The 144,179-nt window shown below is 38.7% G+C and overlaps 1 protein-coding gene across 7 annotated transcripts; it reads right to left on the reverse strand.

Annotated features, from left to right (window-relative positions):
* Positions 1-11,054: 11,054 nt before the first annotated feature.
* KYNU (kynureninase) lies at positions 11,055-69,954 on the reverse strand. 7 transcript variants are annotated; one of them, XM_027695984.1, is made up of 15 exons: positions 69,844-69,954; positions 64,444-64,633; positions 61,002-61,037; positions 59,066-59,186; positions 52,253-52,335; positions 46,465-46,526; positions 45,062-45,133; positions 43,407-43,481; positions 41,923-42,069; positions 35,727-35,825; positions 34,900-34,973; positions 17,769-17,821; positions 16,196-16,281; positions 12,342-12,572; positions 11,055-11,380 (listed from the first exon to the last, which is right to left on the reverse strand). In XM_027695984.1, exons 2-15 carry the CDS (start codon positions 64,610-64,612, stop codon positions 11,228-11,230), a joined length of 1,461 nt encoding a protein of 486 aa, XP_027551785.1. In that variant the 5' UTR covers positions 64,613-64,633; positions 69,844-69,954; the 3' UTR covers positions 11,055-11,227. The 7 variants fall into 7 exon arrangements, with proteins under 7 accessions (XP_027551785.1, XP_027551781.1, XP_027551784.1 ...); XM_027695980.1 differs by lacking the exon at positions 69,844-69,954 and adding an exon at positions 69,760-69,834; XM_027695983.1 differs by lacking the exon at positions 69,844-69,954 and adding an exon at positions 69,072-69,191.
* Between the last annotated feature and the right edge of the window lie 74,225 nt (positions 69,955-144,179).

The following is a 144,179-nucleotide window of genomic DNA, read 5'->3' on the forward strand; positions in this document are numbered from 1 at the left end:
GTTGCTCCAAGCCCCGTCCAACCTGGCCTTGGAAAATGAAAAAATAATGAATTATTTCCCACATTCTTCACCAGAGAAATGGTATTTTTCATATTTGTAGTAGGTTTTAGAATATTTAAATTAAAAAGGAGAATAAAGAATTTTCTCTGTATGGTCAGTAATTCATATTCTTGCTCAGAGCAATCATTTGCTCAGAGAACTGATGTCCATTCAGTAGCTGTTATTTTTATGCTGCAGGGGCTTTGAATATTTAATCCCAGCAAAAATGTTTCTCGAAGCACATTCTTATATATTGAGAAGGCCATGCATGTGGCCATATAACAGCTTCAATAGCTTATAGTCCAACAGCAGCCCCTAATATTACCTGCTTGGGCTATAAATGCTCATGCCTGAATGTAAATGTCAATGTAAATATACAGTAATGGCTAAATTCCCACAGCCCTCTCAGCCATAATGTGCATTATAAACATTCTGGTATCATCTTCCAAAACCTTTTTACTCTGAGCTGAATTTTCCCCTAAACAATCCATTTTACTTACTGCAGTCTTGAAAGTGCAAAAGACAATTTTAACAAAATGGTCACAGGTGGTAGAAAATAGATATTTTTAGAGATTCTCCAGCAGTTTAATGTTGGCTACATGGGAGGAACATATGCACTGTGACTTGGGGTCTAAAGCCCAGAACACTCACATTTCAGGAGAAAAAATGATCTTACATTAAATCCTTACCAGCTGAGCTGCTAAAGTTTTGATAATAGATATACTCTACAAAGTAGCAGAGAATCTTAGGACAGAAGTCTCTGAACATTTACTTCATTTAGTTCATTTTACCTCAAAATGATTTTTGGATTTAGGAATATTCATATCTAAGAAAATAACATAAATATTTTTTGTTTTACCTTCATTATTTTTCAGGTTTATTTAATACAATATTTCACTGTTTAAACAAAAAAAAAAATTGTAGGACACTGAAGGTATTACTAGGTAAGAAAGTTCTACATGAATCCAAATTGGTCCATTTTTCTCTCTTTCTGAGCTGTTTTTAGGGATCTTGACACTTATTTTAAAGGCCAGCCTTTCCTAGGGCTATTTTTAATAACTTAGAAAAGCCACTCCAACCCATTGTGTAGCCATACTGTACTAAAAAAAGAGACAAACCCCCAGCATATGTTGATGCATTATGTAAAGACTTTCCTTGACAGGATTTAGTTACATGCAAGCTTGAAATGCAGTGTAAATGTATTTTCTGGAGTGCTAAATGTACTACAATACCAAACTGCCAAAAAGGTAGTTTTACATCACATAATAAGGGACCTTAAAAAGATAAGAGAATTGTGCACGTTGGGAGATGGTATCTTGATCTATGTGCCCATGATCAAGGCAGAGTTCCAAAAACAACCAATGTTTTCACAGCAAAGGAAGAGTGAAGTTTCTGTCCTTAGTATAAAAATGATGCTCCAGCCAGTGTTGTTTCTACCTCTGTTAAAAGAGTTTCAGCTCCATGGTGAATAATTTTTAGTGGAGAAAGTTCCAAGCCCCGTAAAATCCCACGCTGAGGATGAATACAGAAGAAAGGTAAAATGTTCTGGAATATTTTCTCTTTCTGCTTCAGCCTTTGAGGAAGAAGAGTTTCATTTCTACAGTACCAAACTCCCCATTTCCCCCCCCCCCCCAAAAAAAAAGATAAATGCAATCATGCAGCCACACGAGGCACTCACAAAAACAATGTGGCCCCATCAAAACTAATGGAAATAAAAATTGTTGAAGTACTTTCTTGTCTTTTCCTGATAGAGGTTTTATCTGTGCGACAGGCTCTGGTCTTGCCCTGCTCACTCCCATGCTGCCATCACAGAGAGTGACAGAACTGCCTGGGCAGTGGTGCCAGACAAAAGAAGTCAATAAATGCAAGAGAAAGTCAGATGCAGGATGTAAAACTCCTCTGCAGATGGACGATGGTCCTCTCTTGTGTCCAGAAGCTTTCAGGAGAAACTCTACTGCCTAAAATGGACTGGGAAACAACAAAATAAATCAGTTTATCAAAGACTTGAAGCAGTTAGTTGAATTAATTAGTTCAGTATGTCAGTTCCAATCACTTCCTATAGTTTTATTTGCTCATGTAATACACAAATACTTCAGTTTATGTACATGAGTTTACTCTGCTGCCCTTTTGCACAGCTCCCTCCTTCTGACAGGCAATTGCAATTTTATATTCTCACATGATGTGGGAGATGTCAGGAAATCTTACAGGCTATTGGTGAATGGGGATATCCAGATCTGGGGGAAAGAAAAAAAAAAAAGAAGAAGAAAGAAATGCACCTCCAGTGCAACTATAGCCACAAGGCCAAGTATTAGATGTGTTGGCTGTTTGCACTTCTTGGAAGACAAATTCACATCAGCCACCTACAGAAAATAAGGATGTCTTTACTAAGAGCACTTCAACATATCTGTACAAATACGTTTAATTTCAGCTTACTCCAAGCAGAAAATAGAAAACTGATAACCCTCATTCTATAGCTTTTGAGCTTGTTCCAGTTTTTCAGTTCCTTTTAATCTCTATAGTCTGTGGTCTCATAGACTTCCTTCTCCCTTTTTTCTCAACACCACTCCATCCTCCTCTTTGCTCTGGTTCATGCTGGTAATCTTCCTTCTTTTTTTTGAGCCCTGTTTTATTTTATATCTGCCAAAATTAATAGAGACTCTCCTAAAGCAGGTGCACAGCCCTGTCCTACCCCGATGCTGCAGTTACCTACAGAGGTTACCATGGAAGAATCCCCTTTAGGCTACAACAGAGGTGCCTAGAGCTGTGCTTTACAACATTTCCACTCTTGAATGATGGGGAGGGGGTTGTTTAGCAAAATTATTACAATGTTAATTCCTTCTCAGCCAGAATTAGACCTTCTGAGCTGTGACAAATGTTCTTTTAGGTCCCTTATTTCTATAAGTCCAGAGAAGCTCTGCAGCAGGACAAAGTGTATCCTCAGCAGATAAAAAGGAAAATGGTATTTAGAGTCAGGTAATATATTTAGGAGTGTTTAATATTTAGGAAAGAGTAAGACAGGGAGTCTCTAGTGCAGCCTCTGTGTGTTTATAAAGGCTCGATTAATTATAAACCCTTCAGTCCATTTCCCCACCTGTGTTATCAATTCACCTTTATTTCAAGCTCTAGTTATCGTGACCCTTCTTCAGAGCAAAAAAAGCATTAAACATTAGGCCTGTTGGGAAAAATACTCTCTATGAGGCTTTTTAATCCTGGTTTATTCTTCCCTTGTAACAGGGTCTGCAAAACCAACTTGCACTCATTATTTCTTCACAGAGCCAAGAGTTCTTTTTGATAACCTTTAATGACAGTGCAATGCAGGCAACAGCCCTTCTCCCCTTGTGCATGAGCTTACAAATCTAAAATAGGACCTCAATGAAAAAAAATTTAAATATTATAACTCCACAGTATATGTCATTATGATATTGAATGCAAAGCAGCTGTTCCTGACAGATTTGGCATATAACAGGGGTAAAGCAATTTTACAGAAATCATTATGTTCATTATATTGAATTAATAGATTAGAATTAGTCAACGATGTTTTGTAAGACCATCTTATCCATGGAGCCCTTTATCTTTATATTCTAAGAGGGGGTTTTTTTTCTCCTCAATATTTTGTGCAAAGAGGACATAAATGCCCTGATCACTTGGAGCATAAGCCCCTAAATTCATGGTTGTTGAGCCTCTTCCAATATAAGCATCTGAAGAAAAGGTACTTAAGGGAAATAGAAAATGACATCATTTTTTCCCTGATCTTTTGAAGAATGAGGTTTTTTTTTCTTCCCATCCTACAGGAACAGATTCTGGACTAATTTTTCCTACTAAAGGCTTTAAAGTCTAAAATTCATCAAACATCTTGTCCTCAGAGACAATGTCATCCAAGTTCAAAGGATCTATAGCCCTGCAAAGCTGATGTCTTATTTCAGAGCTAACGCCTTTGTTTTCATTGAATGTTTGATTTCATCAAATTAAACCATTTCTTACACTTTCTATAAATGTGATAAAAAAAAAATTAGACAGAACCAAACCTCTTGATTCTCTAGAGACGAGCACACATATACATACATATAGATGCACATCTATATCATATTCATTAAATGTTTTTCTGTCTAGCACTTTTTCAGGACAGAAATATATATTATGAGGGTTTTCATATGTTTTTGAAGAGACTTTGAATTGAAAATAGTAGTCTTACAAGGCATTTGTTTTAATGAACATCATTATAATTAAGAGCATGCTTTTCATAATTAAATATAAAAAGAACTTTTTTCAAGTAAAGTCTGGGTCTGATTACTGATGGAGCAACTTCAAGATCTTTTTTAATGAAGCATTTCAATATTCATTCAGAAAAATGTCAGGATAACAGACTTTAGTGTGGAATTTTGGTGATTCATACTTTTTTTCTGGTATTTTAGCACTTCAGTTTTAATATCCAATTAAGCAAGAAAGTTTGAATAAAATAAGAATACTAATGAAAATCAAGCAGTCATATGCTGCATCATACGTCCACAGAATTTAGGATATTCCAAAAATTGACACATGGCATTATCCTTCATCCATATCTGATACAGAGCAATATAGAATCTTTTTTATTTGTTAGTTAAATTTGAAAAGTTGAGAGGAATTTCATTTTCAAATTTTGCTGTAGTTATCACTGCCACTTTAATGCAGAAGAAATTCACCTTCTCTAATTCAAGTTCTTTCAACAACAAATGAAACTTAAATATTATAACGAGGTTTATAAATTCTTTAAATTAGTCTGCCCCTGAACTATATTGAAACCAGAAGTCATAAACAACAATTAGGGAAATAGTTTAGTGGTGGACTTGGCAGCATGAGGTTTATGGCTGGACTCATTGACCTTAAAGGTATTTTCCAACCTAAATGATTCTATGATTCTATAATAAATGGGATTTTCACATCAGTTTAGGAGTAAAGAACCACTATTTTTCTGGAAACCTGGAAGAATATCACCACAGTAACTGTATTGTACCTGAAAAATCAGTTGGTAGAGGCCTTTCCATTCTTAAGCCAAAGTTTTCCCCTCTCTTTCTTTACACCTAACCAAAGAGCCTTGCACTCAGAGATTCTACCTTTCATAGCTGTCCCATCAAAACTGTGTTTGCAGTCTCAGTGATACAGAAACACACCTGTGGAATCAGGAAAAAAAAAGAAAAGGCACTTTCAGGGGCAATTAAGAGAACCCAGAAGCAGATGAATATGGACTTTCACCCACCATTTCTCTAATGAGATCTTCACCCTATTTTTCTCTAAGTAGCTGCAATATAAGAAAGTGTAGAAGCATCCTTAAAAAGGAAGGTCCACATATTCACAAGTTACCAAGTTGCAAAGTGTTTTCTATTTAAGAAGGTAAGAATTGGCAGAATCTGTTGTTTCTTGACCACCATGGTTTAAATTAAATATGGCACAAAAGAGCATCTGAGCATTTTACACAAACTTTCAACTAAGACATTAAAACTCCTTCTATGTCCTCACTGAAGGATGAATATTTCTGAGAATTTCCTTTCACCTCCAAGGTAGAAAATAAAATAAAACAATCATTTAAAAGAAACCTGGTGTCGGCATGCCTGGCATACCTTATTTCTAAGATAGAAAACACAGGCAAGAAAATTAAAGGCATATTTCTATCGAGATTCATTGATGACATTTAAAAGTCCCTTGTTCTTAATGCCTTGTGCCAATGTTAACTTTGCAGATGTCCACTCCCAACTACCCTTGCAACATCCACCTCACACCAGGCTTTGTCCTGGATGGTAAACTGAGGCACCAGGAAAATACTTGAAGTAGCAAAGTTGCAAGTTGAATTCATGAAGCTCAATTCAGCCTCTATTGCCAAAACTATATGGCAACCCCCATCATACATAACTTCATATTTGTGCCTTGTACAAGGAAGATACAACTGTCATTCACTTTTATTTCAGATGAAGGGGTTTCAGTGTTCTTTGCCCCCACACTCGCTTCAGAAGCCTGTATAAATCTTCCCCCACATGGGAATCATTTTGAACGTATTAAATAATGATTTTTCTATGTCTCTCCCACTTTGATGTAGCCTCCTAGGAGAAAGAACTATCCTGGATATACCACTTGGTCATGTTTTAACAATTTGAGGTTCGCTTCAAAATTCTTCAATAAAATGTAAGTTAAAAAAAAAAAAAGCTCCAGCACTTAGCTCAGTTGAGAAGAGGCCCTGTCCCCCCACAAATTATAATGTAGCAACTTTTTGAACATATACTTTAAATTCACGATTCGTTTCCTATTTTTAAAGCTATTTTTTTATCATTTGATTAATTGCTTAAAACTGTACACAAAGATAAAGGGAACTTTGAAATTCATACCTTGGAGTATTAACATGTACTCAGGACTAGATGTAAATGTCAGAGAGAAAAAGATCTAATGAACTCTTTATTGGTGAAATACAGTATTGCAGCTGCCTAGAATTTTAAATGGTTTCTAGTCAGCTCCAAAGCAAAGTAACTACAGAAGTTTACTTACAGCATGGACTCCCATTCAGCATTTCCAATATCTTCTTCTAGGGTAGATGGAAGCCATTTGTTTTGTTAGAAGTTGCAGCTACTTCATTTTGTTGAAGTTTAGTGGATCCTTTTAACATTAAAAAAATGTCCAGAAAAAAAATAATAATGAAAAAAAAATATTGCAACCACAGAAGAATTTTCCTGTCTAGAAAATTACATGACCATAAGTTTTCCTTTTCCCTGATGCCTTCTCTGCCATAATAATGGCTTCAGAATTTAAATCCTTTGCTGCTATTGTGACTTCAAAGCCTTAAAACTGCAATTGAATGAAGTAGTTCATCTGTCATTATTCAAATATGAAGCAATTATGATGAAATAAAGATAGAATTCCATTGAGAAATACCCCAATCAATTCTCACTTATATTTAACTAGAAACATAAAACGATGCTTAGAAGAGTAAGTTTAGGTAATAAAAACTCAGCATATAAAAAGTATGAATTACTGATCTATAACTTACTCATTTCTGAATAAGCTGTCTAAATATATTTCACAAATATTGACAAAAGTTTAAGCTTACGAAGCAAAACTGTCTCTCAGCTGCTTGTGGAGAGTGAGTGGCTTTTCAGAAATGTGTTTGCATTAGTTTGTGTACCTCGAGGTTCAGATGGGAACCTGCAGAGGTTTTTAGGGGTCCCTGAGCGGGTCAGCTCCGTTTGAAAGGTGTCAGATCACAACATGCTAATTGCATCTGAAAAGAGGGGGGTTTATAGGTGAGTATATGAAATAACACACTTACCTCAGTTACATCTTCATTATAGCACTGAACACGGTAGTGCCGGGTTGATGGCTGGACTCAATGATCTTTTATAACCTCAACGATTCTATGACTCAGGAAAAGGCATTAAAATAAAATATTGCTGTCACTGCTTTGATGTCTACACATCCTGGCAGTCCCTGATATGGATTTAGCCCTAAATGCTTGTTTTCACCTTTGTGAACCCAGTTGAGGCCCATCCCTACCCCAGAATTTCACAGGGAATTCCCACCTGTACCCAGTTGTATTTGGGAATATGTAACATAGATTAAAAAGTTAATTTTTTTTTTTTTTAGTATCTTTCAGTCTTGCTTTCTCCTTTCATCTTTCTTGCTTGATCTACCCATGTTTATTAGTTTGCTGGTAAAAGGTGGATTCTGTAGCAGTCAAACCAAGGACTCCCAACATTTTGAGTCTTAAGCTCTTCCAATGGGCCTCGTCCTTCCCATTCTCAATCATATCACAAACTCAGATGAGAAAAGCACTGCATGCCATGCCTTTTTCTTTGCTCATATTGTTCTTTTGGAAAACAAACCCATCCTTCTCTGCTTATGAAAGAGGACTCTGCCTTCTCTTTTGCCTTCCCATGGCAAAACAAGGTTAAAAATGCATAAATAGTATATTACCCTCATTTTCCACAGTTGCTTAAGAGCTCTGTACAGTTTTAAATTCTGTTGTGCTGAAAAAAGATCACACAAAGATCCCACATAAAACAAGGGATCTACATATTTACATTTCTCTTCCTTCATTTTGTAGGAATTTTATCACTCTACCTGGGTATCAATTTTCTGTCATCTACAGACACTCATGTCTTGCAGTTCAATTTGAAAAATGTAATTTCTTTAGACAATCCAGGAACGAAATGTTATCACAATTAGAAAGCAGTGGTACTTAATATTGAATTTTAAATAAGAGATGTAACTAGCAAGAAGCATTTGGGGTATATACAATTAATTATTTCACACATAATTATACATGATATTACTCTAAATGTGATAACTTAAAGCATTTGAAAAAGCAGACTGTAATATTCTTCTTTTTTTTTTTCTGCAGAAGCTCTTTCACTTGATATTCTTTTGCTAAATAATATGTAAAATACTGACACCTAATGTTAACTTTCAGTATTATTCATTTTGCAAAACTTTTACTTCCAAGTAGGGAAAGCCCATGTGAAACTGGTGCTTATGCTGCAATTTTGTTACAGTAAAATGCAATGTAGCCTTTTCTCACTTTTTGGAAATAATACTCTGAATTTATACATGTCCCCATAAAAGCCAGGAGCTTTCAGGTTTATCTTTACAGCTCACAGGTAAAAAACAGAGAGTAACTCAGAAAAGTTGAAATAAGTGAGCTTTTGCACAATGAATTTAAGTAAATCCATTAAATGAAAGACAAATACTTTTTTTTTAAAGTCAGCATTTTTATCTGTAGACTGAAATGATACTAAAAGAAAAAATACTAATAAACATTTATTAATAATCTCTTAGTCTTTGAAATCTAAAGTATATTCGGTACTTTATCTCCCCTATTTGGTTCACTTTCCTCAACCAGAGACACAAGACATTGTTTTCACAGTTTGTGGATTAAATGCAGATGCCAAACTTCACAAATTTCACCATTTATCTCCCTGTAACTGCCAAGACAGCAAGTCCAAAACCTGAGGTCTGGCTGCTGTTTAGAAAGAGATTTTGAGGTTCTTACTCCTCTTGTGTTTGTCACACAATAAGGTTCAGCTGATAACAGAACAAGATATTTTACAGCATGACCTAGATCCATCCTATATCTGGATTTATATTAACCTTGCCTAACTTTATAGGGAAGACATAAGTGACTGTCAGCCAGAGCTGTGCAGCAGCTCAAGCGCTTCAAAGGCACTGACACTGAATTAAAACCCTTTCCAACACTTTGGACCATCAGAGTTTTATGTTCAGTGCTTTTTTTCAGCAAGAGTTGCTTTATGGAGAACAGTCATTTTCTAGGATCGTGTCACTTGACAGATAAAGCAGCTGAGCTGCAGGTGCAAGCATAAAAATAAACCCATGAAAACACAGATACCTGGGCTGCAACACAATCATCCAGTCTCAGCTGAGCTAAAGAACAATGATGTCAACGTAATCAAAACATCTTGAGACAGAGCTTTCCAACTGATTAACACTCCTGTGCTATTCTTTATAACAATATTCTAGTTTAAGAATCTTTTCTTACTCTTTACAAGTACTAAAACCACCAACAAATGCTTTATTTGCAGTTCTTTCAGCTTTCCCCTACACGTTATAACCAATTAAATAGGTGTAACTGCAGCAAGGGTTTTAAAATTACACATCTTTGGGGACATTTAAAGCACAGATGAAGGCCCTTGGGTTTCCCTGCAGGAAACCCAGGAGATGCTGGAGATGCTCTAAGAATGTGACAATTTCAAGTAACAAAAATATTATAAGCCAAAATGGAGTAGTCTTCATCACCCCCCCAAATCCCTTCTCACCCCTGAAGTAGAATAAAAGGAAATATAATAGAATCCTAGAGAAGTTTGGTTCGGAAGGGACCTTTTAAAGGTCATCTATTCTAACCTCCCTGCCATGGGCAGGAATATCTTCACCTAGATCAGGTTGCTCAGAGCCCCAACCAACCTGGCCTTAAATGTACCCAGGGATGTGGCATCCACCAGCTCTGGGCAACCTGTTCCAGTGTTTTACCATCCTCATTGTAAAATAGTTCTTTTGAGTCCCCTTCAGTTTAAAACCATCACCTCTTGTCCCATCACATCAGGCCCTGATGACAAGTTTGTTCCCAACTTTCTTGTAGGCCCCATTCAGGTAGTGAAAGTACAATCAGAAGTAATTTTCTAAAAGTGTGTCATACCAAAAATCAGACATATTGAATATCATTAGAGAGAAAGTTCCAGTTGATTCTTGAAAAAGGGCATGTGAATAGTACAGGGTTAGAGGGGCTTAGTTGCCAATTACGCCCAGATGTTATTTATGTCTTGAAACAACTTGGATAATGTGTTGGTGAAATATAAGCAGTTTTTCTACATTGCTTTTAGCTGCCTGGTGCAAATCTCTGCAAAAATTCATGCCACACAGTAAGTTAACAATGAGACATTTTGCTGCTGCTAAAAGGGTTCAGAGTTCATTTTGCCTAATCCAAATTAAATCTTGTTAAAACTGCAGGGAGTGTTCATAGAGCCCTTCACGCTGCTTTACACGAATCTACAACTGTTGTCAGCTTTCTCAAGCCCATTGTCCCCAAGATGACTACCTAGAAAGATCAACTGCTTTGGTTTAGCCAACTGTATCACACCAAAAAATGTATCTGCAGTGTCAATTAATTTTACAATTAAATGATTAATAAAACCAGAATTTCAAAATATTGAGCCCTTTGAAAGATTTAGTGTGCAGCAGTTAAAAGTTTCGAAACAACTAATTGTTCAACTTTTACTTTTCAAGTATACCCTGTGCTTTAAATAGAATTACTAAATTAAAAATGTAAATTGGACTGTATCTTTTAGCAGTTGGTGATTTGTCTACTTTCCACATTTTATTATGTATCATTTTTATAATAAAGAAGGGTTTTTTTTTTCATTCCTGTTCTACTTGATAGCAATTCTGCCGTGCTTCTCAAAGCTAATGTAATAAAACTACATAAAATGTTTAAGAAAAGCCCCATTAAAATATACAAAGCATACTAATTCATGGAGTCAAAGTCAAAGCAGAGTGGAAATATGAGCTTTAATAAAACTATGCCTGTTGTAAATAACTATTCAAGCACAGTCATTTTTTTGCAAATTGCATGGGATATAGCTCGGTCTACTCGAAGCAAAGAATCGCTCGGCAGAATAAATGCATCTTGGTCAGAAAGAGATTAAAAGATACAGCTGAGCCATCAATAAGAAGCAGATAGTGCAGTATTATTTGCTGTTTGTTTTGAAGATGTAATTGCAGATCCCAGGATTTCAATAAATCTGTGCACATCACGGAAAGAATTGTAGAGAGGAACTGGGGCAACGCGGAGAGCATTTGGTTCTCGCATGTCACACTGCAAAACAGAGGGGGAACATTCAGTAAATTCAGGTCACTTCATGTTTATCTGTCAGACTGTGTTTTCAAATGCCATACTTGTCTTCAAGGAAGGATGACTGGACTGACAAGGAGACGCATGTAAATACCTTCGGATCCTCAAAGAACTACGGTGAGCAGCATCATTGTGAAAAACATGGTGAAAAGAGTAATGCGTTGCCTAAAACAGGATGCAAAGCTCAAGATGGGCAGGACTTTAGAAGTGCTACTTAGGGCTCCAAACCAGCTGTGTATGCCCAGAATTCACCTTAGTGCCTCTAACAACCTACAGTTGACGAGGCACAAGGGTGACAAAAAAAACACCACAAAAAAACCACATTCCAGTAGGATAGAGTGTGTTGTACTACAGGTACAACTAATATCACAAGGCTTGCAGTATTTTTTTTCCCCTCTCTCTGTGAATTTGAACATTTTTCCTGAATATAATAATCCCTCATATTTGAAACATATTACTGCATTGCAAAGACAAGCCAACAGTGTGAGGCCTCGTGCCCTCTTAAAAGCAGCAGTTCCTGGAATTCCCTGGCAGCACCAAAACAGCAGCACACTTAGCCTAGAAGAGTTGCCCTTTGGGGAGATAAGTCACCAGTAGAAATAAAACTGATGTCTCATTTATGTGGCATTACACTATCAGCCTCACCTTCCAGCACATCTAAATCACCCAATGTACGGCCTTAAATTTAACTTATATTCTTTTGGAGAAGTGCTCCATGGTAATCATTCCATTACGTGGCAGTGCCATTCAGTGGTTTCTTTTTCTGAGTGCACAATTAAAGATTGAAGATGTAAGAAATTTTCATCAGTCCTAGTGTTTTTTTTTCTCTTATATGAGACTATATTTAAATAAAATAAAATTATCACTTTGTTATGGTATAGGCTCACAAAACAGTGCATGAGAAGATGAAGTTTGATTTACTCACTGCTACTCCTCTCTTCTCCAGCTCTTTAAACACAGATTTGATTGGAAGGGAAAACGATAGAGTGAGTTGGCATCCTCTTTCCTCAATCCGAGATGGTGTGATAATTTTTACAAAGGGTTTCTCTGGGTTTGTTTTATCCTCACTGTAGTAATGTTTTATCAGATATTCCAAGTAACCGGTGAGTAGAATGGATTTCCTTCTCAATGCCTTCATCGTAGTTTGACTAAAAACCTATAAAGATTTGAAATCACTGGAATGAGAATGTGTTGCTATAGGAAAAGAAAAGGAAATAAAGAAGACTAAAAGGGTGGCACATTTCTCCATACATTATCACTGGAATCCAGCAGTAATATCACATTATACATAAACATGGTAGAGCTGGGCTTTTAAAAACATAAGATAATGTTATGCTTTAGATAATGAAAGACATTTGTGTCTGCTGTTAAAAGTTTTCATACACATCTATCCCTGCATAACTGAACTTGCACACAAAACCAGTTTGCTAAGAGAGCATTCATCTGCATATCTGAAGAGGATTCATAAATTCTCTGTAGATTCTACACTGCTGCACGAAACTCAAAATCACATGAAGGTTTTTCCATGTATGTACCTCTAGTACAAACCTTCTCGCTCTCCACAACTGCCTGACAGGAGGGTGTAGCCAGGTGTGCATCAGTCCCTTCTCCCAGGTAACAAGTGATAGGAAAAGAGGAAATGGCCTCAAGGTGCACCAGGGGAGATTTAGGTCGGATATTAGGAAAAATTTCTTCACTCAAAGTGTTCTTGAGCACTGGAACAGGCTGTCCAGGGAAGTGGTGGAATTACTGTCCCTGGAAGTGTTCAAAAGACACATAGATGTAGCACTTGAGGACGTGGTTTAGTGGTGGACCTGGCAGTGCTGAGTTAAAGGCTGGACTCGATGATCTTAGAGGTCTTTTCCAAAGTAAATGATTCTATGATTCTACTAACAAAATCCAAGGGCTGAGACTGAAACATCATGACTGGTCTACAAATTCTTTCCTTTGAAAGCTCAAAATTTCTACTAACATACTGGCTTTACTGCTTTAAGTCCTGTACAGGCTCTCCCTCTAGTTCACATGAAGAAAAAATATTCACTAAATTCTTGTTTAATAACTCTGTGCTCTGACACAGCTGCAAGAACTGGTGAGTTTCAGAAACTCAAAATATCATGAGACCTGCAAAAATTACTGCCCAAAAATGGCAGTGCTATTTTGCCACCCAAACAAGAACAATGCGACAGAGGAGTTTGGGAGCAAAAGACAAGACAGCTTCTGCTTTTGCTCTAGAAAGGCTCAGTTACAGGGGATAATGGAATAGGTGACCTTAGAAACAATCTACCCATGCCTTCCTCAAATCCTCTCTTTTCTTCTTCCCATGGAAGTAGTTTCAGGGAAAAATGACAAGACATAGATATGCAAGTGCCCAACAGCCACTTCAAATCACATCCTGGCACATCAATGCAATATTGCTTCTCGTGGACAGTTATCCCTCCACCAACTGCAGCTGGAAAATCAGAGGCAAGGCAGATATCATGGATGAAAATCCATGATCTTCACTCTCAAGAAGTCACTTTTCCAGATTAGAGGAGTAACAATTTTAAGATTACTTATAACCTGGAAGAGCGCTTAGAGAGGTACCTGAGAAATCCCACTCAAAATACAACAAACTCTGCTTTCCAACAGCATCTGGAAATCATTCTTTTGTAGAATATCCCAAGTCTCACTCCCTGATGCTTTCATAACCACTAGATGCTGCACAAAACCAAAAGCCCCTGCATGTGTTTTCTGTGAAATGGAATATGGATGCTGTAAGACAGAATTTGCAAGGAAATGGACGTGACAGGGACCAGAGCCACCAGCACTCAGCACTTGCACAGGTCAACAAAAACCTAGAGGTGCTTCCCTCACCACCCAGGCAGACAGAAAACACACAGCACTGTTCAGCACATAACAGAGGGAAAACAGAGACCTGACTCCTATTCCTCCAGGATTTGCAGCAGTATGAAGGATGGATCTCCTCAGGCTGCATGCAAAAATCTGTTTCCACAGGCTTTGAGCAAGGAATATTTGGTCTCCTGGGTGAAATTTTTTGAAAAAGGTCTTTTAAATGTGGCTGTAGAGCGCTCCCCTTTTTTCCGTAACAGGGAGCAGCTACTGCCATAACAGTCACTTTAAGCATTATTGAGGAATAACATCCATTAACACTTGCAGTTTTCATTGTTTCCATTGGAAACACTGCCTTCTGCTTAATGTGTCCCAGTGAAGGTGGCATGCAATTTCACTAGCCATCTCTTGCCAGACATGAAAACTATTTTGTTTCCCACTGTATTAGAGCAATTAGCACTGGGAAATCCTGGCTGTGCCAAAAGGTAATGTGGGCATGGAAAGGGGAGGCGATGGAAACTGCTCAACCCTCATTGTTCGAGGCTCCCTGCAGTGGGCTAAATGACACCAGCCCACACAAACCAGAACACTGACAATCTGGGTCATAGCAGAATAGCTTTCAGCTTATCTCAAAGGTCATATAAAGTTTAAAACAATATATTGGATATTTAAGGACTAACAAAACAAATTGTCAGGCGGAACAAGAAGCATTGCTGTGCCCTTTGCAGTCCTTCAGCATTGCATGTAAGATGAAGAGAACATAACTGGCAATTTTCTGACTTTGTTTGCTTAAGATACTGTTTTTTCAGTAAATAAAGAAGAGAGACATCCAGTGCATGGACACTGTTCTTTGTTCCAGCATCAGCTTTGCTGTTCCACTAATATTAATGGAATGCTAAGCAGAAATATATTTCACCCATTTCTGCTGGTGACAAAAACTTGCTCACCAAAGGCTGGCTTGAAAAGCAGCTTAGGGATAATTTAATATAGTAGAATATTTAGCATATAGTTGGTTAATCTGAGTAAAACCATCTTTTTCAGACACAAAGACCCAGAGTCCTGATTTCAGGGGTGAACCATCCGTAAGGGAAATGCTGATACATCTCGATATGAAACACACCACTATGTAAGGTGTTGGGAGTACAATTCCATGCCTTCAAACAGGGATGAATTGTGCTCTCCAAAGTGGACCACAGGCTTTCAGCACACAGATCACACCTTTACAGAAAGAAGGGATTATCTTTGTGTGGCAGAACTGCCCTTCCCAATGCCACGGTCTCCATAATTTGTACAGAGATAGGACAGAGATGGGGCTCTGCTCCTTTGGCCACCAGAAAACAAATGAAGAGATGAAAGAAAAAACATTCTGGAGCTATGCCACACATAAACTCCCCTTTAGGAAGCATTCACAGACAGCTTCTGTCTTTTCTGTTTGTACCCAAAGGGACAACAGCAGAGGACAGGTTCCCTAAGCCACTGGTTCAGTGTAGACTTCAGGACACCCACTTCTTTCATAAAGGCATTAAGTATGCTTTGCTCAGGAAGTATATGTAAAAGCAACTCTGGATGCAACTTTTCAGAGTTATGTGATTCCTTTTTAGGAAGATCTTGGACAGCATCCTTTGTGTGAGTTCCACTGAAGCAAACCTGAATATCTCTATGGGACAGTGCTGCTGTTCGTACTGAGTCCCTAAATTTAAGTGGGAAAAGCCCAGAGTAGTCAGTGGGTCCAACAGCAAAGTCTGTGAGAACAGTGAAGGGATGAGTATATTCATTACAGGCCTTGGTGTCTCAGGGTTGTGGGGTTATTTTGTTTGCTTTTCATTACCTCCCCCCTTCAATTTTAACTATGCTGAAGATTTCTTTGAGGCAGACAGCAATAATACATGTAACATTCATTAAACATTTTTATACTCTTAAATTGAAGCTCAAAGTAAAGCAATTACTTACCTCTAAACTGGCGTGCAGAGCACAGACCAGTAAAATTGGAGGATTTGATAACCGAAATCCATTAATTCCTTCACTTAGTTGTAATTCTGGAAAATGAATAACTTATATTAGTGTTTTTGATTTCTTCCTTTTAATGGATTGGACCTTATCTTGAAGTCTGTCCTCACGCAATAAAATATTTCCCTAATGTGGCCTGTAGGAATCGGTCATTAAAAGCAAATAGTAATCTATTCCCAGCTAATACTTTTAACTTTGAGAAAAGCCCAATTTTATCCAGCAGAAGACCTCATTAGCGGCTTCATGGGAACCAGAGGACTGCAATTAATTTGTTTAAATGGTGTGTGTTAAAACCACCTTTACACTTGAATCTCTTTTAATGCTGGCACAAAGCAGAGAAATTCCAAGTCAGCAGAGGCGCCGCTCACGCGGAGCCGGGAATCACGTTCCTTAACTTTATTAAACTGACGAGACACATGGGAGGCTGCATATGCAGCTAAGTGTAGCTTCAGGCCACGTAGGGAAGTTGCCCAGACTTTGGGCTGTGAAATTTTCGCGAAATCTGTTTAATAAATCTACAAAAGCCTCGCTGTAAGTTCCGTGTCACCGTCTATATTTCATGCTCCAGCACCAGAGCAAGAGGATGCGGCGGAAGAGACGCTCTTTGCGCACAGCAGACTGGCTAATTTTATAATGCCCAACTTCTCCCCTACAAACTGCTCATGGAAATGAATAAACAACGTTTTCTTCCTTCTAACAGTGTTTCAAGGCAATTTGTGTCTCCTGCTGGCTTTCCATAGTGCCACTCTCTTGCATTTGGTCAGAAAACAAAAAGCAGACTGAGGCTATTAGGGAGGTGTTCTCCAGCCAAAGCCACATCAACAGGCACTGCCACAGAAAATTAAAAATATATTAAAAACGAAACAACCAATCAAACCAAAAAGCTCCTTTCTCATCCTGAACCCCCAGGATATTCTCTCTGCCATACTTTAAACTGGAGCTGAGCAGTCTAGCTGTCAGATTTGGAAAGGAGTCCTCATTTTGTATTGGGACAATAAATACTTGACTATTTCAGGGCAGGTTTTGCCTTATAACCCGTCCTCCCCCAGTGCAAGAAATCTGGAGATGCTGAAACCTTAGTGGTATTTCATGACTTATGTCAGGTTGCCTTACCTTTATTTATGTGATTTCTCCTTAATTCCAGTGGAACTAATCCTGAAGTAAGATATTACCCAAGTGAATGATAGCAGATCCTTGCTCCTCGGGGACTTACGAATTTAATTCACTGAGATACTTTGAAAGTTTCATCCATATTCTATATCTGCATTTTGAAGGTATTTCAGCAAAATGTCTAGAAGCAGACAGTCAGACCCATATGCCCACAAATAAATTTATTCCAACATTTATTTTGTTAACTCCATTGCATTACATGTTTTGGGTGAGTTTAGCTTAATGCCTTTAACATAAGTGAGGAAATGTGAAGTTCTGTCTTTTCTCCTTAAGCTACTACAAAAGTGGAGCTGGTTAGATATAAATACACCAAATAAGGTAAAATTGGAAGTGTAAAAGTACATACTGTTTTCCATGAGGAATCTTGTTTTGAAGTCGTGACCCCACCAGCCGATTAGCCTAAGATTTTACAAAGAAAGTAAATTAATAGAAATCTTGGTATAATATCTTCTAATTTAATTTGAGAGCTAACAGCAGTATAAAATTAACATTTCCAATAATACATTTTATTTTTAACAATGACATTAAAATGCAATAAATTCTATAAAGAAATGGTACTAAAAACTTGCTATTTGGAAATTTCTCTTTTACTACTAATGATAAAACACACCACATCTTTCAATTAGCTATTGATTTTTAACAATATCCATTTTCTCTGAAATCATTTCACAAAACAAAAAATAGAATGGAAATACTTCCACTGTTTTCTCCCAAGGCATTAAATTCAACCCTCACCCTTAAATTTATTTTAATGAATATTGAAAGCTAAAAGGTGTTATGAAATCTGACTTAGTTTCACCAAGAAGAGGACTTTGTAATGAATAGCAGGCAGACAACAGGACCTCAGAATAAGGATTGTGTGGGCATTGTCTTGTCTTTACTGTGAGACTTCAATGTGAATTCTGCACACACTTTTCTTCTCCTGAATTGACCTTATTAAAAAAAAAATTCTTTAAAATAAAAGTCAATCCAATTTAATCCAATATTCCTTTTTTTAAGGTTATGCCCAGAAAAAAACCCAAACAACTTTTTCGAAAATAATTTCCCTGAGCTTGTACATTAAGATGACACTACATTATTAACTCACATTTACTGAAAAATATACTCAAGGACATAGCTATTAACAGTTTTCCAAAGCAGCTGGATGCACTGGATCACCTAGTGCCCAAGGCACGGCAGACAAAATCAATATTGCAAAATCAAGGAGTCTGTCTCCATCTCCCTTGGGTTCTCTACTTCTTAACTCAGCCCACAGTAATACCAGTGACTAATATTGTCAGTTCTACTTGAGATTTCCCATGTATCAATGCTATTACAATATCAAGGAGTCACTATTGCAGACTCTTTCCTGAACTTCCAAGCTCTACAGGACTGGACATATTGGACACCATTTCTTCCAAGGTTTTGCTCAGTTTTCCCTATGCCAGCAGAGTTGTTGGGCATTAAGCCTGGCAAGTGTTAAAAAGTTGTAATAGTAAAAAAATCTACAAGTAAAATTCAGAGTAGGTCAGCATTCCTGGAAGTAAATAGGGAAAAGAAAATCATGGCCCCTCAGTAAAGTAGGAACACTTTGCAGTTTGCCTAAAAGAGCTTAGCTCTGCAGAATTAAGACCACTTTCAAGTTAGAAACTTGTTATATGAACACTGCAGAGTGTAAAATAAAGTACTTCATATTTCTGTATAACAACACAGGTTTTATGTTTACTTCTATGAAAGGTTCTGAGCTGCATCCAAACAGAGTGTATACAGAAAAAGCACGTTTTTTTCTTTATTGCTGCATGATGTTTTTATTATTCTAAGACCCATGAAAATTAATAGTGCAATATACATTCATTTCACGTGAGATATTATATTGCCAAAATGAATACACCCCAAATAAAGTGTAATGCAGCCTGTGCCCAAGTGACTCAGTTACTGATGCTTTGAATCATAAAAGATATTTCAGATATTTTATACGAACTCTATAATATATAGACAACATTGTAGAGAAAATCCTGAATATTCTATGTTACTACAACATACTACTAAAGTCAATGGCACACACATTCCATGAATTCCAAGAGATTTAAAGAGAAAAAATCCACGGGAAAGATAACATTTGGACTATTACTCTGCAGCAAGGAGAAAACAATTCTAAGTTTTTTGTAGACCACATCCTAAAGTGAAAGACAAAATAAATATCAATCAGACTGTGACCCAGGTCGAGCCTGATGAAAAGCACTCTAGTTGCACTGTGAATGCTCAAGACTCGCTAATTCTGAAATTGGCTTAAACCCAGGTCTCTGCTGCAGCACCACGTTTGCAACTTGGAAACTGAAATTTCAGAACTTTTCCAAACTGACAGAATGAAGGATTTTTTTAAAGACAGTTTTAGCTGTCTTGCCCTTTCCTACCATAATTTGACAATTTGCTTTTTCTCTTCTTATTTTTTTTTCTTTTTGGCTGTTCTAGAACTTCAGAGGTGTCACTACAGGATGTGCACTTTGAGGCAGCTCTGGTCCTACACTCTCGTTGATCTAATGGTCCATATGGATGTCACGTTATTTGACATTTAAGCTGACAGGCTTCAAAGTGTGGAAATTAACAAAATCTTCACAAATTATAGCAATTTGCTGTTTACAATTTTCTGTGAAAATTTTGAAATGAAGGTTGCCACCGCTATGCCAAATTTCAACCTGTTATGATGGGGAAGAGCTAAGGTGTTAAACCCCAAACATAACGCTTTATAAATGCTCACTAAAAATAATAGGCAATAAAACTGCACATTAAGTTACTGCAGTAAAATTTCTTATTAAAGAGTTGTTATTCTGCATGCAAAGTGAACTGCAGTCACCCTTTCAACTATCCCTTTTTCAAAAAACAAAGGCAACAAGATCTAAACTGATTTTGAATTCCAAAACTTTTTTTTTTTTTTTGCAAAAATCATAGTGTGGAAAGCTCTGAAAAGCCTTATATGATGTGCTTGTGTTTAAAAGCATCTTAAACACATTAACAATGAGTCTCTAGAGTCACGAGCTTTTCACTGTAGATAAAATCCATTCTGGGAAGTCTGTTAAAAATCAGGATTTAAAGAGAAAAGGGTTTAATTTTGCAAATGTTCCCCTATAATTTTAAAAATGCAGATTTATCCAAACTGAGCCCTTGTTTTAACACAGCACTAATCAAAATTGCTATCCCAGTGATGGATGACTTGTAGTTGCAGCATCCTCCTCCCAGTCCCAGATACCTCCAGCAGCCTCCCAAAGCTGCTCAGCAGAGATGCTCCTGGAACACCTTCACAGTGAACATCTCTCCATCCACGAGCAAAAACATACATGAAATCCTTTGCAATCATGCCAAAAAGGAGAGCAAATTAATGCTGAATTAGCTGTGGGTTTTTCTGCAAGGTGTGCATGTTCTTCTGTAAGAAAATAACTTTTAGAATAGATAACTCCTTGTTCTAATTTATGCCTGAAATTAAACCCATGGTCATAGACTTGCTTGGGTTGGAAGGGACCTTAAAGATCAGATCTTACCAACCCCCCTGCCATAGGCAGGGACACCTTCCACATGATCAGGTTGCTCAGGGACCCATCCAACCTTGCCTATGTCCTCATGGTTTGATAACACTGAGCCTTTCCCAGAGAATTCTGCATCTTTCCGGTCTTTGCACAGAACTAATTTTTACACTTGCCACATAAAATTTAAAGCAAACTGTTACCAGCTCAGTTTCATGAAAAAGGTAAGAATATAATGAAATATTGCTGAAAGGTTTTCGAATTCCCTATTTTTACATCAAAATATTCTCTTATTTTACAAATCAGTGAACAAAGATTTGCCGGGTCGGAAAATGACTGCAAAAAGGAACAGTAACCTCTCATTTAGTCATGTCCTCTTTAGGGCCATTTACACCAGGGAACAATCCCTTCAATAAGTATTTTTATTTAGCCCATTTTCCCCCTTCATATCTGTCTGCATTAGACTGAAGCACTGGTTGTTCATAGCTTGAGTCATCTCGTTTGTAGCTGCATTAATGATGCAGGAGTGCAGGATATAATGGTCATGATGTATGTGCAGTGTAAACATCAAAGGAGATCCAGTTAAAGAACACAGGAAAAATACAAAAAAAATTCTTTTGACCTTTGCTTCGACGTTACAGATGATCATGCTACTCATTTATAATTTACAGCCTGAAGCAACATGGGTCTCATTTCCCTTCTCAGCAAGGAAAAAAAATAAAGAAACTCTTGAGTAGTGATACAGAAAACAGGAAAATACCATTAATGTGGCCCAGTTTTGCAATCCAGGGCAATGTGCTGGAAGTATCCTGTCATTATATTGTGTGAGATAATAATTTCATGTCCATGAGAAGGCACATTGAAAAGCTACAGGAATGCAGTGTGAAATTAGTAATACTTGATATTCCATTTGCCAGCTTCACTAGGCATGGAACAGTTTGTCTCCTCTCCGTTATCAGGTCACAATGTGAGCTAGAAATTTCATAGTCATTATTTAGATTATATTAGTAGCATATACCAGCAAAGCATGTTATGGTTATGAAACCATGGATTAAGCAAACTCATAACCAGGCAGTTTTGGGGCAGACTGTGTCCACAAAGCAGCTGATGTAACTGCTGGGTGGCTGCTAAGCTCTTCGTTCACACATTTCTTTCCTTTTGCAAAAGCATCCATGTATTGGCAAAGATTTGTTTGTTTTTTCATGCTACTGTTCTATCTATGAGTAAGAATCAGCTTTGAGGAGTTAATGAGATTTGTCACTGCTCCCAAAGTTTATTTACACAGAACTAGGAAAGTTTATTACACAGAACTAAGCCGATATTATGTTATGTCTGAAAAAGCAGCCTCGTGCAGGAAAATGAATGAAAGGGCCAAAAACAACATTAAGTTCAGTTTCTTGGAGTTCTATATGTCTATGGCACAACTGACTGGTTGAAGAGAACATCCTTTTCTCCTGACACCCTTAAGAGCTATAACAGACAACCAAGAGTCACTGTGCAGTGTGACACAAATTTAGAAGGTAAAGGTTAATAATGAGTCAAATATCTCTCTATTAGTAGGAAATGTGTTAAATAAACACCCAGGAGGTCTTAAAATTAAACTACAAAAGAACACAGAATAACTGGAGGCTGGAGCCAGCCTGGAGCTAGGAGTAAACTACATCTGACCTCAGTCATGGCAATTTGACCACAGTTGATCATCATCCTGCTGCCTAGGAGAACATGGTGGTACCACATCACTGGTGCCACATTCAAAGCCCAGCTTTCGTGTTTCAAAATCCAGGACAAAAATAATAAAAAAAATTTCCAAAAAATTGGTACAGTCAGCTCCCAAAGACCAAAAATATTCCTTAACATGCCTTACATCCACATGTGGATCTTCAGCTCAACTGACAGTTTGATTCCAGATCTTGAGGTACATTCCTCCAGTGTCCTGGGCTCCACACAGTGAAACATGGATAGAAAAAATATCTGAGACTCAGGTCCTGAGCAGGAACATCTCCTAATGCTGCTGCACTCAGACAAAGGTCAGTCCCAGAAACCAAACTCATAAAAACAGTTTAACACCCTCTCAAAACCACCTTACTCTCACCCAGATTTTCAAACACCTCTCTGCAAACTCTGAGCAGAGACCTGATCCCCAGGCTCAACAGCTGGAGCACAGTCCTTGCATTCAGCTCTGCATTAATTTTATTGCAGTTTTTTTCTAATTGCATTTTTTATATGTTTCAATTTAATTTTTATTGCATTAATTTTACTGCAAGCGCATGAGCATGATTGTGTTCCTTTGGATTCAATGCCAAAATTCAGAATAAATAGTAAGAACGACACATACACACAACAACCAAGAAAGCAGAAAAACCTGCTCGTTGCTTTGCATGGCATATTTTTGGCTCACTGACTGGAGTTTGAGGAGAAGTTTTAATTTTCTTTGCTATCACAGACTTGTCTGATCATTGATGAAATATTTAGTCTTTCTATGCCTCAAGCCCTAATCTCTAGAAATTCAGGACTGCCCTAACTCTGCTGTGAGGGGTAAGAATAAATTTATTAAAATGTTTTCACATATTTAGTAATGAGGGCCATGTAAGAATGGAGAAAAAGATTTATTTGAAGCACCTTATATGGGATTTTTTTATATATGGATAAGGAAAGGGGATTTGGAGGTAAAGGCTGATGCCACTTGATTCTTTTCTCTTCTGTCAGCCTTTCACCAAATTATCCTCCAAGTGTCAAAAGTTGTTTCCAGTGTTAGGTTTCTGATTGGTTCAGAATTTAATATTTTTCTTGCTCTATGCCACTTAACTGGCATTTCCAATAAGGAAAAAAAAAATTAAAAAAATCTATATTCCTTCTGCATAATTCCACAATATTTTTCCATGTGCTGTAACAAAACTGAGGTCCAAGTGGATGGACAATGTTATTCGGTTCCAACTCCATCCTCTCCACAGGTGGAGCACCTGAGTAGGGTCCTGCTCTGACCCAGTGCTCCCCTTCTGACAGTCCACTGGAAGGGAGAAAAACCACCTCAAACCAGGTTTGGCGTCGTGATGAGGAGGTTTAGCAATCAAAAAAAAAAAAAAGAATAATTGGAAAGAAATTCCCAGTTTCATCACCAAAATCCCTAATTCAAAGATTCTAACCCCCCCTCTGTAGGGGAAATTGTTCATATACCATGGAGCTGTGAGTTATGGAGTGTGTATATATATATATATATGCCATAGTGTATATCTATATGGGCTAGGATTTGCATGGGGGATTAAGGGAGTTAGCAGCTACCCCTGTTAGACTTTAGCAATATTTCAAACCTAACTCTCACTGTCTCCTTCAGAAAACCTTTCCAAGACTGCCAGAAGCTATATTTAAAGACTTTTCTCCCCCTCCCTTATATCTATTTAGATATCCTTTATCCCAAATGGTAAGCTTGGACTTGTTTCATTATTCTCTTCTGTGCAGTGCCTGTTGTTAATTTTAAGTAGGATCTGTTGTTAGAATTTGAAAAGCTTTTGAAGCCCAGGTAATTATTAGCCTCAGACTTCTGTAGTTTTGGACTTGCACACACTCTGCTGCCTTCCTTACCCTTTTCAACTCATTACAAATGTTTCCTAATTATTAAGCATATGTGACTTGTGAGAGGCGCCATACATTATTAATGGGCCAGTCTCAGAACTCAGTGGAAAAAATCAAAACTCCTTATGAAAAGTTGCTACTGTGAAAGTAGTAACTTTTCATATTTAATATCAATGAGGCTTTACTTTGTCAAAGGACCAAAGTAATATGATTGTATTAGAGGCTAATAGCATGACATTTTTCTTCTGTTAAGAGGCTTGCATTTCCAGTGCCATCTAAAGGGAGAAAATTTTTTCTCCTCTATTTTGAGACTTGTCTTTGTTAAAAAATAGCTAAATTCACTTTCTGCCTAGCAGCAAGTTTTAGCAGCAAAGACCCAAATCCTGAAAAACAGTCTCATAATTTAAACAATGGCACTTAACTATGTGACTGCAATGGATGAAATTAAGAAATCTCTAGATTTGAGTAATCCTCCTTTTTCCAGGAGTAGCTGGGCAGCTTTGAGCTCCCAGAGCATCACTCATTGAGGTGGGGGATTTAACACAACTTTTGCCATAATTAGAGAGACTCTTGGGTGAAAAACCTGGGCATTTTGGTCAATCTAGCACAAGGTGATTTACAGCTGACAGGTACTTGAAGACAGAGGGTACACAAGCTCCTCTTGGATTGATTTTTACCTTGTTAGTCTTTCAGGCTCGACACAAGTGGGAATACACCACTTTCAACACGTCCCTCCATATTACCCCTCCAGGTCAAAACAAAAGGAGATTGAGTTCACTTTTGTAGAGGGAAACAAGTTGCTGTGATCAGGGCATGGGGAAGAGGAATGGCTGCAATGCTGCCAATCCAATCAGGGCCCCTCGGAGTCGCACAGAGCTCTCCACCAAACCTCCAAGGCGCTTGGGATGAGGGATGATAATTTCATTCGCCACGATCAGGCAAAAGAAAGGTATGATCAAGCAGCAGACAAAGTGGGAGCCTAAATTAAATCCCAGGAAAAGATCTCACAAAAAAACAAACCCCCTCAGGCTAATGAAGTTGAATTAAAAACTGTTAAATCAGCTTACGAACAACTATTATCGCAAAGTGCTCATATAACACTTTCACTGGCCAAATATCAGATATATGAAAAGGGGGAATTCAGCCAACAGTATGTTCGCACATTTAGTAAGGGGAAATTGAATATTCTGCCTAACACCAGAAATTAAAAATCAAGCAGAGAGCCAATTTACTCATAGAGATATTAATAAAGTTCTCAGTGATTTTTATAAAGTACTGAATAGTTCTTGATTATATTATAGTGATAAAAAAAACTCACACATTCTTTAAGATATCAGTATTTTTTTTTCTAGGCTGTTTCAAATAGATTAAATTAAATAAGTGAAAGCAACAATCCCTCCTAGAGCTACTTTTAAATGTGAATTCTGACTTAAAGGAGATTTGGATAGTTTTGATTACTACGATGCATTTACTGAACTATACAGTCTCCACAGTCCCTTGAATGAATCTTCCAGGGGAAGATATCTAGATATATTTCTAAATAATAAATGCATCTGACTGAACTATAACACAAAAATTTTAAATTCTGGAAAGCTGGGCTTCCTCAGGTCTTTGTTGTTTTTAATAGAGTAATCACAATATTAATGCAAGACCCTTATCATACTAGAATCCTTATTAGCTAAAATGTAAGTTATCACCTCTGCTCTTTGCCTGAAACAAGAAATAATCAGCATTAGACTAGATTTTAGGGTTTTTTAATGCCAGTGGCTGGAACTAATTGAATTCAAAGCTTCAAGTGCCAGCAGATTTGCCACAGAATCCAGTAGTTGTGTTACAAAACATTTACTAACACTAAGGGATACTTGAGGAGAAAAGAACTCAAATGGAGCTTTTTCAGTTGAAGTCTAAGACATGAAATAATTAAGGGAGAACAGAAATAGTCTTTCAGAGTTATTTTAAAGAGTCTCTCCCCAAAAAGATAAAATTTCATCCACTGCTAGAAAACATAAGAAAAATGTGACTTAGGAACCTTTCTTTACAGGGCTGTAGTTGCCCTAATTTTCAGTAGCACCTAAACTACCATTATTTTTGGCCGTAAAATAGATTTGACACGAGGCCAAATGTTTGAGGTACGATGTATGTCACTTTTGACATGAAGTCCAACACTGGTTTCAGGAGCCCCCAAGCTCCTCTCACCGCAGAAGCAGCTGAAAAAAACATTAAATAAGGACAATTATATGGACTTATTCTCCTATCACAAAATAGCTGTACCTGCAACATTGACCTTCAACCCACAATGACTAAACCTCTCTGCATTTGCTCACACTGGGCTGCTAGAAAGTCAACTCAAAACTGTCAATGAAAACAAAGGGATACTGAAAAACTAGATTATAGTAGAGAATTATTACCTTTTATGTTCAATAATCTGTACATAGCTAAAGAGATTAATACATAATTCTTTGCTTTGAGCTGCTGCTTTTCATACCATGGGAGAGAAAGAACCAAAAATTTCCCCAAAATAGTTGCACTGGTGGATTAGATCACCGAATTGATGTCATGCTGACTGAGAAACTAGGAGAAGGAAAGGGATCAGAGAAGGATACATGTCCCTCCCAGCATTTCACTGGAAACTGCACTTCAACTACTTGATGAGCACTATATGGCTGCAGTTGCTCTGTAGTTTCCTCACAGTGGAAGGCAGGAAGAAAGAACTTCCAGCAAGCACTAAAATGACTTCAGTGAAAAATAAGGAGTAGTCACTGTGACAGTAAAAATTTACCAGCAGCAAAAAAGAGGTGTGAAAGTAAGCATTTCACAAATGAAAAGTGAGAAGGAGGATGGCTTAGAGAAAATGGGCAAAAATAAAGAATAAATATGTCACGAAAGCCTCTGGGAAGCTCCTGATTCAAAGATGTGTGGAGATGGGTAAGAAGTAAAGGACAGCAGGCTGTGGATGTGCTTTGCTGGACTTTGCAAGAAGGGAGATGGCAAAAAAAAATTCATCTGGCTTGCCCAAGCAATGGTGAAGATAAAATAGATTTGACTGAGGGAGACAAAGGAAAAAAAGAATATCACAGAATATACTGAGTTGAAAGGGACCCACAGGGATCATCATTCCAACTCTTAAGTGAATGTGAAGATGTCTGCCTTGGTGATACCTTATTCTGGCTGAGGACTGGAGAGATGAAGGTTCGGCCAGGAGAAAGAGAGGGTAGGAGGACCAGAAGCTCCATGAACAAGTGGAAACAAATAAGCACAAGTGGTGAACCAAGCAAAAAAATGAAACACACACACACACATAATCCTCAGTGCACACACCCAGTATACCAACTTTGCAAGAAATAATGAGACAATTATTTCCTTAACCTGGGCAATGACCTTCCAATTACCTTTAAAAATGCTTATGGTTTGAATCAGGTGCTGGTTGGTGCTATGAATCACAATATGAGCTGGATGTGTGATCCCAGAGCTGCAACTAAAGCCAGAGAGGTATCCAGCCAGGACAGGGACACGAATAGCTCTGGGAGACACGCTGGGCAGGAAACCCCATCTGAACCTGTAAACCTGTAACTGACATTTACAGGAATATTCTCCAGGGGACAGGAAATGAGGAGAGAAAAAGGCAACTATTAATGGCACAAAAGCATAATGGCTATTGCTGGTGCTTTCAGCTCAGAGCAATTTCAAGGCACACGGTGATCTCGAAGCACAGTCTATAAGAAAAAATTAGAAACAATTCCCCACTCTGGTCCAATGAACTAATACAAAAGCATGAGCAGCTCATTTTTAACGGACATGTGTAGACTACAGCTCTGTCTGAGAATCCTAGGAGGAAAGCTTCATAGAAAGTTCCAAAATTTTCTGAAGTAGAAAAATGAAAAATGCTGAAAGTGAGTCAATATCTAGTAGGAAATCCCAGATGGAAAATTGCATTAGTTCCAGCACATTTCTGCACAGAGGTAAGCGAGCTCTTAGTGGAAACAGCAGAAGATTTACTTGAGGTACTTCGTTGAAAATAAACTTTTCCCTCCATAAAAAGAGAGGTTCTGTGAGGTAGATACAGAAACGTACAGATGAATAGATAAGAACAAGAGGAGAGATAATGCCTCTTTTTGTGACTTATTAAAAAAGCAGGCACAGAAGGGTTTTTCCCCATTTTCGTAAAGCTGTGTGACACCAGCATGAGTGTTGAATTTCTGGGAGTTCATTCAGCAGGAAGGAAATTAACTCACTGCTTTGTCTTATTGGGAAAAATCAAGACATGGCAAAGTGCTTTCAATACTACCTGTCTCAAAGCAGAGAAGTGAGGCCCAAAGAACAGGCAGCTAACAATACAGGGCCTTTGAAGTGGGGGGAGAAAAATCACAGCAGCCATCCAGACTCCAAGGAGAGCCCCAGGATCTCTTCCTTGCTAGTTAAGGGGATGTAAGAGTTGCCCCCAGGCTACATTCACCTTTCCATCAGGCTAAGCCTGTTGGTTCCTTTCATGTGTTTGAGCAATTGTGTCTTACACCATCTGATGAGAAAAGCTGGAGGCAGCAGATGGGAAAGCACATCCACAAGGAACACAGCCACCTCCCTCCCATTTCCAGGGCTGGGAGTGGGAAAGGGTCATGGCAGAGCACACAAGGCAGCGTTTGTCCCATCAGCGTGGTCCAGGAGACATGCATGGGAGCACACACTCAGGGAATGAAAACAGCATATTTCTTTCACCCCCACTCCAGCTCTCCTATAGATGATGCAGAGTTCACATACAGCACCTTTACACAGTCCCAGGAGTTAACAAGGAGGCCTACAGCTCCTCTCTAAAACACCTTAAAGTCTAACCAGGGCAAAGATGACAAAACAAAGGGGAAGACCTTCAGGGAGGAAAGCATGAGAAGGTTATTTATAATGAGAAAAGAAGCAAGATTGCTTGAAGATACAGCTTAATTACAAGGGAGGATTTGAAGGGAGAGAGACAGAAAATGCTTGACAGAGAACAAGGAGACAATCATGGGAGCCACATAAAAGGATGTGCAGAGCTGAAGGAATAAGAATAGGAATAGATGATGTGAGTGCACATTAACCTCTCTCTCTTTTTTCTCACAGAGACTCACTCCAAAGTTAAAAAATGCTCTTGGATATTTGCCACGCAGTTGGTGAATCCGAGAACACACCCCTGCAGGCCCATCATGGGTCTAGATTGGCCCAATAAATCACTTGTCCCAAGACAATGCAATTAAGCCTAATTAGCCGATAGCTTTATTCCTAAACAGTCTCTTCCCAAGGGAGGTTTTAACTTTTGGTTTCTAAATTAGCTCAAGGAGCTAAATTGCTCTCATCTCCTTGGCAAAGCAACAGTTCGTTTCTCTACCTTAGTAGAGGATTCTTCCTGCGCTCGGGGGACACGTGTTGCACTGGACGGGCAGTTTATCCCTACATTAGCCCACAGTTTGAGTCCACTAGGACCAGTGACAAACCCTTCTGGAAACAGCAGCCTGTACACTTCCATCTGTCACCACTGACTTTCCCACCTGGCTGCATTCAGGAGTCTCTGCATTGCTTCTCCAGATCCTCTCCCTGAGCAGGACGAGGTGCTCTGTTCTGCTAAAGCTTTCAGCAGTGCTGAGACATTCAGAGGTGACAGACTCCAGGGTCAGTGAGAAATGGACCACCTTAGTCTGTTATCTCAGTAAAGTCTGAGTAGAAGACTCAGTCTGAGTAAAGAAATTCTTGGCTGTGAGGGTGGGGAGGCCCTGGCACAGGTTGCCCAGAGAAGCTGTGGCTGCCCCATCCCTGGAAGTGTCCAAGGCCAGGTTGGACGGGGCTTGGAGCAACCTGGGATGGTGGAAGGTGTCCCTGCCCATGGCAGGGGGTTTGGAGTGAGATGAGCTTTAAGGTCCCTTTCAACCCAAACCACTCTGTAATTCCCTGATTCCTGGAAGCATTTTAAACAAGGGCAGCTTTAGTTCTTTCCAGTACAGTAGACATAAAACAGCCTTCCAAATCTTTTTACAACTGTCATTTGCTTCCAACTCACATTCCACCAAAGATACATTATTTTCAGCAGTTTCACAGAAGCTTCAGCTATTTATTTTGGGGATTATGTGAGTCTAATTCAAAAGAGAGTAATGTGGTATCTCCTCATAGATCAAGAAAATCATTAAAGAAAAACTAAGCTGGAACTGCCAGTCCTAGAGGATGTTGAGTAACCTCTTGCAAAACAGAGTTACTGGGCAGACAGGATCTGCACTGGAGCAGGATGGGGTCCCAGAGCACCTGGGAAAAACGGGAAGAGGAAGGTCTATGGAGTAGCATATTTTTGTTTATCTCATTACAGGGTTAAAGTTCACATACCAAAAAGGCTGTGCAGGTCTCTATAAAGAAGTAGCAGGAAGCTGTTTACGCTCTGGCATTTTCATCGGCATCAAGACAACAAACAGGGAAGTGATCTAAGAGAGAGGGTTGATATCTCACCTCTGTCTATGAAGAAATTGGCTGAAGGTGCCTTGTGTTTCTCAAAGCCAGTATGAAATAGCTACCTTTTTGCTTCTTGCTCTTTGAAACTTTTTTTTTTAATCATAGAAAAAAGTAAAAGCCAACACATTTTTGGACATCGACTGCTTTCTGCACATGCAGCATTTCTTCACATCACACAAACTTTTCATTTTTAAACTCTACCTGCTGCTAGAGTGGGCTAAAGCTAAGTTTGATAAATCCTTTCATTTTAAACACTAAACTGTGTACAGTTTTCATTAAATCCTCTGCCAAGGCTTATCTATTATTCTTCTGACTGCTTTACATACATTTATTTCCCTTTCATCTCTTTAAATTGTGCCTTTTCCTTCCTTTACTGTCTCAGGGCTCTGTGAGTTTTCCCCCTCCCATCCCTTATGCCAGCTGACAGCGGAGCTGAACCCCCTGCACATCTACAGCTGCAAATACTCTGCTGTGAACACTTGACTTCTCTTGCACCTTCTTCCCCAGCTGCTCACAAATATTCACGTTTCATTATAGCTAAATTACTTGGTAATTCTAATTATACTTCTTTTTATAAATGAAGAAGTAGAGAGAGAAAAAAATAAAATATTAAAAAATTAAAAAGGAAAATTTCTGGAGCCCAAACAGCTAGACAAGCAAAATTTCAATATTAGTAGGTCACTTCAGTGCTCTCTGTGTCTTGGAAACTTCCCCTCTGCAACACTCATATGGAAACTTGGTGGCACAGGCTCAGCCTGCACTGACCCAACAGTTTCAGTAGTATTTCATAGCTCTGCTCTCTCCAGGTAATTTTTTTTTTTATTTGAAATCTTCCCATAAAGAAATCACTCTCACACAATTAGCCAGGAATATATTGCATTGTGATATATAGAGCAGGTATTAAAAAAGCTATTTGAGTATTAAGAGAGACTTCAAAAGAGGTGAGATCATGAGAGAATGGGGATATATCGAACCCATATATGTCAGATTGATTCAGTTTTACTGCTCTAAGGAGAAAGATGGGGGGACTAGCAAAGGACTACCCAACATACTTGGGTGATATTAATTGGGATGGTTACAACATGTCACTTTTAGACCCATGGCCTTTGCACTGAATTAGAGAACTATTCCCAGCTAAGCCAAGGTGTCTGCAGGACACAAGGATGGTGTCTGCAAAGATGCAAAACAAGAAGGGGACACATAAGACAGCATCACCATCTGCCAGCCATCAGATCTAAGGACAAAACCTTGCCCTTAGATATAAATTCTTTCCCAAGTTAGTGAATTACCAGCTTTATAACTCTTGTAGGAAGCTTGCACATCCATGAAGAAGAAGAGTGGGACTGGTTTGCCTTTTGTCTGCTGGGACATGCCATGGTATTACTGATTTTTGCCAGGATTGGGTTGTGGAGGTCTCAGCCACGACCTCAATGGCAGCCCCAAGGCAGAAAGCAGTTCTGAGATGGTCTCAGGTACTGATGGCTATTAAATACTTTAGTAACTCTTTCTTGAGTTGCATTTTAAAAGAAAGCAGCAAATAAGTGTTTTGTTGTTGGAGGAGCAGGGTCTGGAGGGAGCAGCTGGAGGGGAACCCAGTTTCTTAAACTGGACATAGGATAGAAGCATACTCACAAAATTAGGTGAATTTAAACCTAATACCTAATACCTAATACCAAAATACCTAAATTCCTTTGGTGATTGGCAGTAGCTGGGTTTGAGGGGTTTAAAATGAAAATTTTGGATTGAGCTGTTTAATTTTCAATAAGTACCTAAGGCCTGTTTGCCCCAGCCTCAGTCAGTAACAGGGAAACACCTTGGAACTGCCTCTCTGAATTATGGTCAGAACATACATTTTTCTATTAAGGTCCAATACATTATTTCCTTATAAAAATAACTACCTAGTCAATAGCTTGCAGAAAATATGAAGGATGAGACAAATTAAGGAAATCTATATAGGTGGATAAAGTGACTTGCAGAATATCGGCTGTGAGTTAAAAACAATATTTCAGACATTTTAAATGACAAAAGGGTGTCAGCTGGATTGGAATTTAATTCCCTGCATTTGTGTGGGCTGAGATGCAAAGAAACAAGTGTTTGGTGCTTCTGTTTTTTGACTGAAGTTGTGTGGCCACTGGGTGTCATCCTTGATTCAGATGACAGCCAAAGACTGTAGCTCCAGCAGAAAGGCTGCAACTTCCCAAGCAGTTAAATTCCACTCTATTTGATTGTACAACATACACAAAATTGCTCTGCATTTAAATCAGCTATAAAATTGAATACTTTGACATAGACAAATTCTCCTTTGTCTCAGTGCCTTATTTGGAGACCTGAAATGACTGGTTGATGCGGGAAAGAGAGAGAAGTAATGCAACCAGGGCATAGGAACTACAAACAAATTTGATGAGTGATTATCAAATCTCAGGAAATATGAAATAACTATGATTAAATAATGCAGAGGGACTATGCAGGAAGGTTGGAATTATATCCTTAATTGGGCCCCAGGCTGAAAAAGCCTATTTCATATAGGTAATTGTGTTTAAGATATTCAGTAGCCAGATTCGGTACACAAATTAATGACTATGTATGAAGGAGCCAGTTCAGGAAAAACTAATTTAAACTCTTACCTACAATACGAAGCTTGTGCCCTCACAGAAGTTTCAAAATTTCATCAAGGAGGAAAAAAGACTCAAAGTCCTTGATATTTTATTCATTTGCCCTATTGCTATTCTGTGATTTTTTACATTCATTTCAACTATTCATCATCTTCCCAGTTCCCCAAAATTAGGATCCACAGGAACCGCAGAACCAGGTGGGGCCATGGGAACAATGTGTGCACCCAACTAACAGGGAAGTACAAAACTTTCCAGAAGAAATATCCAGATATCCAGAATATTTTGCCAGTGTTCACGTATAAGGATCGAATCAGCTCACAACAGGTCGTATGTCATCCTAATGAGTTTTCTGCTATGGGTGACTGAGAAAAACTTATCAGTGTTATTTTGTTATCTCCTGAGAGTCTAGACAGTCTGAAACGAGCACAGTGCAGCGAAGCTGCTTATTATAATATTATTTGTCTCTGAAACCTGATTTAGTTTGCCTTCTTCAAGCTAAAATAAAAGGAAGTGCAAGCAATTTCTCCAAGCATTACAGCCAGAAATGTTTACATTTGTCAGTGCATTGAAAGTATTAATCCTACTGTTCTTAATATAGATACATAGAATATAGTAATATACTGGTTTAAATAACAGGTATTTTTTTAATGCAGCTAACCTCAGTTGATAGCTCAGCTTTCCATGGATTATACAGTCTTTGAGAACACAGATCTCCATGTAATACTTCCTAGCTTTGCCAGTGGATATAATTTTAATGAAAACATGCCAGTACTAAAGAGTTATTAGGCACGGAGTCGAAATTGTCTTTGATTTTGTTCACCACCCAGAGACATCGAGGATTTTTTAAAAATCCATTTTTAAAGGAAGATGTTAAATATTCTCTTTACATTAAACAGCCTCACAGACATGATTTAGGTTACTTGTTTTTAACATTATCAACACTTTTTCATGATTCTACTTCGTTTAGAACTGATAGCAGACTTCAAGAAGGAAAGGCACTTAAGATGTGAGCATGTGCATTACCAATTCCAAAATTTACTAAAATTCACATACAACAATTCATCTGAAGTAACAAAGTCATATAAACAATTTGACTAAATTTGTACTACCCTTTTCACTGATGCAATAAATCAGTTACAAATGTTAGCCTAATGATTTTTTTTTTTTTGGCAACAGGAAATTTTTTCTCTTTTTATAAATATATGCATAGATGCACATGCCCATATTCTAAGACTAGGTATCTACACAATTTCACTTTCAGATCTCTATTCAAAGGGAAGACATTTTCCCCTTTGAACTTCACAGGACTTTTATTTGGGTGTAGAAAAATACTCACGTTGGTTTAACACTCTTGGAATGCTTTTCATGAATGTAGGCACCAGCCAGGCCTCCTGCTCCAGAATTTAAATACTGCAAAGAATAAATCAACATGTACATGTCGTGCTCATTATCTGTAAAATATCACCTTCCTTCCCTCACCCAGCTCTACAAAACAGACCAATTTTAACATTTCTAGAGGTTTCTAACTGGAGATCTTAGCGTTTGTCACAAAGTGCTGATGTAGATAAAAGCAGATATATTTTTTCAGGTTAGATTTTAAAATATCTCTCTTGGCTTAGGTACAATAATTGAAGTCTAACAGGCTAGAAAATTGAAGTACAGCTGAAACAATTCCATTTCATAATACATATAGCAAAGTCATCAAACAATCCCTCTGACTATATCTGTCGATTCTTAATCTCAATAGAAGTCAAAGGAATTAAAGATACCTTATTTAAGTTTGGGCAAGAATAGTATCTTATCTAGGGACCACTTCATAAAACCCTGTAGCTGTGAGACCTTCTCAGTGTGGGAAATAAGAGAAGAGCCTCTGATGCTGTGACCACAGGGCAGAATGTGCTTCAGAGCAGATGTTTAACCACCACCAGCATCCACCTCACGGTCACAAGACCTTGTAGGTCATTACCACTGTTAGTTTTTGGAACCTCTCATAACAAAGCCACCACTAAAGCCAGTGTCCATCTCCTCACTGTGGCTGGTTCAAAGGTTCAGCCAAGTCTTGATCAACAGTTCAGGTGCAGTTCTTATTCATCTGACCTGTTTGCTGACCCATGATATAAGTGACATTATGGAAAATAGTCTCCAACCATGAACCTATTTTACCTTGTAGGAGCACCAGCAGGCAAAATCTACTCCCCAGTCATGCAAATGAAGCTCTACATTCCCAACACCGTGAGCCAGGTCAAATCCAACAAGGCATCCCTGCAGGAAAGAGATGATTATTATACCACTTGCTAGGATAATTATCACCATGAAGTTATTTTGAAAAAAACACCAGTAGAGCTTTACTTGCTCACTCCATAGGCACAATATCTAGTGACTTTGTAAAAAGTCAGGTAGGGATAGGACAAGTAGAAATGGACTTAAACTAAAAAAGGAGAGACTTAGATTAGACATTAGAAATTCTTGGCTGTGAGGGTGGTGAGGTCCTGGCACAGGTTGCCCAGAGAAGCTGTGGCTGCCCCTGGATCTCTGGAAGGTCTAAGGACAGGTTGGACAGAGCTTGGAGAAACCTGTGGAAGGTGTCCCTGTCCATGGCAGAGAGGTTGGAAATAGATGATCTTTAAGGTCCCTTCAAACCCAAACCCTTCTATGATGAATCTATCAAGACCCATCTGCTTTGAGTTATTACTAGATATGGTTTAGATTCCTAAGATGTTGATCATGTAATAAAGTGGAATCACTTGAAATAAGTATTCAGAACAAATGCATAAATACAACCTGTTTTATGACACAACATGCAGAAACAAAGTAGTAAAGTACATAATGATGCCAGTTACTCATGAACAATTACATTCCACCATATACTTTTACTGAAGGTCTCCCTGATATTTAAACTAGAAGGATTTTGCTCTTTGGGAATCCAAATGGGTGAGATAGCATCTTATGCAACACACTGATCTTTAAAGCCGTTTTTATTTGTCCCTCAGAAGAAGAATTCTGCCATTCCTCTGTGAAAAGTGGTGTATTTCCCATCACCACAATTTGCATAGGGAAAGAAAGGGGGGAAAAAAAAGCATCTAAGGGCCAGAGACACCTAGACCAAAAAAGCAGGTTTTACACACGAAATAACCACTGGATGGCAGCATTTTTAAACTAAAAAGTTCTTCCGAGCTTTGCTATTTATTTAAGTGCAGAGAAATAAAACTGCTTTTTTGTTCCTGGACTACGAATTAAATGCTATTTTGCATTTTGCTTTTAAAACACAAACAGCTTGCTTGCAAGCAGCGGGGTAGGAATAGGAGTGAGAGCACAGGCTTCAGAAAAATCAGCATCCAATAATAAAACAAAAGGGTTTTTTTTTAAGAATCTCCTGCTGCTTCTTGCATGGAGAGAGCCTTAGCTAAATTATTTAAACAGTACTTTGGTATATTTAATCTTCTGTATAAACTAGATAACAATTTGAATGAAGCAGCATTTTAAGAAGGTGTGACATGTTAATTCTAATGGAGGCTTTGGTGGAGTTATCAGCTTAAGAAGTTGCTGCAAAGCAACGGGAAGAAAACTCACTGCCATAGCACTTGCATGATCTAAACATTGGAATAAGAGTCTCAATAAATAATTTTGGTGTCTTGACTTCATAGGAACACGCAGAACTGAGTTAAAACAGATCAACTGAAATGGTGAAGCTAAGGTAGAGAGGCTGAAGCACACTGAAGTCCCATGGGAATGCTCTCATTCAGGGATAAAATGGCTTCAGAGAAATAAGCTACAGCAAACTAAAGCCAATTGCCAGTGAAGGAGAAGGTTTTCATAGAGTTTTATGGCATTAACTTCAAAGTTCAGCTGACTGGATTTAGACCTTTACAGGTGTCCCTTTGTACATACATCCCACACAAACTTTTGGAAGCAATTCTATGGCAGATTCATTGGTGGAAACCAGGAATAACACAATAGGATGAGAAGATGAGAGTCTTTCAGAATGTGTGTGCCTGGCAGTACAATAACAAAATCAAAACAAACAAAACAACGGAAGTTGCTCACAAAGAAGAAACCCATAAGAAATTTGATTCTATAAGTCATGTGCCAAAATCAGTTGTCTGTAAGTCATAAACTGTACAGAAAATATGTCCAAGCACAAGATGACAAAGTGGGAGGTAAGACAAGATGCTTTAGGACAGTTTGGATGCCCTTGCAGTCATGGTAGTAAAAAGATGCTCCATAGCCATATCTATACCTGTAACAAAGATATGTTCAAAATTCCTTGGCCACTGACACTGGCTGGAATAGTTCAGCTTGAACCCACACCATGGGCTCGTAGCCCTCAAACAGGAGGCCCATAGACATACCACCCATGGGTCATCCTCCTGAACTCCTCTAACTGCTTCCCAGTACTTTGAAATCAGCTGGCAAATCCTATTGGGCACTTTCTAACTTAGTATTGAGGCACAGCCTGAAAATCTGGGTTCGGAGCTGGCAGGTTTCCTGCATCGTCTCAGAAACACCCACTCGCACCAGTTTGTTCGAGTCGTCGTCTGCAAGACGGGTTGTGCTGGTTTGTTTTTTCCCAGGGAGGTGTCTGGCACTTGAGTCACACAAACAGCAAATGTTTAGCCACACGGATCGCACGGAAAAAGTAAAACAAACTGAAACAGCTCTCCCTGCACAAGCCACGCAGAACCAGGACTGCGTGGGAACAGCGCTTCCCCAGACTGGGGGGAAAAACAGAGCTCTCCATCTGCTCCGGGCGAGGGAGAGGACGTGTGCTCTCCCCTGCCTCTTCCGCTTCGTTCCAACATCTAAAAGTCATTTCTGCAAAGTGTCTGGGTAGCTGCTGATAACCAGCAGGTAACAACTCAGCATGGACAATGACATTTGGAGAGAGGGAGAGAAATGACAGCTTCACACCGGCAAAGCTGGGACATTTAGAAAGAGAGACAAGAAAAGAAATGATGAAGGATCTTAAAGCTCTTCCTACTGGGAACTCAAGAGATTAAAATATTTTACATAACGGTACAGAGTCAGTGGAAAGTACAATATAACTTATGAAATGAAAATTGTATTTGAAAGGTAGAGTCTTCTAAAAGTCAGCCATTTCTTAACTTGCAGAAGAAGAAAACGACTCAGCCCCTTCCATCCTCTAAAGCAAGCTCAAAAGTATGAAACAAGGAAAACTGTTACATCCTCCTCAGCCTGCTGATGAGTCTCTTGCACAATATGTAGTAATTTTGATTTATCTGAGAGACCTTAGATGGAAAAATAGCCTGAGGTAATTTTTCAAGCTTAATTTAGTTCATTTAATATTTAATGACTTAATGAAGCTGTCTATGTGCAGAGCTTTCACTCTGGGAGGAATCTTAATGTACGTAGAGAACTTAGGAAATTGGCTTAAAAAATGTAAAAGGAAATCAGTAACTTAATTCATAAATGATTGACCTCAAGAATCCTAGGACATATTCCAGACCTCCAGAGCTCGCAGCTCAAATCTCTCTCCAAGACCTGATAGGGTACAACACTGTGGGATTTTATTTCAGTTGTACATTAAAAGAATTATTAAGACCATCTGTGAAGGACTTTTCTCTCTAATATACTGACAAGTGATTTTTTTTCCTCTCTTTTTCTTGAATGACATTTTCACCTTGTATTTTTGCCTTCTGAGTCGTTTGCTTGTCAGCTCTCCCCAACCTATTTTCTGTTCAGGAGCACAGGGTCATTCACCACCCTTCACCACTGGGAAGGAGAACCTTGCATTTTTGCTCTAAACATGGCTTTTCAATCTTATCTTCTTTCAAAATGTATTTTAAAAGGACTTCCAGTCTTTCTGTGCTAATATGTATAAGACAATACTGGTTTCATCGGTCCAGAAGCTCTTGAAGTCCAATTAAACTTATAGATACATAGATGTTAATTACTCTGCTTTAGCAGTTGGTTTCATTCTCCTCTAATCCAACAGCAGCTCCAAACTCAGCTCTGACCTGGGAAAAGGGGAGAGGAGCCAATTGTTTTTGAAGATCCCCCATTTTGGGCTTTTTGATAACCAGAAGTTCTGAGATAAGAGAAGCAACAGGAATAGCTCTAACCAATATTAAGAGAGAAATTCTTCATGAATCGCTGATTCTGTGGCTATTCAAGTAAATATTTACCATATGCAGACGTTTAAGTGAGGTATAAGAGTCTGTTACATAGTGGGTTTGTATAAGCATATAAACAATTACTTAACCCCAGGGCAGAACCCATAAGGACAATGAGCTGAGCGTATCTGACAGGAGGGAAATAAAAGCAGGGCTGGCTCACATTTTCCAAGCCTTAAGGGTACTCAAACAGTTCTTCAGGTTGAATTAGTTTTGCTTTTTCAAAATACTAACGACATTTTAAGCCAAGTATCTACCTGGATATCCCAGTCCTAACACACTCGAACCACAAAAAGACTGGTAATTAAATCTGTTAGGGTCCCTCCACTTTTGAAAAATCTTGGAGGAAGAGATTCAGGTCTACTTATAGCACCCCTAACAGGCATGCAGGTGGAAACGGGCCTTTGACATTTACCTGTGCCTGCTGGAATGATGAACAGCTGTCAGAAATTGTTCTCCTCTTCAGTAACATGATACAGTCTCTGTATAAAATGCACAGTGGTTTTGTGTGCATCCGTGTGGAAGCACATACCCCTGAGTTAATATTTTTATTTGCACTGCCTTATAGAAATTTTAATCCCTCTCCACGAATTCCTGGTTATGTCCTCAGATATCATAAAAATCAAATCCATTTTCACTCTATGTAATAAACTATCAGTGACCACTCTTCCCCAGGACACAGGTTTTCAACCACTTCGGGGTAGTTTATAGCTCTCAGTGAAACCACATCACTTCCACTCATCCAAGCCCATGTCCCACAGTCCAGAGAGCATTTTTAGGGAGGTGGTGAAATGATAGGCTATTCCCAGGTTGTTCATGTTTATAGAAGAGGAGAAAGATTTCTCTCTGTCAGACACCTTTTCAGACACATCACGGAGCAGATTTCTGGGAAGCAGCACTGAAGGCACGTAGGTGTTGGCGGCTGAATGAAAGCTTTTCTGCCACCAGGAGTGTGAGAGAGCAGAGCAGTGGGTGGCATCATCCTGTTAATAACCTGTCTTCCCTTTCTGACACTTCAGCATAGTCTTGTGATTATTTGTGGTCAGCAAAGTGCTGGAAGACCCTCCAAGAAAGCACCATAACGGTGTTGCTTTTAGAGCTAATAGACAACACCATTTCCCCCTGCAGCTGACTCCCCCCATTTCTTTTTTCCCTTGGTTTTCTACATCCACTTCAGAAGTTGGTTTTGTTTTGTACTGTTTTTAGCACCAATTTTGTCGCCAGGTGCTGCTCTGTGAGAACATTCCCTTTTTATATCCCATGGGCCATGCACTAGCTCTCACACCTGCTCTGCTCTCCCAGGGGGGACCTTACCATCACTTTCCAGCAGCATAACTTATGCCCCGACCTCCAGAAAAATTTCCACTGCCAAACCTACAGCAGCAGAAAATGTATAGGCTGTTGTGAGCCAGAAACCTCTCCAGAGAGTTAAACCATCAAATATAAAGGGTTAGCTGGTTTGCCAAAAAACCCAGTGATACTAAATAAGTTTACCCTTGAGTGATTTAATCTTGTGTGAGATAAGGTGCATTCAGTAAAAGGTTTGCCACTGTGGAAAGTCTGGTGAAGTCCTGTTCATAACGTGACTTAATTAAAAACTATTTTTTCCTGGATTCCTAAGGCAATTGAGATGGTTAAAGAGTTTTATAGCTACGTCCACAGAGCCTGCAAGCTCCAAAGGCTGAATCCTCACTAAAAAACAGTTATCTTGTGATGTTGATGTGCTCCACATTGTGCCTGTCTCCTGAAAACTCATCAGCCTAGTCTGAGCGGTACTGGCTCCATGGGGAACTCACCTTCCTACCTACTGGGGGCAGAAATTGCCATAACATGGCAGAGGGAAAGGAGGAAAATCATGAAAGTCTGCCAAATAAAGCAGAAATCTAACACAAACTAACTTTTATAGAGAGATTACAGCTGTGGTTACCTCCTCTTCCTTCTGCACTGAAACTCTTGATACCCTATCCTTCAAGAAAAGCCAAGTATAAGTTAATAGTCATGAATTATCTTTCCATATAGGTTAAGACTCACCCGCAAGATTGCTCTAACTGCTGTTTCTTCATGCAGCACACAGCCTCCAAAGGATAAGGGCACAGAATGCTTTTACATTTTACCAGTCACTCAAAATTCCATGTTTTGTTACCAAAAAATAGTAGAAATTAAAAATACATCACACAGAAAATTGACCTAAAAGTGGTGTTAAGAGGAAGCAACTGGAGCAGTCCTACCTTTTTCTGGCCAGCCTTTGTTATTCTAGGGATGTCAAACAACTGTCCTGTGTAGTACTGAACCCCACTGAACATAATGACTGCAATAGAGTCCCCTTCCTTCTCAATTACAGCAAGGATATCTTCAGTCCTCAAGGTCTCCTCCCCCTAAAACAAAGTTAAAGCACACATTTTACATCAACTCTGGCAGTAATGAAACTGTCAGTCCTTATTTCATAATCTATATTTTACCATGAGACACGCTGCTTGCATAAGGAGATCAAAAGCAAATCCTTAGCATGGTAATGATGTACAAAGGTAGTGCTATGAAGTAGCCTATAAGCAACTAACCTCAAAAAAAATCATTAGCAAATGAGTCTTGAAGGTGCCAGTTATAAGAAGTCTATTCAATTCATGCTCTAAAATGCTTTATATTTTCTAATATTTCTGACAGTTTTAATTTACAACAAAAAATTCCTGGTGCAAACAGAATATCTAATGATTTTTAAGTGACATCTGAAGTTTGTGACACCCACAAGACTTGAAAGTTGTCTATCACTTTCACTCGGTACTTTTTTAATAAACTTGGTATCCCACAGGAAGCTATTATAAACCTGCCATATTTATGTTTCAAAAACAATGTCTCACATCATCAAAAGCACAAAAATCCCTAAACCTATGGTCATTAAAAATAGAAAAATTTCAACCAAAAGGAAAAAAAAAAACACCTCATTTTTGATTCTTTATAGGAAAATTACTGCCCCATCTTCCTCCTGTCTTCCTAGCAAGGGATCTTGTAAAACATACCACCACCTAGGGATCAATTAGGCAGTGAAAACCTAGAATTAAATTAGACTTGTTACTGAAAAGAGCTTGGGCAAGATGGTTGAATTGCAAGGGACTGTTATTATCTCAACAATCTCTGCAAATCTATCAAGCATTCAGGAGTGGGCTCTTTACTCACAAGATGACTCAGATCTCAGAAGCAAAAGGTCACCCTCGGTTTATAGTTAGGTGACAAAGTTCTTAATGCTGCAGAAGTGAAGCGAGGCAGCCTTTCAAATTAATCTGAATTGCATATTACTCAGAGCAGACCTTTCTCTCAGTCTGTGCTGATACAGACAGTGTTGCTCGTGTTATGGCAATCTCTTACCTTAGGACGTTCAGAGGACAATGGGCTTTCTCAATGAGTTACTATATTTTGCAGGTGACTCAGTGTGCTGTAGGCTTTTGCAAACAGGAAAAATAGGGAAAATAACCTTTTTCTTGTTGTTGTTCCAGGAAAATTAACTATTGAATCAGCAATTATAAAGCGGGGTTTAATGTCAAAAAATATACCCTGAAACAGACCACACGATTCATAAATTTTACCTAAAGAGTTTTAATACAAATTATAACTTCTGCAGGCAGACACTACAATATTTGAGAATATATGCCCTACTTTCACATGAAATATGTTTCTGCCCTTAGTGACAGCAAGCAGAACTGACAGGTTCCTCACCAACCTGCCGTGGCTGCAGCAGGAGCATGCTTTTCTCCACATCCAGCCCGTGCAGTCGAAGCTGGGACTCAACAGCATACTGGAAGAGAATTCCATACAGATAACATTGACACAAATACATGATATACAACTAAAAGGAAAAAAAAAAGGACAAACACATCAGAACTTTCAAACAGGAATTCAGATGCCTTGCCTTTCACTGAAAGTAATGCTTTGAAAGCATAATCCAACTTCACTGAAAAGTTTGCAGATTTCTTTTGGATTAAAAAAGACACAAATTTAATTCATGAAAGACTGCAAGGACTTCTGAGTGAGAAGTCAAAGCCTAAATCCTACAGGATAAGTTCATGGAGCAGAATGAGGGTGGAGATGGGGCCCTGAGCAGCCTGATCTAGTGGTTGTCATCCCTGCCCGTGGTTGGAGGGTTGGAACGAGGTGATCTTTAAGGTCTCTTCCGACCTAAACCATTCTGTGGTTCTATAATGTGATGAAGGAGGTGCTCTACCAGACCACATTCTATAATGTGATGGAGGATGTGCTTTACCTTTTTCTTTGCCAGAAAGCCAAGCCTGCATGGATAACAGCCAAGGAGAAGACTGAGCATCACTTCTGCAGAGCCCTGGGTACCCACTTTTCTTGGTCACACACACTCAATCCCAGGCTGTCACAATGCCCTGCTGCCAACACAAATAAGGTTTGGCCAGCACATACATGTGGTCCTGTGCTATTCTCACCTCTTCTATTTGCTGCACAGCTGGCAAGAAATAAGAGCTTTAAACTCTCATAATATTTTGAAAATCCTATCTGCCAATTTTATCAATAAATAACGATTCTGGTGAACAAATAACAATCATCAAATAACAGTATGAAGTAGTTTAAAATTTCACAACAGGAGCTGAAGCAGTGGCAGTTGCAGAGGTTATTACTGAACTGCTGTAGAAATTTAGGAAGATGGAGTCCAAGCACACAAGTTTGCCTGGAACAAATGTGGGATTAATATAAACATTACTTAGAATAGAAGCAATTTGAGGTTTATACATCTGTGCCACCATGTTTGCTACAAATAAACCCATTAGTTGCTCAAGCCATTTTTATCACACCTTAGAGATCAAATTTGTTATCAATTTCCATGAGTTGATGGTGTTGATGATAAAGTAGCAGTGGGCCACAAACCCAAAGATTAATTTGCTGCAAGCTCTCATGCACGGGCTATTGTCTCCTATTTTATAGCAGACAAATGATGTTTGAACTAGTAATCTGAAGTGCTAAGAACAAACATTTCCATCTCTGTCTGGGGATATATAAGTGTTAATGTTGTGAGTTTGTATTGATTTGGTTTCATAAAGTAAAACAGCAACAAGAATTAATAAAACATTTACAACTTTAGTTGATTTAGGCCAGTAGTTTGCTCAATGTCTTTAAAAAGACTAATAAATCAATGCACCCATTCAATCTTTTCCTCTTGTAGCACTTTTTATTTGAACAAAAGGAATAAAGCTACGATCTGTAAAATATGCTGAGCTCAAAGGCTTCTGACAGATTTTTTTATTGTAATGTTACTTGGACAAGATGAGCTAATAAATATTCAAATCATACTACTGATATTCTTTGGAAAAATATGATTAATAATACAAATATGGTGAATTATTAATTTCTTACATGGTCAGAGGGAAAAGCTCTTGCTTCTAGAAGAATTTTATAGCGTCTTGGAGTAGGCTTAAAGAAAGATAGCTGTTAAGGAAGAAAAAAATTATGTTGAAATGTATCTAAGCAGAGATGAGAGAGATACTGTCAGCATATGACTTAATAAAGACTGCTTTACTTTCATGTAAACTACAGAGAATCCCCCAGAAATTACAAATATTTCTTTGTCCATATAACATTTATCAAAGTAGGAAAGTGTTATAATACTGTATTTCATATATCCATAGCAAAGGCCACAAAAACCCATCAGTGAAAACTTACATTTAACAGGAATCAACAGCAAAACTTTGACTACAGCCAGGGAAGCTGGGATTTCACCAGCTCCATCCAGGAAGCAAAAGCAGCAGCTGATAGCAAACAGTGAAAAAGAACTGGATTTTCATTTCTGCACTAAAATATTATTCACTGAATCATCCCTCACTCTGAAACAACTCTAACCAAAGGACTAAGCCTTCTGCAAAGACCTTTGCCTTCTGCAAAGCACCTTCAGGATGGTCTTTCCTTCTTAGTTCCTCATGTGAAGGCGAGCTGGGCTGGCCACCATGTAGGAGACTTACAAGTCCTCCTGCTCAAGTTTGGGTTACACAAAGCTCTGCATGGACTGTGTACTCGAGAAATTTGGGACAGGTCTGACTTCATTGACCTAATTCAGGGCGGAGTAGCCAAGTGAATTGACTTGAACTTACCACATCCTGCCATCTTAACAAAGGTCAAGAGGAGCAGATTCAAGGGATAAACCCTTTTGTGTGAATCACTCAAAAAAAAGCTTCACATCTACACTCAGTTGAACCAAATCTTTGGAAATACTAGAGAACCAGAGACAGGTTTTCTGTAGCCACAGAGGCACCTGAGCATAAATAAGAAACATTTATGGCCCCTATGTAACACAAATCAAAATACTCTACCACATTTTAGGTATATATAAAACAGCTTAACTCTGCTATCTCTTGTTTAAAAGTTTGACTGAAATTACGGCTTTGTCTTGCTCACAGTTGATCTCTTGTTTCCTGAACTTTGAAATTTGGTGTGAAATTAAAATCTGAAAAATTACTTGTAAATGTTCCTTAAATAATAAGGTCTCATTTGGTGACTGACATACAACACATGTGAGAACAGCTCAAACTTCCCCTACAAAGTCCTTGAAAATATTTCTCTGTCCAGGTTTTCTGCTTAGTATTGAGTGAGGCCAGGTCTTGCACATACATTATTCAAGATACAACTCCCAAGGCTTAAAAGAAGTTAGTCTGTCACCCAGGTCTGTCTCTGTAAGGTCCTCAGAAAGCACTTTGCTTACATACACAAAGAAAGGAGAAAAATACTTGTCAACACAACATCAAATATACATCATAAAGACATACCATCTGGAGGTGCAAGTTAACAGTCAGCCCATTCATTAAGGCTACTTCGTGTCTTTGGGCCCCTGAAATAATAAAAAGATAAAACATAAAAAATACTGCTTGGAGGTTTTCTTGAAAATTTCAGAAAAATCTAGTACAGTGGTGAGAAAGCAAAAGTATGTGTTCAGTCGAAGTCTCTCTAAAGACTGGAAAGGAAATGAATGTTTGAGGTGTCATCAGAGCGAAGTAAAAAGATTTCTTGTCTGACTCACTACACTACACTGGCAGGAAAATATTTATTTTTTCAGGTCAGCCACAGAAAACAACAAACAATGAAGTATTTCCATTTCCCAGCAAACCACTGGTGGATTTATTATCATGAATACCTCAGACAAATCAGGTCAGAAGTCTATACGTAAAGCAAGACTTGAAGGCTTATTTTTGTCAGAAGTTTATACATAACACAAGTGAGAAAACATATTGAGATAATCACCTATGGTAAGTGGTTAATGTAATGTCAAGCTAAATCTCATCGCAGACAAAAAAAACCAAGCAAAATTGACCCATTGAATATAACAGACCATTATTAATGTCACAGCTTCACTAGAAGTCATATCTACATCACTCCCAGGAGACTAATAACAGTCAGAACTAATGGAGTAACAACTAATTGTTAGTACAAAGTATTTAGTAAAAAATTCTCCAGTGCTTATCAAGCCCTGGTGAAAAACTTTAGGTGAGTCAAGAGACTGTGTGTTGGTCAGGGAGCCACTGAGATATGGAGAAAATTAATTCCTGTTTCTTTCTGGTTCACCTGATGTCTGTTGTTGAAAAGAAGTAATTCACCCTTGAGACAAATCCCTGTTTTGATTTTTCTTCAGCTGGGACATAGGCTCGTGCACCTTGCTCTAAACATCACCCAGAGGTGGAGTTCACCAGAGGTGGGGAGAAGTGGACAGAGAAGGATGAAGACAAGTGTAAGCAGGCAGGGAGGGTAGCAGCCACACTGGAGATTGAGGAAGGGGAAATAAAACATGATATTGGGGTAAAAAGGGTAAGGGGAGCTCCACCAGAAATGGAGAAGTGAGTCCTGGGTTTCTCCTGTCCCTGCTTTTGAGGGTGCACAAGGTCCCAAATAACAAGGGGAAAAGGCAGCAGAAGCAGAGGGACACTCTCACCATATCCCACAGAGTTTAGGTTCACACTTTGCCAATGTAGCAAAAAGGCATAACCTGGGTTGACCTCGATACAAGCAAATACAGTCAAAGAACACGGAAATCTACAGTTAAGAAGTGTTAATAAATCCTTCCCAAGCAGGCCTCAGCTTCTGTCAGCACAGGAACAGCCAAGAACCATTCTCATTGAGGTGTTCAAGGGCCTTTCTATGTGTTGCTGAAATCTCCAAGTTTTGGACAGAAAGCTTTGGCAATAGTTGTCAGGGACTCTGGAGGAACTGTCCAGGGATGAGCCATGAGGAAAAAAAGATGTCGTGAATAAGTTCCCTCCTTCAGACCCTACAAACATCATCAAGTTTGTGTAAAGAAATATATAAAGGACTAGTTCTTCATAGGCAAAAATAAGCTCTTTTCCTCACTTAGACTCCTCTCCTTTGCTTTCTTTTCTTCCCTCTGATAGCATTGCATCTGCAGGATCCATGCTGCTGGAAGAGGTCACCTTGTGGCTGTTCTCTTGCAGATATAGAAGACAGCTAGACAGAGTGATTGCAGCTCAAAACAGTATTATTTGCAGTCTTAATATTTCTATGGAACTCTTGAGGCTGAAAAAAGGGACAGCATCAGGAAATGGTATTGTTCTTATTTCTCCCTCTGCTCCTTCCATGAAATCTGTGGCTTTCCCAGCAAATTCTGCACGAGCAATCCTCTGCCTGCTGTACTGCTTCCCTATAAAACAAATGGTTAACGTGTAGATCCCTTTTAGCTGCATGCTACCATCCCAAATTAAATATGACACTACATTTGTCATGTAAGTCTTGGTCTTCCGTAAATTATATATTTATTAAAAGCTTTCCATTATTGAATTTCATGCCCACAAAACAAACCTCATCCGTGTCATTGGAAAACTGTTATCCTTTATAACCTGCACTGCGTTTCGGAAAACAACCTTCCTATGATCCAATTAACCTATTAGAATATTCAAAGACCCGGCACACGGGAGACAAAATTATGTTTGCTTTCCTTATTTCCTAACTTTATACCATATCTCCAAGACAGGCTAAAACCTGTATGTTCTGCGTGATAAATCTCCTCTTTAATAAAAGGAAGCAGCATTTGCAAAGTACAGCTTCAGAGACAATTATGATTGTGTTAGGCAGACACTGCCATCCTTCTCCTCTCTGACTGCTGTGGAAGGCTGATCCTCAATGGAGTAAGTAGAAAGCATTTTGTAAAATGATTGGAAAAAGGCTAAGGGCCCCAATTTAGAAAACATTTTGGTTATTTCGAATAATTCTTATCACTCAAAGTCACTGCAAATCTGCTCAGCATTCAGTCTTCCCTCAACAGAGACCTGCCCGAGCACATCGTGCAGCAGCAGCCATACAGTTAATCTTGTTCCATCAGAAGGTGATCCTGCCAAGGTTGTAATGTTTTAATAAAGTCTAGTAGGAGAAGCAGAGATTGCCTTCACTGCGTTGTGCCACTCGGTGTGAGCACAGAAAAAGAGCTTTGGCCTCCATTGACCTTGACTCTTCATTTCACAATGTATTTACTACTGTAACTTTCATTGAACAAGAAAATGTGACTGCATTTAATAAGCAAGGTGTTCGAGCACTATAAACCATTAAACAGGCAAAGGTGTTTTACAGTCTTTGGTCCATTCCTGAATAAATCTAACCAAATGGTTTTACTTCTTACTGCTGCTTAGAGTGAGAAATGACAATTCTTCCCCCTCCTCCATAATATATTCAATACTGAGTAGAAAACACTGCAAAATTCTGTTATTATTCTTAAATTAAATTCACTAAAAAAGGAAATTCAGAGTTCACTCAACTCATACATAATCAAGATTACACCTTGTAGGAAAACAGCACTTAAACATAAATTGGGGGATTGGAACTAGATGATCTTTAAGGTCCCCTCCAACTCAAACTGTTCTGTGATTCTACAAAATACCACATTGGAAGAGAGCATTTTACCTTAACATTTTTTCCTACATTTATTGCCTCAGTCACTTCACTATTACCTGCAATTTTAAATATCAGAATTTATTACAATGCATCCATTATTCGGGAAATATTAATTCATTTGCATTCCAAGAATCACTCACCTAAATCTTTAAAAAAGCTATGAGGATATTATCTAAATAAAACCCTGAACATAAATTTGAGGGCCAGATTTAAGCCCAAAACATATTTTATAGTTCAATTAAACAAAGCCCCAAAAATCCTGGAGAACAAAATCCAAGCTGATAATGTTAACATTACATTTACTTCTGAGGAAAACAACAAAACAATGAAACACTTCCCAGGAAAGAAATTTAAAAACAAAAAGTAGGTTAGTGGTAGTGTGACCTCAGTCAAAATTTTTATAGAAAATTTTAAAATATTTGTTTACAATGAAGAAAATTGTAGTAAGTTCAGTGTGGTTTGGCCACTGTGAAATAAAACATCAATGTCATATGGAGCTTGGAAAAGAAAAGGAAAATAAGGAGATGGACAAGCAATTAGATGAAATTTAAGTAAAGCTCTCATTTTCCTCTCCTTAGACCTAGAATGCATCTTTTAGTTAAATTAATATTAAAATAGAAACACAGCTGGCAGCCTCTGCAAGACAGGTGGTTGAAGGAAAAAAGGGTCACAGCCTGACTCTCTGCTTTCTGCAGTGACTCTTAACCTAAAGCTGAGGCCAAATGGGCCCTGGCACCAGCAGTGGCAGGAGGTCGGGGCCCAGCCTGCCCCAACACCCTGCTGGGACCGCACAGGGGTCCAAGTTTTGCAAACAAAGCAGTGGAAAACGTTCACAGAAGGTGATGCAGAGAAAGACGATAATTCAGATGCCTCCAGCTGCCCTTTGGAGGATCTTGTCTGTCTCTCCCACGGTTATCTGAAGAGCATCAATAGTCTTACCTTGTTGCTTTACTAATTTAGGTGCATGAAAGTATGTAATGTGACTACTCTCCCATTTTCACAAGACATAAGAGAAATTCTCCACCCTCCAGTTCCAGAAATTCAAGGTTTCCAATTACAAAATCCAAGTCACATTTCCCCACCTGCCTACAGCTTCCCAGTTATATCTTACCAGAACAACAATATCCAGGGGCCAAGGAGAATGGGTCATACTAGAGAAATCCCTAAATTTCAATGCACTACATCCCTTTATATCCTCGCATGTTTCTGTTCTATGATACTTAATGGATAAAGGTGCAGAGTTTGTCCTTGAACATAATGAAAGCAAGAAAAGTAATTTCTTAACCTCCTGAGCAATACCAGGTACAACAGTAGCAACCTACAAAATCAGAACCTCAATCTGCATTTGGGTTTTTCTATTTCATTCTACAAAAGGGATTTTTCTGCATAGCCCAGTGATGCCCAGTGTAAACACACTCATATTTATGTTATCTTAGTGCTTACATCATGGATAGACCAACTACAACAATAATTTATTGCATTTTTTCTGCTCCAGTAATAACACCCAGTATTTTAGCTATTTGGAAACTTCATAAAGAATTCAGAAAGTGATTTTATTTATGAATATATAAATAAACTTGTCATGAAACATTCTTTAATGTCTCTGTTTTCAATTGTTCCGACCCCATTTGCTTTTCTTGAAGGAGAAAAACCATAATTTTCTCATTGAACACTTGTCTACAAGGAGAAATTACGATACAATATCCAGCACAGAGTAGGTCAACTTAATTGTAATATTTTTTCCTTAGTGATGGCACAAATGAATGCCCAACAATTCAGTTCTGACAGTCACTATTGACAGTTGCCTTCAACACCTAAACTGAAATATGGGCCAAATCTCTCTAAAATCTACTAACCTGGCCTTGACTATAGCTGTGAGAGTGGGGGAGAAAAAGACCCTGCCAAGCTAATTTCTCTTTCCCCTTGTGACCACAACAACTCTGAAGGAAATCCCAATGAAAAATTATTTCAACTACACAGAGTTAGACACGATAGAGGAAATTTGCATTCAGACTCAGCCAACTGCTGTCATGGCAGGCAAATTCACCAGGAGAAGTCTCCAGAGCTCCTTCTCAACCTCTAGAATAACCAGAAGCACTCACTGCCAAGGTCCTCCAGCACTGCAGGCCCATCCAGGGGTACAGCAGGGTAATGGGAACTCATCAATACAGGTCCTGCACCAATTATCTGCTTCATTGACATAAGCAGCTCTCAAATATGAGGCTGGATTTAGTGGTGGGAAGAGGAGAAAAAGCAGAAAATGTCAGCTAGAAATAATTTTTCAAAGGGGAAAGTTCATAATTTTACTTTTAGGAGAGTGACTGAGAATCTGTAACACCAAGTGCCCTTTAAAAGGGCTTCACGTGTTAGTCCAAGTGGTTTATGATGCTATAAGAAACCCTTTGCTGCAATTAGTTTCATGATATGCATATGCTCATATATTATCACACACATTCATCCATTAAATCACTCCAGTCTTAAAAAAGTGTTAGTCCATACTCAGAAAAACTACTTTAAAACAAAAGAATTAAAGGAACTCAATTCTGCTTACAGAGTTTCAGGATTTCCAGTCCTAAAAGAAACCATTTTTTAAATTATATTATTATTATTATTATTATTATTACTACTTCTGGAGAAAGATTTTCCCTTGCAGGGCACACCTACCAACCAGCTGAGCCATCAGGTCCAGGATGCACTCATCTGCCAAAGCCCACGGGCGCTGGCCATTGAAATGGCCATGAACACCTCTGAAAAGGAAGAGAGAAATGATGAAAACGGGAGTTGTTCCCTTTGGATCAGTCCTAAGAAACACATCTGATTTGGAGACACCACATTTGGAGGAGGGAAGAGGAGGAGGAGACTTGCCTAAGCTGATAACTTTTCGCATGCCATAAAAGCTTGTAGCAAATGCAATACATTTGCTGGTTTCTGACAGGTTCTCAGTTGCTTGAAAACTATTTATTTTGACCCAAAAAGTTCCTTTAAAAATTCCCCAGAACTAAAGATGGTAGCTTTTTCACAAGCCCTCTGGAAGTGGCTGCATGGGTACCAGAAGCCTCTGGAAACAGGCACGCTGGGAATGGGCATCTCAGTGTGGGATGGCACCTGCTAACCCAGGCTCACACCAACTGCACAGGGAGCAGAGATCACCCACAGAGTTACCCTACCTGCATTTCTAGCTGAAGATTGTATGGTGCAGAGGATGATAGACTTGAATACTGCCTTGCTCCCAGACAGAAATATTTCTTGTCAGAAACAATTTCCATCCTCCTGCATCTCCTGTCTGAGCTCACCCTCCTGCATAAACCAGCAGGTACTTTGTGTCTATGCAGGGCAGCACCTGCCCCAGCTGAGCTGCTTGCTAATTTTTGCTGCTTCTCTTCTCCCTGACAAATTGTTCTAGATCCGAGAGGTCATAAAGCTTTTTGGGTTGACAAAGGGTATTTAAAAACTTTATATTGCAAACTGCTCTTGTCTACAGTGGATCACATGGTCACCTTAAACCCAAGTGCCCCACTGTTCTGGAGCGACAGATATGTACATTCAGTCCTGGATTATGTGCTCTGAACTAATTTTTCCTTCAATTATGACAGAGAAGAAAACTTCTAAGGTAGCTACCATGCATATATAAATAAAAAGTTGCCAAGTTTCTTAAACATGCAGGGTGTAGAGTAGAGATTTAAATGCAAATGGAGGCAGATTGAGGAAAGTAATAATGGTGCTAATCCAGGGGAACATTGCTCTGGGCTCCCATCTCACACTGGATGATTTTCATATTTGCTGAGCACCACGGGGTACTTGTGGAGTCAGAAACACCAGGCTGCATGAGGCTGACTATAAAGCTGTTTCAAAATAGGGACAAAGCCAGTAGGAAGCTGGGTAGAGAGGAAAAAAAGGCCCTAAAAGCTTTGATGTGGGGGAAAAAAAGAAAAAAAAAAAGAAAACCTTTTAGAGAAGAACAGGCCCGCAATGTTCACATAAAATCATGAGAGGACAGCTGGAAGATTAAGACAAGAGAAAGGAGGGTGCATGAGACACTACCCCACCCTCAAGGCTATTTAAAAGATTGGTTTTCGCTATCCACCTCATACTTTCCCTTCTCAGGGAGAATTTAATTCTGTCTCCCACACAAATTACCTGGGCGTTTTACAGTCAGACCCTTTCTGATTGACTTGGGTCTAATTCACACCTCCTAGGGATATTTCCAAAAAACCCTACAATCCTAGAGAATAGAACTGCTGCAAAAAGCACAGTTGTATTAACCATTTCAAGCCTGTCATCCTTGCAAAATACCATCTACTTTCGGACTAGATTAGGTCAACAGATGAAGAAGGGCACAGGTACAATGGAACACCTCTTAGAGACAAAATAACATTCCTGGGTTTGACAAGACCAGTCCTCCACAGATGACAAGGAGCACCCTGATCCCCAATTTGGATAACGTCATGGTACACCAGCTCACTGCTTTTCTCCATTTTAGAATTGCTCTCTGATGAGACCTTGACAGCAGAGAGCGGGCAGTGTGAAATAGCTCTCATTTACAAGAACATTTCATAGATGAGGAATAAAGGCAGTGGGTGGGTAGGGGAGAAAATGCTGTAAGGGGCAGGACTAGTGCTAAAATTCCCTCCCTTCTATCAGACCATAATGCAGCTGCCTTCCCTGAAGACAGTGTTATGTGTTTCACAAACAGCAAGACATTTATTGGTAATTTCCCTTCTTATTCTTCACCGTAATATAGTGATCAAGGGACTTTAGGATAATAGAGACTGTTAAAGTAAAACCCCCAAAGATTTTCAGTGGCTCCCAGCCCAAGGGGAATCTGTATTTTTGAAAGAGGATAACGAACTTAATAAGATGGGAAAAATAAGTCCTAACTACCTATGGGATTCTCTTTCATTAGCTTTCTCTGATTTTATAGCCATTAGTGTCCTCCTAATGGGAATTTACTGATGAAAGTTCTCTCTAACAGCACACAGGACTAACAAAACTTCAGAATAAATTTCCAAGTTATCATGAGAACAGATATGAGATTTTGGGCATGAGAATATTTTATTTTGAGAGGAAAACATGGACATTTAACTATATTGAAAGAGGGGAGAGGCAGCATTTATTATTATTCATATTATTATTATTATTACTGCACAGCTTACAGTTTGCCTCCCTCTTGATGGCCAATATAAATGACAAGAGATAAAAATTATTGTCATTAAAATGGTAGTTAAAGGCATATTCTTGGACCCTTTTTTTATTTTAATCACATGAAACTCTGTAGACTTTGCTGATGGCACAATACATCCTATTACACTTAGGTTGTAAAATTCTATGCTCTGCCTCAGAGAATTTATATCTCTGTATATTATGCCACCCCTCTCTCAGCTCTGGTAGGCATTGGGGGTAATAATCTTTAAGGACACAAGTGCTGTGTTTCTGGCATTCCCCTCAGATGTGGAGAGCCTTTATCCCTTTTCTTTTTCCCACTGCACCCTTGGTTGGAAGAGAGATTTAAATCAAGGTGCCCAAATTAATGAATACAACACATTGCGCATCAATTCATAAAGCATCACACAAACAGCCTATTTCTTCAACTACTGTGAGAGTTTCTCATAGCCTAAATTAATTTTTCGTTGGTTACCATTTTATTTTCAATTTGGCAGGAAATCACAATGCCACGTTTTATTCTGGTTGATTTAAAGCTCACTAGGGGAGTTGGAAACACATTTTCCGAGATGATCCCAGGGTTTCAAAGGCAGTGAGAAAAGGGATTTAAATTAATTGCCAGCTTCAGGAATCTTCTGTGCTCATCCAAATCTTGTTCAAGTGCAAATTTCTTTCTTGCTTCTTTGCCAAAAGTGATGCAAGGTATTTAATGAGCCAGTACAGACTCTGAAGTTGGACCATGGTTTCAAGCAAAGAAATAGCCAAAAAGAAAAAGAACTGTATGGATCAGTAAATAAAAGGTAAAGCTAAAAACCCAGGGCATTATAACAGGCAGGTCTAACAAACAACCTGCTGACAGGCACAGGGCTGGGATGACTCCTGAGAATGGCAGGAGAGGTGGGTCTGTCACACAGGACATGGCCAAGCCCCTCCAAGCTGCACTGCCGTTTGCAGGGCTGTTACCTCTTGCAGGATTAGTTCACCACATAGAACCAAAGATACCTTTTGACTAGCTGAAAATAATCTTTGCTACTGCAGGTGTTATATTATAAAACCTTCCACAGACTAGGAGGCTGTTAATCTACTATATTCATGTCAGAAGCCTGTTGCCAGCCTGTTTCAGTGCTTAGAAGTGTGTGTATATAAACATGTTTTATTTCTAGCCTCAATTTATTAATTCCTAGTTTACATTTGCTGTGCCAGAATGCTATTTCACATAAGTGGCTCCATTTTCCCCCTACAGTTACCCATTGATACACCCATAGAGAACAATCATTTTTTTCCTTTCAGTCTCAATTTTGCTCAACTTAACAACTCTAATCCTCAAGACTTCCATACAGCAGGTTCTCCACTCCCCAGTTGCCCTGCCAGCCCTTCACAAGAGCATAACAACTGGCTACAGCAAGCTCCCTTCTCTTTTAATAGTTCCACTTTAATGAGTTACTCAGACGTGAGAGACATTTCCCACTGCACTGAATATGTCCACGTGTAATAATGATTCTATAGAATATTTTAGTTACTTAACCAGTTCTGACAGGGCAAAGGGAAAATGCTGAAAAGCACCCCTTGGCTTTTCTCTAACCAAACAAGTCCCTTTAAGTTTGGACTTTTAGATTTCAAAATATTGGGTTATTGGCTACTCTAGGCTAAGCACAATAACTCCTCATCCCTTTTTGCCTCTTATTCAATAAGTCTTGGATTTAGCTGAAATCATAACAGAAAGATGAAGTCTAAAAGGCTCTTTTTAAGTCCATACCAAGAATGCCAGTGGCTTGGATTTGTAGTGTTTATACATTAGCATTAAAAAAAAAAAAGACTGAGGAACATGGAGAGGAAGAACAAAAAACCAGAGAAGGTGTGTGGGAGGCAGTCTAAGGGAAAAAAGCCATAACTCACCACATAACTTGGGGGTGCATGAAAGGGACTCAGCATTGAGAGGGAACACAACAAGCATGAAAAAGCCTCTTTCTCCCCCACCTTTGCTCTAAAGAGTTGCCATCACCACAAGGAGATAAAGCTCTGAGCTTCCCTGCCCTTGACCACCACTGCTGGGTAAATCTTCCCTTTCACTCTTGCCATTAACTATAAGCAGTGAAAACTATTTAAATAGACTCGTAGCTATTTGAGATGGGTCCCAAGACACAACAAACAGAAAATGCAATAAACCAATTTATAAGAAAGCCAGAATCTATACCATGGCTGACTTGATGGATGTGCCTAATTTGCATGCCATTGCTTAGATTCTCTCCACTTATTTATCCAAGCCACAGCCACTAAATTCCACACTGCCAACACACCTGCCATAGAACAGGATCCAGATGGGAACAGCTTCCACCTTAGACTGGATTTTGCTGAGCTGTCCTTGGTGACTGGAATAAAAGTACCCGTTTCTCTACCTCCAACCACCTATTCCTTTGCAGTCCCCAGCACAGCATCCTACCCACCAGCTTCTTTAAGCATACATTGCTCTCTTCAAAATTATCTTGACCTCTACTCTGACTTTCTCAGTTGCTTTAGGTGCATCTGCAACTAGCAGGATTTTATTCTAGGGGTTTTTTGTTGATTTTAATTTGAGTTTGGTTTTTATTTTTGTTGGCTTTGTTTGATTCTTTAGGGGTTTATTTATTTGTTTTTAAACTTTCTGATTTATTCTGGGTAAGGGTTTTTGGGGCCAAGCTGTATTTTTGGCAAAAAGTCTTTCTAGTTTTGCTCCCTCACTTCCAACAGTTCAAAATCATGTTCAGCCATATTTCCCCCTTGGATACAGTTACTGAAGGCACTTTTGATCTGAACATGCTGCCTACCTTTTTCTTATGGTTTTTTATAGTTATTGAGGAAAAACCCATCCTTCACTGCAGCAAAGACAAACATAAGAGTAGAAGTGAGCCAGTGAAAAGATACAGTGGAGGAGCTGAAATGTGTTTGCACTCCCAGTGCATCACTCTAACAGATAAGAGTGCTATCTGACTTCTACCTTTTGAAGGAGCTCAGCTGTTTCCCTGATAAAGTAAGATGAGCAGTACAGAAATGGACAGGGTTGCAATTTTTCCAAACCACTGGAGAAACTGCATCACTGTGCTGACTGAATAACCAGCAGGAACAAACACTTCCTGAAGTTCACAGTCATTCCCATTCATTCTCAACTTCTTACTTATAAGAATACAAGTGATAAATAGGAAACAGTAAACCATATGTATGAACTCACAGCATTCTTATATTAGCAAGTGAAAGAGCAGCTACAGTTTTCCCATTTCCATTGTGAAGCCTCCATCTAGACCGTTCCTACTGAAACAGGGCTGCCCAGTTAGCAGCATTCATTTTTGCTCTTCTGCCTCTCCATATTTCCTCTGCTCTCTCACCATGAAATCACATCTGTTCCACTGATATCCTGCACCCTATAAAAGAGTTCATCTCTCTCCCAGCTCATTTACTCATCTGGATGTTATTTTCCTTTCCCACCTTCAGTTCCCTGGTTTTTACTTATCTTTTTCCTTACTTATGCCTGGTCCAGCTGCTCAGGCAGGTGCTGGATACCTCAAAGCACTGAGTCTCAATGGAAACAGAGCATAATATTAATAAAAGTAAAATAAATAATGAAAAAAAGCTTTTTTCTTTCCCCTATATATATTAAAATTTTCCCATTTTTTATGATGACAATGTTCTTTTCCTGCAATGTGTCCTTCTTTTGTCCTCCTGCCTCTCTTACGTCAGGTTCATTCAGCAGAGCTTGTTGCAATCCACTCTCAGCTCCTTGCTGAGATGCTATTGAGAAGACAGGAATGTTTCCTTCTAAATAAAATGAACTTGTCAAGCAGAGACCTGGTTTAAGAGGAGCCAAAAACCTGCCAGTGCTGGCAGCAGCATCACCTGTGCTCAGTGCTATTTCAAGGGGAACTGCCCATTGCAACGCCTGCAGGGTGAATCACGCTCAGTTAAAAACACTAATTAGAAAATCACAGGGCCTGGAACCCAACCACATTCACCAGCAAGCAACAAAAACCAAATGAATTGTTGTGCCTTGTGTATAAACACTGTTTATAAAAGCTGTTGGATGGGGATGGTTTGGATGAGCCAAATCAGAGCCACAATGCACAGCATGGGTCATCACAGCTGGAAGGGTCTCTTGGCCTGTTTTACTGCTCATACCTTTAAAAGAGATGTAAATAGTGCTAGGGAAACACTGAGCATGTTTTGCTCCTGGACTGTAGTGGTTTTAACACACTATTCTGCAATTCAAGCATTTCCAGGGAAGATCCCAAAATAAATTGCTCACCTGGAGCACAGGTTAGCATCTCACATATCCCACAGTGTACTCACGTTCGAGCCCACTTGTCCAGTTCTTCATCCAAGTAAGTTTTAACCTTTCTTGGCTGGAGCCCAAGAGAATTCCCAGCAAAGTACACACAGCTCTCCTCTCCGTTCACCAGGCTCAGATCAGCTGTGGAGGGAAACCACAGAAAAAACACGTACATGGGAGTGAGCACAGGAGGGTCAGCACATGTGTACAAACACCCCCAAGCACACCCGTGCCACCACCCAGAGCTCTGTCCCTTCTTCATCTCCCTGGGACATCCTGGTCCCCACACTCAGGTAGAGGTGCCACCTCCTGACCTCCCTCCCAGAGCATCACTCAGGTGACCCTGCAAAGCATCCAAGGAGGAGGATAGTGGGCAATTTGCAAGCAGTTATTCACCTTGTCCTCCTACAATTCTTGGAGCTAATGTGAGTTCAAGCATCGCTAAGTCCCCAGCTCTCTGAAGAGGCTTCTCTAGAAGCAACCACTGGCACTAATTTTATCAAGTCTGTAACCACAGGTGAGAAAAGAGGGAGCATCTTCCCAACCAGGCTATCCACTTTTCTTCCACCATTGGTATATGCCTTCTCTGAGTAATGAAGCTACTTGAATCATGCATTTAATAAAAGTTAAGACTAGGTAAATCTGTGCCTTTCATGTAAGTTCTCCATGTACGATTAAATCTCTATTTAGAAAAATGTAGTCATTGCACAGAATATTTTAAGGCCATCTGAAAAGTTCTTGTCTTGTCAGCATATACTGTGGGCTGCACTTCATGTCATAGTCTGAGGAGGAGGAGGAAATCTATGTTGACAAATCCTTTCAATGATTAGGAGAAAAGCAAGGCGGTAGAAATTCATAAATAATAGCTGTAGTGAGGTTCTGAACAATCTAATTACCCTGTGTCATCATCTATCAATCCAAACACAAGCCTTTTTCTATTATTTCTCATGGTAGAGATTCTTGGAGGGACAAGTGATGGTGACCTTCTAGAAGTAGTAATTTACATTTGTCTATACCTATAGTTATAATTCCCCAAAAGCTAATATTACATGTAATTGTGGTAAATATAATCATTAGAATTATATTTACCAAAACAGATTATATTAGATCTCAGAATAAAGATATGAATTTATTAAGATACATGCTAAAAATGAGCATAAAATTGCAATTTAGTCATGGAAAATTTTCAAAGGGCTGTAGAAAAATAGTCTGGAAAAGGTCTCTCACTACCTTTTGCACTAACAGTTCCCAACTTCATTGAACTTCACCAGAAACACATTTTTCAGGAGTATAGACAACTTGGGTAATTTCGTAATTAAAGCTTTAGAAGCTTTTAAACAGCATAAGTCAGAGAGCAGTTTCATCCTAATCTGTTTTACAGATACTATGTCTGTTTTTCATCTCCATTCTAATACGAATGAAAACAGAGAGGCACAAACATTATCCATGCTTCAAAATTGATTCTATTAACAGTTCTTTTCCTATCAAGGAACACAATAACACTGTCCCATCGGGATTAGAGAGGAGGATCTTTGCTCAAGAATTTGGAGCTCAGTCTCACTAATGCTCCTTATGCTCTGACCAAGCAGTAAACCACATAATGAACTACAAGTAAACCAGCTTTCCTTGCACCACAGTCCTTTCTAAATAAAAATACCTCTTGTTCACTGTTGGAGAGAGATGACATTACCTTTTTCATAAAGTGTATTTTCTCTACTTTTAGAAAAAAAGGTATTTTTCTACCTGTTACTTTGAATATACTTTTTTTGGCATTTTATCAACTCCTTATCTGGCAATATGTTTTTCCTTTTGACAAAAAGATGTTTATTTCCTCCTCTTCTGACCAGCACACCTTTGTGCTCCAACACTTCCACAGTCACTGTAATATTCTTTACAATAATACATTCGTTTTCTTAAAACTAGCACTTGACTTTTCCCAAATTACTCTACCCTTACTTCTCAAAGTATTCACCCTTTTTATTTCTGGAGGAGCTGCAGTTGATATCCAATATAGATTGAAATATTCAAACAGCAAATAAGCACAGTTGAGGAAATAAAGGCAAAGCAAACAAGAAATAATTATTGAAATGTGTTGTTAGAGAAACCTGAATTAAAAAATACACCTACATTAAGATTAATTAAATACATATTTGCACACCTACTCAGATTCATGCAAAAATTATTTTGCATAGTAATTATACCCATTTGTCTACATTAAAAATGCATTTCTATACCTTTTAAACCTGAAAGAAAAAGCAAGTTTATTGTCAGAAATATTCAGTCCAAGCAAAAGGGAAAATTGTGATGTCTTTGTCAACTAGAGAGGAAGGACTAAACCTGTTTACACATATCTGAGATCTGTCCCTTGTTGAAGGATAAAAGATCACCTCCTTCACACCTGCCTGTACCCCCCTCACCAGCCCTCCAAACAAAGAACCACATTTATATGATTAACCACTGCCTTTAACCATTTCTTCTGGGAAATACAGCTCAACACTCTCACTCTTGGGCATCTTTTTATTCCCAAGAAACCCAAATGATGCTCTATTCCTTTACAAGATGACAAAGCACAAGCCATAGCCTTAATCAGACGGGTGATTTGGTGCCCGACTGCCAAGTGCAATCCAGGCATTCCTGCCTCCTCCCTGCGGGGCACGGAAAAGCGCTAAGGGGACTTTGTTGTCAGCTCGGAGAAGAGCAGGGAGACGCAAACATTTCTCTAAATCTCCTGCTGTCATCTTCCCCTATTTGCTCACCTGAGCCTCGTCCCTCGTGCTTGCACATAAAACCTCAGAGACTTGCAGGGAGTTGGGCTGCAAGCTGGTTTCCACTTGATTGATATAACAAACAAACAGCTGTGACAGTTCATAACTTGATAACTAAATTAAACTATTCTAATGACTTCCTAAATATTTTTTCTGTACGTCATCTTACAGTTGTCTCCTATGGATGTTCTGATCTGCTTCCTGTAAGGTTTAATTTTAAAACCTCATTGTAATGTTTTATGTAAATATATAAAGAATATTTGATGGTTAATATCTGTAATGACATTTATCTTTAGGAATGTGTTATCTAGGATCCGCTCCTGGGCGCAGATAAATGTCAAGGGAGATCTGTCTCTGTGGTATAGACACACAATGTAAATATATATATATTTACACCCCTGCTGTTTTTCAGCAGGGAAGCTGTTCCTGATGACAGCTGAAGTACAGAAAAGAAGGACAGGGGGAAAAGAGAAGGGAAAAAAATCCCTTAATTTGGGAACACAGGAATGATGAGTTCTCTGTGTTGTACAAGTAGTACTATTTTGTACATTGCTTGTCTTCAATAAAACATGTATATCTCCACAGTCTCAGGACTAAATATTATCATAACTGCAGGGAAAAGCATTCACATCAGCAGTCTTTGGGTCTAAATATGATGGTGATTGAAAAATAAACAATAAAGAAGGTTGGGAGGGAAAAAATCAAAATTGTCACAGGGGTATCAAAACTTCTACGTATTTCTCAGAAGATTCTTTAACATGAAGCTGCTACAACACTACACTGAAAAGTGACCTTTGATATTCTGGAGGGACATTTGACACGTTGCAGTTGAAGATCCAGCTGCTGTTCAGGTGTCCTACTGGAGCTGGATTTCAACAGCACAGCCCAGTGAAGGGCAGCAGCACCACGGCCATGGGAGTTGTCTGCCAGCACCTTTCCAACTTTAGAGGCACATTTTGCAGCACCATTGTGGCAGCTGAAGGAGCTTTGAGCACAGAATAGTCATACCCAAACAAACAGATGGGGTTTAGGAAACTCTTTTAAGCAACAAGGGTAAAAAAAAAAAAAAAAGAAAAAGAAAAATTAATTCTTGGAAGACCAGCTGAGAACACCTCCTCCTTGTGGAAGAAGCACCTCATTTAGATATTTGTAAAGTGCCCAGTTCTGTTCTGAATAATAAAGAACTGGGATTTATCATCCCTGTGTCCTAAGGGAGGGAGCAGTCAGCATTCTCAACACTCATCATGGTTTAGCAGGAAGATACTGAAGACAGAGATAGTCTGAATTCCTGGACATCTCTTGAAACTACGGATACCATTTTCTATCACAGTTCCTTACTGTACACAATTTGAGGGATGCACTGGTAGTTTCTCATTTAACATCAGAACTGTTCTTTTCAGAAAAAGGAAATCTGCAGAAAATTATATCTGCATTTATTGGAAAATGAAAAAAAAAATTGCAAGAAAGTTCTGTCATATTTTTTTCCTTTAATTTTCAATGGATGTATTTTGCCACAGCAGGAAAGGAAGAGAGTGACTATGCCTATACTTGTTCACCACCTAAGGAAATAATATGCCTTTTCTTCAGTTTCCAGTGTGCAATGACCAGGATCTGCAGAAGCAGCACAGTTTTTGCTTCCCATGTGTCTGAGTTGAAAATAAACCCAGACAGATCTTGGGAAGCAAGAGAGAAGCCCAGGACCCTGCTGCCTTCACAGGTGGGTGCTTCCACCAGGTTTCCCTGCATGATTTTGGCTGAACACAGCAGAAATTGTAGGTACAAAAAAACCCCATAGAGATGATTTTTTGCTTTTTGGTGGGCTGGGAGTGATAACCTGAAGCAAATGCTTCCCCCTCAGCTTGCCAGCCCTCCTGCACAACCCTCCTGCCTCCACACCAGGCCCTCTCCACAGCCAGGGCATGCCACAGGCTCCTCAAGACAACCTACAGACCAGAAAAGAAGCAGAAAAACTTCCAGAACCATTTTGCACATCTACATTGAAGCCATGTGCAGTTATCTATTTGCAGGCAATTCATAAGGAAAGCGGGAAATATCCTCTGATAAAAGGTTTCACTATGAATTATTTGCTCAGATCAATTATTTGTTCTAAGGCACAGTGCTCCATTTGGCCTCAGGAAGAAAATATCTCTACTACCAGCAATAAGACATGAATGTTAATATAATACATGTGCTGTCTCTTTCATTAACTAAAATAATTGTAACCAGATAGATAATACCAAAGTGTATTACACCAAGGAAGCAACTGCTCTGAACTATCACAAGCGACTTTGCCGTTTCGAGCCATTAGACAGAAATGCTTCTGCCTATAATTTTCAATCAGTCACTACATTGTTCAAAGCTGCTGACTGACAGCATAAGCACCATGTAAGTACTGTATCCTCACATTTTATTCAGGATGGGAACGAGAGCATAAAGCTTCTGGTGCTAGAATAAGCTGACGGATTGATTTAGCAACAGCAGGGACATTCTGTGCTCAGATATGAGTACAATTGCTCAATTATCTCATAAGTGATGATGATGATTTCCAAAGATTTGTGATAAACACATGCATAAGATATGAAGCCCAGCCCTTCCCCCCCCACACATTCCCTCAGAGCTATTATAATTCTCACTTGGAGGCAAATCCTTGACTTTTGGGATACAGAAACATTCATGAAGGTGTTTTAACTCATCTTGTTCATCTAAGTGAACAGCGAGTTTTTTGTCTGTGGGACTGCATCCCAGACGCGAGGCAGTTTGTTCCAAAATGGTTGCTGGTACCACAGGAGAAGAAGGATCCATTTTCAGGTCATTCAATTTCACCTGAAAATCAAAAATGCCAGTTTAGCTCCTGCAGTTTGCATATTCATGAGTGGCTGATAAGCAGCCACTAAAGCTGCATCATTCAAGACCCAAACTCACTTGATTTAAAGGCTTTAAAAAGTGAAGTGTCTGAATAGAATGGTAAAACCGATCAAATATTTCCAAGGCAACATATTTCTGTAACCCCCCAAAGGCTTTTTTCTTTCCCTTCTATAGATACAATGCTCTTCCCTTTTCAAGTTGTATCAGCCACTTCCAAGTTCTCCCACCAGACTGACAGCAGTTCCAAATGCTGAAGTGTCATTCACAATTTTGAGATGTCAAAGCCAGAGGCAGCATTATTGTTTCTGCAGTCTGAGCTCCTAAGAATAGCAGGTGCACAGCTACACTGGAGTTGTTTCCAGGCTGTGCAACGTTCAGCCTCTTTCAGCTTTTCGGCCTCAAAAATTGGAGGGGGAGTTTGTGCACAGTCGTGCTCACGTTCAAGGGCAGAGCAGGCAGGATACAGGCAAAGGCATTGTTAGAAATGTCACTTTCAAGACCAGGACCTTGAATTATTATTTCCTTTCAGCTGCACCGAATATCCTGGTGGGTTTAGCTCTGTTTGTCCTGGGAAAAGCGAGAAGCCCAAGTCAAACCGCAAACATGACAGGCCATAGATTCTGAGAACATCCAAAGCTAACTGCAAAATTTACAAGCTCATTGATCTTGATAAGAAAAACAGTCCTGTAACTGCACTGCTCAGAGACACCATTGTGTTCAAGATAGCATTTGTGCACTTGGCTTTACAGATCTGTGGCAAAGAAAATTTATGACACACACCCTGCACTTTCGGGCAAGGCTTCAGTGGTGCTGCCTGCTGCGTTCTGTGGCAGTAGGCAGTCAAGAGGCTCGTTGCTTGGTGGTTGCCCCAGTTTAGGGAACTGTATAGATAACACCACACAATATTTTCTGGCTTTTTAACATCCCCAAGAGTCTTGGTGCAAAGGAGCACTCAAGGGGATAGGCTGAAATAGGGCAGATTAGCACATAACATGCAGCACAGAGCCTCTAGAGAATATTACTTTTTTCTCTCTGTTTGAGAAAGAAAGCTCTTTAAGCACTTATCTTTCATAAGAACCAGCTTTCATTTCTTAAAGCTAAAAGTATTCTATGGATAGTTATCCAGAAACAAGCTGTGGATAGAACAACAGATGACTATTGAGAAAAGCTTTGTCAACACATATGGGAAGGATCACGGTTGGTATTTAAATATAAACCCCTAAACAGCACAGACTCATTAGTGCTAACTGATCCAAACCTGTTTATACTCTAGCCAAATGGCCAGCATGATGCTGCTTACCTGCTTTAATCTATCATTTGGTTTATGATGAGAACATATTCTTTTTCCCCCTCCAGTCTTAATATCTTACACGGTAACAATTTTTCCCCTCCCACCAGCATGCAGTTAAAAAAAAAAACACCAGCAGAGTTCTTTAAGGCAGCAGTTTTCCTTTAGCTAATGAAACAAAAACCCCTGGGAGTTACTGGAGATATCCTATTTTTGTGCTGTCTCCATACAGGTTTTTCACACCTCCACATTGTTGCCAAATTTATCACTCCCACTCGTTTGTCCTAATCATCCCCTAGGTGGTAAAAATGAAAATAAAATAACAAGAGTGGTTGGGTTAAAAAGAAAAGATATTTCAGCATCTTGGTTCTTGGAATGCTTTTTAAGGTTTCTAGGAGGCAGAGGGCTGCACCTAGACTAGTCACTGGGAGTGATGCTCAAGAGACCAAGCTGGTTGGGATCAATGCACCCCACTAGCCACCTCCCAGAGAGCTGCCACCCCACTGAAAGCCCTGAAAGAGGTGTGACCAGGCTCCCTATTCACCAGGGAACTGCTCCTCAGTTCCTCCACAGCTGAGCAGCAGATCCAAGACCCTGCTTCCAACAGCTTCTCTGCTGAGATCTCACTAACGTGTGGTTTTCTGCAGGTCAGAACACTGACCTTCTGGACCTCACTTGGCAGACATCAGGGAGGATACTTAGGGATCTTTATTTCCTCCAGGAGATGTGAAATGAGAAAAGCAAGCTTGATTCATGAACACTGTGGACATCACTAATACAGGCACCTCATTATAACCTACAGGCACTGTAAGGTAACTTCATTTTCACTTCTCCAACTTACAAGTTTTAAGAACCCACAGTATTAATCAATAAATGAGGGCAAGCAATATTTGGATCAGCACTTGGAAAGCAAGACTAGTTTTTGTTTCCAAAGGTTTGTGTATTTGATTTACAGCATGAGCATGAACGTCCTGATCCCATTATCAAGGCATGTCCACCACATACACAAAGAAGCAAGATATAGCCCTCTATTTTTAATAATGGGTATTCAATGCAAATTATATAAAAAAATCCTTGTAGAAGGGGCTTGAAACCATGCTTCCCTGACTGTCTCTCCTTCTAGGTAAAAGAACCACTCAGTAGCCTGTGTATTATTTTCTATGCAATCTCAAGTTGATGCCTGGATTCTTTTTCTCCCCAGTGATGTAGCTCCTGAAGTAAGGGAAGGAGCCTTTTAAGCTCTCTAAACAGATCACTCACTTGAGTTAAGGAGATTTGTTCAGTGATGCTCAGCTCCCACAGTCCCACACAGGGGATACCATGAAGTATTACCATTGCCATCACCTACGTCCTCTCCTGAATACAGCCAATGAAGGAAATTTGGGAGTCTCCAACATTTATTTCCCAGGCCCACTGAGGCACTGCCAGCTGACTCCCCTGTAGTTTATGGCCAGGAGATGGATGATAAGGGTGTTTGAAGGACAGTTTGGTATTATCTGGCCTGTAGATGCTCTGCTTTACACCAGGTGAACACAGCCCAGCATCCTACTCTTTAAATTACTAGTCACCATTTCCATGTAAGGACATCCAGTTATTACAGTGGATTAATGACTATCATATTCCAGGTCATCCTCTGACCTGTCTGGCAAGCATAGATGGGTTTGGTTTCCATTTGAGGCCTGACCCAAAACTCACTGAAGTCAATATTACAGATGATTTCTGGATTGGGCTTTTTGTTCCCTGTCATTGCTGTAGTTTGCTCCATCTGATCAATGACTTACATTTATTTTTATTCTCATTGATATTTAATTTTGACAGCAAATATAATATAAATACCAAGGCCTAGAAGTTAAAAATTATGAAGTACTCAGTGGTATCTGATTTAATACAAACATTATGAAATGAGGTAAAACTACTGAAATAAAATCAATCAAAATCCTATTGAGGAATGAAATTCCAGAGATCCAGTTCTAAGACCAGAATAAGAAAGTACTTTTGTCCTTTGAATGGGAATTAGGCTTCATAGAGAGGAATTGCAGAATTTATTTAGGATTTGGGGGTTTTTTACCCTTTACTCTAACTAGCATAATTTCATTTTTTTAATCACAAAATGGAGCTCTGCATAATTATTTCACAATAATTAATGATTCATTTATTGTTTTCTACATGTAGAGCAAACACATTTTTATAAGAACAGCACAGCTTTATTCCAATTATCTTCATTTAACTGAAAACAATATTCTGTAACCTCTTCAAATTAAAATTCAGACCCATCAATGCAAAATGCATTTCCCACCTTGATAAACATGGTTCTTTACCAGGATTTTTTTTTTCCAGACAGCTTAGAGTAAAAATAATCAGTATCTTAAGAGAAACCATTTGTCTCCACCACCTACTCTGAAAAAAAGCATTCAGGTGTTTTCATAGGATCCCAGAATGGTTTGGGTTGGAAGGGACCTTAAGACCATCTCACTCCAACCCTCCTGCCATGGGTAGGGAGATCTTTCACTAGAAAAGGTTTACTTCTTTTCCTTGAAACTTTTACAACACTTTTTGACTCAACAGATGACAAGAAGTCAGTATATTTTTTTTTTCCTAGTTCTTTGCTCTTTGGACTCTTCCATGGGACTTGCCTGTACTACATCCTGATTTAGAGTAAAGAACTCAGCAATGACTGTAAGCAAACTTTCATATTCAAAAAGAGCATAAGCAACTTAAATTAAGAAAACAGTTATTATTCCATGTTTTATCAGCACAGACATTGCCCCACACTACTTCATCTCCCATTTTAAAACTATAAAAGACAATGGATGAGAATTAGTCAGAGACAAGTGACGTGAATGTCTGGGTAGTTATTTCTGTTTTGTCCTTTATGCATAATTTACTGACTAAATAGAAAAAAAGTGTGAATATTAGCGAGTCATCTTATCAAATTTACTCAGGAAGGTCCATTAGGCTTAATTATAAAATGATAATTTGTTCTATTTTTAGATCCTCTTACATTTTTATGGACCTACCCTCTGTCTTGAGATATTTATTAAAAAAAAATATAAAGTTCCCTTACCCCCCTTTAAACATTTTCTTTAAATATTGCAAGATGTTACTCACAGTCTACCCTGTACAGTGCTGACAGGCATACAATGAATCTCTACTTTATGCTGTATCAATATCCTCAGAGGAAAAGTGTTTGTCATGGAAAGAGCCTGTCCTGCACTTTCTGCCCTCCAATAGCTGTTCACCAGGTTGCCAAACACAGCTCAGCCCACAGACCTTTGATATTTTGAGGCTGGTGTCCAAATGAATTCTTGGGAAGGAAAACCGGGGGCGTGCACATGTGTGAGTGTGAAAGTTTGCAGTATAGGTCCAGGCTGTCAAAATACACCCACTGAAAGCACCAATAGCACCGTAATTGAAGTTGTTTTACAAAACAAACAAAAGAGAAATTACAGAACTGCACAGTATCTAAGGACTGTTTCTCTTCCTGTCTTTACACCAAAAAAAAAATTGCTTTGGTGAATATGATTTCACAGAAGGAAGTTTCTAAAAAAGCACAGCCCAAAGCAGCACGCAATGTAGATTACTTCAGGTTAAATACACTTCAGTGAATTTGTTTAAATTACAGAACTGGAGAAAAACCTAAATATTCATAACTTCCCCAACAACAGACACACAGCAGCAGCCACCACTGTATAATTAAATAAGTTACATGCACAGTGTCACAGCTGCAGCAAGGGAATGTGACAGAGAGGAATTATAATAAACTCAGTTACTTGGAGTAATTTAGGCACTTATTGACCTTCATGTCAAGAAGTGTTATGGTGTTAGAAGTAATTTTACATAGAAAACTCATCTTTTCCCCTCCACAGTGAAACCACGTTACCCTGCGGTCGGCGGCCGTTCCTGAGGGAGGATGATGAAACTCATGTGCAAATACTTGTCACTGCATGAAGAAACAGCCACAGTCACGTGCCTGGTTCTCCAGGCTCTGACCCCACAGCAGCCAGAGACGTGACCTCGGAGAGTTAACTAAAAACCAGGTGTGCATGTATGTAATTATGTCCTTTATTATTGTTTTCTTTTCCTTTGTCACCATTTTAAAGCTCTAATTAAATTAAGAAGGCACCCTTTTTCCAACACAGGCAAAAGAATACACACACAGTTATTATGAAAATGGTTTTAAACCAAATTCTTTCCCTTTCATGATGGAGACAATTGATAGTACAATAGCAAGAAATCAGCAGTGTTTGCAACCACATGGCAGAGGAAGTGGTGGGACATGGAATATAGATTTGCCAGGGTGGAAAACAGAAGAAGAATTAGGGGTGAAATTTGGGAAGAACAGAGTTGATATCTCTCCTTTCTCTCTCTAAACATTATCTCAAACCAGCCACATGTGAGCCCAATCTCCTCCATTCAAGCTTGAATGACAACCTTCCTACACATAACTAGAACACAGTCATCTGGAAAAAGAAAAAACTTTCTCTCTATTCAGCCCCTGAAGCCTCAGAGAAGGGAAAAAAAACCTCAAACACACAAACACACACAAAAAAACCCCAAACCAACACACAACAACAAACTGAAACACTGTGGAGAGAGAGGGGCAAATGGGTCAGAGTTGTGGACTAACAATGTAATTCAGAGACACATCTCCATCCTGGTGTTCTGCCTGCCCAGACCCCTGCAGTAATGCTTGTTTATTATCTGGATTTCCATTTTCAGTAAGCACCAATAGATGTGACACTCTTGAACTGTAACATTTCATCTTCTTTTGCTAGGAAAAAAACCAACAAAACAACCACACAGACCATTTAATATTGACCCAAAATAGAGCTGACCTCTATCCATCAGTTCCTGCAGTATCATTGCCCTGTTCTGTGCTGCCAAATGATTTTTTGGGCTTCCCACTAACTTGCTCTTTTACTCCACCAGCCAGATAATGGGACTGCTCCTAGAGAAACTTTGTCCCACCAGGAATCTTGTCCAAGGAAGAAGTACATTGAGGCACTTCGACTACAGAAGTAAGAGGGATCCAATGTCAAACTCGACCCAAAAGGGTATTTGTTTCTTGTTTGGTTGACCATTTAGGTCAAACCAAGCTTAAATACACTGCAACTTTTCAATTTGCCCTTGGAAATAAAAATACACAAACAGTGGAGTGAAAATTTTTCCCACTACATTTCCTTTTGAATAAGCATCATGTGTTTTAACCTTGATTGTCAATGGTGGCAGGAAAGCAGCTGTGCTGGCAAAGGCCATATGTCTGTAGAGTTTCATGAGAATATGAATATTGACCCCTTCTTCCCAGCTATTCTTCTCAACTCTTCTGATGGAATGAAAGAAAAATAGAGACAAAAACCTTTGCCCTTCAATTTCAGACTCAAAACCAAAAAAATAATAAACAAAAAAAAAATCAGCAAACATGTAGCCTGGATACCTTTTTTTTAGCTGCAGAACTAGTATAACAGTCTGTTGGGGGGTTTTCCTGTGTTGCTGTGAAGTAGCCAGAGGACAGGAAGAAAAGAAGGAGCTGCTGCAAGTTACAGCAAGACCAATGAACAGGTGAGTGAGGCCACATGAGATGGGCAAAGTCCCAGCAAGCACAAGGGACAGAGAGCAGGCAGCAAATGTAATGGAGGGCAACCCTGCTATCACCCTCTCAAAGGAGCTGTTAGGAGAGTGATGGGAAGGTAGTGACATTTGACAGACAGTTTAGAGAAGAAAAAAAGAAAAGGAGCTCAGTCTGTAACTGAGGGCTGTGTGGGGTACACAGGGCAGAGAAGGGATTAAGGGGTGGGCAGAGAAACATATTTCTCATACCAACAGCTTTCCTGCCTTGTTTGGAGGAGCTTAACCACATTAAGTCACACACTGCCAGGCGCACCCACCAATGTGCTGACACTGTTTCATCTCATCCTTCGTCCCCGTTATTTGCTGTACCCATCCATCACCACCAGCCTCAGACTCACCAGAGCCTGTTCAAGCCCCTGTCATGGGAGTCTTGTCCCTTGACTGAAAGAAACTATGTGAGTTTTTCCACAGGAATGCCAATAAAAGTTTTAACTAATTAATTAATTTGACCAAACACAAGAGCCTTCTTCTCAAGACATGTGACAACAACAAACAACCAAGGGCTCCCTGAAGCAAACTTGCCCCATGCCAGGCAGGATGCCAGGACACTGGGTCTATCAGGTCATGAAAGCTTGCCTTGGCAGTGCTAGCCCAGAGCCTTCCTGCTATCAAGAGGGTAAAATGACCCAGCAAACAAAGATTCTCTTTAACAGGAATAGGCAGGTCTTACCCAGAACGAGACAGCCTGGAAGACCCTCAGGCAGGAAAACCCCGTGGTTCTTACAGCCAGAAAAGGAGCAGCAAAGCAGGGATGTGTCCAAGCAGCACACAGTGCACCTGCAGCACAGAGCTCTGCTCAGCACACAGATGCTTAGAAAACCCAAGATTGTCTGTATTTACAAGGCGAGCCCCACAGCTATTTTTGAAGCGTGCCATCTGCACCTTGTGATGGCAGGATGCAATTCACCTCGGGCCTCGCAGCAATCACTCAGTAAACAACAGCATAGAACCTTTGGTCTCCTTCCTGCTGAGCTTGCTACAACAACTTTCTTATCACTTTTGTTTTCTCTCTGCCCCATCAACAGACCTGCTCTGCCTGAAAAGCTCCTCTGTTATCTCAGGTCACATTTAAACCCTCTGTGACGAGGCTGCCCCACACCTGCCCTCACTTACCTTGTTGTCCTCCCTCTCTCCTGGATCCCAGGGTGTTACCTATTCCTTCTAAAGTGATTTAAAGGGAAAGTGCATATTTGGCCTATTTGCAGCAGTGGATTGCTCTGTTTATGTGATTCTACTGTTCTTCTGGTTAAGACTAAAAAGCCCTCACTCAGTCCATTTAGTTTTACCACATAGGGAGTTAACTCCCTATAATAACAATTCAGAGTTTATTTTTTTTAATTTACTTATAAAGCATTTATTAGTAGCTGCTGTTAAATAATTGACTACCCTTTGGGTGGCCAAAGTGAGCTCATGAAATCTTCTTGCTTGTCTGAATCAATTTTCCCTATTTTCTTTTCAGTCAGTGTTAGGCACACCTCCCTAAATACATATGGATTTTTCCTGTAATATGACCTGCTCCTAATATTGTTTTTCTCCAGCCTCTGTATCAGTTATCATTTTCACTTGTTTCTGAGTCAATAAACATAGTATTTGTCCTTTAAATTTATTCCTAAAGTAGTGTCTCTATGAAAAAAAAAATCACAGAAATAAGAAATTATTTACTTTTCTGCAGTAAGTTTAGAGAGAAATATTGCACCACTGCACTAATGATCGTAATACCCAGAGAGGGACAATGAGGGAATCAGAGTCAAGGGGTTTCCATGTAAAGAAAACAAGAGCAGTAACTCCCCCTGGCTTTGATAACTCTGAGGTAGCTGCAACAGCAGGAGAACATATTTTGAATAGATGAAATTTCCTTGTATCCCTCTGAGTGAGCTGCTGCTAATAAAAGACAACTGTACCTCTGATGCCCTTACCCACACTTCCAGGCTGGATGCACACACACATATGTTTTTAAAGCCTCTTGCTATAAGGAATGGGTTATCACTGTTGTTTATCTTAACATTTTGCAAAGAAAAAGAGATTTCTCCTGCCTCTGGTCAAATATTTACTTTGGACAGCAAGGGCATTTGAAGCAGTTCTTTCCCAATGTAGGGACAGGAGAGGGGATGTATCTGTCTTTTTCTGATGGAGCCGTAGTGTGATGGCCAAGGGGGCATTTTGGAGACTGAAAGGAAAATGGGGGACATGGCACCCCTTTTCCTCATGGCAGCTGCTTATTAAATTTTACAAAATCTTCTTAAAAATCAACATGAGTACTTTGGGGATGGATTTACAGCAAACCTCTTTCTCCCAGGTCCTCTCAAAGACAGGTAAAGGTGTTTGTGTTTCAGATATAGCCTCTATCTACCCACTGTTTTTTCACCCTCCAAATGACCAGCTGTGTGTCCAGACTCTGACAGTACAACACAACTGCCAACTTCTTCATCTACTTGCAGCACATTTCCTGCCTGTGGTCATAGAGCTTCTGGGAAAGGGGAAATCAGAAGCCAGTAACAGGCCAGATACAATGGGATAATAACAATAAGACCTCATTGAGAGGCTCCCCACAACACCAGAGCTTTCTTTTTGTCTTAAATATTTCGTACCGTGTCTTTTATGATGCCCTTCACACCATTGCAGGCTGACTAATAGCTGAGGACATGAACTGAACTGAGGCAGACAAACGATCATGGTGCCTTTTCCCTCCTTCCCCTGCCCCTTGTTTGCAGGTCCATAAAAGTGAATGCACTTCACACTTTCCCTGTTATTTTTAAGCTCTTACAGCAGTTACCATACGGAGCAAGACTCAGGCAGGAAAGAAAAGACGGGTCAGAAAATAACAAACTGAACTCGTACCACATGTGTGCTGCACTAAAAAAAAAAAAAGAAAATTAATAAAAAACCCCCAAACAAATGCCACACAAAGCACAGTACAGATTAACAAAGAATCACATGGATCTGGACCCTCTAAAAGCTGAAATTGCAGGGGTGGGCTCTGCCTGATCTAAATCGTGCACAACTGTTCTGGGTGGCCTCGAATCAGTAGAGGAAGCAATAGTACATAAGGATGGTGACAGGCAGAAAATGGCATGTGATACCTGAGGGAGGCCAGCAGTGGCTTAGGAAGGGGATATAGTCATACAGGTCCCCTGATAAGAAACTCATTCTGCACCTTTCCATCCAAGGGGGTTTAACAGTACACATACACACAAACAGTGGTAGATTCTTGGCAAAGGTGAAATTCCTGGGAAACACTTAAATGCCAAAACCCACAAGAAAATCAGCAAGGGCATTGGGGCCATCGGGGCAAAGCACAGCTCTTGCAAGGGGACTTTATTCACAAATCCAGCAGGTTACACGGGAACGACACATTAGTTCCAAACTCTGTCTAGAAGAACAAATACAGGTTTTGTGTCACTCAGAGGAGGCTTCTGCTATCCACACAGTCACTCCTTCCTTCCCCAGCCGCAGAGTTGAACCTCCCAGACCTTCCTAACCACAGATTTTATCTTTGTTTGATTTACTAATAAACTGATTATGCAGCAAATCAGACCACACAGCGACCAAGGTCTAAACGAAGCTTTTGCCAATACTTAACTTCCTAATGATATTTATAATCCCCAAATAACCCTTTGTTTGCCCCCTCCCTGATTGCAGGAGGTGACTCAGCAGTTGCAGGGTTCTGTTTAGTATTCCCAGAGCGTTTCCTGAGCATCTTCCACTGACTGTCTCCCTCGTGCAGTGATCAGACCTATCAGGTTGTGGTGAATTGCTCTGAGGAAGGTTACAGGTCTCCATAGGGACTGCTCATGATCTTTGAAAAGTGCATTTCCCTCCAGCAAGCTATAAGTGCTCAGGAGAGTTGCTAAAGATCACTCAAAATAGATTATTGAATACTTTGATGCTGTACTCTCATTCTGTGTTATCACATATTTAAAGTATATTAAAAGATTCCCTAAATACCAAGAGCATTTGTGTGGAAGAGAATTGTGTTTTCCAAAGCCAGGAGAAAATAGCTTTGTATAATTCCAGGATATGTAATGCTTTTTCTGCAATTCTGCAGAATGGATTATAAGTTTGACAGTGCTGGGTTTTTTTCTTCTTCTTTTTTTTTTCCTTTCCCCAGCCCCACTGACTGTTGTGATAGACTTTAGTTAACTTCTTTGGATTGTTTTTTTCCTTGCTAACGGTCTCACAGTCAAAATGAAAAATAAGAACCTTCTGGAACCTGTCTTGATAAGGTCAGACTGTAGAATTTTTCTTTCCAGCAATTTAGCCAGGCTCTCTCCTTCCAGAATACATTTACTCTGTAATAAACATCTCCAGACAGCCGGGCTGTACAGACTGGAAACAATTAAGCCAAAATTAGGGAAAGCAGCACATGAATAAGTATTTCACTTTTAATGAAATTAGACTGAAAAATACAGGAGAAAAGGAAGCAAACACATTTTCAAATTGTATTAATTAGACATATTTGTAAAAACCTGTGCTCATGCAGGTACCTTATGTATATTTTAATATCAAACTATGAAGAAAATGTGCTGTGTAATCACAAGCCTTTGGTGTTGTCGTGCTGTGGTCAAGCACCAGGCACACACCAACATTTGGGGCACATAATTTAGCATCTAGTAGGAAAAACAAAGCAGTTTAGCCATTTTTCTTTGAGCTTACAAAAGGAAGCCTGCTAAGCAACAGGTTAAAATGGTTTGTCTAACTAAAGTAGAATAAGATTAAAACACAGCTTATTCCAGAAATGAACAACTTATGAAGAAGCCTCATCTCTCAGGTACACAATGAAATAAATATGTTTAGCTGTCCCTACTTAGAGATCCAAGTAAAATTCCTTTGTAACAACCCAGAGTTTTTCTACCATCACAAACATTTCAGCAGATCCTAAATTCCATTGTTGTCCAATTTTTGCATAAATGCACTTACCACTTAGCTTCACTTGATTGCAAATCCATCACCTGTTTACATGCAGTAAGAGAATAAAAAGCATCTGTGCCATTATTTTTAATTAGGTTACCCTCCTACACCTCCTCTGTCCAAAATCCTCAAACAGTTTAGATGTAAATTCTAAAATCATTTCAGTCTGACTAATTACACATCATGTTTGTAACAACTCTTGCTGTGGTTTTCTCAAGAGACTCCAAACTGGTACAAAACTGATCTTGGTTTTATAAAACACTATTTCAATTTGGAAAGTTCACAGCATTTTCCAGAGGAATTAATGAACGTTGCTAATAGCTGGATCTGAGTTACAAGGCATTAGGAGGACACAATGAGGAGGAAAGGCAATATACAACCTTTAGATGGGACAATTAAAGATCAATTATTAGAGCCCAAGAAGATCATTCGAAAGCAGCTTCTTCATTAATCAAAGATTATCTCAAATTAGAATGTTTAATTATTTGCCATGGTTTGTATATTCATCAGCACCAAAAAAAAAAAAGCCAGGGGCTTTTTGAAAGCTGCTTGGTTTTGAACATTTCATTTTAACATGGTTTTAAAGCTAAAATACAAAATATTTTAAATATGTAACAGTGTTAAAGCAGCATAACTCAGAAAATTACATTGAAGATGCACAACTGCTGACTTTTAGTATGCTAAATCTGGTAGGTATTGTTAACTACTGGAATGCCCAGATACATGGAAAAAATGTTTTAATGCCAAAGGTAAGAAAGGAAAAGATGTTAGTTTCCTATGCAATGTAATGACTTGGGGCAGGGTCCTGATATTAAACTTAGATCAAACCTATAGGCATCTGAGTTTTAGATTCCCAAACAACTGAGCATATACAAAATTTAGAGAGAGAGGCATCATGAACAGGCAGAGAACGGGTAATTAGACCAGCTGGTGGATAGAAAATTCTGGGCTCCATGTGGGAGGCTGTGCTCCAAATGGGAGCTGCAAAACATGCTGGAGGTTTTCTCAGCGTTGCCTTCTCTGGGCCAGGAGCCACCACTGACCAAATCATCACGTGGATTTGTACGTTCTGACAGTTCAGATGAGAGGTGGGAGGAGATACACCTGGAGTACAAGAAAAGCCTTTTGCAAACAAGGAGTTTGGACTCACAAAGGGGAAAGAGAGCTTTGCTGAGACCAGGTTGCGGTTCAGACAGGAGCAAAGTACGTGGCTCAGGAGGAACAATAAATGCTCCTCATCGTTGTATGAGATGGAGCAGAGCAGTTCCCCTTTAAAACAGCCCTAAAAGCTCCCATCTCCAAGGAGCACATCCTCAGCCATCCCAGAGCTCAGTTCTCACACCCTGTGGGAATGCCCTCCACTGGCTGTTCATGATCTAAGTGTTCAACCTGTGCTTGGCACACTCACCATTTATCTCCTGGAGGGAGATAAATGCTCGGTGACTACAACATGCTGTCCATGGGGCTGTGGCCACCTGATACCCCCTCATGGATCTTCTTAGCAAGTGTGTCCCAGCAAAATGCCTGGGCAGTTATTCTTCAGTGACAGCCAGACACAGATACAGAGGCAAGCTTGGGGAACCAAGCTGTCTGCTTTATGAGATGCTTTTCTTATATAAATATGTTTTTCCTCCTGGCCAACCCTATGCTCAAGCCACAATTTAACTATTTTATGTCTTCATTCCTCTGCAAGGTGTATCCTGAAAGTGGATACAGACTTCCTCCTTCTCCTAGAATACCTTCTCTCCTTGCAAGGTCCCATCTTTGTTGTCTAGATCAGGATCAAATTCATTTAAACTAGAGTTTCAGAATCACTGAATCATTTAGGTTGAAAAAGACCTTTAAGATCATTGAGTCCAACAGTTAATCCAGCACTGTCAAGTCCACCATTAAACCATGTCCCCGAGAGCCACATCTATATGTCTTTTAAATATCATAATCATAATCAGTTGCAAAACTAGGTTTAAGATAAACTTTTTGCAGCAGGGTGCTGCATCTTTTCATTATAAAAATTCGCAGCCTGCTGTAAAAGAATCCCAATATCTCTCCACGACCACCTTGAGCTTTGCCAAAAAGTAAAAGATAAGGAGGTAATGATTGAATTAATACAGGTACTGGAGCTCTGTCAACATTTCAAATTGCTCCAGTCTGGTAAATCTATTAAGCTACTTTTGAAAATAAAATGCCTACCTGGTGCAATTCTCAGTGAATTTCCCAATAAAAACAAAACAAAACAAAACAAACACACACACACACACACACACACACACACAAACCAAACAAAACACACACACACCCAAAAAACAAACAAACAAAACAAACCAGTAAAACTACTTGAAAATTGGTTACATACATAACAATGTATTTCTACTGTATGACAGGTTTAACCCAAAAATGTCCTCAGATATTCCTCTGCACTCCATTACAAAAGCCTGAAAACAGAGTTTATTACAGTCTTACAAAAGGCAGCACCATAATTTTGATGTCTCAGGAGTTATCAGAAAAACACCTCACTGCAGGTTATCCCAACCTCTTATTAACCAATACCTAATTTTGTTCTGTATCATACATAAGTATTACTATTTTCAAGCCTCTCAGAGCATAGACAAGATTCAGCATCCACCAGGTAAGGGCCAGGCCTCCCAGCCAAGCTCTCATCTTCACCACAGGCTTTTTCTGCAGTTCTTCTAGTGCAAAAGATCTATAAATACCACCAATAACACCTCTTACATGTCTTCCAAGTATAAGTCTTGGGGATTTCACTGCTGGAGTAATACCCTGCCTCCTCCAGAAGGTTATTTTTATGGGTAAAAAAAAATTAAATAAATATATATATATATATTCAGCTAAAAAACCTCAGTGCCACAGCAAGCACTACTCATGAAATCAGTCAGACACTACTGAGAGCTGCAGTGACACCGTTCATGATTGTGCTGGGGGTGAAGTAGCTGCTCATCACAGAGCACAGCAGAGGTACAAAGCCAGGTTTCCCACTCCCCCAGGAGACATTTCCCTGCAGAGGAGCAGGATCCCCTCGGGAATCAGCAGTGACACCATGCACAAACCACTTGCATCACGGGGTACATGGGAAAAGGAGTCCTGAATTAGAATCCTAGTAATAAATAAGGAAATGAAAGAATTCCGGGAGAGTAGTCATGATGACAACAGTAACATATATGTGCAAAAAAATGGAAGTCTTTTTTTTAAAAAATCGGTGTTTTAATACCATGTCAGTAATAAGCAAGGGGTTGTTTTTTTCTGATATCAGATGCTGGAGTAATTAACAGTGTGTTGTCAAAATCACATTCTCTAATCCACTGCTTCTCCTGACTGTAGAAGGACAAATATGATTAGCAGAGAACTCATACACCTGCATAAGAACATTTTCTAATTATTCATGTGGCTATAAATGATGTCTGGCAGCTCGTAACATGATGAAAACTGAAAATGAACTGTACATGCCATTGGGAAAAGGGAGCAAATCCTTCCCCATTTCCCTTGAAATTAAATTTTTGGCCTTGCTATGGCAAAAAAGTAAAATTGAACACACAGTTTTACTAAGCTTTAAGATCCTCTCTTGTCTTGGCCACATACTTCCAGCACCTTTCTTGTGCCAGCACCGGTAATCAAGTTTAGAAATTAATTTATTCCTTTCTTTTTTCTTTAATCTACATTACTTTTCAGATTATTTCCCAGCTCACTATAAGGTCACTCAAAAGTAGGACCGATGGCTTATGTGGGAGGCGTCTGGATGTTTGCACAGATAGAAGAAGGATGAAGGAACGAAATACTCAGTGCTAACTTGGACCTTTCAAACCAGTCTCAAACTTGCAGTCTGATTTATCCTCATCTGAGGAAACATAGATGTCCATATTACACAAAGCCCCATGCAATCTTTCATGGTGTGTTTGTACCTGTTAACTGCAGTGCAAAACCACACAATATAATAAAACAAATTGGTTCTGTCTGAAAATGGGAGAGACAAACTTGTTAGAGAAGATGAAAGTCTCTGCATTTCACTTAGAAACAAGCTTTACAGCTTAGTCATAAATACCTGAAAATCTTGTTTTCTAATAGAACTGTGATACAAGTTAATATATTTCATTTCTAGGTGACACGTGGAGCAGTAGAAAATCCGATGTGTCCCCCTGGCAAACCTACAACTGTAAGATGAAATGTTTGTTTTTTGATACAGTTTTACCTACACAGGAATCAAACTCAATCTAGCCCCAGCTGAGAGTTAACTCACAGCGTTTATTACAGCAGACCTCAAAATAAATTATATCATGCCAGTATTGCCATTAAATTACGGTTTATAGTTTTGAAATGGCAATGTTAAATAAATATTTATTAATTTCTTAGTACAGTGATCTTGAATAGCGGTTATTTCACAATTTGCTTTGTCCAATAATCTGATTAATTTGCAGACAGAAATATTAAATTTTTTTCCTGGTATTTCTGTTTCACAGGAGAATACTATTGTTGTCCTATTCCATTTCAAAAAATTATCCTATACCAAGATAGCTTTAACATTTCTGTAGCCATTTTTAAAAAATGCCCCAAATGTATGCAGTTATTAAAGTAACATTAAGTGCTTTAATAATCACTTTTGGTCAGGGCACACATGTTATAAATAAATTCAAATGCTGTATTAACCTGAAATTAAAAACCAGAAAAATCACAGTCAGCAAGAAAATTAGATATCTTACCAAACTGCATTGCAACTTTTAAATTTCCTGAGAAGATTTTCCTGGAAGTGATACTTAACCTTTATGTGTCATGATCTTGGAATGGCAGGGCCTACATTTCTGTGGCCAGGCCAATTATCTGCAATTAAGCAATAAATGTGCAAGGCTTGTTCAGTGCCAGTATAGATTCCTCAGCTTTATACTATACCTTCAGAAACACAGTAAGAGTTAAAAACCAGAATCACCTTCCAGTAAGATTTTAATGAAACACACCTTTATGTAACTTCACCATTTAATACCTTTCATTTAGATTTTTTTTTTTTTTTAAGGTTTTACAGCAGCCTTAAAGAATAAAACTGCTTGGCTACCCTAATTTGAAATAGAAAGCACATTGCTCTAGTGCCTTGCAGGGGTGTCTTAACTATCCTTTATGGATATTTCTTCTAGACAATGACCATATAAAAGATTAACATGTTGAATGTGTTCATTGTAAAACACAAAATTTATTGTGGCAGTTCATTTTTTTTGAATTTACTATAAAAGATTACAATCACCTACCCTGCAGGAACAATAGGAATACATCTGCAACATAGTTTACTCACGTGGTTCTTTTAGGTTTGTTATTGAAGAGGTAGATGAAATAGATTTAACAGAGACACATGCTGAGAGTTTTTTCGAGATGCATCAAAAATGTTATTTAATTTTTCTCAGAAGTAACATATTCTGCTGAAGTGATTTTATTGAACAAAAGACATTAATTACAAAAGTATAAAACGAGGATTATAGAGGCCACTCTGGCATTATCAGGATACTACAGAAAACATCCAACAAGTGGGAGAAAAGTGAGATACAGACCACAGTAACTATGTCCTTTCCTTACTAATTTATGAGATCAATCACTTTTTATATCATTTTTTATGCATAAAAACTTCTTTTAATCAATACATTTTTTACCAAATTGCAGGACCAGATCAGTCCCACTTTATTAATACCACAGTCACTGGGGTTCACTGGGGCAATGCTTCCCAGCCCAAAGACTTCAAATTAAGTTATCAAAGGCTTTGAGGCAAGACAGGACACAACAGCACAGAGAAAGACACCCAAGACCCTTAGAGAAGCCCAAAGCTATTTGTTAGTGAGTAGCAAATACCTCACACGAGGAAACTGAGGATTTCTGTCATGATACAATGATAGAAAAAGAAGAAAAAACACTGAGTAGGTCCAGCATCCAAGAAATTTCATCAGCTGCTGACAGGAGGCAGAGAAGAAATAGAATCATAGAACTGTTGAGGTTGGAAAATACCTTTAAGATCATCAAGTCCAACCATCAACCCAGCACCACCACCATGTTCACCACTAAACCACACCCTCAAAACCATGCAAACCCATGATGCAGAGGACAATCCACAGCTCCAGCTCACACTGGGATTCACTGAGATCGGAGAAAACAACTCAGATTTCTAAATTCACAGGGCCAGTGAAATGGGTTGAGTCTCACCAAACATATATTGAGACTCTTGGTCTGCTAAACTTGCAGGAGACAAGGTTCAAATATCCAAAATATTTAATGCTACTTCTGCATGTCAGTCCTCTGTTGTTTCTTGAAGCATTTTCTGTGTTTTATGTTGCTCTCTGTGCGTGAAATTAAGTGAACATTGACTGGCACCAAGAAATCTGGGTTTAATCACCCGAAACAGGCAGAAAGCATTCCAAAGCACCAGACAGCTGGGCAAGGGACAACACAGATTGTGGGATGGAGCCTCTAGCCACGTTTCCCAGCTCTCCATCTTACTGACACAAGGGAACTCACTGGACTTAACATTAACCAAAAAAATAGAAAACAATAGTACCAGCTGCCAGGCAGCCTCAGGGAAAATGCCTCATTATTTACTGCAGGGAGAAACTGTTTATTTTATCTTTAAATACTTTCAAATGTTTTAGGATTCATTTTTTAAAATTTGTTAAATAAGGCTGTGAGGTTGTAAATCTTTGCTGTTCTGTATTTAAAAACCCTTTGCTGACAGGACTATGTTGTTATTTTCCAAAGCATTATGCATAATTTACATGTAGTATATTCATAGATGTATATTAAGACCATCCCATAGAATCGAGCTTTAACGTGACCTTAAAAGATCCTGTGTTTGTTAATTGGATTCTCCAAAGGCCAGAAGCTCTTGGGTTTTTTTCTCTCAGTCAGAAAATCATTGGCAAAGTAGTATTCAAAAGATGCTGCTGTCAGATCCTTCATTCTCAGTTGTGCCCTTGGTTTCTGAGAGGAGAATTGCTGAAATTCATGCTTACCCAGGTCATTGTTATTCATAACCAAAGAAATGCACATATTCAGATGCAGCCTTCCCACAGACATTTTTAGGGTGGATAACTGAAAAAGGAAGGGCTCATACATGTGCACCAGCATGACTACACTTATTGTAACTCTACTCCCACCTCCACTTCTCCCCAGTTTGGATGGTGAGCCTGAGAGACTCACACTCTTCTCAGTGGAAACTTTTTGTAGGGTTTCAAAAGCAGCTATTGAACATGTCTAACAACCACACTCCTCTCAGAGTCTCTGGATCTTTCCAAAAAGTTGCTTTGCCTGGCACTCAGTAGAGATAAAAAGGATTTTGACTAAAAACCTCACGCCTCCTCTTCCCTGTTACCTTCTCTGGCTGTGGACTTTAAAAATGAAGTTGGTGTTGTAGCACAGGGGTGAGTCTGTGATGGAAACATGGGCCTTTACTTCTGAACAGAGGAAACAGAGGTGCTTCCTTCAGCATAATTTGAGATCAATCACAAGAGCTATAAAGGAATCCATTTCTCAGGTTTGGCCTTCTCTGGCTCTACCCAAAAGAATTTGTCAGTATTTTTTCTTAAACTTTATAATGAGACTCAAGAAACACAATATCCATACATTTAAATCAGAGCCTTCTACATAATCTAAGTGGTACAACTTAGGACACAGGGCAGGATCTGTACTGTTAATATGACCTTTATTTCATAGCTGGTATTTCCTGATGGTGAGTTATTTTACAATGCAGTTCTTTTATTGCTGTTACACTGTTAATTAGGGTAACATTTCTAATTAATTAAATAAAACATCAGAAACATATATTTTTGAAATCTTTGTTGAAAACCCCATCATAATGTCAGAACTCCTTCGGGAAGTGGTTGGAGGCTTCCAATAGCACCTTTTTCTCTGAAAAATTATAATTTCTATACAGTACATGTTATGTCGAGCGTGTTTTCCTTGTTCCTGGCCACCACATATAACATAGCCTACAGCTGAATCACATCTACAAGTCACAGTGACAGCACTGCTCCACCAGAGTGTCACGAGGATTTAAAGTGCTGTGAGCTGACATCTCACACGCTTCTGCTCCCTTTCTTAAACCAGCAGTAACACTCCTCCCTTTCCAAGATGAGCTGATGTGAGGAGTTATAAAAAAATCTCCAATCTAAATCTCATATGCTTCTAAACATATCCATCTAAACCCTAAGTTGCACCAGGGGAGGTTTAGGTTGAATATTAGGAAAAATTTCTTCACCAAAAGGGTTTTCAAGCACTGGAAAATGCTGCCCAGGACAGTGGTGGAGTTCCCTTCCCTGGAAGGATTTCATAGATGTGTGGATATGGCACTTGGGAACATGGTTTATGGTGACCTTGGCAGTGCTGGGTTAATGGTTGGACTTCAAGATCTTAGAGGTCTTTTCCAACCTAAACGATTCTGTGATTCTGTGGTTCTAACACACCCAGCGAGAAGAGCAGCTGGCTCACAGCAGCTTTACTGGGTGTACAACTCTTCAAGAAACTGTGGTAAAAAAGATAAAAACCCTGGCAACTTTGTCTAGGTTAGTGTTCTTCACAGAGCAGAACCTGAGCATCCATAGAAGAGCTGTAGATCTCAGCATCACATCATCACCTCCTTCCCAGGCTGAGCATATCCTGAACAGGAAGAACATAAACACAGAAAGCTGAAAAATCAGACCTAAGAGTCTAAAGAACTTCTAAAGAACTTCTTCTAAAGAACTATTATCGTCAACACTTGAGACGTTGGAATAAAGGAAAAGTTTCAAATTTGAAATTTAAACACTCTGACCACTGCTGCTGCCCCACAGCAACACCCAGGGGAGCTATTATAGGACAGGTATGCAAAAGGACAAAAATAAAATTACAGACAATTACACAATTAGCATTTCTTAATTCTGAAATGTGTACCTTCACAATTAAAATACTGCTTTGCCAATGGAGTTATTTTGTATGTAACATATGCTTACAGAATATATATCAAGCTGAAGTACTAAAATCAATGAAAATATCTCAAAAACACTTTACTTTGTTCCTTTTTGTTAAATTAAGCCAGTTGATCTGCTAATCTCTATGTGTATAGCTATTCATCTCGTTTTAATGATCCCCCTTGGTTGGGGTTGTTTCTTTGTCCTGCTTTGATCAGGCTCATGACTGATTCCAAATCACGAAGACCCTCCTTGCAAAGTGCCTGTGATGAGATGGACTGACTCTATGTGTTTGAGAATATTTACATTAACAAGGATTTGAAGTTTTTTGCATGTATCCAAGGCAATTAAATTAGGATTATTTTCAGCAACTCGAGAACTACTTTTATTTCTGTGATGAATATCGATTTCTTTTTCGAGATGAGATTTCTCGTAGAATGCCTCCAAGTGTAACATTTTTTTTAGTAGGAATTTGCCATTGATAATATTTATAAATTTCAAGGGCATTTCAGGCTTGTCAGCAGGAGGCCGCCAGTATTATGTCATAGAAGCTGAAGCCCTTTCTGACAACCCAGCATTTCCCCCCAGTATTACTGACAGATGTCTCAAGAGCGAGTCACCTGTTACATTCAATGGTCGGTAGCTGACACTTTTCTGATTTTATATGCTAGAACATTACTCCACAATAATTTAAAATGATTTCTCTCTTCAGTGGATTTGAAACAGATAAAGCCATTTGTAGCACAAGCCAGACAATTTTTACACCGTGGCAGCGCATCACACATCCCACATTTTTCCTCTTCTGCAAGGGTTTTACTCACAGCAGGAGCAAGACACCTATTTAATATCAGCCAGGGTAAAACTCACAAATTTTTTTGTGTTCAATTTACCAAGAAATGAAATGAGGTCCTAAACATTTAAAGTAAATGCACCCCACGTGGCTCTATGTCTTGCTGAACAGTTTACCATATCAGGAAGAAGCAACATTAAACTAGCAGTGCTATGCATTGATTTTATGAAAGTTTAAGTATTACAAAAATGCAAGAAGAAAAATTTAGGCTTCAGAAATTTGCTTGACATAAGGGAATGAGTGGTGGAGATTCATTAATCAAAGTCTACAAGGACTTTATTAATAACCTTGCCTGATAGTTATAAAGGAAAACAATGATATTTTAAAACATTTAGAGGATTTAGGGTACCTGCAGGAATTGCCTTTCTTAGAAACCATGTTCAGGCTAAAACTCCAGTAATAAGATGAAAATTGCTGATATCAGATTGAGGAAAATATAAGAGTAATTTGGGCAAGGATGTGCTTGCAAGAACGCATAGTTAATGAAGGCATCTGAGAGTAGTTATTTGGAGCTTTCCTGGGCTGTGTAGTGACTCAACAGCATCTCAATGTACCAGACCACATTAAAATGCTGTAAATTTAAAAAAAAATACAGAAGAGGTGAAATTCGTATTGTTTGCTGCCTTCAATGACTTGCCATAGACAACTCTGTAGTTTTAGTACATGAGTTTCAAAACAATTCTTCAGATTTTTTCATAGTAAACCTATTAATTTTTGTAATTAGTCGACGAAATTCACGCAGTTAAGCCTGTCTAACTCATCTGAACTAATCTTGACAGTGAACCCAATATTTTGGGGACAACATCAGGTTTTGTGGTTAAAGATTAAATCTAGTTTATTTCTTAAATGTACCAAAATGTTACTTAGAGGGTGTTTAAAAAAAAAAGGTAATTCCCAGCTATAAAAGGGATTCAGGGAGAAATAATTCCAGAGGAAAATACACAACATTGGTAATTAGGTTACTGAAGAATTGAATTAACCAAATTTTCTGCAGTGGAAATTTTATCCTGAACCTTGATGCATGTTATATAAAATTGGTTTTGTGTTAAATAAATGTATAAATGAACACAGACTGTTAGGACTGTTGAACCAAATAAAATGTAATATATACTTTTTCAGTTTAAATAATGCTTATTTTTCAGCTGCATAGTCCAATTCCTTTAAAATTTTCCTTTAAATATTCCTCTTTCTCTGCAAGATTATTCTGCACAGCATTTTGTGAGGACATCCACAATGCATACTGTTTAAAAATAAATAAATATCCTCCACTTCAGTGCTTTTGTCCTGGTGAATTCCTGAAAGTACTTTTAAAAATATGCTTTTTTTTTTTTTTTAAGACTTTGGTGTAGAACTACTAAATTATCTCTACTGTATGCACCTCTACAACACTCTTCAGTAGGAGCAATCAGGCCATATTTTCCACTCATGCTTATGTAAATCACAAATAAATCATTTGCAGCCAGCAGGCGTGACCCAGCGAGAACAGGTTCCCAGCTGTTAAGCACAGGCTTAGTCAGGAAAGATTTGTTGGATTCTGTGGTTTACGCTAAATGCAAGTAAAGAGCAGATTTATCTTCGCTCCTGGTTTATAGAAAACGCCTGGAATTTGGGGGTTTGTAACAGGCTTTATCACTTTGTTCCTCCCTGAATGTACTAAGTGAGCTAATTACTGTAAGTAGGAGTTGTGATCCCATTCAAGTTCAGACCTCAGTTCTCCCTGGTACCCTGCTGTTGCCTGAGCATCCTCTTCTTTACCCTTATCACACACAATAGTGGCAATTTACTGACAAACGGCAGAGCCAGGGAGAGAAATAATGTATCCTCATCTTACCATTCTTTTGGATTCATTTCCTCAGGGTTGAAGCTGAAATTCCCAACCCTGAGCAGCTTCAAATACCTGGTCCTTTTTTCCACTGCAGTTGTCCTACTATCTGTCTCAGAGCTGACTTGTGCAGGCTGTCTCAGGAATTGGCAGAGTTTGGAGAAGAGCCACAAGACATCGTGCCACAGGGTTGAAGGGCAGCATCAAAAAACACTTTACATTTCTTGATGTCTTACTTATCTAATATATATATTTTGTGGCTATTCTAAAGATTTTATACTTCTGAGAAAAGGCAAACAAGACTGGGCTGGGTAAGCTTAGAGTTTATAGAGTCTCGACACACAGTGACAGATGAATGTACACCCAACTTTGTACAGCCTGAGTGCATGCAAACATCAAAATCAAATTTAATTCCTTCTCTATCAAATAAGACAGAGCATGCTGTATTCTTCAAGTAATCAGTGTTATCTACTCAAGCACTGATATATTTGATCTCTTAAACTCTGTTAGCTTGGCCTTTGGAAGATCTTTCTCTATGACTAGATAGTGGGTATAATGTGGGAATGGTTGTACCAGTGCATGTACACAAGTGCCTAGGTATTGATACTGGGAAAACAAGATCCCTCCAGGTCTGCAGCACAAAATCTGGGGAGAAGGTAGTGGTCTGTTAAATAAAGTAACATCAAGTTAGGGGGGACAGACTTTGCTTTCCCAGCTCTAAATTTACTGAAGTTTATCTAAAATTAGTCAGTACAAAAACATATACAATATCAAATCCCAGACATGAAAGAAAAGATTCTCCCCAGAACCTGCTGAATCACTGATTAATAAAGTTATAGACCGAATTAAACTAAAGCATGACTTTTTTTCCTTAGTATGTAACTTTCTAGGGAATAAAACAATAGTTTTTTTTCAAAAGCATATCTTCCTAAGCTCGTATTTCCATTTAATAAAGCAGATGCATTAAGGGACCAAGGCCTTATTCAATCTAAGCATTTAAATTACTTAATGGAATGCAAAACAGAAGCAAAACTTTAAAGTGATGGCTATCGGCAGTCCTGAGCTGCCATGGGCTTAATCGACTCCTTTCTGGACAACATTCATCAGTCAAAGCCGCCTTGCAGGGCTCCACACCTGAATAGCTGATGGTAAAGTCAATGGCTGGTGCAGTGCCGAGCTCCAGGTCTAATGGTCCCACTCAGACTCCAGGGCTCAGTTCCTGTATGTTTTTATAATCTGCCCGGTGTAATTACATTTGGTATAACTCAGGCTGTCTCCGTGCTCCCTGTGCTCACTCCTGCCCTCCCCACATCACCCTAAAGCACATGGGACCATTTTACCAGTCCTCATGCAGAGTCAGGGCCTTGGTCCTGCTTCCACCACCATCAGCCTTTCACTTTTACAGTCTGCCCTAGTATAAAACCCATTTAATTAAGGTTTAGTGTCTTCCTTTATTAACAGCTATTTGTATATGATTGGTTTTTATTAATAAAGACTTATATTTTCCAGAAAAACAATAATAACTTTTTTCATGTTTCTTCATAGGACCAATTCTATTTTTTAACAGACATAGCGACAGCAAGAATAGTGACAGTTCAGCACTTTTTGACTCCTGGAATCAGGAATCATTCAAGCAAGTAAACTGAAAACAGCTGTGGTAATCGGCTGAAATTGCCACTTTTAATGACACAAATTATACCAGAGTGATGTTTAATGAAAGCTACAATTCCCAGCTTCTAGATGCAAAATTTAAAACATTCTCCTAAATTGTGTTGACCTCTCTTGTTTAATACCCTGCTAATCTTTGAAAATTGGAAACAAATGCTTCAATTAAGAGACAATTAATTGACAATTAATTCAACAATAAGCAGATGGCCAGAAAGAGCATCCTGCTATTAAATGAATCAAATGTGAGAGGGAGCATTTGACCTTTCTTATGTAAAACTCTCCTCATCGAAAAAAACACTTTTCTTGAAAAAAAAGAAAGTGTGTGGATTTTTTTGTGTCATACTATGTGGAGCTATAACTTTGAAAAATGAAAATAAAAAGCTTATTTACATCAGTATTTTGGTCTAGGGGATAGGAATTGTGAATTAGGAGAGAAATAAGGAGCAATAGCATGCACAAGTGCAAGAGGATTTACAATAGCTCTTGCACCCCAAGGCCTAATAGAAGAAAATAAAGCCACCATTATCATCAAAACTGCAGATGATCTCATAAAGGACTTGTCTACACGGGGAGGTCAGCACAGAACAAGCTCTGTTATGAATTTAAAGTGCAGTTGAAACTTTGCCTGACTCCCCGTGCGGGAGCAAGGGCTTCTTTTCCATGGTTACATGGATGGATGAGGTGCATTAAGGGGCTCAGGGCAGGAGGGCCCCCTCTGATCCCTGTGCATGAACCAAAACTGGGGCAAGGCACAAAGCAAAAGTCAAGCAGGTACTTCTGGAAGGTGTAGCCAGGGATGTGGCTGATCTGCATCGTTTCACCCCTTCTCAGCTGCTCTGTAGGTGGGATGGGGCAGTTCAGCACAGGTGACCTGAGAGTTTATTGTTCTAATTATATCTTAGTATATGTATCACAGAATCACAGAATGGTTTGGGTTAGAAGGGACCTTAAAGATCATCTTGTTCCAATTCCCTACAGGGACACCTTCCACTAGTCCAGGTTGCTCTAAGCCCCGTCCAACCTGGCCTTGGACACTTCCAGCAGCCACAGCTTCTCTGAACAATCTCTGCCAGGGCCTCACCACCCTCACAGCCAAAAATCCCTTCCCAAAATCCCATCTAACCCTGCCCACTGGCAGTAGGAAGCCATTCTCCCTTGTCCTGTCACTCCAAGCCCTTCTCCAAAGTCTCTCCACCTCTTTTGGAGCTCCTTCAGGCACTGGAAGAGTCTCTAAGGTCTCCTTGGAGCCTTCTCTTCCCCAGGCTGAACACTCCCAGCTCTCTCATCCTTTTGTGGGGGTGTGTGCGGAAACTTGAATTCCATAGTAAAACTCCTTTGGGCAAGTCAGGGCTTCACTCTAAATATCTCAAAAGATCAAAGCCAAATTCTCAGTGGCACTGGGGATATTTTCAGACGATTTCAGAAAATGGTCCTTTTTCAGCTCTTTGCTTCTTTAAGAAAATGGGCAAAATTCTAATTTTTCTCAGAGAACCATTGTAAATAAAAATTTATGCTGAATTTTTAATGCAGTGCATAAAACAGAGAAGCCACTTGTCCCATGCAGAAAGACCTGTGTTTATGGGACACTAAGAAATTAATTTTATTAGCCAAAAAAAAGTGTCTCAAATAAATTATGAAAGATAAATTGGTGGAAAAAGATAGACTTGACCAAGGTGAGAGTTCCTTTAAAAGAATTTACATACAGATAAACCAATGGTGCTGTTCTTCAAATTTTTATTTAACTTATACTTAAAAAAAAAAAACTTGGTTAATAATTGAGACTTATAAATAGAACATTTCTATCACCCTACATATTTTGCTTCAGGAGCTCTCACTGTGTTTCATTTGTTGGCGTATTTTATGCAGTCTGGTTATGAATTCATTGGTAATTTATACTGCATAAACCTTGACACCCGGGTGGCAGAAGCAGTAAGCTCAGCTTTCTCGGGCTTTGGCATAGGTAAAGCAAGCAGGTTAATCATTGCTTACACCTGGAGCTGTCTGAGTTTTGTTAATATTCATCAGGTGCTCCTGCCCTTTATTTCAGTATATGCCTCTTAATCCCACCATGAGAACAACCTAATCCAAAAGCCGGAGCAGCAAGACCATTAAGCAAATTCATGAATACTTTCCTCATAATACTCATCTTTCCTATGTCAACATAATGATGATGTTTTTTCCTTTAATATTAATAATACGTTTGTACTTGAAAAAAGGTTTTTTAAAGTATTCCAGAAGTTAAACAGCCAAAGAGAAGTAGCTGTATGAAATCAGCTGTATTCTGCGAGTTGTGCTTGGACACAATGGTGTCCCCTGGAAAGTATCTCCTAAACTAGTGAGACCCTGCATGAAATTTTGCATGGTTTAGACAAGAAATGTGCAGACAGAAATAATTAAGCTGGGTTTCTCCAGGTAGTTCAAGGAAAGTGGAAGACATCAGTGGAACTGGAAATACATTTTACTATTGTTTCAGGAAATAAAACAGAAAGAGGAGACAGAAAACAATAACTTTTAATAATAATAAAGCCGGACTCCTTAAATATCTTATTAACTGCCACAATTCTAAGGAACCAGACAGAAAGTAATACAGAGAGATGGCTCTTGGGGGAGCCTACAGGAGTGGCACAGCCTGTATGGTCCAGCTCCAGAACTGGGGAGTTGGAAATAATCACAGAGTTTAGTTGCATGGAATCTTCTTTTAGTTAGGATAAACTTCCTAGTCAGACCTCTCAGATCTTAAATATTAATGATTTTATCTTTGATTCCTGTTCAGTTTCCTCCCGCTCCTGCTTAGAGAGTCACAAGAGACTGTGAAATAACAAAGGACATGAGACTGTGAAATAACAAATGTATAATGTTCACAGCCATAAAGGAATATTTTTTTCTCTTATAAAGACATTTTTACACTAGAATAGTGAAGTTTTGATTATCTGAGTCTCTATCTAAGTTGTTCTAATTTTCAAGAACAGAGGTGTTGTTACTGATTACTGGGTTATTTTGCTTTTTGCAAGTGTTTAGTTAAACTTCCTGAATTAGTGAACTCTAAAATCTGCTTTAAAATTTTAGCACTGCTTCCAGTTTCCTTCATTAATTAAACTTTAAAGATTCCCCCAGCAGTTTTGTGCCTGTCTGCTCTTGGGATATCTCAACCAGTTCCCAGTTGTCCTGCCGCAGTGCTGGGCCTGCACACTCATTAGCAGATGCCATGGAGGTGGCAAAACAAACAAAAAACCCACAAACAAACAAAAAAACCTCAAAACGAAACAATCAAAAAGGAAGAAGATATAGAATATGACTTAGGATAATTCATACAAAAATGTTTGTTGAGTTTTTCTTCACAGATCACTGGAATTTTAAAATGTTTTCAATTGTTCTCTGATATCAAAAATGTAAGCTTCTTTTGAAAGGAGCCTTTTTTTATTAATAACATAACATTGGTTTTAAACTTGAAATAAGGAAAAAGATATATTTTTTACTTTTTTAATTTTCATCTTTCTCTTTCAAAATGCCTTTTCAAACTTTATGTTGTAACAAAGGAGACTAAAAAGTGAAAAGCAAACAAGAAGAACAAAAGAAACAAAAAACTCCAAACAAATATATTGAAAACATGACAGTAAAAAGTTTAGTTTAATATAAAGTAAGTGTTCTTCGGGCATTCATTATTTTTAATTTAAATTCCTAACAAAAATATAAAAAAGTATAGTTCTGTAAGAAAGAACAGTTTCCATTGATAGTCATGTTGTATAATGTGAATTTTAGTAAACATTGTTTTTCCAAAATAAATCATCTCATTTTCTGGAAATCATTAAAAGAGCTTTTGTTGAGTGCTATATTTTTGACTACTACTGTTAAGATTAAGATGTCTTTTGATTTTCTGAAAATTATTTGTCAACTATTTAATTCCTGTAGTAATCAAGATAATTAGGAAAAGTTCTTAGTTCCAGAGAGGAATTTCTAAATCTCTGGCAAAGCAGCTATCATAACCATTAATGTAGCTTATATTGGTAAGTATTCATTATTATATTAGTATGATACAGTATTAGAATAATCCAGGGATATTCCAAATTATCAGAACATACCTGAAAAAAACATCTTATTAATATTTTAACAGAGTGCACAAGAACATCTGGGTAATCATATTCCTTAGCCTTTGGTTACAGGCTCAATGTACTTCTCTAATGACACCAAAATTGAGGGTTTAACTAAAACAATCCACCATCCCTCTATAGCAACTGATACTCTGGACAAATGGATGAGTGCTCCTCAACACTGCACTGAAATCCAATAGTCAGATTTCCACACAGGCAAAGTCAAGTATGGTTGATTTCCTTCGCCAGTGGAATAATAATTTGAAATAATAAAATGCATAAATAAGAGTGTGTTTACCATTCCATCATTCAGAATATCTGAAGGTGACTTATTTCACTACAGTTATGTGAATTCTTATAAAGATTGTACAATCCAAGGGTCAGACAGGAGACCAGAGACCTAAATGGACCCACCCTCAGAGGTGGGTTGTGTTCAGTTTTGCAAATTAAAAGAAGAAAGAAACAAATGAACAGGTTTTTCAGTCTTTTGCCCTCATTTTCCTTTGTTGTTACTGGAACATAGGCTTACAGAGGCTTTTTTGTAGCCCTTCAAGTCTTGGCAGCTTATCTCCAGCTCCAAGGCAGGATACGGGTTAGCAGGGTATTAGCTCTGTGTCATCTTCACTTGAGACCAAAAAAACATTCAGTCAGCTAATGAAAGATACAGTAGACCTGGCAGTTTATTATAAATCCTGTGCACTCATCAGTGGTCCCAGCAAGCAGGTACAGTCCTACAGCTCAATTCAGGGATGCACAGAGGATAATGTTCCCTTTAGATCAAACCCTGTCCTTTGCTAATCTCCTGTCAGCCAAATTCTCTTTGCTCTTCTCCATTTTGCACCATGTTGCATTTTGGAAATCCTTAATTAGCCACCGAGGCAGGTTAAAAAAGTGACACCACTGATGAGTCAGCATTTCAGCTAACAATTGCCAAAATTTTTATTATTTTTTTTTAAGCCCCAAACTCAAGAAATGTCTGGCTCTGCAGCTCACTTTCTGGGTCTTTGAAATGCAAATCAGTAAGTCCAGTAGACTGAAATTCAATCTGAATTACTCAGAAGTGTCAGAACAACAAAGACTTTGCAAGTGCAATGCCCTATTTAACAAACCTTTTTAAAGAGATCATGATGGAAAGTGTGGAGTTTGTCGCTTGAAAGTCTTTACAGAGTGGTCTTCCTAATCACAGCTACCAGACCTTTTTTCTGGGCAAGGTTTAGAACATTCAGGTGTAAAAGTGTTCTTGCATCAAAGACCTTCTCACTGGTTTTGTATGCGGTGTGGTGTAAGAGTTGTGGTGCACAGGGGGCTGAGCTCAACAAGTCAAGGTTCAAATCCTCAAAACCAGCTTTATTCAGCCATGATTTCTGCATTTCCCATTATGCTTCAGTGAAGGGCATGGAAAGTGTCCTCAGTCCCAGTCAAGTTCCACCTCTACAAGGAGAGGTGAGCAAATGTATGAAAATCCCCTTGTCTGGATGCTTCCTGACAGACTGCTTCCTCCCATGCCATAAATAGCAGGAGTTAATTCACCTGAAGAGTTTGTTCTTGTAAGATTTTGTAGAATCATGGGCCTTCAAAACCCACACCAACCAGAAACATCCTACACAGTCATTAACTGTGTGATTCACCAAATTTAAATGCTAGACAAAAATATCCATGTGGACACTCATTCGCAGACATGTGATATCTGATTTCCTCCTTTTCCAGAGTGTTAATTAAATACATCCATGAAATACCCTTATTTGCCATGTGGTTGCCTTGTTCCCTCACAGATATGGGGCTACCTCCCCTTTCCCCAGCTGCTCTGGCTCATTCTCCCTCTCCAATTCCTGTCCTCAGCGCAGTGCCCCAAGCCTTCATGCAAGTTGTTATCTACAGCAATCTACAAATAAAACACATCATGGGAGAGGCACCTTTCCTTAGGTGAAGAGAATAAAGAGGTAGAGAAGGAGCACTGGAAAATGCTTATAATTGACTCAGCATAATGCTTATAAATTTACAAGGCAAATAGCTCAGATTGTGCTAAAAAGGCTTTTCAGAACAGACATTAAGGTTCATCTCAAGGAGAATGCTTTGCAATTTGGCTGGAAAAGTCTGTTAGTTTTCTAACCCCCTGAATACTTCTGGAGAGTCAGGGTGTACAAAGTGGTGGCTGCTTCCATCAGGGCTTGGAAGATGCTTGGCAGAGCTCTGGATGACAGACACCTATCCATCCTCCTGCTCCACCTGGGAATGCTACCTGGGCATAGAGTGGTTTGCCTTGCAAACGGAGACGGTCTGTATTTCCATGTGGATTTACTCCAGAGAATGGATGCAATCACAAAACCTCCTTGCAGAGCTGAGTTGGTGTTCCCACCAGGCTCTCTTACTTTGCAATGCATACCACCTGGTTCTCCACCTAATTATGCCCATTTGGGATCTCTAAACAAAAGAGCTTTCCTACTACCACAGCCAGGAACCCATTTTCCGATGACAAGAGCATCTCCCTGCTTTATGCTGAGGTGAAGCCTTAGGTCAGCATTTTGCTGCTACAAAACACAGATGAGCTCAGCAAAGGTCTTTAAAAAAACAGACCTTCTCGGACCTGATTTCATCCACCAGTGAACAGTTTGTGCCATCATTCTTTCTCACCAGTCAGTGCCTGTGAGCTCAGCCGTTTCGCCTCACCCAGTAAGGTGCTTCAGATCAGCACTGTCAAGAATATAAATAACATCTTTATTTCAACCCGTTGCCATTCCTCCTCCTCCAATGGATACAGAGCTCGGGCATCCTGCTGGAATAGCAGACAGAAATTCATCTCTTTGTATGAGCCCAAACACCTGTGCACCATCTCACTTGCATGATGATCACTGAGCTCCTGGTGCAACCGCTGCATCTTCTGCATCATTTGGCAATTTATAAACATAGCTGGGAAACTAATGCCTGTCTGCTCTATGGCTGCCTGTTTACCCCCAGCTTCTGTTTGGCATCTCCCATCCATTTGAAGAAAAAAACACCCAAACAACAAACCAAAACAAATTATAGGGATAATGAAAGACTATACCATGAGATACCTGCCCAGAACAGAGCGATTAATTCAAATTAGCATAGGGACTTTAGTGGGCCACAGGGACACGATGATTAATGGGAAAGATACTTCATGCTAGAATAGCAAAGGAGACTTACTCAGTTCCATATATTACAGCAATTAGAGACAAAAAAAAAGGAAAGACTGTATAATATTTCTGTGGAGGTTAAGCTAAAGATACATCTATATCAATCCTTAGTGTCCATGGTTTCAGCCTCAAATTCACCCTCAGCACTTCCTAGACCTTCCCAGTGGGGGCCCTGCCATGCCAAGCCCCCAGTGCCCTCCCTGCTCGACTCCTGCAGGCACAAGTGAGTCTCCTCTCTCTCCAGAAGGTTTCACTTGGCTCTGTCCCACCTTCTCAAAGGAATGTAAAACAACTGTGGAGAAAGTGCAAACAAACAGAATCTGCCACATACGTGTTCTGGAAGAGCTTATTCCTGTGTGGGAAGTGCTACAGTCGCTGAGGGACTTTTATATCCATGCGAGGGTAACGCCGTGGGATCACACCAGCAGTGCCAAGGAAGGAGATTTTCACAGGTTAATCTGGCTATGACAACTTTGTGCAGGCCAAAATTAGATTTAATTAACGTTGTCCACTGCTCACAGAGTGTGCTGGTGGATAACACTGAAGTGGGATGGAGAGTGTCCTGCTTCCATTGCTTGACCTGATAAACCACTGAAACATCAATTTGCATGTCTGCATGTCCAGTTGTACACACTCAGAAGGAGACCTTCATGTGTCACACAGGAGTACTGTGAGCTAAGGTCTAAGCCTGCTTAGACCTCCAACATGATCCATCCACAAAATGATCAAATATTCCATGAAAACTTCTGCCTGCCCTGTATCTGGAAAGACTATGATTTGAAGTACCATGTGCAATCGGGTTGGTTTTTTTTTAACCATTCATTTTTAATGAACGTGAAAATGTCCTGACTAAAACCTAGAAATTTATATTAATAAGGATCAATCAGTAAATAAAAGCATTCAAATGCAGTGTTGTCCCCTATGGCCAAAGACAATGCCTTGTATTTGCCTTAGCACAGTGGAGTCACTGAACTGATAAATAAATAATAATAACTAGCACTGAGACTACTGTCGATGTGATGTGCCAAAGAAAACAACACACTACATTGGCCAGGAACAAAGACAAAAACAATACCTTGCATAATAGGGTTTGCAAAGTAAAATTTAACCATCCTCTGAAGTAATTAGCAAGTACATGAAACATGTAAACAGAGAAAAAGGGTCGTCTCCTGTTCTGTGTCTCAGACTGTCAGCCACGGATCAGGAGTGAGCACCTGTGTGACAGTGACAAGGCACAGCGGAAAGGCTGGCACAGCTCAGCTGGCAGGATTTCATCAAACCACAGCTCCTTCAGAAGGGCAAATTAGCTGTTCTTGTTCTTCTTTCTGCCCCTCCTAAAATATACTGTCTGTGTCCAAATAGAGACGCCGGGACACAAGACAGCTGGGCTGTCAGGGATGCTGCTAACCCAGATCTGTCAAGGTGAACATGTGAAAGACTTCAATTTTCCATAGACTGGCTGGAGGAGGGAAAGTCTGTGCTGTCCGTGCTAAGCTGCTGCCGTCAGGGAGTCGTGAAGCTTTCAGCAACGCTCACCGGGGCCTGAATACTTAACTTACTCAACTTTCTGTGCAGCGTGAGGATGCAGCCATCAGGTACCCACAGGGAGGGGCTGCTGGTAAGGCAAGACATGGAAAAAATCATGGCTTGCTTCGTAGGGTTGGAGGAAGAGCCAGGATTTTTTCATACCCTGCAGGTTTTCTTTAGCTGAGGCTCAGGTACCCATGCCAGACTACCTGAACTGAAAGATTCCAATCCCAGGAGCACTGCCTGTTTTTAATCTTTCTGCAGCAGAAATTCCTTTAATGTTGTGTACTATGGGTGATGGCATCCTTTGAAATGAAGTGTTAAAAAAGGGAATCATGTCTGTTCCACCTGGGCATTTAAGAGCTGGTGGCACTTTGGTCACAAGCTGGAGTTCACCAGTCTTCCTGGCTTCTTACAGAGATGTTACTTCAAATTCTGACACTATTTTCTATGGGTTGTCATTGAAGTTCATGTTTTGCACGTTCTTCTAAGATTCATGCACAAACAGAAACACCACTGTAGAAAAGAAAAGAATTTTGCTAAAATAGGACTGAGAGAGCATCCCATGAAGAAAAGGCTGCACTGGTAAGTGGTGTTGTGACAGCACGCTTAGCAGATATCTTTTCCAGCCAAACCTGGTCAATACTAGCATGAGTTAAGAGAATATTTAGAGAAAGCAATAGGTGTTTTCAAAATGGATGGGCCATTAACAGCAGATAATTGAATACTTGTGGTTAAGAAGTGCCATTGAATTCAGTAGGAGCTGCACATACATCTGAAGCCAACAATATGGGGGAGCAAAACATTTCTGAGCAACAGGGGAAAAGAAACTTTAGTTTACGATATAAACTGAAAAAAACCCAAACAAACAAATTGAGGCTAAAATATTTTTAGCATGGACAAACTTTTCCCAAAGTAATGGAAAGCTTGGATGGAAATTTATATTTCACTCCCTTTAGTGCTGTTTCATAAATAGACCAAGTCTCCCTTCCCTCCGATCTGGTCTGGGGAAATAAAAAGCACTGGGATGAGGGAGTTTTAGTCCTTTGCCTTCGACCACTTATGGTGAGGAAAAGATATATATATGTTTATATATACTCACTCATAAAGAATTTGGATTCAAATTCAGCGTCCTTTGGGTCCTTAACTTCACTCATACACAAAGAGCAAGAAAACTGCTCCTACATCAAGATATTAATACTTTTTCGAGAGTTTTGACACTCCTCAGACCAATAAATGAGGTCTGTCAAGGGTTTTATGCCACAGAGAAATGAGAGAATTCACATGATAACCTGGCTAAAGGGGTTGCTGGAACACACACCTCAGGCACACACTGGCAGACACACAATGATCACCTTCCAGCTGTTTGCAAATCCAGCCAGGGTTGTAGGTCCATTTTTGCTGCCTTGACATCATCTTATGGCAAGTGAGCAAATGCCAGATCAAGTCTTGATGGTCCCTGAAGGCACTAATTATCCATCTATCTGTAATGAACCCAGCACAGTGATGTGCCACAGGCACCATGGGGCTTATAGCAGCTCCTCATGGATTTAGAGGAAAACAGCCAGTCTGGTGGGGACATGTTTGTGCTTTTAAGATCATAGTAGCAGATAGAGTCAAAAACAAGATTTCACAGAATTCCTTCATGCTATGAGCCTCGACTTTCCTAATACAGAGGTCTCAGAGCTGACCTGAGCTCTTTGTCTACTTCCCTTTGACCTTGCCTCATATCTGTTAGCTCTTTGCTATGTTCCTAAATACACATTAGGATCTTATCCCAGTTCTTTTGCTTTGGCTTCAGCCACCACATGTTTCATTTTCTCCCTACTTAACTGAAAAAAGCACTCCAAATATTCATGTTGCCTCCGATTTCACTTTGGAATTAATTATGCCCAATTTTCATCTTTAACTTGGATTGTGGCTGTACGTTTGCAAAGATACTTTGCTGGGAATGCATTGCAGCATCATTTGTCAGCATCTGGTCTTCAAACCTGCCTCCTGAAGAAGTCCCTATGCCAGAAAAAAAATCTGTAAAGTTCAGAAAAGCTGCACAGAACTTATAAGACTTTCTCCTTATTGAAACGTTAATATTTGTATTAAGCATTTGAAATATGAGGTGAATTTATGCAGGCTCAGAATATTATTTTCCTGTACATTTTGTCAATCTGCAAAGGTATTTCTTTGCTGTTTCCCAATATTTCTCCAGTATTTCTACGTATCTCTTGATTATAGTTGTAAAATACAGATTGACTCACAATTCTCTTGAAGACAGTGTTAGGACTAAATCTATAAAGCTCTTCCCAATACATTTGAAAAAGACAGAAGTGAGAAATTCAGAGACATAAAGCATACTAATGTCTGTGTTATGTGATACTTCACAGACGTTTTTCCCCAAATGAAATTATTAATTTAGTCAAGCCTTGGATTTTGAATCAGTAATCCTTGGTTGTACTTGACCCATTTTGGTTTAAATAACTACTTTCAAGAGCTAAAATAATTGTAAATTGAAGCTGATTTTCAGTATGTTCTTCAGATGAATCAGACGCCTGACATTTTTTTGCCAAATCTATTTGTTATGCACATGGGCCAGAAGATAGGGAGTCTCCACTGCACAAACTATCCCAGTGATCTTAAAACTAAATATATTGAGGCAATCTCAGAATGATGTATTGGTCTCCCAAAGGTGGTTTACAGTCATAGTTTCATTTACAGATTATTCCTCTATAATCTCTAGATATTGTTCTGGTACTGTTCCCTAAAACTGATGATGTTATATTTTATCGCTTGAGAGATGTTGAATATAAAACTGCAACCTGAATGATTAGGCTTTGTGAGAAGTCTACCAGCACCAAAAATTCCCTCTTTAACCTGATAAATATCTGTGGAAGGCTCCATTTGTATCAGGAATTAAATAGAGAATGAGGAACATGACCACTTGAAAATAATTTGTGTCTCCCTCCCAGCTTCCACTTAGTCTTAGTCCTTTCCTAAGAAATATTCAGCTATTGTGAAAAATGCTCACAGAAGTTCTGCACATTAAAAGGAAAAGAAAAAAAAAATCACAGATTTTTATCCTTGCAGCTGACAAGGAAGAAATTACTGTGAGCCATTATGTTTTGGAGAATTGGGAATACCTTGTGCAAGGGTAATGGTGCTGATCCTTTTGGGAACAATGACCTTTACGAAGAGCAGCAGCACACAGCACCCTTCTTCCCTACCCAAAAACACTAATGTGGAAAGACACAGGAGGGATGCACAGAGTCCATTAAGCACCTGGAACTATTTGCTGAGAAAGTAGCCCATGAATATGAAAATCCAGCTCACGGAGTGCGGGGCAGCTCTCTGGCAGACAATGTCACAAGAGCTATGCCCTTCCACCACAGAGCATATATATTTTTATATATATTTATATACTTTTTTTTTCAGACCATCAAAATTTGTGCTTGTGCTCTGCGAATCCATCAGCCAGCTCTGATGGCATAACAATAGCTGGTCAAGGACAGAGCATACAATGTCTTTTCACAAGGGGCAAAGGCAATCAAGAGATTTCACACATATTTGTGCTGCCTGAGAAACATCCTTAATGTGCGGGGACACAGACAAGGGTAAGAGCAAGAAAGATAAATTATCTTGCTCCTAGCTACAGTCAGCCTGTGGATAGAAGCAGATTGACACAGTTGAGTACAAGCACCACGAGCCAGAGACTGTAAATACCTGTTAGAGTGCAAGCTGGGCTGAGCCAGGAAAAATGGCTCTCTCCTTCTTCCTAACGCTTCTGCTCGTCTTTATCTGTCTCTCCTGGTAATTTTATCATCCTTCTCAGAGAACAGAGAGGGGATGGAAAGGGTAAGTGGCATTTCTAACCCCAACGCTGGATATTAAGGGTGAGGTATTTAAATCTGCAAGATAGATTTAAGAGTCATCAGCCTCCGGAGACGAGCTCTTAGATTAGCAGCTCTAAAAACTCTTCGGGAATTATAGCTAAAGCAACTCATACAAAGCCTCCCAGTAATCCCATTTTTGCACATTTGCAAAAATGGATCGAGGAGGCTGAGAAATATTCAGTCCTCTGAAACCCTGTAGCTTAGAGTGGCTACTGCTGCAGACTTTGGCTAATTACACTGCCAGGTGAGGATCCTACAGAAAGATTTAGACATGAAAAAAATTATGAAAATTCCTTTGAAATATTCCTATTTGCCCTCCTTCTAAATCCTTCTGTGTTCTGTATATGTTGTGAAACTGCTTCTGTTGTGTGGTGGCTGAGGCTTGTACAGAAAATGCTACATACTGGGACAACATCTCACTTGCTGGATTCAGGTCTGGCACCACACCATCGTTCCCGAGCAGATTAGCATAGCAGGAATTGATCAGATATAGCCAAGATAAGGGTTAACCTCTAGGTTTCCTTGAATCCTTAGCACACCAATAAGCCTCTCTTTTGGATCTGACCTAGGACAAAGCTCACCACACTGCTTTAGGAGGATAGTCCCAGCAGATCACCCCTTAATGGAGCACAGAGAACTTTAGGATTGCCTTGTGGGAAGCCAGATCTAACAGAAGGTCACTAACAAGCTGATAGTGCTGCTGTGCCCAGGCATACCCAAGGATCTGGCTTTCCTCATCATTTAAACTACAAAATGGGATACCCTTTTACTCCACTCCAAACTGTGTGTGTGCAGGTTTCCCTTCATGGAAATCAGGTCAGGAGGAGGAAAACTGCTGAAAGTGTCTCGACTTTCTCCTGTCATTTGCAGGACACAAGTAGGGCACGGAAACCTGGAAATATTTGCAGTAATTTATATGTAACTAGAGGTAGGTTCAGCTATAGCTATACCTAACCTAATTAGGGACTGCATCTGGGAAACTCCCAGAGAATCATTCAAGAGAGCCCCAGCTTCACAAGCAGATGTGGTCCACAGCTTACTATAAATGAGTGTAATGGACAGGAAAAGTGGGAGCCTTGCCGGTCACTTTGTCTTCTGACATTCCTGCACTGGAAAAGACATGGGAGAGCTCTTTGTACTGAGAAACTGGTATCCTGAAATCCTGACTGTGCCCAAGAACAGCACAGTGATCATCTGGACACATGACCATATGGCAGGTCGTACGTGCCAGGTGAAGCTCCCAGGAGAGGAGTTTCCACCTTCAGAATATTATTGCTAATCACTGTCCTCCAGACTGCAACAGACAAAATGCAGAGGGCCCCATCAGGCTTAGTCAGAGGTCTAGAAAAGAACTAACATGTTCTGCGTTGTAGGAAATTCAGTACAATATTGAAACATGAATCAAATAGAATACATTGGAATAATATTATCAATGGGTCTTGAAATACAGCAGTAATACTGCTTGATGGTCCCCAATTGAATATTCTTGTGTTGTTTCTCTTCAACTTCTGCATTTTGTTTTCTCTCTTTGATTTTGGACTTATTTCAACTACAAAGATTTTACCACAAAACAGGGGAAAAAAAAAAGTTGCTCATCGGTCAAAAGCAAACACTTTGCATTTAACATGGAAACACAGCTCCTCAGAACAGCACAAATCCCTGATCAAAAGAGAAATCTCATTGTTTTTCAAAAATCAAATATTAGTGATTATTGTAAGGATCACTGTAAATACCAGCTGCATGAGTGCTGGAGGAGCCCACTGAACTCAGGATCTAAGCAGCCATGCTAATAACCCTAAATTAGACTAGAGTTTACTGAATATTAAGATTGCTGAATATTAAACAAGAAACTTGCAAATTTCAACACAGCTGATCATTCCCTAGATGAATAAAATCATCCCTGAAGTGTTCAGATTCATGTACTGTCGAATCACATTTTTCATCTCTGATTGAAGAGCAGAATGACTCTGTGTTATCTGAGTTTTATTTCCACAGAGAGCTGAAAACAGCGACTGTCATCTTGTATTCCAGGTCTGTCACACTTGGGGCATCTCGCATTGGGACCCTAAGAGTATTGAGTTTTTAAGTACAGACTTCTCAAATGCAAGATGAACTCTGAAAAAATCTCACCAAGAGAGGAAATAAGAAATTAATTCCCCAAGTTACAAGTCAGATAAAAAGGCACACTTCTTTGCGGTCTCATTTTCAGAGAGAAGAAAAACAAGCAAAAAAATCATAATCAAATGCAACAGTTCATGATTAAAACCACAATTGAATCAAAAGATCACAAATAAGTCTGCTTCCTGTAATTAAAACTTAAGGCACAGGACTGAGTGCCTTTGAGGCAGCTCTCATTGCCTGCTAGAACCCATATGTTTGCTTAGGTACTGTGTTGATAACTGTTCAAGAAATGCTGACAGACATATTCAGTTGAAATATTGGTGGACTAACTGTAAAATAGCGACAAAAACATTTACTTGAGAAAACAGATAAGTTGATGACATTTTTTGCTTATATGTACATATATATATGCACACAATTTTCATTATTACAATGAAGTGTGACCTGGAGTTAAGGTCCCTAAATAAGATAAAAGGGAAGTCGTGTTGTCTCCAAAAACCCATCACCCCACCCTTGCTGCTCTTTTGCTGCTCTCTCTGAGGAAAAGATTCCCAACATTCACCTTAAAGCTTTGAGTGAATAATTGCATCAGCTTGGGTGTAACTGCCTAACAATAGGAACCTTCAGGAATTTCCCCAGCTCCCTAGAATATGGCTCAGCCCAGCTGGAAAAAGACCTTTGGGTGGTTTTTGTTTGTGTGATGCCCCAAAATACCTGTGCGTTACCCAACCTGTCACTGGCAGCCCCACGCAGAACAGGCTTGGTGGTACTGAGTGAGCCCATGAGCAAAAGGATTGGCCCACTGAAATCTTTATTTTTATGCTGGGGGAAGTGTGTCAAAAAAATGCATTTGCTATTAAAAAATAATTGTCTTAGTATATGACGTTTAAACTTAAATTTACAGCTCACTCTTTTAAGGTGCTGAACTGCATGGCTTTAATCCCCGGAGGCATTAATGCAGGTACTTAAACTTTGTGCCTGTGGAGTCTTATAGATGTAAGCACATCGTTAAAAGGGCCCAGATTACAAAGCCTCTTTGAGGATCTAGCCCTCAGCAGTGAAAAGAAGCAGTTTAGGCCAAAGACATCAGACTGGGCTAGAGCCCACACGTGTTATTTGCATTTGGAACGAGAACATTTTAATAATTTAATCACTTTTGAAAAGCATTGTGCAGAGACGATCCCCAGTCATTTTGAGGAACTAAGTCCTCTTAAATTCTAATTCTTACCCTTCTGCTTATTCACAAAATAGCTTTAACAAATATCTTGCCATGCCTCAGCTTTTCCACCTCTACAATACGTTCCTCAAAGGGCCATTGTGCCTGTCATTAAATAATGCTGGTAAAGCACTCTGAAGATCTTGCACTGGTATATATATTCCAAGAGAAATCATTATTGTAGCGTTAGTACCATATGAAGTTTGATACAAATCCATGAACTATACCATTGGTTACAATTCTTTAAACACAATCTCCAGCATAAAGATATTAAGTGTAAGAAATAGTTGACTACTTTAGAACATAGTTCTCTAAAACCGTTATTCTTACAGCTATATTATATTCAAATGTCAGAATATATCCAAACCCCTATTTTTATTTTAAGCTTGGCTGATTTATTGATGGCTGTGCTTAATTTTTAAAACATTTTCTCCTTTAGAAATTAGTCTTCTGTCAACCTTTCTAATGTACACAATCTGGAGTCACAGCATTCATCTTAAGCAGCTTAGCATTAATGTTTAATTCTGCAGTCTTTACCCTGGCTGTGCAGAACAGTTTGATAGTTCACGTCTTTTGCAATCAGTAGCTAAAAAATTTCCTGTGTTCTTGACTGTAGTGATAGTAAGTTGGCATTCTCTCCCACTCTATTTTCTCTGGAGTTTTTCCCCTGTAATTTCTACCTGGTTTGAGACATATGATTTTTCAATAACAGGTAATTTTGAAAGCCAACAATCAAAATTCTGAAAGACACAGGCTCTTTGGCCCTCTTTGGATGCTGCAGTTCACAAGATGTTTTTGAATCAGATTGTCTGAGCACCCATAGACTTATTTACTTCTGTGGGTCACAGAATCCCACAATAGTTTGGGTTTGAAGGGAACTTTAAGATTATCCACTTCCAACATCTTGCCATGGGCAGGAACACTTTCCATTAGACCAAATTGCTCCAAAGCCCATCCAACTTGGCCTTGGGTCATCCCTTTGCCACCTTGGGCTTTAGGCACATGAGTCCTTAGTGCTGTGTAAATAGCTCCTATCCCATGGAACAAGATCTTCACTCCAGGATTATTCTTCCTTTAACAAGAAGAAACAATGCATTAACCCTCTCTCACACTTTATAAAGGCCAAAATAACTCATGGGGTGCCTTATGCTCTGACATACACTCCCTAGGGGAATTTAGGCTGGCTTAGGTGCACTGCTTCTTTTAATTTTTCATATTTCTGTCTCCATTTGTACATTTAAGCACCTACATTTCTTATACACCTCAGGTTTTGCTATCTGCTAGAATCCACACCAGAGCAACCCCCTTTGAAGGGGTTTTGAGCCTCTTTTAAGGCTGCTACTCTGAAGTACATGGAGATTGGGTAGGTAAGTATATGCTTAATATAACCATGCTTATCTTCCATTAAACCTAATAGGACTCGGCACTTGTTTAATGTTAATTACACCCTTATGTGGTTTATGGATTGGGGCCTGGATTACTTATTTGACTACAATTAGGCCTGTGATTGCATGTTCACTGAGCTGAGACCATTCAGCACTGAGCCTGAGTGCTGTCCGACTCCCCACCTCCCCTCATTTTGAGTAACAGAAGTTTCTGCATTGGCAGTGCTGAGGGGTTTCTATTTGCCTGGTGGTAACGATGGATTTGAAAAAAAAAATACCATTAGCCCTTTTCTCAGTGCCTTGTGACCACTTACAGAGACAGAGCTCTCCCAATGAGAGGGTTAGCAAACCATCCCCGAAACACAAACCTTTTACATCTTTAGTACATGAATATACACATGCATTGCCTTCATCCAGGGAAGCTGTAAACAAGATGAACTCTTCTAACCTCAGTCAAAACTGTCAAACTAAAAACAAGTGAACAAATGCTCCAGGGAAAAGGAAGAGGTAGAGCAACCTTTAGCCGAGCAGCAAGATCTCACCCCTTCCACTGTAAAAGCAGAAACTCAAGGGAAGAAACTCCTGTCCTGTTAAACACTAACAGGCTTAGAGCTTAGTGTGACTGCAGCAATTTAACAGTGACCTTGCAGAGTCAAAAACCACCGTCAGCTGGAAACAATATTAATTATAATGGTACAAAATGATGCATTTAAAATTCATTTTACAGAGGGTAATGCTTACAAAGTTTTTTAAATAGTTCATTTCTTTATGCAAAGTGCCTTCTCTAGACAAACACATTAAGAAAAACTGATATCCTCATCAGAATGATCCCGTGGTTAAGGTAACGGATTGGGAGTCATTCCCGAGGTCTATGTCCTTTTCGTGTCTTATCTTTGAGAGACAGATTGTGAACCAGTTATTCTCATTGATGAGTAGCACTTGCACTGGTTGTCCCATCCAAAATAATGATACAGCTCGTGCAGGCAGTCATCCATCACTGCAAAAAAGCCATTCTCAATGTAACCTTTAGATTGAACGAGATGTTTAGGGAAGTTACTATCTCCTCCTGCATTTAGCACAAAGGTCTCCCTGCAGCTGGTGTGTCAAAGGATATGCAGTGTAAGTAAAGACAGTCGCAAATGTAGCCTAAAAAATATACTTTTAGAATATCTAAGTAAAGGCTATTACAGGCAAAATATTAAATTCTTAATATTTCCCCTTGTAAAATCATTGTAATCTACATTCCTACATGTCAATGATCTTAGAGCTCTTTTCCAACCTAAACTGTTCTATTTGAGGCCTCAAGGACAAGTTTGAGGCTAAAGCATAAAAGAAAAGGAATAGTTAAATACTGATTCATATATAAAAGCTTAGTTTGTGGGTTTTTTTCCCCCATAAATGGCAATCATTCCAACTATCAATCATCTGGAGAGGAAGAATCAGCAGGCAATCTAATTCAAGGAATTAGATTGTAATGCCTGATGTAGATCTACCAGTTAATTTAAATAATGAGTCACCTGGTAGGCAATCAAATCTAGGTCAGGACATTTAGCAGGCTGAAAATAATGAGTCTAACAGCAACAGAGCTAACAAAACAATCCAGATAATAATGACAGCACAGAATGACAGTCCTAACATAATCAGACAGTGTGCACAAACTGTAAACAGACAGAGTAAAGAGAATGAACTTGTGTAGGGAGGCAAAACATATTCTCCAATGAAACTATTATAGAAGAATTATGTTTGGTTAAAAGGAAGCATAGTGACAATCACAGTGAGGACATGCAATATTTATGTGCTCTGACTGCATCTACGATATCTGTGAGAGCCTTATTTTTCGGCTTTTTTGTTTGTTTTGCTTTGTATGTAAAGCAAACAGAGTAAAAGTTGATTGTTGTTTGGTCTAGGAAGTGAGGCAGGAAAAATTCCTCTTCTTAGTTTCCTTTCCTGACTTTTGTTTGAATTAATTGATGATGTCGATTTTAGAAATTACTTCTTGGTTCAAGAGAATAAGACTAGGAGGGTAAAAGAAAGTAAATGTTCAAAAGGAGCTCCCGCCTTTCACACAGTTCCCTCTGTCTCGGTGTCCAAATGGATCGGGATATTGGAAACACAGGGAATAGGAACATGCACCAGGGAATTTCATAACAGCATCCTCTGCAAGCCCCTCATGAAACTGATGTCGTGGAGCCTCACACCTTGTGCTCCCCGAGCAGCCCAGGGGCTGTGACCACACACAGGCACTTCTGCCGCCGGAGAGCACAAGCAGGAGATTTGTTTGAGTCGGAAACACTAGATGTCAGCAGCTCTCCTCGCTCTGGGAAGGGCACTCCCTGCTCAAGAACACAGTTTTTAGCTAATCCATCTGCTCCTGTCTGGGGGCACAGCTCCCATTTTGTGGGATTTGTGTCTCCACGTAGCCCTGTCCGCATCCAGCTGCCACAGGGTGTTTTCTTCCTGTGTTTGATTTCAGTCTTGTTCATTCACACAAGCAGAGGGCAACCAGTTTGGTTGGTGTGTCGGGGGGCTGGGGTCTGAAAATGTTCTTACATGTAATCTGCTGGGTAAAACATGTCACTGATCTTGTGGGGAGGCCAGTCCTTCCTTCCCCAGTGCTCTGCTCCAGCAATTTTGGAATTGAAGAATCATTAAGGTTGGAAAATCACTCTAAGATCACCGAGTCCAACTGTTAACCCAGCACTACCAAGCCCACTAACCCATGTCCCCAAATGCCACAAATGCCGCATGGTGACTTCATCACTGTCCTGGGCAGTCTGTTCCAAAGCCTGACCAATTCTTCATATTTTTTAATTTTCTTTTAAAGAACAGCTCTATCTTACCAACAACATTACCAAGTTTCTCAGATAAAATGTGGAATGGCAACAGATTTACCTATTGAGATGAATTTTATAATCCATTACCCATATGATGCTCCAGGCAACTGGAGCTCTGCTGGCTTGTTATTGATGCTGAGTTCATTCAGCTTAAACTAATAGGGAAGCAGATAGGAGATGACTACCAAATAAAAATTCTTCAACATCAACATCTCATCATGCCTTCAAATTTGGCATCTCATTATGTCTTAAAATGAATGATGGAATTCCTTTCCATAACTCCAGGTAACCAGCTAATTTTGAGCCACCCATTTTTTCCCCTTTGTGAGCAGTTTATTTAGTTTATAATTGCAATTTCAGTTTTAAAAGCGATAGATTTTAAGAAGGATAGGGCTTTGTAGCTCAGCTTTTTGTTTCCAAGTATGTCACAGACTCCTCCAAGAGAATCTGTGGGAGCTCTGATGATTCCTTACATCATACTTTTTTTTCTTTGAAAAGTCAAAAGGCAGTGATCAGACTTTATTCTTACCTACATCAGTGCAAATTATCTTTGCCTAAGAACTGGACCTGCTGTGGTGATAAGGCACTATCGGGTAGTAAAAGCTTCATCAGATTTCAGTAATGTAAAATGGGTGAAGAGTCTAAAATGAGTTTTATAAAGGTCTAAAAATTTCATCTTCTAAGGCAATCTTAACCATTGGCTTAAGAATTAACCATAATATTTCATTTTTGTTTACCTTTTCATTTCATTTTCACTCACAGAAAAAGACAGTGAAAGCAAGTTCTGAAGCATTCAGTATCAAAAGAGCAATAGCTCTGCATTCCTGCAGCAGCACAAGTTGAGTCATCATAATATCCGTGACCAAAGGGGCCTGACACAGTGTTCAGGGCAAGGGATGCTGAATCAAGAGATTCCAGCTATTCTTCCAGTTCTGCTAATGATCTTCTGTTTTCTCTTGCTGAAGTCATTGTGTATTTTTGTGGTAGTTCTGTCTCACCCTCTGTTTATACTGCAGATTTCTTTTAGGACTTTTGAGCTCTGCTGCAACTCAAGTGGGGAGAGGAAAAAAACTTTGCAGAGACACTACTCCATCTTCCCTATTCTGTACTAAAGTATTGCAAAAACAGATGTATTTGTTGTTACTTAATTCTATATATTATGTTAATCTGTTTTATATATTCTCAAAGTTAACAAGAACTTTTTAATACATCAGAGAATCAGAGCTCATTGCACAAAGAAGGTTGTGGAATGTTTTGGGGGCCATTTAAAAAAAAAGGGAGTCTTGTAAATGAGAAATTATAACCAAAGAGTAGATGAAGATTTTAGAATACACAAGAAAGCACCAGCCTGCACAGGAAAGATGGAAATCACAACCTTGTCCCTAATTCCCATATGTAATTTGTATGATTCTTGTTTCACAAATATTGAAGCCTGTCACAACTGGAATCTTTTCCACAACTGGAGAGTAGCACTTTAGAGTTGTAACTACTGAAAACACTTGGCTACCTGGCCTGCTCAAATGCTAATCCTTGAAATAGTAATTTTCCTCTTTTTACGCATATTTTACAGTTTTTAGATGCCTGAAATAGTAACGCCATATGTAATTCTCTTTCTAGGCAAGCCTACTTAAAATGCTCGCTCAGGAGTAATAAGAGCAATATTTTTTCTAATCAGGTCCCCTTGGAATGAAATCATGGAAAAACTGTTCCTGCCAGTTCATGCTGATTACCTGTGTGTCTCATTATTCTAAACCCTATCTGACAGCAGCACAGTCATAACTGTCTTTCAACAAGAGCTACCACTGAGTCTTTTAAAAATAATTTTATTTCAATTTCTAGCTGGTTCTAGCTTAAACAGCACATTTAATTGCCTAATAAGCAGTTCATAAGAAGAACATAATTTCAAAGTAAAATGTTGGACCTACCCGGTCTTTGACAGCGACAGAAATTAGAGATGCCTTTTAAGTTCTCCAGTGCAAGTTATTCTGCAACAGAGGAATCAGCAACCTGGAAGCTCATTAGAATATTGATTAAGCTTTCAAGGCATGCACAGAATTAAACAACAAAAAAAAAACCCTAATAAAAATTATTGTAAATATTAAGCAATTACTGAAGGTAAAAAGGTAAAATATTTTAACTGTTTCAGAATTAGCAGTAGGTTCTAAATTAATAACATCCCAACAGGTTTGGTATGTGTAGAGGGAAAACTTTCCACTGGAAATTGCTGTTATTTTGTTACCACATAAAATACCTGTACAAATGTACAATGTTCCATAGGCAGGGTCTAATTTTGTCCGACATCTTGTGTAACAAAGGCCACAGAACTTTTAATCCATATATTTTTCCTTTTAGCTCAGTTATATGTGCCTGATGAACTTCCAGGTTATCTTGAGAAGTCCCAGAGATGGTGGACTGGACCAAGTCACATTAAATCCACGAGTTTAACAGGGAAATTTCCTAAGAATTATAGAAGGCAAACTTCAGTCACCAGTGTCAGAATATCTCACCTCCATTGCTTTTTCCACACATCTCCCTGAGTCTGTGCATGTGATGGATCCTCTTGGTCACTTGCAAGCCTGGCAGGGAATGTCTGGCAGAGAAAATAGTCAGGGAAGAGGACAGCAGGACCAAAGTCCTTCAGCATAGAGCTGTGACTGTAAAATATTTTGGAGTTGATCATACCCAAACAAGGCATGGCCATCAATCTAAAGTCCTAATTCCCCAGGTAACGGGTGAGCAAGTCCCTCATCCTCTGGATATTTGTCATGTCTTAATTCCCAAAATCATTAAAGTGCAAGCTGGGCATTTATTTAACATCCAAAGCATTCTCTGTAGGGGGAACACAATAATGCCAGTTACTACAGGAGATATCCTATAAGAAGGCAGTAAAATAATTTGAGATTTTTAATAGAAATGCTTTCCATTGGAAAAAAATATTCAATTCTTGGAACTGATACGTTCTGTCAGAATGCCCTGACTCTGATGAAACAGTACAAATAAAATAGAAAGAAAATAATCAAACCCCAATGATTTTCATAAGGTCAAATGCACTGGCATATCTCTGTTCAGTATTTTAAATTACTTTTTCTGGTTTTATGATAACATTACAAATTGGATGACCAAGAAGTAAAAAATTAAAAATGTCTTATATTCTGCTTTCATCTGAATCAGATGGGAGACTCGTGGCCTCATTTTAAATGAAATATTTTGTTATTCAGATGATGCAAATGTTTCATCAGGTCACTTTTAGGAAAAAAAACTCAAGAAACTGTAGCTTTACAGAACAAACACTGTACAAAGTGAAATAAAATTGCATAATCAAAATTTAGGAGATATTAGTAATACAAGAAATACTTGTGAAGAAAAACAAATTTTCTTCTCCCATCAGCTCAAGATAGAATTGGTTTTACTGGTTTTATTCCCAGAAAAGGAGAAAATAATTTTGTCTATGAGCATAACAAAACTGATAAACTAAAAGTGTAAACTATAAAGTGATAAATCAAATATAAAATCAATTTCAGAAATGATCAAATAACAACCCATTTTCTGCTATAGATTTGTCATTGGAATACCCCCTTAAACTGCTTTTTCCCATGGTTTTTTGAAAGTATGATATATTCAGCTCCTCAACAAAATTCTTACTAGTTAAAACATTAATCATTAGTTAATTGTAATTACTTAGCCTGTGGAAAATTTGGGAATAGAATTAGACTGTGACTACAAGTCAAATAAAGTTTGCCTTTCCTATTGATTTAAACATTTTTGAGACAGATATTCAATATGGTTTGCTTAGCATTTTTTTTTTTTTTAATGCTTGGTCAATGTGCTGAATAATAATTGAACTCCCTCTTTACACAATTTTTGTACCACATAGAAGTTACCTTGTAATCATCAATTTTCCTAATAATAGAGGACAGCACATATATTGCTTTTCTGATACACTTGCACAAAACTACAAACCAAGAAATTTTTGAGCTTCGATACTTTTTGTTGTTCAATTGAATGTACTCGACAACATTAAAAATTATTTAAAACCTGCAGTAAACACTTTGACAACTTCTTTAAACACTTTTAAGCTTTTTCAGTGTCACAGTCCAATGCCCTTTCCCTTAGTTATGCTCAGAACCCTCAACAGGTTTTCAGTGTTGGGATGGGGCACTGTCTGCACCTGCCACTGGATTTTCTTCAGCCATTCAGGACTATGAAAGTTAAGATCAAGGGATTAATTTTTCCATCATTACAGTAATTGTTTTTTCTTCTTTCCCTTCTTTTTTTCATATAACTTTTGATGCTGATGATTTCAGCTACGTTAAGAAAACACTTATTTTTGTCACTTAACTTGTTGCAAACTGGATGAGAATGCTTTCAGAGCCAGACAACTCTTTCCTCTCTGTCCATCCATCTGTACCACAGAGCCCCTCTGCAACACAGGCCTCTCAAAGCTTCTGATACCTCTGGGACATCTCTTGGAATGCAAGAAGTTCATGAACACGTGAAGAAATGGATTTTTGTCTTGCAAGTCATTGGCTTTTTAATCTAATTACATCAGTGATTCACTTCTTCCTGTGCCTGGGTCTGCAAGTGCAGAGACATCAGGCTGCCTTAGTCCCAGGCACAAATCAGTACTGGGCGCCAGGGAATGCAGGTGGGAAGAAATGGGAAATGAATGGTCCATCCACTTGGAAAAACAAAGCAACACATAAGAATTTCAGAATAACTGCTCCTGTAAAAGGTGTCTGCCCAGTTTGAGAACTTGAGACTGGTGGTGAAAATGTATATCTATTAAATATACTCTGATTTGAGCTGGCAAAATGATACTCACTTTGCGGGGAAACTGGTATTCCAAAAAAAGTTGAATTACTTTTAAATTTAACAGAAAACTCAGATTACTACTTTTAGAAAGTTAGAACTTTGAGATATTGGTCCTTCCATTTTCTGTTGTATTTTTTCTTTTTTTCTTTCTTTTTTTTTAATATATATATAAAAAGAAGAGAGAAACCAAACTAAACCAAACTGAGGAAAGAAGAATTTAATCACTGATCAAAAGATTTCAGCCATCGTGGTAAAACAATTTTTTTTTTTAAACTGTAAATGACAGCAAATAGAACATTTCCTGTCATATTAGGTCATAATGATATAACAATATAAAAATGTTTCTTTTTAGAGCAAATAAATAATTCCTTAATATTTAAAGCTACTATGTATTTTTTCATGGGTTTCTGAACCAATCACACATTATCACTTCTAGTGGTGGATTATTTCACTTTCTTAAAGTCTATTTTTCTAAACGTAAGTTTGAATAATAACAGTGTTATTTTCTCTTTTCCATTCAGATTTCAACTATAAAGGCAATGACATTTTATTTTAATGTATTACTGACTCATACAATTTGAATCTCCTGTAAAACACTTACTTTTAAAAGAATGTCTGAAAATATTCCCAAATGGGGCAAAAAAAAAATATTTATTTGGAACAATTTAAATTGTTTTATTTTAAATTTAATGCCAAATTGATGCTGCCTCTGCAGTTCCCACCATGACCTCCCATAACATGACTCATCGAAGAGAACCATGTCTATTATTATACAGCAAAAAGGAGGAGGTTTTGCTTTCCTCAAATACTTTTAGCTATCTTTTTCCCCATTTCCAGTGAAGGTAAAGGTAATAATTTATTGCTTAGTAGAAAATTACAAGACTTCCACAGTGACTCATCTTTGCTGGTTGGGTTGGACGTGTAAGCAAACACACAGCTCAACTTTTTGCCACTTTCTTCTAATCTGATTTATTCTTAGGCTGAAGATTTGGTTACTTTTTGAATAACAAGATGGATCACAATGTGACAAGATTTTGACATGTTAAAATTTTTAAGCTTTTCAGCTCTAAGCTTCTGTACCAAGAGCAGGCAGATGAACCCGACTGACTTATTGGCTTCACCCTCCCCCTCAGCTTCTCCAAAAATTTGTGCTGGCCATCAAGCTGAACCCATATTTGTATTCCTTTCACTAAAGAACCAACGTTTACAGCAACACCACAGACTGCAGGTTTTCCTTCTCTTTCATCTCTCTGTTTAACTGAGGTGATACAATGAAACCTATTAACAAGGATATGAAGTCCTTGTGATACTCAGAAAATTCCCCATGTTTCCCCAATCCACAGGAAGGGGCTCGGATGGGGGTCATAGGCCAGATTTCATCAAGCCTTGCAGATCATTATATGGGAAGAAGGACTCCTGTCATGAACAATGCATTAATAAATAAAAATGTGTTGTCTTTCTGAGAACTCCTTCCTAAAAAGAAGCATAGAAATGATGAGCATGTTCTTCCTTACAGACATTTTTACATACGCAAACTAAAACAATAATTCAAAGTAAAAATTTCAAAAGAGGATGGTTACAGAGCATTAGAAAGTCAAGACTTCCCATGTAACTATAAAGGACAATATCAGCAAAACATTGCATTTGTCTTTCCATATTTGGTCATGACATAATTAATCCAGTCCAAATCCTTTTGTAAAAGAAATAACTAGCAAGATAATTTTAATGAGTTTTAAATTGCATGTTATACTTCACATTCTCTCCAAATTTGAATATTGGTAATAATTCCACCACCGAAATATTTTCTTCTATTATAATTTCAATGACTACAGCTTATGCAAGCTAAGATATGTCTCAGTGGAAGAAAAGAAACTTTGGATAATATATCATTAACCTTAGGCCATATTTTAATCTTCGTTTCTAAAGGTTTCCCTTTCTGTACAGTTTATTCATTAGGCATTGCCTGCTTACAACAAGCAAATTCAGCAAACATTATTTATCAGAGTTCCTTTGTAGGCAAACAACTGCCTGGGTTTCCTGTTGTGTTGTGGAGGACAAACCAAGGAGGCAGATTCAATGAAAATAAATGGTCGATGCCCAGGTTAGTGATGTATTTCTTTAAACATAGTGGAAATGTTCTTAAATGCTGCAAGGACACACAGTAAAGTGTCCCAAGAGGGGACTAACTCATGCTCTGACCTTTTATATCAGTTTGGTTATAGTGTCTATTCAGCTACCCAATTAAAAGAAAAAAGAGATAGAGAGATGAAGAAAACACATATAATCCACAGCAATATCATCGTGATGCCTCTGATTCTTGAACTGAGTTATGCCTTACTAATAGGCTACAATGAGGGCCTCAAAAGCTAAAAATCCAAGGACCACAACATTTTTGGAGAAAATATTCTAAACTGAATTAAACTTTTTTGATCAACAGCTCTTTTTATGAACCTGTCAAATTTTTCCTATTATATAATACCTGAGTTTTCTGCCCACTTCTTACTTTCTTGTCTTCAGAAACCTGGAAATAAAAAAATACGTCCTTATATGAAAGGAGGAGGAGATTCCTTACATCAAAGAATAAACAGCACATTTCTATCTCAGTAAATGAGGTCATTTTGTTATTTCTCCACTCTGCTTTTTTCTTTCTTTCCCTGGATACTAAAGCCTGAAACTAAATTATCCCTACTTCATTTTCTGAGGAACTAAAAAGGTAAATTTTGTATACATCATAATTTTTAATAACCACAGAGGTTTAAATCTTGTAGCTTGTAGGCAAATGAAGGGGTTTCTTTTAGTTAAAAGAGTAGATTATTCTTTCTCTAGCATTTCACTGTGTCATTTAATTGCATTGTGCATTCCATTTCTTATCTGTGTAAAAGTTGAAAAGCCCTATAAATCATTAAAAAAATGATTTTTTTTAATATGATACCAAAGGGAATATTGTCATACTAGGAACAATATTTTCAGAAGTATGTACTTATTTTTTGTTTATTTGATCATTGCATGTTTACTATAGATGTTGGATCTATGGAAGACATTCAATGGTCTTATTTAAAATTGTAGGTGTTAATCAGTTTTCAGAATCCAAATTCCTTTTTACCCCAATGTCAACTTGAGTTCTATTGTTGAGTCAATGGAACCACGTTCAAGTCTATAAATTCAGGTGACACTGACAAGTTTAAGTTTCATCAATGTCATCAATCATGAACTGATGAATAACAAAGAGTTTTCAAGGATTTCTTATCCAACAAGAATTTCTTGTAAAAGAAACACAAAATCATCTTTATTACATCCAAGACTGGTGCTAATCCACATCCAATGAGATACTTTACTTGCGTAAGAATTACTCATTCAACTAAAAAAAGTTTGAAGGAATGGCAGTAATATTTGTTACAATGGTGCAATTACTTTCATAACTGAGAAAACATTGATCAGTTTTATTTTAAAAAGAAATTATTGTCTTTTTTCCAAAATGCCGTTGTTAATCTTTTTAAAGAATGGCTGAACCCTGAATAGAATTATGATACCCTTCTGTCAGGAAGAGAAAGATCAGAATTACAATACTATTCTGTCAGGAAGAGAAAGATTAGATTACACTTCATATTTTATGTGAAGAAAATTGTGGCTATTTTGGCCATAAATATAACCTGTAAGAAGAAAAAATACTGAATTTGGATTGCCAGTGCAATGCTATTATGCCAGAGTAATATAATATCCACACAGATATGATAGGTGCTTTCAAAAAAGTCCAGATATGTAACATGATGCAGTACACTGCAGATGAAACATTCTCTTCACATATATCCTGCATAACAATTTCAGTGGTGAAAAGCGGTGGGTGGATTTCTTATTATTGATTTTACCATCTCAGGCAGTTGGAGGTCATCACACATTTACATGGGAAATCCTACAAATCCCAGTAGTTGTAAGTGCACTGCCTCAGCCTTTTTTTCTGGTGTTTTTTTTTTTTCTTTTTTTTTTTCATTTGGTTGGTACAGCAGTAAACATAGAGAATAATATCCTTACTGCTTAGCCATTTCTTTTATTGTCCTTTATATTATACACAATCTTTTGGTGGGAAAGCCCTTAAGAGAAACAAAATCAATAGGACACTATGAAATTGTAATAGGAGTCTACAAAAATCACTCTAAGAACCATCAAATATAATAGAAAGCGATAATATCTCCATAGGGCTTTTCTTTCTAGGACAAAGAGGCTAATAATTACAAAAAAGGTAAAAAGCTTGTTTGCTTTTATTTAGTAGGTTGTCTTATATTCCAACATGAGCTGAGGGAGGAAAGGTGTGACTGTAACTCTGAACATATCCCTGAAGTGTAAATCCAGAGGAAAAGCTCAGCCCTCAATGGAGGACTTGCTTCCCAAAGGACTCATGGAAGAAGATTCTTCCAGAATGTCCACTGTGTTTCAAAAGGGAAAATGATATAAAAACAATGGGAGATATTGGAATGTTGAGGGGTTTATTTCTCCAGGCAGTTTGAGATCACTGGGTGATAAATTTCCAAAGCAACTCCTGAGACACTGGGCTGCATCAAGGCCATTCAGAGAACAAGAAGGTGAATCAGCTCCTCCACAGAGCCACCAGTGCTTCTCTACTTATCCCTTGGAAGGAAATCCCAGAGGAAAGTGCTTTAGGTTTTTGCACAACTCTTTTTGCAGGTTTTTGTTAGCAGCCTGCACACTCTACCACAGTCTGAGAGCTTTAGCCGTGAAAGGTTCCTTCCTGTAATGGCCTATTCTTATGAGCTGATGACTCATAAAAGATCTAAGAGTAACACTGAGAGCACCACAAAGTTATTCTCATTTAATTTCTATGTTCAGTGATATTCTTAAAACCTTTCAAGAAGTTTGAGAGTCAAAGACAGTGTAGGTCCTGATCCAAACTTACCTACAGTCAGTAAGAACTTAGACTTTGATTTATTTAATCCTGATTTAGCTAGATAATAAAGCCAGTGCTGAATTTTAAGTGTACAAATAGTTCTATTAAATCTGATGAGTTTAACATTATGCATACAAATCCCTTTCCAGATTAGGGTATATGTTAATCTGTAAAACACAGATAGAACTTCTCCAATAAGCTTCCTTTTCAGAACTAATAAATTCACAATGGGGAGACTCAGAATGACTATTTCAAAATTATATTCAAAGATAAGTAAAAGCTTCAATGATCTGCTGGGTTGGAGACTGGAATATTCCCCGTCAATTTTAGTACTTCTGAAACCTGTAACCATGGGCTCTTCCTCACTCCGTTTAACTTCTGGTATCTCGTGGAGGTGTTTTGATCACTGTCTGCAGACACCTCTCTTTCCTGTACAGCCTATTCAGCCTCCTAGCTTTGGATAGCTAAAATATCCAAGTTAAACACCTGGGGAATATGAAATATGTGGTGAACCCACCCTCAGCCAAAAACAAAAGATGTGTCAAACCCTCCTCTTCCATATCGGTACAAATTTATTGAACTGAATGGAATTAAGCCACATTTGCACTATGTATTTGATTCTGTATTAATCCTAAAATTATTTGTTTACCTGTACAGTAAGACCTATCCAGATCAAGAGCTGAACAGCAATGACAATAGCAAGAACATTAGTGTTCCATTAGTGTTCTATTTTCCTCAATATTCCAGCCACAGGAACACCACTCAGCCCATATATTCATCAGAGTGTTTTAGTGTACCTTTTAAATTGTCACCATTCTCTTTGCTCCATTAATAGAACTATTTGCATGAAAGAAAGAACAAATTGTCTTCTAACTGGTCTATTACAAGGTACATTAATGAATATAGTGGAACTTTATTAGTGCTTTAATATGAACCCATTCACTTCAACGTTGTCTTTGCTGTTATTGTTATAATGGGATGCTTGACAGACATCAAAGTGCTGCCAGGTACAACAAACAATGTATTAGAAAGCAACTTTTATGCTTGTACTGTTCTTTTTTCCTTGTAGAACAAGTATTTTCCAAGCAACATTTACCACCCTCATTTGATGGCCACTGATATATGGCCATCTTAAATGTATTTGCCAAGCCAGGCGCTTCAAGTTTCACATGACTTTGTCCCACTAAAGTGTCTTTTTTTTTTTTAAACAAAAAACAGTTGTAAAATAAATTCTGAGGAGCAGAGCATTAACTTAATGTTTTATCACATTAACTAAACTATATCCTGTAAAAAAACTGCCATAAAACACTGCATTAAAGTTAATGCAAGACTGAATATTATACACGGGCATGTTCACTGCAACTTAGATCCTCACTAGGAGTAAGCTTCCATGAGAAATTGGCTTGACTAAACATGGGAAAATTAAAGCTTATATTAAGGAGGAAAATGACCTTCTAGCACATGGGTCATACATATTATTTTTTTTTAAGGCTGGCCATGATCATTCAATATCAGAAATGAAAAGGCAAATTAAAATGCCTTGTTCCTTGTTGCAGTTGTTATCCACTGGTCAGCAAAGGCTAAAGGCCACCATGGGATGGGCTGGATGTAAATGTCATGCACAGAATATAAAAATGTAGTAATTCCATAGCGATTTCTCACACTGTCCCAAAGTATCATCACAGTTTCTTGTGTTAGAATCATTTTTAAACATTTTCTGATAAGAACAGTAAACAGTTTGTGCATCAATAAATTATTACATAGAAGGCAAATATTATAAAACCACAATATTTTCTTTGCAAATATAAAGATAATTTTTTTATTGCTCACGTGACTGTGTTCTGTAAATGTATTGCTATAAATGTATATCTAAATTATACATAAAAATATGTGCCATGTATTGGATAAGGTTGCAGTCCTTTCAGAAACACTCAAAAATAATGGGAATTAAAGTCAAAATCTTTAAATAAACTGATACTAAAGAGAGATACTTTAACAAGACTTTTTATACATATATATCTATATACACACACACATATATATAACAATCTCATGAAATTTCTATGATTAAATACAGCAATGACTTCTTCAATGATTTATGTTCTCTGTTTCATTGCCAAAGTAATTTGAATATTTTGAGGGGGTTGGGTTTGGTTTTGCTTTTTGTTTGTTTGGATTTTTGCTTGTTTGTTTATTTGTTTTATGTTTGTTATGGCAGTGGTTTTCTTGTGTTGTTTTTTTTTCCATAAATCACCACATAAAACTCTAAATGCTTTGTCCTTCCTTTTTGGAAGAAATACAGAAAGACTCTACCGAAAAGTAAAGTAAAAAACTTTTTACAAGATTATGTCTTTCTCTTTCATCTCTTTTAAAACAAAGAATTACAAGTGGGGGGCAGGAATATCTTGAGTCACCTTGTTCAGGGAGACCTACCAGTGACAGTGATGGGATTGTGATAAATATTTACAAGTGTGCATGGAACAGATATCTTTGACATGACCTAATTTCACTCCATATTCATAATCTGCTCGTTCATAATCATTCATCAACTCGTGTTTTTTTTTTACAAAGTACTGTTTGTCAAAAAGGTTTGAAGAAAACTTAATCTGGTAAAAGGGTTTAAACATCTCGAAAGTACGATGAGGTTGAAGTTAGCATTTATGTTTATATTCATGAAAATCATTATTGTCTGAGCATTTTTATACAGCTTTTTCTTCCAAGTTGATAACACAGGCTGACGTACCACGATGCATTTTTTATTAAGTGTTTGATTATTCAGTTTGATTTCCTGAAGGCTTTGTGTCTAATTTACTGAGGAGGTAGGAGATCAGCCCAAACTTTGTGCAGAAAAATGAAAATAACATATCTTATGGAGACCTGTCATGATGTGGCACAATTATATGAGGCCAGTCTTTATGAGGCCATAGAAATAATCTCAGCTCATGATAAGTACCAATGTGACAGAGCATATAATGTTACTAGGAATATTTAAAAATGAATATGAACTATGTAAAATCCTGAAAATTTAAGAAGTGAGAAGGAAGACACAATGCCATCAGATTTAACTCCCATTTTGGTGTTGATTTTGCAACATTTGTATTGCAAAGTCTAAGACATCTCACAGCTGCAATTATGTCATCTTCATTCCAGAGTTCAGCATTACTGTAGTGACAGTTTCCAATCTAGACAGAGGACTATTAACCAGTCCAGTTGGCAAAGTGACCCCAACTAATCCTTCTCTGATGATGAATTTAAATTAAAAAAAAGTTTCCTACCTTCTCAAGGTTTAAAAAAGATAGTTTAGTTTAAGTGCTGGATCACATATTTTGCACTCCATCACAGTATATAGCATGGTAGGTTTAACATAATTTACATGTTGCTTAACATCATATTAAAATTTATATGCAAAAAATATTAGGATTGAATATTAGTAAAAGATTCCTTCAGAAGTTAGGAAACAGAGTGCAAAGAAACAGCAGTATCAAACCTTTGGGTCCTTTGGCTAAATCTTGTCTAATTATCAGGAATCATTATATTCACTATCAGAAATGCAGCAAAATCTTTCACTCATTCTGTAACATTCATAGATTCGGTAAAATCCAGCTTATACAATTTTGTGTTTGAGGCTGGTAACACATGCACTGGAGGAGATATAGGTACCTGCAGTGTCATTCCTCCTTTACATTAGGTTTTTTTTTAATATAATATATACTTGTTTTATGGATATATTTCTGCTGCTGTTAGAGGGGATTGGAGTATCAAAGCGAAATGGACATTTCAAGAAGCATAAAATTAAGAAAAAACTAATGTGATACAAAAGAAAACATATATATTTATTCTAGTAGAAAGTCTTATGGGATTTTGAGTTGGAGGAGCTCACATGGAAAGTAGCCAGAAACGGAGGTAAATTACATCAGCATAAATTTATCTCTGTATTTAGTTCAACGTTTTATAATGCTGCTACAAATACTCACGCAGGTTTTTTGAAACCACAAAGCACAGCAAACATAATCAGTGAGATAGAAAGACTCAACCAATTTCTTTCAGTTATTAGGCCTCTGACATTCATAAATCACCAGGAAGGCTGACCAGATATTCTGAAGCCTGTCCAATTTATCATTGCATTGATAGGTTACACTTTCTAAACCTGCTTGTTCATTCTGATCATTATACTAATTTGAAATGGCAAGATAAATCATAGAATATCAGGTTAGAAGGGACCTCAAGGATCATCTGGTCCAACCTTTCTTGGCAAAGGCACGGTCTAGACATGACCCAGCATCCTGTCTAGACAAGTCTTAAAAGTGTCCAGCTTTGGGGAATCCACCAATTCCCTGGAGAGATTATTCCAATGCTTATATTGATTTCACTAAGACAGTATTTCTTGCCATTTGAAGCACTGTTTAATTTCTTTTTCCCTCAGGTTTAGGGACCGTCCCAGGAAAGCATCTGTGCACAGAGTTAAGCATGTACTCACTTTACTCTGAATTTAAGCATCTACTGAAAGCAGTAAAGCATTTAAATAATTCCTTTAAATGCCTTCTGCATAGAAACCTCAATATCAGCAATTTTTGGAGAAGGCTATTGATTGCAGCTGGCCCTGGTGTCACCTGCAGCTCCTGGTTCCCTGGCTCTGGCTCACCTGCTCCAGCCACAGTCTGCCCTCGCTGGGGTCGTGTTCAGCCTTGCACTATGCAAACATGCATAACTCATCAAAAATACATTAACTTCAAAAACTTTCTTGGTATTACAGGCTGAGTGTAAGATACATTTGTAATACTGAAGCTGCATTTTGCAGAACAGAAAAATCGTTGGAAAAATCTTAAATGTTATGTCAATCAAATAAACAAAATTTGTTGCTTTAGTGAAATCCATTGGTTTGTTCCATTTTTGCAAAAGGAACAAAGCCCCTTCCCCAGGTCTAAAGGGTGGCATGTTGCCTCCAGCTATTCATTAGAATAAATGGTGCTCCAAATTTTCTTTGTCTTAATGATACAGTGGTTTAGAGAATGTGTGGCATTTATAGAGATGAGCCTTCTCAAAAGTTAGAAGTGATGCCTCTTGGCAGGAGGACACACTCAGATGACATATCAACCTACAGCACACACTCAACTGAACACTGCCATAAATAGCAGAGGGAAAGAGGAGAACTTTGCTATTTACCAAAGGGCAAAGTTCATTTAGATAATATTCTTGATTCTCGCTGCTGCCCGTTCCCCTTTCTGAGCTCTACCATTATTCTTTTTATTTTTTCACTGTTCCTCTGGGATTCACAGAGCAAACTGCTCTTCACAAAATCCCTCAGAGAGTTTTCTTCCATAAAGTGCTAAGGAAAAGGTCTGTCCCATGAGTTCATCACTGAATTGGTGATGGCTCTCATTTTAATGCACATCTCTCTCTGCTTTCCCTGACTGAGCTCTTGAGTCAACAAAGTCACCACCAGATCTTTGCATTAAAACTTCTTTATTTTTTTTTTTCCACAGCTATCACTCCTGTCATTAAAATATTATGGATGAATGCTAAACATCATCCAGTAGTGTTCCTAAGCACCCTATTGCCTTACATTTTTAATGAACAGACTGGGGGAAGACTGACTAATTCTTTGAAGGAGCAGCTATGGCAAATCATGTCTAAAGTTTAAAATTGTTATAAGAATTATAAAAAATGTAAATTATATATATTATATACAAATAATATAATAGAAAGGTTAAATATTATAAACTATTATAAAATTATAAGTTTAACATTTATACATTACGACAAAAATTATAAATTACAACATTTATATAAATTACAAATAAATTCCATATTATATATAGAGTTCATCTACATATAAAATATATGTTTAAATTTATAACACAGGAGCACCCAGGGCTATCAGCCAAGAACCTGATTTCCATTGTGCTCAGCATTATATTGACACAAAATTAAAAGATAATTTTCCTATGCAGAACTTCTTTTAAGATGGTTTAAATAAAAGACTGGAATATCTTTAGGCAGTATTTAAAGATTAAGTGTTTTTCTATGGGTTGATGGTTTGTTACTCATTCTGCTTTCTTAGGAAACTACTTAAGCAAAAGCTTAATTTTAATATGTTTGACTTGATTGGACTTAAGCTTGCACTTAATTACTTGAATCAGGGCCTATTAAGTAGCTCTACAGATATTGATAAGCTGTGTAATCTTTCTATGCAAGAAGTGTGAGCATGGAAAACACCAATAAATGAGGGTTAACATGAGAATGAAACTAATCTGTTGGCTGTCCAGGTACCAGTTCCTCTCTAAACAGTGGTCCATCCAAATCAGTGAGTATTTGGAAGACAGTGTTACTTAAGGAGTGAAGAGACAGTCCAAACACGTTAATCTCAAAGGATTACAACCAGTGCAAATGGAAACAAACTTTCTAGCTCTTTTCCAAATTAAACAATTAACTCTAATATTCACATCCTCGGAGACATTTCAGTTGAGCTAGCATGTCTAATTTATAATCGATGATTAACAGAAGATGCAACTAATTTGTCTTTGTTATTTGATTTTGCCACAGTCAAATTTACTCAGTAAAATGGATTGAAACAATGTTCTAAAGACTGGTAGGCATTGAATTAAAAATCTGGTATGTGGCTTCTTTGTAGACCAGCATTAAATAGATGTATTACAGGGCAATATCTCTTGCATTAAGTAGTTTTAACAAATTAATTTTGACCCGTGAGCCTAATAAAGTCTGTTAAGTAGGCCCAACCTCTCTGTTAAGTTAAATGGAGACTGAATATTTAATTATTTTAATTGTCTGATAAATTTGAAATTGAGAAAGTAACAGCCCTGCAAATCTTAAAATATATTTTCTGCCCTGTGTGTCATTAAGCATTACTCTAACAATTTTACTGCATTCAAGAGGTTACAAAGTCAAGCCCAACCACCCCTGATTGAATGAGAATTGCACATTAGTTCAAGAAAAATAGTTTTCCAGAGGTTAAAGTGCCAGTTCAGGGAAGCCAAGACACATTTGCAGAAATATTTAGAATGGTGATTAGGCAGCAGAAGAACTAACAAAGATGGGCAGCCTTAATAATGATAAAATACATCACGCTGAAGTCAGTTGGAGTCGTTCTTACAGCAAAGGACTTGAAAGGTTAGTAGTTTATATATGAAGAACCATCACTTTCATAGTCATCTTCTGTTGTAAACACAGAGAAGTAAACATTTAAATATGAGGCAGCTGTCCCAGAACTCACTGTTAGACACAGCATGGCTCTGTGTACCCTCCCAGCTCTCCCAGTTCCCAGCCTGTTCCCCGTTGGTTTTTGGGGGTTTTTAAGAGTTTTTTGACACAAACTTACCCTGATGCACATCAGCTAATCACACTTTCACAGAAACCTCTCGTGCCTGCAACACCATACCTTGCACCCAGTTTAAACTGGCACTACCATTGACAGGGCTGTGTCCTGCATCTCCCAGCCTTTGGCATCGGATTTGTGACACCCATCCACAAGGGATTTACTGAACAACAAATACCTGTATTGTCTCAAAGCAACAGGGTGCAGGGAATGAAGAAATATCAAGGGCTAGAGGTGAAGATGCGACTAAACCGTCAGATAGCAGTATCTGATTATTCAACTCCGGCTCAAGTATAAAGATTCTGAGCAATCTAATTTCTGAGCAGCACCACTGAAGTCAATAGTAATTGAGACTGTGACATTTCCTAGAAAGAGCTTCCAAAGAAAATTTGAGAAAGAGAGATTTTTAACAAGGATCATGAATAAACAGAAAAGTGACTTTGCTATTCAGAGGGAGAAAAGTATTTTTCCTTCTGTGGGAAATGGCCTGGGCAAATATGTGCTTGTAGAGGGGCAGATGGAAAAGACACCAAAGAGGAGAAATGTTATGATTGTACATTTACATATTCATATGTGTCAGGAAGACAAGATTTAATTCACTCCACCGAAAAACCCAATCGAACAAAATAACCCCCAACCAAACCTGTGACTGTTAATCACAAAGAATTATTTATTCAGGCCATTGGCCCCACCTTCAGACCTGTTGGTACATTGCTTTTCTTGTGCAGCTTTCTCACTTTTGTGGAGGACCTATACCACAACCTGATATTTTCCTGCAAGATTTTTTCTGAAATTATTTGAACTGAAATCATCTATAGTTTATGGAAATGCATTGCAACAGGTCTCTTAGATAGATATATCTTGAATTTTCTATCTTTTAACTTTGCATAATAATCCAATAAGAACACGAAATAACTCAACTGCAGTAATTAGGTCTAATCTCTTCAAGTAATTATTTTACTAAGACAAAAAATAAAAGTATTTCTGAAAGTGCTCTCTCCAGAGGATGGTTCTACACTGGACATCAGACAGAAACTAATCAGCCACAGTAAAATAAAGAGGAAAAAAGCAGTCACTATGCTGAGAAGTCATCCCTGTTAAAATCAATACTGTGATTAATGCTAAAACACAGGAGATCAGAATCCATCATGCAATATTTTTCCTGTCTGTACTGTTATTTTTATAGCTTTAACTTTGCTATGCTGAACTGCTTTGCTTCTGAATAATTGCTGGAAACCAGCTCAAACCCTTTCTGGAGAAACAAAGGGAGGCTTAGCAGGGAAGAAAGAGGATGAGAAGGGATGAAAAAGTGAAAGCAAATCTTCATTATTTATATGAACTTCAGAGAGTGAACTAAACCATACAACCTGGCAGGTAATTCCTACTGAAATTGCTGCAAAGTCTTTCAAGGTTTTCTGAGACAAAGTTACTCCCTCCCTGCTGCAGAAACCATTGAGTGACCCTGGACCTCCCTGGCGAAGGACTGGTGGTCACAGTATTTCTGTCCCTTCCCTTGTTCTGTTCTTTTCTGAATTCATTTTCCACTGCAACAAGAATCATGTCCTCAATTTCTATCCCCTGAAAAGCAAACACTGCAAAGTAACCATGACGCATTGATATATAATTTTAAAAGACAGGATCAAGTTCATATAATTAAAAAGTATCAGTTCAGAATATTTCAATCTTTCAATTTCCCTTTTTATTTAAAGTCTTTGATTGTTGTAATAAAGAATGACCTTGATACATAATAAATATGTTGGTTTTCTGATAGTTTAACATAAAGTTGCAGTGTGGGATAGACTGATTTACAGAAAGGGATAAAATTGTTTTTGCTTGGATTCTTGAAATTAAATAGCTAATCTTGCATTTTCTAGTGGAAGATGCCCCTGCCCATGGCAGAGGATTAGAACTAGATTATTTTTAAGGTCTCTTCCAACCCAAATCATTTGAGGGTACTATAATCTGCAAAATTTGGCTGGGGACATACCGATATTTACTGTATAGAAACATGTGAATGAGCATGTCGTGCAAGAACACAAACAACTTTTTCTACCAGTAAAGCTACAGTTTAGAAATTAGTCATTAATTCAAGCCAATCCCCATCCCCATCTACCTACAGTGCCTTGGCATAGCCTGGTGCACCTTCCCACCCCTGCTGGGAGCAGACTGGCGAGTGCCAGAAACTTCATAAAGAAGGAAAACCAACATTGGAGCATCTTAGTTACAGAGTGTTAACTTCTGAGTCCCACACACATTAAGTTGTTACTCTAAAGAGAATAACAAGGAGTAACCCCTAGCTATGAAAAAAATACAACATAGTTCTCTTCTACTCAAAAACTATGCACAAAAAAAGGAGAAAAACAACTCATTCCCATATTTTCTGCTTGGTTGGGCTCTCTATTTATAAACATACCCCGGAGACATGGCAGTCTAATACATTGTGCCCTTAGTATTGTCCCTCTTCCACAACAGTAGCCCATAATTTCTAAACAATAGAAGTGATTTGCATTAACCTTAAAACTGACATGGGCTGAACATGTTTTTAAATCCCTTCCTGACCTTTTGATCTCACTACGCTAATATATAAAAACTGCGGAACTGCTGTCAGCACGTATTTCACAATTTTGCTGAAGACCATTATTTAACCATTGCTAATTATAACAATAAATGATTTAGCATTAATTACAAAGTCATATAGTAGAGAAGAGGTACCTATATTTTATACACCTAGCAGATTTTATTAGACAGCTATATTGGGCTTTGCTTTTCATCATCTTGCACAAGTTTTCGCATCAAAGGTTTTGGTTTGACGCTTGCTTTCTTCCTTTCTGTTTTATAATATTATTGATGTATAATTTAACGATGGAATATTTTGAACATGCATGTTGGTAAACAGACAAGGAGCTTTGTTTTCCATAGGAACACTGCTTTTTATCTTTTCTTCCTTGGATTGTCAAGACTGCATACTTAATCACACCTGCATGTTGGGCCTCATCTTGAACGCCACAAAGTCAACGAGAGTTTTGCCACTGATTTTTATTGGAATGGGACTGAGCACACTGTTGGTAATGTGCAACTTATAAATGCCATTTGCACACATATCAATTTTATTAACTCCCTTAGTATGGAATTTTCAGAATGTAATAGTTTGGCAGGCATTACTTTAGATTTATAGTGCTCCAGGATGACACTATTAAGCCGCATTCACACCTCTAAAAATTGCTATAGCAACAAGCTAGGACCGGTTCTTCCTCCACACTGGTGGGTGAGAATTATCTCAACAACTGAAGCTCCTGCTGCTGTGTTTTGGGGACGCCACTTGACAAGAAGGTGCCTCTGTGAGATATATTCACCAATATACACACACATATAAATATAGACACAAATAGCACGAGCAGATGGCCACAAACTAGTAGACCAGAGATAATATGGGAAGGCATGGAATGAGTGGGACTCTCTAACTGAACTGCAAGAGTGGACTTCCCTTTGGGAAGATGTCTTCTGAGTAGGCTGAATAGGAATAGGCTACCCAAGGAAGCAATGAAATCACCATCCCTGGAAGTGTTCAAAAGGTGTACAAAAGGAACACCTGGGACGTGGTTTAGTGGTGAACTTGCTGTTGGGTTAATGGTTGGACTTAAAGATCTTAGAGGTTTTTTTCAATCTTAACAATTCTGTGATTCTACTCTATGAATCTTTCACCTCCTACAGACCTGGAAACCTGAGACAAACCCTAGAAAGGTGTTTTGGGCGCTCCTTAAAATATCAGTAATTCCTATTAAAAAGAGAGAAGTGACTGACTAGTCTGGTTCTCAGTGCTGCCTCCAAAACATCACACAAACTGCAGCTGACCTTGCCAGAGCCCTAGTTCTGCCATTGCAGGGGAAATATCCAACCTGTGATGTTTCTGAGAGTAAAACATACAGAAGGGCTGAACAGACAAGGAATGACAAAGTCAAGCTTTATTGAGGATACTGCTGGAGAGAAACCTCATGCCTGAAACTTTCACTCTCCCTGAAAAACAGAGATAACCCAGAGAGAGACAGATCCAAGTCACTGGACTGATTTCCTTGGGACAAAAAAAGGGGATTCTCCCTTTGTCTGAGAGAACAGCTAACCAAAGAAAATCAGGAGGAAGGGCAATCTCCTGTAGTTATTTCCTACACTTAGAGGTTTGTCTTTATCCTGGCTGTGAAAACAGTGTCTTAAAACATCAAATATTAAGGGACCACTATTTTTATAAGAATACTTTTAACTGTATCTTTATACTTTTAACTAATCTTTAAATTTCTATTTACCTAGGGGAAAAAAAAATGCATTTCTGACTGCAATGACCTGTTCAGTTATTGTACTTCTAAACGGTAATCCAGAACCCTGTAATGCATGATAGAGCCTGAGTCACTTTTTTTGGCAATGGTGACATTCCTGACTAATGCTGAATCATGCTGGCAACGCTATTTCATAATTTTCTAGCAGAAAAACCACAAGCAACACTTTCATAAAACCATGACCTAAGATTAATTTTCTACAAAATAAAATTAAACTCATTATATACTTCTGAATTCGACATGTCCTCTAAAGAGTTACCTGATTCTGAATCATTACCTTCTAAAGCATTTCTGAACAATTACTTTTTGATAAGATTATAGAGATACGGGTAGTTAGCGGATAATCTTTTGAAATAAAGAGATTTAAAAGTCAGAGGAGTAATCTTCTCGGTGCCTGGAGATGGAGTGCAACCACCACAAAAATCTCTTTGCTTTTTGTTCTTTGAGAGATGATAAAAATAAGCAAACTCTGGATGAAATTGATGCAGTGCAGAGATGCTGGGAGGGAGCAGAATAAGGGGGTTGTGGCTACTTCACAGCTCCAGGACTGGTGGGCAGCAAAGCAGCAGGAGCTTCCCTGTTCCTCGAGACCTGGTTGGAGGGCACAATCTGATAGCTTCAAACCAGATGCTTGAGCATGGGTGACCTGCCTTCCCTCTGTGTTCTAACCACTGGGAAACAGATTCTCTCACTTTCTGCAGTAATTTTAATTAGACAGTAATCCAGCAGAAGACTCTTATCCTCCAAGGCGTACTGAGACAAGAGCTGAGAGGGCCATAAATCCTATCGTCTTAAATCAGCTGTGCTGGACCTGGCCCGAAGCTCTTATGATTCATTGTTCTTAAAGGTTTTTAACTAAAATGCCAAACCATTGCTGCCACTGCCATCAGCTGTGTCACCCTCCTGGCTCCAGTGTATCCCCTACCTCGTCACTGCATGGCGAGCACAGGACGGCACCACCAGACCCTTCTCGAAGAGGACTTGAGAGGAAGAAGCAGTAAAGTGAAAAATTATTTCACAGTTTGCAAGAGAAATAGTGTTGGCCTTGCAAGACATCTACTGCATCACACCTGAGCTGCAGATGTTTCATATCTACTTCGCTGCATGTCTGCTTGTGCCTGCACATAATTTGAGTTCTCCTCTATGCACTCATTTGTTGATACGTGGCTGTGCTACCAGTGGGTGAATTTTGGAAAGCTGATTTAGCTCCTCACCAGGTATGGAGCTTATTCTTTCCTTTTTTTTGTTAAACTGAGCACTCCCTAAAGATAATGCAGTCAGTACACCACTTACATGTACTTAAATACTCTTGCAGAATACATTACCTATTGATAAGATGATATAATTTGTTCTTATTCCACTAGTCAGGGAGAATTAAAAGGGCCCTCATTAGACAAAGCAGGAAAAAAACCCAACTAATAGTGAAGTCTAAAGACAGGAAAACTACTTTTGAGTCTTTAAAAGAACTGAGAGCAGTTCAATACCCAGAGAAAAGGGCAAAAATAGGAGGCTACCAACATTCTTTCTGTGAAAATAATTTTAAAATGCTTGTCATGTGGGGCAATACTCTCTATGTCAGTCGTAAATAATACACATTCTTTCCAACACACTTCAGCTCCTGCTAGCTCAGTTCTGCCTACCCATTTTTAACTTTGTTCTCCCTATGGCTCAAAGTCTGGAGTATTATTCTAGTGGAAGGTGTCCCTGCCCGTGGCAGCAGGATTGGAACTAGATGCTCTTTAAGGTCTCTTCCAACCCAAACCATTCCATAATTATGTGCCAGCTGCATAAACTACCTATTATAATCTGAGAAAATTCTGTCAGTAGTTTTTCTCATTTACCATTTTCTTCTCAGATTGGCTGTTCAGATATGCTTTTCCAAACTTCCCCACTATTTTAGCTAGTCTCTTAAATCTCTAGTTCCTGCAGAGTGATCTCTGACAAAGCTTTTTCCTCCAACAAAGCCATTCCAAGGATTACTAAACTGCAAATCACAATTGAAAGTATTTCACTCTTAAACCTCGAAGTGAGCTAAACATGATTTATCTTTAAAAAGCAAAACAACAACAGTTTTCAGACTGACACAGAAAAATTCAGCAAAAAAAAAAAAGAGAAAGTATGCATTTAGAGCAAAGGGAAATCTCAATGCAGGTTGCAAACACCAGATATTTGCTCTTGTGTTTTCCCAGGCTGGATGGTTGGTGTTATTAATTTCATGTCTAAACTCAAGTCCCAACTCTTTATTGTCTAGACAGTTATAAAAATAGGTGTTGCTAAATGCTACAGTCTTTATAAAGACCTCTACAAAACCTCAAACAAATGAGCGCAACATAGACTTTTATTTTCTATTTTTCCTAAACATATATCAGCTGCTTTTCTCTCCTAAAAAACAGATTGCTAATTCAAAGGAAGGACAGATATATTCTATACTGTCTCACTGTAAAGTAAGAAGCAGAATTCTGCTTCCTTTTTCTCTATCTGTAAGCTGTGAAGTCTGCCATCAAATAGCTCCATATTAGTTGTGGGTGTTAAAACCTGTCAATCATACAGGATTTTTTAAATTAGTAGGTTTCTTAGACAGTGATTTTCTCCCAGATATCAAGTTATTTCCTTCTTAAAAAGGATACAATAACTTCAGATACCTGTATGAAAAAAACACATGAAACTCATGAATCTTGTAGATTTGTTCCAATGTATAATTTGGCATTATTCTTAAATTGCACGTAAAGTCTCCTTTATATGAGTTATTTTCATCTTTGGTAATTAAAACTTCATGACTACAGTTACAAATTTGCTAGTACAGAGGGGAAAAAATAGTAAACCCCTCTGCAATCAATTCTCTTTAACATGTGGGGCATAACCTCTTTTAAAGGCAAAAAATATCCCTACTAGGTGAGACCCTTGATCCATCTAATCCAGCTAGGAGAGGCTACATGACTTGCCATGGTTCATGGTCTTTGCCAACATCCACATTTCCTGGATTAAGGAATTAGTGTAGACATCTCTGCCTGTTCCCCTCCATCAGTATGTTTTTATGGACTTGCTATCCATGAATTATTCTAATCCTTTTCTGAACAGTCTGATTCACTCTGTCTCCACTTCCTCCCGAGACAGTCAGTTCCAGACCTCACTTGCACAGTGCAAGAAAAAAAAGTACTTTCCTTCTGTATATTTTGAACAGATTTTCTTCTAATTCTACTGAGCTTCAGAACCAAGAGGGGTCTGTATTAAAATGCTCCTTTGGTCCTTCCAAAGCCCAGAACTCTTAGGGCACAGGATGAAGCACTTCCCTCTGTTCCTGTGGTTTTCCAGCACACGGCTGTGCCTACAAAATTCACCATCCTGTTTGAGGGAGCACGTGGGCTCTTCCAGGCTTTTCAGCACTACCAGATCACAGCTTTCTGAATCCGTACATCTTCCTTTTCTGTGAGTCACTCCATTTGCCTTCAGCTGTAAAATAAAAAGCCTCCTCAGTGCATAACCTGCCCTTATTCCCTTCATGGACAGTGAAGAAACCTGAACGTGCAGCAGAGGTCCACAAAGCCAAGGCAGGGTGTGGATCCTGGGGACCCCTTAGCAGGAAGCACCACAAAACCAAAGGAAAACAAAATTTTTGCTAAGCAACAGGTCCCAGGAAACACCAATGCTGTGACGTGCCGTGTCAATAAACTTAATTTAACCATTAAAATTAATCTAAGAATGACCTTTGCAAATGTAGGATGTAAAGATGTGTCTCTAAGGATGCTGATTTAGATTAAATAACCTTCTCATGTGGTTTCTCAAGTACACATAGCAAATCCCACTAACTATTACACATAAACTTCTATAAGGTTGAAAAGAACGAAATTAACTAAAGGGGGGGGAAAGAAAAAAGTGCAGGAATTGTTTAGCTTGGTTTTGTGAACTAATTCCTAAAGCCTTTCAACTCTTTTTTTGAAGTGGAATTTAAATAGATGCCACTTGGAGGCACTCTTATACTATTCTCACTTGAAGTTTCTTAGAAGCATTTCATGCAGGGAAACAGTAATTTTTTTTTATTTCCTTTTTTTTCCTAATAATCATCTAGAAATGGGTAATTAACAATGGTTTGGGTAGTTAAACTTTGACATTACTTGTATTTATTACCTTGTAATTTTGTCAGATGTAAATAGTCCCCTATACTCTCAATAAAACAGACTTAATTCCCTTATGCAATGGGTGATAAAGCTGTGTCTGTGATGCAATGCTGGTTCCAAGAAGTGGTTAGAAAGGATTACAAACTGCAAACTTACACAAATTATTCACTTTAAAACTGTGTGGGGTTTTATCACTTTGGATTTGAAATTAAACATCCAGTTTATCATTATATTCCATATATATTAAATTATGAAAAATTATCTTTGAGAAGTAGATTAAAGTATTTCTGTTTTATGGGTACATATAATCTCTCCATCTTGATTGCATTTTAGATATGGAACTCTGGAATACATTTCATTGTATGTGGAGCACTGTAATTCTAACACAAATAGATAAATGTTATCTATTCTCAGTCTAAGCAGAGATAACATTTTGCAAAGCAAGAGTACTTTTAAAATTTATATGTAATATGTTTGTTAATATTCAATAGTTCACCAAACAAAAAATAAATCAGATCAAAAGAAGGCTTGGCCATCACTTGCAAGGCAACGCCTTGCACACCTGTGAAAGTCTAAAAAGGGACAAAAAAAGCCCTAAGACCACAGTGTTTTCCTTGATAAAGGACACATACAAAGGAAACTGGTCTCCTTACAGGGGAAAAACAAAATCATGCTTCAGAAAGTCGCAGACTGAGTCCTTCTCACCCTAAACCAGGGCTGTGCCACCCACTCCCCTGTACCACCTCACAATTCTGCAGTGGGTCAATCAAACACAATTTGCAAGGGAATGATAAAGGATGTAGTTTTCTGTTCATGCTGCTGGGGATGTGTAGCACTGGACCTGTACTGAGATGCTGCTGGTAAATTCCACCAGCACAGCCTTATGGCATCAAGCAAACAGCAATTTTACGAGTTTCTCTCGTGTCAAATGACCATTTCAAACAGCACATTTGAAAAACGTGTAATTCAGAGACGCACCTCACACTCATCTTTCAAAAGAAATCCTTGCATATGCTCTAGATAAATATTAGGAATTCCTCAGGGTGAAGGAGATTAGCAAAAACTATACTTGAGCACGGAATAAGCCTAAATGGTGAGTGGTGAGGGATAATACCTGCCTGGGGAGCCATAAGGACAGGCATGTGCTTACAGAGAATGATGGGTTTCAGCAAAGTCATAAAGAAGCCAGCGAGTGGAAATCACCTTATGGGGATGAAGGGGAAGGGCTGACAGCCAGGGAAGTTGACTGCCACGAGAAGGGCAAAGGGAAATGGATATTAAACCTTTGGAAATCTGGCTCTGCTCTCATCCTGCTTTTCAGGGTCTATGTTTCCTTTGCAACATGCACTGACCACGCTTTTCTGCCAGCCTGGTTTTCTTTCCTGAAATAGGAGCAGCCACAGAACAGAAGTGCCAGATCCCACATCCCTACTCCAACAGCAGGGAAAAGCCAAAGTCCCTGCCCAGCCCACCCCAAAGACCCAGCCCCCACCAAATGTGCTTTCCAAGTGGTAAGTTACCCACGGGGGATTTGTTTTCAATGAAAGTGTCGAGCTTCTACCTGAACTTAAAGTCTCTTTACTATGCCTTTTTATTTTCTCCTCTCTGCTAAAGACATCTAAGCTGAACATGTACAGCATATGGAAGTAATACTGACTGTGAAAAAGCAATGGAGAGAGTACAAATTTTCCCAGCATTCTGTGGTAGGAGTTTCAGAGCTTACCCCCACACTTCATAGCTTGTTTGTTTTGAACCTGCCGCCTCCTACTCACCCCTCTATCTTCCATCACTTGAAATACTTTTTGTTTTGCCCTTCTCTCCTTCTCTTGTTATTTACTTTTTCACTCTACCCTAATTTCCCTGTTCTTCTCCCCTGCATTTATTTTTCTTTCCAGTTTCTGGTGCTCCCTTTCTCATTTCAGGCATATATTATTGGCATAAAAATATCGTCTGCAAAATTAGGGAGGAACTGGAAAGTCACATTGCCCAAGAGGCAGAATCTCTTACAAGTCTTATTCTATTCAGAGAAATCTTCTGGCCCTATTCATAATGCAGAGTTGCATTGAGTAAATACCTAAACACTTTTTTCAGTGAACTGGAGGAGTTGGGTTGCCATATCTTCCCACCCCGCCTCCCCCCAGCTTATAACTTTCTAAACAACAGAAAGACACAAATAGAATTTGACCTAAACCAAGTACAAATTACATGGAAGTCAAATTTCCTCAGAACAAAGTGATGGAGGCAGCACAAAAGATTTAATGAGCTATCCATACTTGCCTACAAGATGTTATCCCTCCACTGTCAATTCCTGTAAACTTGGTTTTCTGAACCTCCCTCCATTAAGGATGGTCTGGACTCAAAATCTCAGCAGTAGCTAAATCATGGGGGCATTGGACTGTAGCATTATGGACTCACAAATACCCTTTCTTGGCCCTGGCACTATTTCAGGGTAGATCAGGAGGCATCTCCACAACTTCAGCGTAGGAGTACAAAGACCCCATACATAGGAGATCAGCTCCAACTATTCAACCTCTCTGCTCAATGATGTTATCAGAACACAGAAAAGGCTTTTCTTCAAGTTAAAAGTTTCCTTTTAGTTAATACTTCATCCACCCTCAGGTCACCAAATGATTTATGCTTGTGATTTTACAGCCAAACTGGTCTCTGATGCTAATTTGACAAGCCAACTGGTGAATCCTTAAAACACTTTCCTGTTAAAGTGACTAGACAGAGTTGAAACTGTGCATTAGAGCGTCAATCACAGAAACCATCTGTTCTAACAGGGCTTTTTGTTCTTTCCAAACTCGAGCTTTCTCAATGAGATGCTGACTGTTTTATAAAATACTGACAAGAATCAGTATACAAGAAATTACCTATTCAGCATCTCTAAGAAATGATAATTGACAGTAGTCAGTTAACAAGTAAAGATGTTTTGAATGATTAACATTAGGGAGGATGAGTTATAGAGTCTCTTCGTTAATTCTGTATTAAATTAACCTTCCTAGCATTTACAGTTTGAGAATTGCTTTGGAAAATGTTGCCTATGAGCCTTAAGTACAAGACATCATTTCCCATGCCTATTCAAAACAGCCATAAAATAAATCTGGAAACTGGATGAGCTTTGTTGTCTTTCTGCAAAACAATATTCTAAGGTAATTTTATTTTTAGCCATGAATGACTCACTATCACCATCATCTTTTAATTTACCACCTTAATCTTTCAAAACTAAGGAAGAGTGATTCAGAGCAGTTATTAAGAAAACCTTTTCCCCCATGATAGCAGTCAAGCAGGAAAGCAGCTTGCTCACTTCCAACCTCATAGGCTTGAAGGATCCAAGTGTATCAAGCCCAGGGCATGTGGGTCAGGCATTCCTGGAACAGGAAGACCTCCTGGGGCCCCTTCCCACCTAAATTACTCTGCAACCCTCAGATTCCAAAGTAGTCAGCTTGCACCCCGTATACCACCATTACAATTCATAGACATGAGGTTGCTTCTGCCTTGCCTTAGATACACCAATGCTGATCCTCCACAAGGCAGAGCCATTATATTGATTTATTTCACACCAAACTCCACAACTGATCTCTGTTTCACCCCCTTTAGCAGAGCTGACACTGACTTACCACACCAGGCTTTTCTCAAGAGATAAAAATTTATTATCCTAGAATTTTTCCTTTCAGATGCTCTAAAGATATTTTGATTGATAACAAATTATCATGGGAAGAAATACAAATATTTTGGACATGGTTATTTTGAAAATTTTATGCTCTTGAGTAGCTACATGTCATTGCCGTCCCAAGTTTCTTATAGCAAACTGTAACCAGTCTCTTTTTGGATATCTGAATTGTCTGTCTTGACAAGACACTTTCCTATTCTAATGACACAATTTATATAGCTATAACCAGATAATACTGAGAATTCAAGAAGAAAGAGCATTTTAATATCAGGCTCCTGTTAATCTACAAAGAGATTGGTCTTCAGTTTATCCTGAAAGTAGCATCTACCAAAGCTTTCTTTACACTGTATTTCCCATAGATCTTTATCAAAAATGTTAATACATATATAGCCTCTCCAACATATTCCTTTTATTCTTCACGATTCTGGAATGCTCTACAATCACCTCTTGGTGTGCAGCTGCAGAAGGACCAATTCTTTCCCAACACATGGCACCAAAAATACATGAAGGCCAAAACAATTCTAAGAGAAAGCAATATCATAGAATCCTAGAAATGCTTTGGTTGGAAGGAAGCTTAAAGATCATCTCATTCCAAATGGGCAGGGGCACCTTCCATCAGACCAGGTTGCTCCAAGCCCCGTCCAACCTGGCCTTGGACACTTCCAGGCATGGAGCAGCCACAGCTTCTCTGGGCAACCTGTACCAGTGTCTCACCACCCTCACAGCAATCAATTTCTTCCTAACATCTTATCCAGCTCTGCCCTCTGCCAGTTTGAAGCCATTTCCCCCTTGTCCTGTTACTCCAGGCCCTTGTCCAAAGGCCCTCTCCAGCTCTCTTAGAGCCCCTCTAAGTATTGGAAAGGGCTCTAAGGGCTCCCCCAAGCCTTCTCTTCTCCAGGCTGAACACACCCATCTCTCTCTCCCTGACTCCAGGGTAGAGGGGCTTCAGCCCTTGGAGCATCTTCCTGGTTCTTTGGACCCACTTCAGCAGGTCCACATCTTGTGTTGGGGGCCCCAGACCTGGATGCATCACTCCAGGTGGGAGTCTCACTTTAGGGAAGAACCTGTCCATTAATGTCTTCCTCTTATGTGCTGATATACAAAAGAAGAAAATGGGTAAGTGAACATGCCACTACACTTTATTTTTCTATATTAAAAAAGTATGAGATCATATATATATATATATATTACATTACAGCACAGCATTCCTTCCTACCAGCAGGCTGTGAAGCTCAGGATGCTCTAGGTGTTCTCTGCAAGGCTGCTCAACAGACTGCAGGGGTAGAACAGACCTTCACTCCATGAAATCCTGCTGACAGCTCAGAGCTGAAAGCTGCAGTTTCTTGTCCCCTTAAGATAACACAATTGCTTGGATGCGCAACATCTTATGCAGTTTATGAGGCAGTGATCAATCTCTGATTGACAATTCTAATTAGCAGCCCTCTTATGTGCAACATTATGGCATTTTATAGCAACTTTCTCCTGGATATTAAACCTCCACAGCCATCTTATATGAAATAAAATACTTCATAGATCATTTGATACCCAGTGTTATCAATTATGTTTGTTTATACTGAAAGGCTTTGTTGGTATTGTAATATGCTCGTTTTGATGTTTGTTTATACTGAGAAGCTTTGTTGGCATTGTAATGTGCTGGTTTTCATATAAAAATTCATATCTATAATACCCCGTGATATCTTCTAAGACCTCAGCTTTTCTTCCCTGAAGAGCTCCTGGCATTTGAGGCTGACACAGGAGGAGAACTCCCATGTCCTATTATTACTGTTTCCAGAACACAGTGTATTTCAGGTATAAGGTTTTGTACATTTAGAGGTGAATTTTTTTTTCCCCCTCCAACAGAGGTGATTCATAATGGAATACAGTAATCATAAGAAAAATGACATCTGTTTAAAAATATGGTTCTCTGTTACAGTCACGATGACATATCACATTTTGCTTGGTTGAAAACACGCTATAAAATGGTGTTCATTTGAGATGTGTTATGAAATGTCTAAACAGATTTTTCATGGAATAACAACTTTCTCCCCAAACCCACCACAAACTAGGCAGTAATTACACAGCAGGATCATACCTTAGCATCCCCATTAGAATTTGTAACTAGTAGACCAAGGTCCGTCAGAAATGCAGGAAACGAGCTTGTTTTTGAGTCATTGAGTTTCTCACCTGTATTGAATATGAGTTTGTTTCAGGATGGTTTTTTTTCCTCCCTGATATTTCTTTTGGAAAACTAGGCTTTCCATCATACAGAAAGTGATAAATTACTGAGAAAAACCACAGTATCTTTTCTTGTCATGTGTGTGGCTTGTACCAGAGTTCTGGTTTCCCTGGTGTTCTTGGAGGAAAAGACAGTATATAAAATAAAGTTTTCTCCCCCCTCCTCAGAAATCCCAGTACAGCAATTTGAGCTTAAATGCTACCTTAAGCACACTTTAAATTAACCACTGAACACTTCCCAAACTAAATTTAAAGATGAGGGATCAGCAAAAATTTTGTAACAACACCAAAAAAAAAAATTGCAAAGTACAGATAAGGAGGTCGGTGATATATACACTTGAAATAGTAGATAGCAGCAGCCAGAATGCAAAGCACAGCAGGGCAGTTACAACTCAGTGCCATTCATCTTTTAAATGATAAGGCTTCTCTAATTTTATGAAGTATTTGTCATATCAAATGCTTCCTAGTTCCATGAAAAATTTCTTTGATTTCCATCCCTTAGGATTTTGACGTACAGTGCCCTGTTGCCTTCATATCAGGATTAATGCTGGAATTATAAATAAACCACTCAATATTTAGGACTATTTATGGTGCTAAGTGACACCCTGAAAGTTGAATTCCCTCTCTGCACAGTAACTTTATAGTATTGCACAAGACCAGGAGCTGTACAGGGAGGATCTCCTCTATTTTATTCAGAAGGCAGAGGGCCTGAAGATGCATTGGTTTCAAACTTATTTTGCAATATCTCACTTAAATATTATAAATCCTCCCTGTAAATTGAGAAAATACTTTTTTTTCCCCCTTTGGAAATTAGTAAGGAGGCAATATATATGCATATATCTAACGCATAATCACACAGACATATGAAAATGTTATTTGAGAGAAGAGATAAAAAAAGCAAAGATAAAAATTCAAATAGGAGCCTCAGCATAACCAGTCTCTCCAGGCACATGAACTGTGCAGGACTTAAGCCACCCAAGCTGCCCTCTGGCTTTCCCTGCCAGGTCACCCTCCTCCTGCACTCCGGGCACCTCCTGCTCTCTGGCTCAGGGATTTTTCCTGTGGCTGCCAGCCCCAATCACTGTTTGTGCTGCCAGGTGCTCTGCTCTTCCTCTGCTAACAAGGCATTTCTTCTGCTTGGTTGAAAAACTTTGTCTTTTGCTACTTTGGCAGGTTTCATTTCTCCCTGCCTATTCCTTCTCACCCTCGTCCCCCTCCTCTCCTGCCAAAACGCACCTTCCTTGAACCACTTTTTCTCCATTTCATTCCCATAATGCTCACATAGAGCAATTCCTGTGTGAGCCATCCAAAAAAACCCCGGTCTCCAAACATCAGGGAGAACCCCTCTCTGCTACACCCTCAGGCATGTTATGTTTTAGCTTTAAATTGAGTTTTTCCATGACACAAACCAGTCAGTGTTAAACATTTTCGCTTAACCTATTAAAGAACGAGAGACCTTGTTCATATTTAAGCAAGGCTCTCCCTCCTACACATTAAAAAAAAAAAAACCTAAACAAAAAGAAAAACCAAAAAAACCCTATCCAAATTTGCTTCATGTGTTAAATAGCAATAATCAGAAGTGGCAAAGAATGCTGATACTCAATACCCTTTTTACTTGGAGAGAGGGAGGCATCAGCCTCACCCATCCTGAAATCATTGTTAAATTTGGCATCACTAACAGTGCCTCAGACAAGGATAAATCTTCCTTCTCATCCGCATTCAAGCACAGTTTAGAACTCCACTGCATGTTCCACACTTCTGCTGTTCTCTGCTGGGTTTTGGTAGAGAGATGTATAAAATATGCAACACAGACCCGTGGAGGTCTGTGTGTTTACTCCTGCTTTGATGGAGGGAAAATAACTTCTCTCATCTCATCTCCTTGGACTGCAAAGGGAGTTCCATGGTACACCTTCAGAAAGGAAAGTGCTATTAGCCAAAAAAAAAAGTTCAGTAATGAAAAACAAACAAAAATGAAAGATTGGTTCTAATGGTTGATTACATTTGTGTGACATTCCCTATGTAGCAGAAATACCTCCACAATTTTTAAGGTGCTGAACTCGTGGAGTTGGTTTACATTTTAACGGTATAATATACCTCAGATCTCAATCAAATTTTTAAAGAGTTATTGTAAAGATTGAAGTGTATTTTAAAAAACATCCATTGTTTTTTATGCAGTATCTTGGGTCTTATATCCAAAATGAAACTTAAACAATGTAGCATGCAAGCAACGCTCACGCTGAGTAACTTTTACTTTCTTCTCTCTATTTTTTCTGTGCTTATATAGACACACACAGTAAATCAACTTATATGGTATATCTTAATATTTCTCAACTTCTACTGTTCATTTTTTTCTATTTTGCTTGTGTGGCTACCCAAAATTAAAGCATTTACATATAAAGAAGAGTAAAACATAAAACATTAATTTTGCATTTTAACTTTAATTTTTTTCTCAGATACTTTATGCCACTCTATAAAATTTAAAGCTATTAAATTTTAATTTAAAAGCTTCACTTATATTGAATTTTAGAGCTGGTCTTATTTAAAATAGACCTTCAGTATAATAGATGTTGTAATTTAAGATGACCTATAAAACATATAGACAAAGCATCTTCCGATGTGTGTCTCCTGTACCAGGTCAATTTTACTGACATGCCCTCAAAAATCAGTTTACCCTTGACAAGGAAATTACTTCAAAATGCTCTTTTATTTCTCTTTATCATTGTATAGATGGGAAATAAGTTAACAGGAAATTCAACTGCCTGAGATCATCTAGATGGTTATCTAGGAACTCAGAGGTAAAGAGGGGGATTGAA

Source organism: Neopelma chrysocephalum, unplaced genomic scaffold (assembly GCF_003984885.1).
Source record: "Neopelma chrysocephalum unplaced genomic scaffold, ASM398488v2 Primary Assembly neopelma1_103b, whole genome shotgun sequence".
Lineage (NCBI taxonomy): Eukaryota > Metazoa > Chordata > Aves > Passeriformes > Pipridae > Neopelma > Neopelma chrysocephalum.

Bases quoted from the DNA above. Each gene is read 5' to 3' on its own strand.
- KYNU (XM_027695980.1), bottom strand. From the start codon at position 69,813: ATGAGTTTTCTATGTAAAATTACTTCTAACACCATAACACTTCTTGAC. The intron at 59,187-61,001 runs GTAAGGGTAGAG...TTCCCTCCACAG, and splicing joins AAGGGTGAATACTTTGAGAA to CTGATCTGAGCCTGGTGAAC. The intron at 17,822-34,899 runs GTGAGTATTTTT...GTAAAATCTTAG, and splicing joins TCCAAGAGTGTTAAACCAAC to GCTAATCGGCTGGTGGGGTC.